This window comes from Trichosurus vulpecula, chromosome 3, assembly GCF_011100635.1.
Source record: "Trichosurus vulpecula isolate mTriVul1 chromosome 3, mTriVul1.pri, whole genome shotgun sequence".
NCBI lineage: Eukaryota > Metazoa > Chordata > Mammalia > Diprotodontia > Phalangeridae > Trichosurus > Trichosurus vulpecula.
In genome coordinates this window covers 345,668,708-345,790,603 of record NC_050575.1, presented here as the reverse complement: position 1 = coordinate 345,790,603, position 121,896 = coordinate 345,668,708, and the positions used below count along the sequence as shown (strand labels likewise).

At 38.7% G+C, this 121,896-nt stretch overlaps 1 protein-coding gene across 1 annotated transcript; it reads left to right on the top strand.

Annotated features, from left to right (window-relative positions):
- The first annotated feature begins 2,205 nt into the window (after window positions 1-2,205).
- On the top strand, window positions 2,206-80,032 carry SOCS5 (suppressor of cytokine signaling 5). Its single transcript, XM_036751178.1, has 4 exons — window positions 2,206-2,544; window positions 6,279-6,425; window positions 68,473-68,532; window positions 76,911-80,032. Exon 4 carries the CDS (start codon window positions 76,923-76,925, stop codon window positions 78,540-78,542), a length of 1,620 nt encoding a protein of 539 aa, XP_036607073.1. The 5' UTR covers window positions 2,206-2,544; window positions 6,279-6,425; window positions 68,473-68,532; window positions 76,911-76,922; the 3' UTR covers window positions 78,543-80,032.
- Window positions 80,033-121,896: the final 41,864 nt, after the last annotated feature.

Sequence of the window (121,896 nt, the reverse complement as noted above, 5' to 3'; positions counted from 1 at the left end):
TCTTAATAAATGCTTACTTATTGATACCTCCACTTGCCGAAATCCTTCCCTTTAATGAGCAGCTCAGGCTTCCCCCACTTCATCCTCAGTGAGGTTAAGCTTCACAGCTAAATGAGATCCCTCCTTTCAACATCTATCCTTCTGTTTGACATCTCCTATGCTCTTTTCTCATTTTAATTTATATTATGTTTATTTGTACACTGTATTTGGAATGAGAAGAAAAGGAAATGTTTCAGGGCTGGTAAAATGTTCTTTCACATCCTTTTTTTCATTAATTTGAAAATGTATCCTGCCAACAGAGAGGACTCTAGGTCTCATCTGATCAATGGTGCCACTTTAGGATGACATGCCAATACACCTGGTATCAATTCATGCCACTTGGGAAGAGGAGCTTGGCTTCTCAGTGTTTTACTATTGTGGTTTCCTGGGTTGGGCAGCTGGGTGCCCAATAATAATAAAAACCATAATAATGCTTCATAATTATGTGCTACTTTTTGCCAGAACTTTGACTTAATTACGATGAATATGAAAGGAACTGGAACCAGCTCCTTGCCTGTTGGGGTACAACACCCAGAGGCCTGGAAACATAAATGAGACCGGGACTGCAACCTTCCCCTGTGGAGCCTATCCTGGCAACTTACCCACAGTTCTTTGGGCTTTTCAATGATCATCAGAAACAAAGAGTACTTCTTAAGTACCCGTGTGAGCCTGTCACTATAAAGTGAAATCATATTTACCACGCAACTGCTACCACATGTGGGTGGTACAGAATCATGGAATCCTGGGCCTGGAAGGGACTTGCAGTGGTTATTTATTCCCCTGCCTTCAGGCACAACTGTTACTTAACCCAGACAGGAAAGAAGAGTGATTGACTGTTCTTTTTAAGGGAAGGAGACACCACAACCTGTTGGGGCTGCTAGTTTAGTGCAGTCAGGGTTTCTTCTTAAAGTCTTACTTGGGGCGATATATGGCTTATAAGGTCCGTCAGCGCAAGGGTGCTGTGTTCTTCCGGCCTAGCACCTTACATTTGTTGTTGTCCAGGTAGGAAGAACACCGTGGGTCAAAGAACGAACACATGATCACCCGGCGGATGGGAGCAGCAAAGATGGGGGCGACCTCTGCCTTCCCACTGCTCCTGGCTTTTTGTCATCTCTCCTCCGCTGGCCTTTCCTCAAAGGGCGGGGCAGGAAGACAAACACCGCACAGTCCATTTTATGAGCAGCTCTGGTGGAGGTTTTAGGCAGGAGAAGGGAAATAACCGTCTAAAAGAGGTGCCAGCAATCTCTGACGGGGCCCCTTTTAGGAGTCTGGGGACTTGGCGGAGTGGGACCGGCCCTGGAGAACTTTGTAAGATCCCAAAAGGCACTGACTCCCACCGAGACGCTGATGTCTCACAACTTTTGCCTTAGACCCAGAGGCAGGTAGGTGGCAGAGGGGGCAGAGCGCTTTACAACGCTCTCATGTGATCCTCACAACAACCCTGGTGCTATTTATTATCATCATCCCCAGTTTACAGATGGGAACCTGAAGCAGGGGTTAAGTGATCTGTCCACGATCACAGTTGGCATAAGTGTCCAGCTTCAGTCTACGGGCTGCATGGCCCTGCACGGATCACTTAACCTCTCTCTGCCTCAGTTTCCTCAGCTGTGAAATGGGGATAACAGCACCTATCTCCCAGGGCTGCTGGGAGGATCAAATGACATAACTGTAGGCATACAGTAGGCACTACATAGATACTTATTTTCTTGCCTCTTCCATTTCCACGAACAGTCAAGGTAGGGACTGACATCTCTCTGCTCCCCCATCCCTAACCTCTGCTTGACCTCCCACCCCTTCTCCAGCTGATAGACTCCGCCCTCCCGCGTGACGCTTCCTTTAGACCACGTGACTCACGATCTTTTTTTTTCCCTCGGATTATGCCTCCCTGCCTCACGTGATCCAGTCTATCAACGTGATTGGCTCCTCCCTTTCCTCGCGGATAGAACCAGACTGCATCTGCCGGTTGCCCGACTCCAAAATGGCAGCCGCTCGCTGCGCGAGCCCGAGCTGCCGGACCTCCTCGTTTCCCTTGCCCGCCCATCCCTCCCTCCCTCCGTCTCTTCTCCGGCCCTCACCTTCACGCCTCCTGATTGGCTGGAAACAGTCCCGCCCTTCAAAAGCGGCCTCTGCCATTGGCCGAGGTGCGCTGCCCCTCACGGCGGTCCTCCCCCTCCTTCCCACCCTCCCCCCGCCCCTCCCCCCCGCCCTCAGCCCCGGGAGGTATTTTCCATTCCGGTGGGGGTTGGGGGGGAGGGGAAAAGGCTGAGGAGGGAGTGGGGGGCCTTAGGAGAGGGGGAGGTGACCAGGGAAGAGGGGGGCATCCGGTGGAGCCGGGGCCCCCAGGCTCCGTCAGGAGGAAGAGGGAAGGCGCCCTGGCGGTCACTGAAGTCGGGACGGGGCCGGCAGCCGGACTCACCCGCACCCTGGCCGCGCCGTCCGGACCCGTCCTGCCGGGGCGCAGGTGCCCCTAGAGGAGGCCGCCCCGCGCCCCCGGGGCCCCCGTCGGTGAGTCTCGCGCTCGCTCGCCGCGCGCCGCCCGTTGGCCCCGGCCCCGCTGCTTCGCTGCTTCCCTGCTTCCCTCCCTTCCTCCCTTAGCGCCGCTGCCGCCGCGGCTAACGGCCGCCGGCCTCGTACCCCCCGGGCCGCCGCCGCCGACCGCGTCCCCTTCTCCCCCGCGCGCCGGCGTGTGCCGCCCGCGCGGCCCCGGGGGGCCGGGATGGGCGGCTCCGGAGCGGAGCAGGGGTTTGGGGCCGGCGCGGCGTCCTTGCGGGGCCGGCTTGTGGTTGCGATTGCCGAAGCAGCCCGGGCACTGGAAAGAGGTGAGAGCGAGGCCGGCCGGGCGCAGCCGGGGAGGGAGGTGAGCTCGCCTGCCTCGGCACTGGGGACCCGGACCGCCGGACGGGCCACGTTGGCGAGGACCCCGGGAAGGGTACGGGTCGGGGCCGGCGACCGCGGTGGTGGTGGGTGGGCTGGCTCGAATGGGGAGAGCAAGGGGGTCCCGAGCCTGGCCTTCCAGGTTGCGGGATGTAGACGAGCAGAAAGGGATGTTTGACCCGGCTTGGCGAAGGATGCGGTGGCTGGGACTCTGCGCTGCATTTGTCTGAAGGGTTACTTTTGGGGGAGGGGGCGGCTGAAGCCCTAGTGTGCCCCGGAAAGGGGCAGCATTTAGAGACTGCGTCCTAGAAACGGTCTAACCGTAAATCTAAGTTAATACCCAAAACTTTTAAGAGGCGGGTTTGGTGCCGCGAGGTGGATTTGACACTTGGACATGCTTCTCCAACAGAGAAGCTCCTGCTAGACCATCACTCGCTATTTTTAAATTGTATATGTGCTTGCATTTTGCATTTGTGTCAATATCACACTGTTACAAATAGGAACTTCTAATAACTAACACTCCTGGGGTTCCGTAATTTGCTCAGCTACTTCCCAATTTAACGTTTGCACTGTATTGTTTTGTCCTTACATTTTTAAAAAAAATCCTTCGACCTAAGAACTAATCCATAATCGGTTTAAATGTGCTTGGAATGATACTCTTATCACATTTTACTACTTTAAAGCTATAGGTTTAAGCATTTTTTTCTAGTTGCTTGATATAAAATTATTAACAACTGGAGGGAAATGGTGGTAGCTGAGGGCCCTAGAAAGCATATCTAAAATCAGGTTGAATGTCTTCTAACAGTAGGGGATCGTAATGTCAGAAGCTTTCTGAATAACCTTGCTTTTACATAACATTCATTTTAAAATTTGATTAAGCCACAGAAAAATGCGCACGAGAATTACTGGCCTGCCATTAATTTTGTGAATTTCACGAATATAAAGCAATCTGGAAAAATTATTCCACCTTCTTGAAGATATATGCATATATAATATATGAATAACATGCAAAAAGTTAAATACTATAAAAGTAAAACTTTCTTGAGGAAAAAATTGGTTTACAACTTTTTTCTATATCTGAAAAAAATTATCCATAAAGGTTTGGCAGTTGCTTTTTAATGGATATTTTCCTATTTCTTCAATTATTAATTAGCAATTATTTTTGTTCTCCATATTGTATCTAAAATTTAACTTTGGTTTTTCTTAGGGAGAATGTTTTGGCACATAGAACAGTGTCCTAAAATGACTTGAAAAATAATATATTCATACTTATGTGTTCTACTTTGAGGCTTATCTGAAGCAAGTGTTTTTCTATACTTTCCCTCAGCTAAGCTTAGCCAATTGCCAGAGAAGTTCCTGCTTATGGAATGCAAACAACTTATTCAAAGTATGAAGGCAAATCTGCAAACATTAATAAGAATATATCAATTTTGTTGTATGTCTTTGTATATATACACACATGCAACAGAATTTTATACATATGTACATGTATGTCTTGTGCGAATAATTTACATTCTGCATAGGAGTTTTTATAGATACTAAATGCTTTATATTATCCAATTTATTTTCATAACACTGTAAAGTTGGTAATTACAAGCATTTTAAAGCTAGAATCATGGAACTGAACTTCAGAGATAATCATTTCAACCCTGAAGTTTTACAGATGAAATCAAAGCTCAAAATCTAGTGACTTACCCAAGGTCATAAAGTGACAAAGCTGGTGTTCTGATGCTAGGCCTGCCTTTCCTCTGTGTATGTATATGTGTGTATTCATGTGTAAAATGTATTCCAAAATGAACTACAAAATATTTTTGGATTATTTCATATTCTGGATTGTCACTGCCATTTCGTCTCTACAAGGGAATTAATAGAGTTGATTTGTAATATTTTCCAAATGAAAATGAACTTGACTACCTTTCATTGGACAACTTAAAAAATACTCTTCCTACTCTTCCTCTTTTTGAAGAAAGGCAGTCATTTAACTATCATCTGTAGCTGTCATTTAAAGCTACGTTTTTTTTTTTAATTGGAAGGACTCTAGCTACAAGTAGTGTTTTTTTTTATTCTTATTTTAAAATTTCATTCTAGACAAGGTTCTTTGGCATTCATTTATAAGTCTTTAAATCCATTATAGGTTTTTGTTCATGTTGTTAAAGTGGATTTTTATTTCCTTTGACAGTGCAAAGTCCCAAAAGAGTTGCTTAGAGCAGAGAACTTAAGTGACATGTCCAATCTGTTTGTGTCAGAAGTGGGACTTAGACTCAGGTCTTCGCTAGCTTTCTTTCCATTGATGTGCTGACCCTCAAAAAAAAAAAAGAAAATTTAGTAATTTAAAAAATTAATTTTTAGTCATCCTTTAAGAATTGTGATTCAGTTCCATGATTAATTCGGATGAATTCTCATTTTCTTCAGTTGATGTGTAGATCACTTATTCAAGAAATACATTTACTTAGCTTATGCTATGTTTGGGGCTATTCAATGCATTAGCTACCTTTAATTCCAACATCCTAGATGGGTTTCTTTTTATTTTTACTTAATCCTATATAACGTGCTTGTTAGTAAACACACATATACATACATGTTAAAATCTCATGATTCTCGTTCAGTTTCTGCACGCTTTCAGGATTGCTTATTGAGCCAGTGTTTTCCTTAGTATCTCCTGTTTTGTGGGAAAGCTTTTTGTAGTAGTTTTGTTACAGAATCAAACATTAACTTTGTGGATCACAGTTATGTCAACTTCCCTTCTCCATGGCTTAGTTTACTTACATATGAAGTGGGAACAAATTTTATACTAATTCATTAGGTTGTTGAGAAGAAAATGCTTTCTAAACCTTAAAGCACTGCATAAGTCAGTTCAGTTCATTTGACAAAATTTATTAAGGCCTAGTATAAGGCAGGCACTGTGCAAAATGCAGGAGATAAAAAAGCTCCTGCTCTTAAGAGAGCTTACATTCTTTTGAGGAAGAGGAGAAAATCATGTATATATAATTACAAAATATATACAAAATAATCACAAAGTTATTAGTTTGGATGATGGGGGTGGGGGGTGGGGGGTGGGGTGAGGGTCAGTGACAGTATGGGACTAGGCCCTGGAGAAGGTAATGCTTAAGCTAAGCCTTGGAGAAAGCCAGGGATTTTCAGAGGCTGAGGTGAGGAGGGATATGTCCCAAGCTAGGGGCAGAGCATTTGCAAAGGCAGAGGTGGGAGATGGAATGTCCTGCATGGGGAACACCGGGAGGGCGCTTAGCCTGGGATATGGAGTTCCTGAAAGGGATTAATGTGTAGTGAGCAGAGGGAGGTGATCGAGGGGCAGATAGTGAAGGGCTTTCAGTGCCCAATTGAGAAATTTGTATCTTATACTACAGGCAGTAGAGCCCGTTGAGCTCCTCGAGGAGAGGACTGGCATGGTCAGACTCCAGGACTTCAGGAGCATCAGTTTGGCCTCTGTGGGTGGACCAACTAAGAGGTGATGAGGCCCTGGCCTAAGTTAGCAGCATGAATACACATTAGAGGTAAGAGGCAAGAGAGGCTGTGGAATTATAAGACTTGGCAACTATTTGGATATGGGGGGGCGAAGGAGAGTACATACTTAAAGATGACTCCATGGTTGTGGACCTGATTGAACAAAGGATATGTAACAGCTAAAATAGGAAATGGTATGATAAAAAGAAAAGGTTGTAAGATCAAGAGGTCTGTTTGATTAAACTCAGTTGCAGAAGTCAGGAATATACAAATTCTAATATGGGCTGCATTATTTCTCTAATGTTGACCATTAGATGATCATCAAGTTTTGTCTCCTGTCAAACTGAAGTTATTCTGATTTTATTAATAAAATGTTAGGTTTTAGTTAAGTGATATGAAATGCTGTTCTTATTTTTTTAAATGTGGTTCTTGGATTCATTTGTACTAAAGGCATATCACAGTGTCATGACCATAAGCCATAAGTGGCTTATGATGATGGTGACAGCCTGAGTTTGCCTCGCTGGTTAAAGACATATTTCCTAAAGAAGCCTTGGTTTCTTTTCTGTCCTCTAAGTTCATAGCTCCTCTTCAAGGTTTTGCTACTGCTGATTCTTAGTTCTTTGCACTTATTTTTAGCCCTTCCTCTTGGCCTTTCACTCATTGTACCCTTGATTTCTTATCTGTACGTAGAACTTATCATCTTGTTTCTCTTATACCTGAAACCTTAATATGTATGCTTAATGGGATGAAATGAGATAAAGAACATACAGTGCTATGTAAACCTTAAAGCACTATATGAGCTATTATTATGCTGGAATTTCCTGCTTATAGTTTTAACTGGTTCTTTGTAACATACATGGTAGCAGCTTCCTTGGGTTCATTTGATGTGTGCTATGACCTTGAATGTAGTTTCTGTATTTTTCAATCATAACACTTTGTTTTGCCTATTTTATAGGTGAGACACTTTACTCAGAAAGAGATGAAAACAGAATTAATAGTACAGTTTTAGTTTTATATCTGCTTCTAGCCTCAGGAAAGTATTATATTTTTAAATGTTGTTGAACTAAGCAAGGGACTAGCTCTTTAGTCTTGAGTGACACCAGACAAACTAAGCATTACTTGGGCATCTTGGGCATAACCAAAAGAGTGGGACAAAAAGAGTGACAGAAAAGGCATAAAAAGGGGGAGGGGGGAAGGGGAGAAAAATAAAAAGATTAGGTACATAGGGTGCAGAGTTGTTCCTCCCACAATGGCAAATGGTATAGATTGCCTCTCCTAATGAAAAATAAACTGCTGTCTTCTCTCAACTTTCTAGATTCTCCTCCTGTCTGACCATTCCTTTTCAGTGTCCTTGGCTAGCTATTATTAGCTTTTATTTGTCATTCCCTTGTCCTGGGTCCTCTTCTTTTTTGATTTTCTCATCTCCTTCTGTATGTATAATTATCTCTGCAGATGACTCCAAAATCTGTATATTCAGCCTTAGTCTCTTTGCTGAGCTCCAGTCTCCATTGGTTAAATTCAACAGGCATTATTTAGTACTTACTGTGTGTGTGAAGAACTGTGCTACATGCTAGCGGTACAGAGACAGAACCGAAACAGTCCCTGTCTCCAAAGAATTTGAATTCAGTGACACGTACACAGATAGACCATGTCTAATTAGTTGCCTTGTCTTATTGATTCTGTCTTCATAACTTCTCTGGAATCTGGCTCCACTTAAATGGATGATTACTGTAGGTTAGGGCTTTACTTTCTTTCATCTACACTCTATGCTCTGCCTAGTTGTCAAAATAATTTTCCAAAAGCATGGGCTTGAGCATGTTACTTCCCTCTTAAGAATTTTCAGTGGCTTCCTATGATTTCTAAGATAAAATATCTTTTAAAATTCTTAATTTCCTTTAAGGCTTGCCTCTTATATGTCATCCTGTGGGGAAGCCTTCCTGATCACCCTGGTTGTTACTGGATCTCTCCTTCAGAATGTCTTTCATTTATCAGTTGGTATGTATTCCTCTGTATAACTCAAGCTTCTTGAAGTTAGGAACTTTTAAAGCCTTGGATATAAGGTATTTAACTAAGTTCTTGTTTAATTAAACTGAAAAGTAATGAACTCCTCATCTTACATTCAGATGTTAAGGTAAAGGTTGCAATTTTATTATAGTTTATGACTATTTGATTATTAAATATCAACAAGTTTCATGACAGTACCCCAAGGCATTTTGCTGAGGAAAGAGAAGATTCAATCTCTTTCTTTGAGGAACCTTGTATATTAACTGTATGACATAAAAGTTGGAGGCTTTAGAAGATTGTTAAATACAGGTTTCAGGAGACATCAGTAATACCACATATTGAATTACACATAGTTCATTTTCCCAATAAGTTATCTCATTCTGCCCTTAGGTGTGATATCTAATTCCTTGGTATAATGAATTACTTTATAACCAGCTTCCACCATGTTGTATGGTTTATCATAAAAATAAACAGAAGAATAATTATTATCTTCTAGACAGTCTGTCAACCGTTCATAAAGTCGTGGATACATAAACTGATTAGGGATATAAAATTAAAAGAAAAATGCTTGATGTCTTTGTGCTTTAGAATGTTTTACATTGTTTGGCCTACCTAACTTTATCTTTTTCTTTAGGTTAGACAGCTGCCAGTCATTTAAGTTAGAAGGAAAAAAAGTTATCCATGTGTGAATATACTTCTTTCCAAAATTACAAGAGGACAAATGTTCACATGGAGGTTAAGAATGAGGACTATAGAACAATGTATTATTTAAGTGGTACATATGAAATGGTCCGTTATGTCTATATGGATATAAAATTTGGGATTATTGGCACTGCAACCTCCTGAGTTAAAGTTAGTGCTTGGTAACCCAGGATATGATATAACTAAGCCTAAACTGATGTTTAAAGTTTTTATTTTCATATGGTATGCATGATGAAACTTAGATTTTAACTTTAATTTCATTTAAAAGTAAGAATAATTTTTGAGCTTGCTTAGAACAAATAATCTTGAAGGATAATTAACCTGAATTGCTCATTCATATTAGCCTTAGGGAAAAGTGCGTTTTCTTCTTACTGAAAAATCAGTCAACAGCTTTGAATTTTACCAGTGAAAGAAAACATATTCAAAAGAAATAAAGTAAAGACTTGCCTGGTCTTATGGCTGGCAAGTCCTTTACTTTCCAAACTCCTGCTCTACTGCTTCTTATCTAAAATCACCCTCTGAGTAAACTCCTTCCTCTTGCCAATACTTTCTGTATTTTCATCAGTTTGGTCCATTTTAATAAACATTAAGTACGTTGGTGATTCTGAGATGTCATCATTGTTGTGGGTCCTTCTTCCAAAAGTGCCTAACCAAGGCTTTATTATACTTTGTGATGTGAACTCATTAATATCCCATAGAAACAGCACAGGGGCTTACCCAGCATTGGGTACCCAATGTGTGGAATGCCCACTATCATTACTAATAGCTCAGTGTACGTAGTCTCTGTGCACTCTGTCCAGAGTGCCCTTTAGAAATCTTTTTGCTCTCAAGGAACTCCCTTTAAAATTCCCATTTCTTTGGAGTTCTTCCATATGTCTCTTTTACCACCTATTAGTGATTGAAACCTGTCTCTTCCCTGAAGATACCATCACTTAATAGCTTCACCAGTGTATGCTTCATGCTAATGCAGAGGTTCTTAACTTTTTTGTGTCATGGACTCCTTTGACAATTTGATGAAGCCCATGGACCTCAGAGTGCTTTAAAATCCATAAAATAAAAGCTAACATATAGCATTTACTAAATTCCGGGCATTGTGTCTTATTTGATCCTCACATGACCATGCAAGATAGGTGCTTTTTTAAAATTTTTTTCTTTTTGAGGGGGGAAGGCAGGGCAGTTGGAGTTAAGTGACTTGCTCAAGGTCACAGAGCTAGTAAGTGTGTCAAGTGTCTGAGGTCAGATTTGAACTCAGGTCCTCCTAACTCCAGGGCTGGTGCTCTACTCGCTGTGCCACCTAGCTGCGCCCTATTATCCCCTCTTTACAGAAGTGGAAACTGAGGCAAGTAGCATTAAGTGACTTGCCTAGGATCAGTCTAAGGCTGGTTTTGAACTTAGGTTTTCTTGACTCCATCTCAGTACTATATCCATTGCACCATCTAGCTGTCCATTATAAATACAAATAATTACAAAGTAAACCAATTAGATTTCAAAGTATCAAAATGTTTTTAAAAAAAATTCATTGGCCCCAGGTTAAGAACCTTCACACTTAATGGAATCACAGATCCTTGATATTTACTGTTAACTTATTCTTATTCTTACTACTAGGCTTTAAATTCATGGGGAGCAGGGTCTGTTGTTTTTTCCTCACCTTGGTGTTCCAGTGCCTCCCTAGCAAAGTACCTTATCCTTAATATGAGCTGAGGAACTTTGTTGGAATTAAATTAAAATAATGCATCACACCCTTGCCTTGCCAATTCGAATTGCCTAGTATGTTTATGTAATAATCTGTTATAGCAGACACTGTAATGAGTCTTTTAAGCATTTAGTTTATAGACTATTTAAACTCAAAATTAAATCGACAATCTCATTTTTGGTGAGATGAATCATAGATTCACTTCTTACCTAACCCCAGGAGGGAAGCAGTGATGAGGAATTCCAAAGCTACATATAAGTGGTATTTGGATGTATTTTTTGAGCATAGATAGAGCTGTTTTTGAAATTATAAATAATAGTGTTTGTATAGCACTTTACTACTGTATACATACATTAATCTTATTTGAATAAAACCATATTACAAAGACCAAGGGGGGAGGGGATGTGTAAAAATATTGTCAGTTTTCTCATCCAAGGGATTCATTCAATATAGCTCCTGTCTGCTAGGCAGATTAGAAACAACCTGGTAAGTGGCTAGATAGCTAGTCCCTATGTCAAGAAGACAAGTTAAAGTTCTGCCTGCCCTTGAGACCCTGAGCAAGTCGCCTAACCTCATCATATTTCTTCCTTCCTCTCTCTACTCAACTTAAAAAAATTTTAAGTTGCAGAACAATTGCCAATCCATATTGATGGAAGGAAGTTCCTCATCACTGAGCTATCTTTTTCCTTTGTCAGGCACAGTGAAGAATACAAAAAATAATTAGAAAGGATACCTGTCCTGGTGAAGCTTATCATTCTAATAGACTAGAGGAAATAATCTCCTTTTCACAGTCACATTTCTAGAAGTTGCCTATAGTCTTGCTTCTAGTTTCTCACCTCACTTTGCAGTCTCTTGCAAACAGACTTATGTTCCTATCATTTGCTCTCTCCAAAATCACCAGTGATTTAAAATATTTTTTATTCTATTGCTGAATTCAATGGCCTTTTCTCTTGTGTCTTAGCCACTCTTAGCCTTTTGACATTCTCAATTCATATCCCCTCCCCCCTCCATTTGCTCCTCCCTCAATTTTTTTTGATACCCCTCTGTTGTTTCTCTTCCTGCCTGTCCGACTGGTCCTTCTTGGTCTCCATTGTCAGTGCATCACACATAGCTCAGGGATTTGGCCTTTCCCATTTCTCTGCCTACTTAGTGATCTTATTAGCTTCTATGGATTAGCTATCAATTTATGTAATGATTCTCACCTCTACTTAAAATAGCTCACAGCTGCAACTGCCTGCTAGACAATCTCCATTTCAGTTTACCATAAGTATATCAAATCCGGCATCCTTCCCCCAAAACCTACCCTGTCCCCTAATCTAGCTTTCTTATTTATCTTGAGGTCACCTGCCAAATTCTTAAATTGAAGGGAATGATGACACTCCAATGCCTTTAGGTTAAAATACAAACTCTTCTCTTTGTCTTTAAAACCCTTCTCAAGATTGTCCTAGCCTATTTGTCTTGATCGACTATACATTCTCTCTCAGGTATTTTAGCCAGATGGGGTTACTTGCTGCTTCCCACTCATGACATTTCAACTCTTGCTCATGTTCAGGCTGTGCCCTATGCCCAGAATGTTCTCCTTTCTCAATTCTGCCTCTTAGAACTCCTACTTAAGTGAATGAATGAGAAGGCATTTATTAAGTACTCACAATGTGCAGAGCACTGGGGCTGCCAATAGAAAAGTGGACATTACCTTCAAAGATTTCATATTCTAATAGTAAAGTTAAACGATGTAGGAGGTTTCAGCTGTAGGTCAGATGGAAAGGTCTTGTGATCCTTAGGGTATAGCATCATTGCAGATGCTGATACATTTTCTTTAATGTTGTTTCCACTGACAGAGTCATTGTTTCTGATTTCAAACCATTTGACGGTACCAGAGACCTTGGTGTCAAGAACTTTTACTTTCTCGGTTGTCAGTTGCCGTCTTTGCTGAGGAGGTGGAGAAGCAGTTGCTGGCTTGCATCTCCATAGGATTTGCTTCCATAGATGGCTTCAAGGGTATGGTTACAAACAGGCCCATCTGGGGGACACTGGCATGCTCAGGACTCTTTCTTGATTTTACCTGGCTGTTAGTGGCAGTTAATCAGAGATTGGTATTTTGGTAATGAGGAGTATGCACATTTTTCCACAAGTTGACCCCATGGCTCTGAGGTCCTGGCTGGAAGCAGGAATGGTGGTCTGGCGAGGGGAGGGATGGAGAAAAGCGGAGGGGACCACTGTTATTCTCAGGGTTCTTGAATTCAGGGTCTTGGTCTGTTTCTGTTGGTGTCTGAAAGAAGATGGCTGTGGGTTTATTCACACATGCCACTTTTCGTCTCTGTCAGTAAGGTCTCTTGCTACAGTCAGTAAGCATTTATTAAGCATCTATGTTCCAGGCAATGTGCTAAATGCTGGGGTTACAGAAAGAGACAAAGGATAGTCCCTGCCTTCAAGTAGTTCACAATTGAAATCTACTTTAGCTTGGTTTGGTCCTTCTCCACAGTATTACTGGTTGATGGCAGTGTGTATGAGGGAAATTGGGGTCATTTGCTTGAGTCAGCTGGCATATGCCATCCCCTATTTCTCAGGTTGCTTTGCTTTCAGTGTTCAAGAGCCACCTCCGTTCTGTAAGAGACCTTTTCTGATTTCCCCCAATTACTAATGCCCTCTCCCCACCATGTATTGATTTATCTGTGAACATATTTCATTCTCTAGTAGACTGTAAGCTTCCTTGAGGGCAGGGATTGTCTCAGTTTTATATTTATCCCTAGCACCTAGCATAGTGCCTATCATATAGTAGGTACTACTTAAATGCTTTTTGAAATAACTATTGTAAAGTATGATGTCATTGTCATGAGAAAGGTTCAAAGTATTTTCAGAAAAGAGAGGGTATTTCTGGCTGCTCAGGATCTTTTTCTGAGTTGGAAGAAGTAATAGAGTTTATGCTAAGGTAGTTGGCTGTGTAGTGGAATGAAATAAATTTAAAATTAAATAGTGATTTATGAACTGAATATTAGCAACGGAAATTATGTAAGGGCATACACTTTAAGGGGAGAGGGCTGATTGTGTAGTATTCTTAATACATAATTATTCCAAGAAAATATCTAGAGAGATAGTTATAGATTTAGAGAGATAGACCAGAGAGACTTTTATATCTTCAGTTTGTAAACTTTTTAATTCATATGACCAAAAATAATAACAAAAAATTTTTATACTCATTTATATAGTAGATTAACAAACTAAGTAATGTAGTTCAACAAGCATTAAGTGTTTACTAGATGCTAGAAATCCAGTGGCAAAAAAAGAGTTCTTTTTTCCAAAAAAGAGAGAGGGAATGTGTTGTAAGTAGTTCCGGGAAGGCTTTGTAGAGGAGGTGGCAGTTGAATCAAGTTTTGAAGGAAAATGAAGATTCTACGAGGTAGCAATGAGGAGGTAATACATTCCAGGGGAGGACAGGAGGATGGCTTGTGTGATTGCATGGAGACAGGAGGTGGCAGGTTTGGTTGAGGGAAAGTCTGCTAATCCAGCTTAGCTGTAATGTAGAGTAGTTTCCTAGATTTAGAGCTACAAAGTACTTTTGTGGTTGTTCAGTCATTTCTGACTCTTCAGGACCCTATTTGGGGCTTTCTTGGCAAAAATACTGGAGTGATTTGCCATTTCCTTCTCCAGCTCATTTTACAAATGAGCAAACTGAGGCAAAAAGGGTTAACACAGCTAGAAAGTGTCTGAGGCCAGATTTGAATTTAGGGAGATGAGTCTTCCTGATTCTAGGTTTGGCACTCTATCCACTGCACCACCTAGCTGTCCCTGTAGGACCAGACCTTAGAAGCCATTAAATAGGAAAGAAATATAAGCATTTTCTATAATGCCTACTGTGTGTCAGGCATCTCATTTGATCCTCAAACAACCCTGGGAGTTAGTTGCTTTTATTATCTCCTTTTTACACTTGAGAAAACTGCAGCAAACAGTGGCTTGTCCACACAGCTGATAAGTATCTGTGGTGATAATTGAACTCAAGTTTTCCTGACTCTGGGCCCAGCACCCTATCCACTGCTCCACCTAATGTCTGCTATGTTCCAGGCTCTGGGCTAATCATTGGGGATACATATACTGAAAAAGAAAGATAGCCTCTGCCCTCAAGGAGCTTATGCTCTAGTGGGGCAAGACAACACATAAAAGGAAGCAGAAAGGAGGGAGTGGGAGGTGAGGGGGAAGCTGTCGAGGCAAGGGGAAATAGTAGAGAAGTCCCAGCATAGAGCAGCCAGGTGTGAGTTGAGCTCCCTCCTTCAGTGGAAGTTTGGAATTTGTGGCTGTACCCTCCAATCAGAGGGGCAGAGGGGGGTGATGATGTAGTGTCAGGACTGAGGGAGTATGGCAGGATGATGACGTTTTCCCAATAAAGAGCTTCCTGGCAGAGAAGTCAGATATGTCCTAGAGTTGTGTGGCCAAGTGAGAAATGAGAGGTTCTGGACTGAGATTTCCCCCTTAAATGGAGGTTTAACTCCTACCTTCCCATTTTCCAGATAAGGAAAGTGAAGTGCAGAGAGGTTAGCTGACTTTGCCAGGGTCACATCACTCATCTTGAGGTAGGGTTTGAACCCGAGTCATCCTGACTAAGCCACACACAAGTAAGTGATGGGTAATGTTAGGAAATGATTGGGAAGGTAGATTGGAGCTAGATTGGAGAGGGCCTTAAAGAATAAGCTGAAGAGTTTGTATCTGATCCTCAAGGATGTAGGTAGATACTGAAGATTTTTTTGATCAGAAGAAAGAAGATTGTTTTGGTGTTTATGTGGAAGATTTATTAGAAAAGGGAGACAGTGGAAGTTAAGGAGCCTGGTTGGGCAGTTATTACAGTATTCCAGGCAGAAGCTGCTGACAATCTGAACTATGGTGGTGGCCTTGTGATCACATATTTAAAGTTGGAAGGGACCTCAGAGGCCATTGAGTCTGGGCATCTTGCTTCCCCCTCTCCCCCCACCCCTCATAGGACAGGTAATTTATTCCCCACAGGAGACTCATAGGTACTCATTGATAAAAACTTAAACATAAAACAGTAACTTAAAATTCCGATTATACTGTTTCAGGAGGTTGATAGCAAAAACATCAAAACATGAAACATTTTTTCCCCTGAACAGAAGGCATTTTGCCTTCATCTAGCTCTTTACTGTTTGAACTCCCTCAAAGTCCATGTCTTCTGCCTAGATAGACCATAGGTTGTGCTCATTCTTCTGTCATTGTTAATCTTTTTGAAGAAAAGCCACACTAGTTGTTGGGGGCACCTCCTGTTATGCATCTAACACTAGGAACACCTGAATATTCCCGAGGTAATCACTCCTAAAAGGTCTACCTTTCACGATTATTGTTTGGTCCCTTGTTCTCAAGGAAAGAAACAAAATAAAAGAGGAAGCCTTAAGATCTTGACTCAGGCTCATGTGGAGGAGTCTTTGCTCTGACAACCATGTGCAAGCAGTTCTGAGCTGCACCACATTAAGGAAAGTGACAAAAGATAGAAAGCCAAAGCTATCTCTCTTTCCAAATTGACAGCAATCTCCCCCATAGAAGAGACTAGGGGTACTGCCCCCAGGTTTGCTGTGTTGGCCTTAGATTTCCCTTCAGTACTGAACGAGAACATAAGTCTCACAGAAAGGATGGGAAGGGGAAGGAGGGAGGGCTCACTGGATTGCCCCCGTTATGAAAAGAATACTTTTTTCTCGCTGATAACTTAGAAAGTAGAGAGGTGGCCTTCAAGCTTTTTCTAGGACAGAGACCACTCTGCTTTTGAGCACAGGTTGACCAAACATAATGCACTTTATTTAGGTCACTGCAAAGTTACCTCAGCGGATAGGAGGTATAGTGGATATTCTGGGTTAGAAAGGCTCATTTTCCTGAGTTCAGATGTGCCTTCAGACACTTAATAGCTATGTGACCTTGGGCAAGCCACTTAACCCTTTTTGCCTCAGTTTGCTTATTTGTAAAATGAGCTGGAGAAGGAAATGACAAACCACTCCAGTTTCTTGGCCAAGAAAACCCCAGATGGGTTCACTGACTGAAAAACAACTGCACAACAACAAAGTTTTTTCTATTCTTTTTACATCTCTAAGGAAAATCTTTGGTCCATGGACTCTAAAACCTCCATTTGAGGAGGGGGACCAGTTCAGCGATCTTCTCATTTTGTTCAGGCTGCACTCTTTTGGACTTCTTCAGTTTGCTCCCTGGAACTTCACCAAGAAATCTCTTTATATCCTGCAAGATCTGATCAGCCTTAGTACTCAATACATCATCAGTACTTTCTGATTTGAGGATGGAACAATTTGAGGAGGGGGGCCCAGGTTATCCATCTCTTTATTTTCTACCTGCCTATGACTCTTCTGGATTTCTTTGGACTTTTCCACCATGGCCCTGTGCTGCCTAGGTACCTTCCTCTCCCTCCCCACTTTTCAGCTTGTTTTTGTATTTCTTACTTCATTAGACTGTAAGCTCTTTGACAGCAGGGACTATCCTTTTCCTATTTGTATCCCTAGCACTTTGGACAGTTCCATACACTTGGTAGGCTCTTAATAAATATTTATTGACTGACTGACAGACTTTGTCCTTTTTGGTAGCTTTTGTGGCCAGCACCCTTGGAGATTTCTTCTCCTCTTACTAATGTTTTGACGGCCATTCCCAACTATTTTTTTTGTTGTTTTGAGAAAGCACTTATTTTTATTTTGAATTTAAACATTCAATAAAAACAAGCATTTCCACAATACATTTAAGAACAGGAGAAGATTATTTATCAAACTGCAAATATCTATTATGTATAGCTTGCTTTTTCTTTTTAGTTTTGGATAAATTGAGCATGTAACTTTCAGAGCTGCTCTGATTATAATTTCCTTCTGGCTTTCCCTCTGTTCTGTTGTCTTTTGGGGGGGAGGGGAATCACCCTACCCTTGCCTCCTCCCTTCTCCACCCCTGCTCTCATTCAAAGAAAAAGAAAACTCTTTCTGCTGTTGTATGAATTGTCTCCTGATCTGCCCCCTTACTCTACATCAGTTGTTACACCCTAACACCAAGCTTACATTTACCTGAAACTTTTACTCATTGCCCCAGGTCTGCATGGAAATTGTATATTTGTCCTTCAGCCTGCTCCTGCACCTTTCAGATGTCATTGACAATGTCTTAGGTGAGGGTATAGTTCATCTGGACCAGGTGATTTGAATTCATTCAGGGCAGTTAGGTCTTCTTTTTACTCCTTGCTTTGACTATTGGTTTCCTACTAGCCATTTTTATAGGTTCATTTTCCTTGGAAGAGATAACAGAATTAAAATATATAGCAAATCATTGACCCTTCCCTCTATCATCTGTTGATGGTGGTCCTGCTTAACTTTGAATGAAGAGCCTCCTTATCATCTTCTTTTCCCCCATATATTAAAAATGACAACAAAAATTTTTTTTGTTACCTTTACCTTTCTTACCAGCATTAGCTTATTCAGAGCTTTTGCCACCCTGATACTCTTCTTAGAAGTGCCTTTGTGCTCATCCTTTGTCTGCTCTTCTATCTTCTATACGTAACTTAATCTAGGTTGATTACGGAGTTACCTGTGCATCCATATTGGGAACTTTACAGACACTTTCTTTTGTATTCTTTATCAGGATTTCTTTTCTCTTTGTGTTTTCAGACTTTTATTCTTGAGCTTCCCCTCTAGAATTTTAGTCCATGGGAATCTTAGATTTCTTTCATCTTAACCCTTTGAAGTATGCTCTACCAAAATTTAGGGTATATGTCATAATATGTCTGACTTTGTTCTTCTGGGCCATATATTCTAAAATGGTTACTCACTTCCTCCCCCAGGTTCCCGTTATTTCCACTAAAGCATCCAGTCCTTCCCTGTTAATGAGAATTAAATATAGAATAGAATTTGTCTTTGTTGGTTCCTCTACATTTTGAGGGTTGAAATTGTGACAGAAGAACAACCCTGAGAGACACAGTTTCTGTGTAATAAATCAATTTATTAATTAGACTAGCCAGCAATCAGTGAGTTGATGGTCAGTGTTTTCTCTTGGTAACCAATAATGGCAAGGAAGACACTGAAATGGCTTAAATCCATTTTGAAAGAGAAATGAAAGATCAATCCATAGTGGTGAATGTTTAATTAGGAGGTGGACTGAAAGTCTTCAACTCGTGCTGAGAATGTGGCTTGATCATGAGACTCAGCATCCTCAAGGCATTTGGGCAGAGGGCACCATCTGCATCTGGACCTCTCTGGCTAGTTTTCTCCTAGCTAGTTTTCTCCTGGATTGCCCTAAATTCTAATGGAGGGGATGGAGGACTGGAGGTTCCTCCCCCAGGCAAAGGCTCGCCCTGACTGGATTCTGTTGATATTCTAAACAGAAATTTGGTCTTCCCGTTGGGCGGGGTCCTGCCCAAGGTTAACTAGTATTTGACTGGGGGCTAGGAGCAAATCTTATCACTCAGCCTTGCCCTTCAGAGATTGGCTGACCTTTTCAAGAATTGGGTTTTAACAAAGAAAAGGAAGAGGGTGGATCACAAATGAATAGTTATTAACATAATAGTATAATACTAATTTTTCTCAAAATGATCATTAGGGCAAATCAAGAAGTTATAACAGCGGAGCCAAGATGATGAAGAGGTAGCAGTTCAGCTGAACTCTCCCGACATACCTCTCCAAACAACTTTAATGCCTCAAATTGAGATCTGCAGTGGCAGAGTCAGTAGAGGTTGGGGTGAGACATTTTTCCAGCCCAAGACAATTTAGGAGGTCAGCAGGCGAGTCCTGTTTAGTGCAGTGCATGGGCCAGCAACACCAGCAGCGAGGCTGAGACACCAGCAGCAGGGCGCTCTCAGCCCAGGGATGGTAAGGGAATCCTAGAACTGGTCTGGAACAGATTACTGAAGACCCTTTGCTGACACTGGGACCAAGACCTTGTTACATTGTCCATAGGCAGTTCCCATTGTGGTTCAAGGGTAAAGAGGAGCACTTGCACTTGTGGCCACTGGGGAGCAGGGGCTCTGGTCACAATTCCAGGATGGAGAAGGGTGTTTGTAGTCACTCCCACCTCAATTTCCTTGAATGAATCAGCTTCTCAATTTATAGTACTCCCTCTTGCTCTTTTTTGAGACTGTGGTTTTTTTGTTTTTTTTTTACCTCTTTATTTTTTTATTTTGTGGTCTTGTGAGCTTTTGGGTGTAACATTCTATTCCTCCTACATTGTAGCAATTCTCTTTGGTAGAGCTTGGTAGGTAAACTTAATTTTTTTTCCTCCCTACTTCTTCCCTTTAAGTTAAAAGCCCATTTGATTAGATTTTTCAAGACATTGTTCAAACAGATTCTTACCAGTTCTTGTTAAATATACTTCGTCCCTGTCATTCCTGTATTTCAGACTGTAGAAATTAAAATTCCCTTTCTCAGACACCAGCTTCTTAATCAGTTGTTCACCTCCCAAATGTACTTTTCTGTTTTGCATCCCTTGCCTTAGGCGGGCACTAGTAATAAGAATACTACCTACATCTTTATTGTCTTTAGTTTTTTACCTAAGACTTAGTAGTCTTTGGCTATAGTCTCTAGGTTCTTTCTGGCAGCATCATTTGTGCTCAAGTGAATATTCAGATGTGGGTAGTAGTCATTTTATTCTAACAAGTCTATTCTCTTTTACTTTTGGTGTGCCCCAGAAAGACAGCTGATCTCTCATTTCTATTAGGTGGACAAATAGCTGATGAGGGCACAGTCTCTGGGAACCCCCTTGAATCAGGAATACAGTCTTTGGGAGCCTCCTTGAATTCTCCTTGAATCTTCCAACTAGATCTGGCCTTCCCCTAAGGCCATAAGCCTTATGTTATCATTAGGCCAAAATCTCTACCTGAGCCTTGCCCTCTATTGTTACTATCAATATGCATGCCTTCAGTTACTTCCCAACCCTGATATTATCAATATCCAGGCCTTCAGCTACTTCCCACCCTTAATCCCATTCTCTTGGTTCCTGGACTCTGACCTCATCTCGTCCTCCTTAGACTCCTCCTCAGGACCCTCCCTAAAGCCCTCCTCTAGTCACCCCAGACCACCCCTCAATCCCTCCTACAATCTTTGAGTACATAATCTCCATCTTGCCTCCATGAAGGTGCTCAGGCCGGCTTGTGGAGACAGGCGTCACAAAGGGTGGGATTTCTTAAATTCACCCTTATGGTGAATCCCTAATAGACTTTGTCTTTTCCCTTGGCTGAGAAGGCTTGAGTCGAATTCTTTCTGCAGGACCCAGCCTGTAGGTATTTTGGGGTCTCAAGCACCCCTAGAAACGTATGGTTCACTAACAATCACCATTTTGATTTAAACCTCTTCATAGCTACCTCTTACCTAACAGTGAGTCACTACCTTACCCTTATGCCTTTAACCCTTACTAGGTGATCTCTCATCCAACAGCATGTGTGTCTCCAAAATTATTTCTTGAAGGAATTACATATTTTGTAACTTGCTCGTTGTCATGTTGTTGAATCATTTCAGATGTCTCTGACTTCATGACCCCATTTGGAGTTTTCTTGGCAAAGACACTGGAGTGGTTTGCCATTTCCTTCTCCAGGTCAATTTACAGTTAAGGAGCTGAGGCAAACAGGGTTAGGTGACTTGCCAAGTGTCACATAGCCAGGAAGTGTCTGAGGCCAGATTTGAACTCATGAAGAGGAGTCTTCCTAATTCCAGACCCAGTGCTCTATCCACTGTGTCACCTAGCTGCAGCCCCTGGTCATCCATCTAGTAATTGTCTGAATTGGAACTCATCACAGGTCCCTCAGACATTAAGTCCATTGCTTCTTATGCTATACTCTGATGTCTGTTTGTCTGCATTGATGATGGAAAACTTAAAGAAAACCTATTAGGAGAAAACAATACTTTCTCTTAAAGAGAAATCATACCTAAAGTTCTTTTGAATAGCAAATATGTACTGAAATTTAAACATAAATATGATTTATATAGACTTTTATAAAATATTTTAAGAAAAGTTATTAATTTTTAAAAATCCAAATGTAAAATTAGAGAAACAAAAGTAAAGGTTGGAAATAGCTAGTGCACTGTTGGTGGAGTTATGAACTGATCCAACCATTCTGGAGAACAGCTTGGAACTGTGTCCAAAGGGCTATCAAACTGTGCATACCCTTTGATCCAGCAATGCCACTGCTAAGTCTATATCCCATAGACATCTTCCCAAAATGGAAAGGGACCTATTTGTACAAAAATGTTAATAGCAGCTCTTTTTGTGGTGTCTAAGAATTGGAAATTGAGAGGATGCCCATCAATTGGGCAACGGTATATGATTATAATGGAATGTTATTGTGCTATAAGAAATGACAAGCAGGATGATTTCAGAAAAAAAACTGGACTTACATGAACTGATGCATAGTGAAGTGAACAGAAACAGGAGAATGTTGTACATAGTAAAACTGCGGTATTGTTTGAAGAACTGTGGATCACTTAGCTATTCTCAGCAATGCAATGATCCAAGACCATCCCAAAGGACTAATGATGAAGCACGCTATCCGCCTCCAGAGAAAGAACTGACATTATTTGAATATAGACTGAAGCATGCTATTTTTCACTTTCATTCTTTTTCTTTTGAGTCTTCTTGTACAAAATAACTAATATGGAAATGTTTTACATAATTACATGTGTATAACCTGTATCTGCTTGCCATCTCTGGGAGGGGAGAAAGGAGGGGAGGAGAGATAGAATTTGGAACTCAACTTTAAATAAAAATGTTAAAAAAAATAGTTGACATTCCTCTGATTGGAGTAATATGCACATTGTGGGTCCAAGGCTCATATCCTTTAACACTTTTTTTCTAAACCACTTGGAAGACATTAAATTTTTTGTATGTTTTATTATTGGCAAGCCTAAAATAAAACATTTAGGAAAAAATAATTAAAATTAAGGTTTTTCATTATGACCTGGAGAAGGGACCTGAGAGTCATGGTAAGCTAAAGCTTTTTTTCTAGTTTTCTGCTAAGTTTTAAAAAGTATTGGAAACAAAATAGAAAATACTATCCTCCCTTGGTCATGATGAGTAATGGATGACCATGGACAATGTGGGTGTTCCATTAGTGCTAGCTTTGGAACCAGACTTGATTTATCATGGTTATGCCACTTGATTACCTGTGTGACCTTGGGAAAGTTAACTTTCTTCTTTAGGTCTCAGTTACTTCATCAGTCAAGTAAGGGATTTGGAGTAGATAGTATCTTGAAATCCCCTTCTACCTTTAGAAGTGGAATCCCATGGGCCTGTGAAATTGAGGATGGCTCCCAACATGTTGGGTGGAACTCCAGGGGTGAACTTTATGGGAGAACTTGGACAAGAGTCACATAAGACAGGCTGGAATGAGCAAGTTATAACCTGCTTTTTTGGAGAGAATATCCACATTAATGAGATCATAGGCCATTTGAATGTTTAAGTCCTTTTGTAGTAGCTGTGCATAAGATAGAAGTCCAGATAAGGGTAACCATAATGATCTAGGTATTCAGGGAGCTGCTGTTTTTTTCTCAAACTAAAATTAGAATTCTTTCACCTAGAAAGACAAAAATTAGAAGTAATATGATCCAATATCATTCAGTCATGAAGAATATATAGCTAGAATAGATATACCAATTCCTAAAACCTTATAACCAGAGGATATCCCTTAATAGAAGACTGTTAATAGGATAAAATATTTTTTGCATCAAATAGCTTTGATTGAAGTCCACTATCCTAGGTTTTCTGGGTTGGATGTGACTAGGCCAGTTCCCTGGTAATTTAGGTTTAATGTTAAAACAAAATTACATTTGTGGGCCATTCATCAGGTCAACAGAAAAGAGATTTACTCAGCCATAGCAAGAGAAGGCTGTGCATTGAGGACACCTAGCATTTATTCAACTGATGGAAGTTTCCTTGCTTGAGTTGCCCATTGTGGTTGGCCAATCATCAGAGAAGGAGCTTGGAGCTTCTTTTGTCTATTTTGCACTTGGGCAACCAGGAAATGGTGTCAAGAATTTAAGCTTTTAGTTTCTTGACCCAATCGAATTTTTTAAGGTGGTTTCAATACCCTCTGCATTGGGGGAAAGGGTTAGAAAAATTGTTCTTACTGCATAAGGTATATAGGGAATTAACACAAGTATATGAGACTATTTCCCAGTAGTTAATAGCTAAAGGATTTATGAAGAGTTTTCTTGCATTTATATAGCATTTTAAGATTTGCAAAGCACTTTACATGTATATGGTTCTCTTGTTTGATCACATTATGATTGTCAAGATTTAGTGAATGAAGCCAGCAGTGAGCATTTTCCATGTGGATCTAAGTTATGTTTGTGAAGTATTATTTTTCTGCTATGACAGTCATTAAAGCTAAGTATCGAAATAAAATAAATTTAGAACTAGACCTTCAGTTGTCCATCATAAAGTGTTAAACCAAGCTTTTCAGAAATAATGAAATATAGCCAATCAAAGTGATATCACTAAAAATATTAACAATTTTTAAACAAGGGTTTGGTACCATTAGTAAATAATTTGTAAAATACGGCTTATTGTATCTGCCTCATCTTTTTTTTTTTTTTTGGTATGTTTTAAAGTATATGTGATGCATTAGTAGAGCAGTACATTTATATATGCTCAATTTTTTTTTTTAATTGCAGGGGTGCACAGACTGCCACTAACCATTCTGGAAAAATTTAGAGTTATGAAAGAAAAGTAACCTTTTAAATCGAGTGATTTCTCTCCTAGCTACATAAACACAAGGAGGTTAATGAAAGAAAGGTCCCAGGTGCACCAGAAATATAGTAGCACTTTTCGTGATAGCAAAAAACTGGAAACAAAGTGAGTGCCCATTGACCAAGATACACCCAAACAAATTGTACTATAGAAATGATCATTAGGGAGAATTCAAATAAACATGAAAAGACTTCTATGAAGTGTGATACAGATTGAAGAGAGCTAAATTAAGAGAATAGTATAAACAAAGATTTCAGTTACATAAGTGAAAACAATTCTAAAAGGTAGCTAAACTTAAATTAGTTACAATGAACAGTCTTGGTTCCAGAATTCAAAAGAATGGAAACATAAGCCTTCCCCGGGTAGGGAAGTGGTGAATTGTGGGCGAGAAAGTTGCATAAATTGTTATAAGTTGTTAACTTTGTTGGTTTCAGTTAACTTTTCATTTGATTTTGAATCAATGCTTACTCGGAAATGAATGCAATTAAAAAAAAAACCACGAAAGACTTCATGTTTAACAATCAAGAATTAAGTACCTGTGAGCCCTATTTATAATAAACTTAGAACATTATACTTTAGAGTTAAGCAAAAAGGTTGAGAGTTTGTGTTGGGGGCAACTGTCTCTTGTTGAATAGGTACTTTTCCTTGACCCCACTAACTTGTGTTATAATCAGTCTAATATGAAGCATGTATTTTTGTGGCTAAATTGGACAAATAAAGTAAAATTCTTTTTACTGTCATTAGTATTTCTCAGAAACTGTGGTAAAGTATAAAGAAAAGTGGATTTGAAGCCAAAGGAACTAGGTTCAAATTGTGGCTAGGCTACTTATTACTACCTCTGTGACCTTGGGCAAGGCATTTAACTTCTCTGGGCCTCATTTACAAAGAGAACTAGAGGACTGGAGAGCTTCTTAAGTCCCTTCTAGATCTAACTCTATGATTCTGTCTCTAAAAATAAGAAGCATGCCACACTTTTTGTTTTTGCATTCATCCTCCATTACTTGTCCTTGCTTACATCAGCTGTAATTTTTTTTTTTTAATTTAAGTTGGTCAAAGAGTTCCTACTATTCCCCTTTTCCTCTACCTTGGAATTGTTTTATATTCTGAGAGTTTCATTCTTAAGGGTGCATTCCTACTAGACTGACTTCAGCCTGCTCGTGAGAACTGGGTTCCAAGTAATTAATACTGCCTAAACCTTTAAAGGAACAAATTCAAAATAAAATTGAAAATTACATACAACTTGAAAATGATTTCAAATACAGTTCCAGAAGTTTGTATTTTTAAGATTAGATGCACATTAGATGCTAGTGGTGTTTAAAAGTGTCTTGTAAAAGGGAAATTGAAAGAGTCATCCTACAATTGAAAGATCGGCTTCAGTTAATGAAGTTGCCATCATTCTAAGCATTCAGAGGATGACAAAAAAGAAGGATCAAAGAAAGAAAACACTTGAAATTTGGCACTTAATATTTTGCAAGGCCTTGTGGCAGGTACTAGAGATCTAAAAAAATTTCCCTACCCTCCAGAAGCTTGCATTCTATTTGAGGGAAACAACATGTACATAATAATTAAATACAAAGTTATTTTAGGAGGAAAGAAGAATGCCTGAGCTGCACTTCGAAGGAACTTTGAGGATTCTTGGAAGCTTGAGGTGGACGTGGGGAAGGGGTGTGAATTCTAGACTAGGGACCACTTGAACAGAAGCACAGAAGCGGGAGATAACATGTTGTTTATGGAAGGCTCTCATGATATTCTTTTGGACAGTTGGAGAGTACAGTTACATAGATTCAGAATTGGTTGAGTGACATAATAGTTTGCTGTCTGTTTGAAAGTCTTCAGGGATGTGTCCCAGGAATGTTTGGCCTTGAAAGTAAAACTTTTCATCAGTGGATAAAGGCACTTTATTCTTCGTATATATAATATTGCTAAATAGAGCTTAAATATTGAATGATAGAACCGGGATCCAAAAAATAACTGATAAGCTAGAATATTTGACCAAATCTAAAAAGATAAAATTTATTTTAAAAATCACCTTCCCAAGTACAAGATAGGAAGGACATGACTATCTTTCTGTTAAATAAAGATCAATATTATTTAGTAGTGTGATCTGTTAGCCAAAAAAGCTAAAGTGATCTTGGGCTTCAGAGAGGTCTAGGACTGTGTAGGTTATAGTTCCACAGTATTCTGTCCTGAGATCATTTAATAGCTAATATTTCAAGGCAAATAAGAAGTAAACCAAAAAATTACAGGTTTGGTCATGTTTTTTTCTACAACTCTTTATATGGATTATGGTAGAACCACTGCCAAACACCTCACTTTTCCGATGTAAATTGAAGGGATCGAGTTGGATGGCCTCTGAGGTGGGTCCCTTCCTGCTTTAGAATTATGACCTTTAGATGTTCCATGTTGTATAAGAAAGTGGAACTAGCACTAAAGGAGATGTAAAGAACGACTTGATCATACCATTTATTTTTAAAATGTCAAGGAGGTTCTTTTTGAAACCTAAAATTGGGAAACGTTCCAAATAATTGGAAAATAGCATAGTTGTTTATTACCAAAGAAACAGCAAATGAAAATCATCAATGATTATTTGTCTGCATGCCTGCTCTTTTATTGCCATAAAATCTTTACGAGAGTAATCTACATATATGTTGGGAATACCCTTTATGAAAATATGAGAGGGCAACAGGCAGGCAATTCTAAAGCATTTCTACAGTAGACTATATCTTCACAATAATTCTAATTGAATGCAAGGTATTAGGAAATGTAAGATCTCATTAATTTTGTAAAAAGTATTAAAGGCACAGTGTGGCTTTGAAGGCTCTACTTCAACAGTACATATTTTAAGATCATACAAAGTTCTTTGTTACACATAACTATAGAGGGAACTTCTTTTTCAGCATTCCTGATTATAGACATCAAACAAGGCATAAACAGGTAGCCATATGTTGGCCACTGTCATGGAGGATCTCCAAATAGAAGAGGTCTTTACAGGATGAGGTCTTTCTGATGTTCCTCTTTGCAGATGGGATCATGCTGATTGCATCAAGTCCCAGAATGTGAGAACTCATTAATGAAAATCTGTAACTACCCAAGTTCACTTGAGATAATACTAGGAGTCTGCACAGGGAAAAAAAAAATGGATTAAAAAATGCCTATAGTCCAGACAATGATATGCATTTGGATGGGTGGCTCATTAAATTAATCCATTAGCCCAGGCTCTGTGTGTATGTGTTGTATTTGCGTGCCAGACTACATAAAATTGTCCAGTCCCAGTTTTGAAAGAGGAGAATATGGCATATGGGCTGGGTTGTATTTGGGAAATTAGAGTGATTTCAGCTGTTACAAGCTGTTTCTGAACATAATTAACTCATCTTTTTTAATTCCAGCAGTTTTTTATTCCATAGGCATTTCCTGATATATCTTCCCCTCTTTGAGTCCTTGTTATAAAATGTAAACAATAAACAACTTTGAAGAATATGATTTAACATCATATGCAACATTCTATATGTGTAATTCCTTACCTCTACTGAGAGGAGGATGGTGATGTCATTTTTCTTTTAGTGATGCTGTATGCAGCATAGAAAACCACAGTGAAAGGAAATAGACAAGCTACATGATGGATATAAGTTGACTACCACGTATATTACCAATGAGGATGTTTATGCAAAATGACATAAAGGATTTCACTCAGGAAAATCTGGTATTGGAAAAGGAAATGGGCCAGACAGCCTAGGTGCTGCATTGGCACTCAGATGATGTTGTATAAGAAGGCATGACTGGTTGTGATTTACACCGTTAGAGAGGATAGTCATGTCATTGAGTTCATGGATCCATTGAAGCTCTGTAGTACAATTCATTGAATATTTATTGCCTGCCTAATATGTGAAAAAAGACCTATACTGATTATATAGTGAAATACAAATTACAGGTTCCCCATCCTCACAGATCTTGAAACTTAGTTGGGGGTGCAGGGGAGTGAAGTGGCAGTGTAAGCCATACATAAATAACTCTTGTGCACTGTGATTAGGATATAGAAGGGGTAAAATAGTTATGAATGTCACAGCTAGCAGACAAATATCTCTTTGCAGGCCAACTACCCAATCAATACTAATCCTTATTGTCTTACAGTGTAAGTGACCTATGACCACATATTCCAAGTTAATTTCTGGGCCTGTAGCCAGGGCTTGGGGGGTCAAGACCTAGGCAGGCTTGAGGCATATTTTGGTGTACAGTTCCATGAGGGGAATCTTCCAAAGGTCTGGAAAACCCAGCTATGGGATTGCTTTTGGATTTTGATAAGCATTTTAAGAAATGGATATGTGAGAGAAGTATTTTATTAATAGCTATGGCAATAGTAAATTTAGTACCTGAGGAGACTAATTGTATACATTACTGATTGGCTAACAGACATATGCTATAGAAATTTATGTGTCCATAAGGATTTTCTTTTAATTCTGTTTGCCAGGATTTTAGTTATATTCAAAAGTGTGCGTGTGTGTCTCTCCCTAGCCTCAAAATACTGTCCCTAGCAGTTTCTAGCAAAGCAGGACAGCATGCCCTCATCTCTCTTTCTGATGCAGTGGCCAGCTGTACCTATAGAATTATATTTGAACTAACTGTGTACTGGCTGAACTGGCTGTGTACTGGGTCATAGATATTTACTACTCACTGTCCTGTCGTATGAATGCTAGATCTAGACATATGTATACTCCCTTACATTTATCTTGTCTAACAAGACATTGAGGGGAGCAGCCTGGGTATTTCCCAGTCAGCCCTGACCTTTCAGGCCTAAAACCACACCTCCATGTAGCCCCCCTTTGGGCTATTTCCCAGTGAACTCTGGGTAAGATACCTTCACAGTAGGTACAAAAAGTGCATGTTCCTTTAGGAACTGACCACTCCTTAACCACTCCCTAATCCTACTCTGAATCACCTAATTAACATATTTGGCACACGTTTTTTGCTTAGGTTTAACCTATATAACCTTTCTGCACCCGTGTAAGGTTGCAGGTTCCATAAGAACTGTTGCCTGCTGAAAAGCATAATAAATCTTTGCCACCTTGACTTAAAGAATGCTTGACGTTGTGAATTCATTCCAGATGGCGACCCTCATCGGTACTCTGGTCCTTGAGGGTAACCTCAACAACCTGTCTGGGAACTCCAGTCTTGGGGTTCCTGGACTTTGTCTCACCCTCAACAGAGAGCCACTATTATCTCTATAAAATTTTCTTTGTTTCCTACTATTTTTAATTGATTGGTTTGTTTGTAAGAATTACCCATTATTTGTAGTTTTGACAAGAAGCTACTTTATTTTTGTTAGTGACTATACTTATAACTGATCATTTTCCTGCCCTTTATATGATAAAGAATCTGGTTGAATTTTTAAATTGAGTAGGAAATTTAAACTTATGAATATTCTTTCAAGTATCCTGAAGCCACCTGCAAAATTTCTTTCATAATTGGCTTTTTTCTTAGAATATTTTAAAATGATTTGCTGATATTAGTAGAGATGTTTTATGGACAGTTTTCATTTGTTGGGAAATAATTACATGGGTCAAAGGCCTTGTTCTCCCTAACTGGATTCTGGCTTTTATCCATGTTTGGTTGAGGGGAGGAGGAAGGGAAATCATTGTAGAAGAGGAATAACTGTCAATCAGGTGAAATTTAGAGACAAAAGATATAACTATTACTTGTAGGAAAAACTCCAGTTGATTACAAATATTTTAAATAACAAAATTAAACTTAATATTAAAACTTCTCAAGCTTAGAATAAGACTTTTTCCTAGCACTGTTTTACAAGTATTGATTACCTGCCAGCTGCACTCATTAGACTTGCAAGGTAGGGGCTGTAAACCATGGTTAAGGCTTTGCAGTCCAGATAACTTGGAAAGAGAAGAAATAGTTAGAAAGTACAACAAAATAAACCTGAGAATGTTAGATTGTGAATTTGGGAACCTGGGGCTCATTTATACCACCTACATAATACCTTATGCATAGTAGATGCTTGTTTACTGGAAGCATTTATCAGTACCTATTGCATGCAAGGCACTATGCTAGGTTCTGACTATACATGTATTCCGGTTGCCCCATTCCCCAGTCAGCCCTCCCATCCGTCACCCCATTCCCCTCCCATCCCCCTTTCCCTTCTTCTCTTGTAGGGCAAGATAAATTTCTACACCCCGCTGCCTGTGTATCTTATTTCCTAGTTGCATGCAAAAACTTTGAGTTCCAAATACTCTCCGCTCTTCCTTCCCCACCCACCCTCCCTAAGAAGGCAAGCAGTTCAACATAGGCCACATGCGTATCATTATGTAAGACCCTTCCACAATACTCATGTTGTGAAAGATTATATTTTGCTCCTTCCTAACCTATCCCCCTTTATTGAATTTTCTCCCCTGACTCTGTCCCCTTTTGGAAGTGTTTGTTTTTGATTACCTCCTCCCCCATCTGCCCTCCCTTCTATCATCCCCCGCCCCTCTCCTTTTCTATCTTCTTCCTCCTCCTTTCCTGTGGGGTAAGATACCCAATTGGGTATGTATGGTATTCCCTCCTCAGGTCAAATCTGATGAGAGCAAGATTCACTCATTCCCCCCTCACCTGCCTTCTCTTCTCTTCCTACAGAACTGCTTTTTCTTGCCACTTTTATGCGAGATAATTTACCCCATTCTATCTCTCCCTTTCTCCCTCTCAATATATTCCTCTCTTATCCCTTAATTTGATTTTAATTTTTTAGATATCATCCCTTCATATTCAACTCACCCTGTGCCCTCTGTCTACATATATATATGTGTGTATATATATATGTATATATATGTGTGTGTATATATATATACACATACACACACCTACTTATATACATACACAGACACACGCATACATATATATATGCATATTCCTTTCAGCTACTATGATACTTAGGTCTCATGAATCATACACATCATCTTTCCGTGTAGGAATGTAAACAAAATAGTTCAACTTTAGTAAGTTCCTTATGATTTCTCTTTCTTGTTTACCTTTTCATGCTTCTCTTGATTCTTGTGTTTGAAAATCAAAAAAAAAGAAAAAAGTTAGATTTTCTATTCAGCTCTGGTCTTTTCACTGAGAAAGCTTGAAAGTCCTCTATTTTATTGAAAATCCATATTTTGCCTTGGAGCATGATACTCAATTTTGCTGGGTAGGTGATTCTTGGTTTTAATCCTAGCTCCCTTGACCTCCAGAATATCGTATTCCAAGCCCTTCGATCCCTTAACGTGGAAGCTGCCAGTTCCCGTGTTATCCTGATTGTTTTTCCACAATACTCAAATTGTTTCTTTCTGGCTACTTGCAGTATTTTCTCCTTGACCTGGGAGCTCTGGAATTTGGTGACAATGTTCCTAGAAGTTTTCTTTTTGGGATCTTTTTGAGGAGATAATCTGTGGATTCTTTCATTTCTATTTTGCCCTGTGGCTCTAGAATATCAGGGCAGTTCTCCTTGATAATTTCTTGAAAGATGATATCTAGGCTCTTTTTTTGATCATGGCTTTCAGGTAGTCCAATAATTTTTAAATTATCTCTCCTGGATCTATTTTCCAAGTCAGTGGTTTTTCCAGTGAGATATTTCACATTGTCTTCCACTTTTTCATTCCTTTGGTTCTGTTTTATAATATCTTGATTTCTCATCAAGTCACCAGTTTCCACTTGCCCCAGTCTAATTTTTAAGGTAGTATTTTCTTCAGTGGTCTTTTGGACCTCCTTTTCCATTTGGGTAATTCTGCCTTTCAAGGCATTCTTCTCCTCATTGGCTTTTTGGAGCTCTTTTGCCATTTGAGTTAGTCTATTTTTTAAGGTGTTTTCTTCAGTATATTTTTCAGTATTTTTTTGGGTCTCCTTTAGCAAGTCATTGACTTGTTTTTCATGGTTTTCTCGCATCATTCTCATTTCTCTTCCCAATCTTTCCTCTACTTCTCTAACTTGCTTTTCCAACTCCTTTTTGAGCTCTTCCATGGCCTGGGACCAGTTCATGTTTTTCTTGGAGGCTTTTGATGTAGGCTCTTTGACTTTGTTTACTTCTTCTGGCTGTGTGTTTTGGTCTTCTTTGTCACTAAAGAAAGATTCCAAAGTCTGAGACTGAATCTGAGTCCATTTTCGCTGCCTGGCCATGTTCCCAGCCAACTTACTTCACCCTTGAGTTTTTCAGCAGGGTATGACTGCTTGTAGAGTAAAGAGTACTTTGTTCCAAGGGGATGCGCCATTGATTTCAGAGCTATTTCTATACAGCCAGCTCTGCCACACCAGCACCCCTCCTTCCCCAAGAACCGCCAACCCAGACCTGATGCAAATCTTAAGCAGGCTCTGCACTCCTGCTCTGATCCGCCACTTAATTCCTCCCACCAGGTGGGCCTGGTGCTGGAAGTAATTGCAGCTGTGGTTCTGTAGCTGCACCACCCCCGCTGCCCCTGGGGCGGTTGCAGAACCTCAAACTCTGTCCCCTGCAGCTTTTCCCACTAACCTTCTCTGTTGTGTTTGGTGTTTGTGGGTTGAGAAGTCTGGTAACTGCCACAGCTCGCTGATTCAGGGTGCTGGGGCCTGTTCCACCCAGATCCTGGTCTGGTTGTTTCTGCCTCTACCCATGCTGAGCTCTGCTCCATGTGCGATAAGACCTCATCCAGCAACCATCCAGGCTGTCTTGGGCTGGATCACTGCTTCCCTTTGCTATTTTGTGGGTTCTGCAGAATTTGTTCAGAGCCATTTTTTATAGGTTTTTGGAGGGAGCTCGAGGGGAGCTCACGCTAGTCCCTGCTTTCCAGCCGCCATCTTGGCTCCGCCCCTGCATTTCTCTTATTATTAGTAGTCTGGATCATTCTTTTATATGGTGGTTAATAATTTGCAGTTCTTTTTCAACTATTTGTTCATATTCTTTCACAACGTATGTATTGGATAAACAAATATTTCTATTCTCTCTGTATCTTTGATATCAGGCCCTTATCAGAGATACTTGATACAAAGGTATTTTTAGCCATTTAACCCATTTATCCCAGTTGTATCAATTTTGTTTATGCAAGAACTCTTCGTTTCATGTCATTGGTGTTCTCAAAATCTCTATTTTTGCTCCTTTCCTTTAGTTAAGAATTCACCCCCTAAACCTTGTTGAGGAATGTACCTGATGTGGTTCTCTTCTAATTTTTTTATGGTATGATCTTTTAATATTCAGATCAGGTATCTGTTTTGAATTGCTTGTTTCATATGCTGTAAGATATCAATCTAAACTAAATTTTTGCCATACCACTTTTCATTTTTCGTAGCAAATATTGTCAGATATGGAGTTCTTTCTTGGAGTTTATCTAACACTAGGCTATTGAGTTCATTTATTTCTGATTCTTGTCTTCTTGTTCCATTAGTCTGTTTGGGGGGAAAAATACCAAAAACTCCACAGTTGCCATTTGATCCTTCTTGCTTTCAAAAGTAGTTTAGAAAGCATTATTAAACATTTGATCTCCAATAATTTGCCAAATGCCCAGAGAATGCTTGATCTAGTCTTGGGTCAGGAGGTACACATAGAGCAAATTAACAGTAAATATTTCTATAAAAGCTTTATGGATTAGTCTTAAAACATCATGTTTGTGAATTGGAATCCTTTATTTCAGTGCTCTAAACAGAATCTTGGAGCTTTGTTGCTAAAACTGATTTTTTTGTTCTGTTAGATAGGGTGGTAAGTCATTTACAATAGTCAACAAATAGTATAGCTCTTTTTATTCACTGTCCTCAGAAAGCCAGTACCTAAGCACTTTTGTAGAAAAACTTTGGCTTCAATAGCTTTCTTTCCCAACCCTTTCCAAATGGCAGGTTTTTATTACCTTTTTTATATGCCCAGGACAGAGAATGCAAAAAATATAAGGTTTCTTCATTCAAGAATCTTATAGTCCAGAAGACAAAATATACCTGAAACAATTAAAATATTTAATAAATATTTATTAAGTACCTCCTTGGTGAAAGGTACTGCAACAAACCCTTTTCTCAAAGCAATTATACTCTGATCCGCATGGGTTTGGGGAAGTGTGTACAAATAACTGATTTAAAGAGGAACATGCAAAGAGAAGTGATTTGAGGACAGTGCTATAAGGTTGGAGTAGTGGTAAGAGAAGTAGTCAAGTAATACCTCATGGAAGAGGGAGCATCTATGTTGGTCTTTGAAGGAAGGCAGGGAATTAGACAAAACTAAATAATAGATCAAAGCATTCCAAGTTTGGGAGACAATGTAAACAAAGACAAAGTAATAGGAGAAGGCAAGATTCTAAAGAACAAGGTCTGATTTCTAGGGAAGAAGAGTAAGAGAGAAATATATTGAAGCCAAATTGTAGAGGGCCATGAATACCAGGATCAGAAAGTTTTATTTGATTTGGTGGGCATTAGAAAGCTATAGAAGTATTTAAAGTAGTAGTGACACAATCACTATAAATTATTAGGAAAGTTACTCAGGCAGAAGCATAAAGAATGTTTTGGTGATGTCATGATTATAGGACATTAGATGTTATCTAGTCCAACTTTCTCTTTTTGCAAACAATGTAACTAAGTACCAAAAAGGTTAAAATGATCTGCCAAGGTTACATAGACAGTGGCAGAGGTAGGATTTGAATCTAGGTCCGCTGATTCCACATTCAGTGCTCTTTCCATCACACCACACTGAGGCAAGATCACGAGAGCCTAAAGCATAATTGTAGTAGGAGTAGAAAGACAGGGATAGATATGCCTAAATTGTAGTTGACAATGGATGGGCTCTTTTCCTTTCTCTTGCTGAATACTTTCAAAGGTGACTCTGAAGTTATAATACAAGACTGGGTTACTGAATGACAGTGCCATCAACAGGGACAGAACCTCAGAGATGGAAGGGACCTCAAAGGCCAATCTATATCTGAATAGGAAATCTTTGTGCAATCTGTTCATTATAAGTGGTCATCTAGTCTTTGCCTGAAGACATCAAGTGAAGGGAAACCAATGCTTCCTGCGGAAGCCTGTTCCACTTATGAATAGCTCTGATTATTTAAAAAATAAAATCCTTGATTCCAACTATAAATTTATTTCTTTGCAACTTCTATGTTTTGTTTCTAGTTTTGCCCTTTGGGGACAAGCAAATAAAGTCTAATCCATTTTCTACATTATGGCCTTTCAATACTTAAAGACAGTTATCCATGTCTCCCAGATTCTTTTCCAGGGTCAACATCCTTTCTTTCTTTAACTGATCATATGGCATGAACTCAAGGTCCTTCACCATCCCACTATCCTTCTCTGGATATCCTTCAGCTTATTGGTGAAAACAGTACTCCATATATAGTCTGACCAGTGCATGGTAGAACTTTCATAATCTCATTTAGGTAGTATTGTCATTGTTTTTATATGGGTACAACCTAACCATGAGCAATTAATATTTTCCCAGTTATCTAAATATATCTTTATTTCTTTCACGTTCTTATTCCTGAAAATTATATCAGGTTGCTTTAGCTTTTTTTCATGCCATATAGCATTATTGAGGTTTCACTCCACAAAAATTCCACTTCTTTTTCATAACAACTTGTGTCTAGTCATGCTTCCCCATCCTGTACATGCAAAGTTTGATACTTTGAGCCCATGTCCATGATTTTATATTTTCTCTATTAAATTCCATTTCAAATCTAGGAATCTTAACTTGTAGACCTCACAGAATTGCCTCATACTTTTACATCACAAATATCCCGAGATAAGATTCATGAGGCACTGAACATTATTGGTAGCAAACATCGCCAAAAATGTCATAGATTATATTTTAACATACTGGAAATGACACGTTTACTGTTGGGGAAACCATTCCTGAAACAACTGTCTGTAGTCAGACAACAGACTCGTTAGAGCCAAGATCAAAATTCATACAAAGCTATAATGGAGAATATATGGGCATGCCATTAGAACAACTCCAGTCTGATTGATTTAAACAAACTATTCATGCTGTAATATAGGACATGGATGACTAAAGTACACCAATAACAATTATGATCGAACATAGAAATTTAACTACTATAAATCTCTGTAACAAGGAGGCCAGAAGGAACCAAAAAAGTACCTTAGAAAATATTTGACTAATTTACCAGCCTAAGGGAAATGGCAGCCAAGAACAGTGTCATTTTGGAAACTAATTTATAAAGTCTTGCAGAGAAAGGTCATGAATAGACTCATGTCATAAGACAGCAAGAAGATGGAGAAGGAAAAATTAATTTAAAGAAAGCTTGTGGTGAGACCTGAGGAAATCATTTCAAGGGCATTTACGCATAGTAAATCTGGAAAGAAGGCAACAAATAGACAAAAGATAGGAAATTTCCAGTCTGCACAGATTTTTTTTTTTAAAACAAAATTATTTTCACCATCAAGAACATGGCTTTTAAACTCAACATCCCAATCCCAGATAAGCTGAATGACGAAATCATGCTGGGGGAAAAAAAGATTCATGCGGAGGAAGTCAGTTCTGGAGGTGACAAGAGTTTCGAGGGGTAAATTCTCAAGATATCTGAAGGGAAGATAAGATACCAAAGATGTGTGGAAAAAAAATCTTGGACTTTAATAACTGGTCTATTTAGCTTCTTGGCTTGGGTTAGAGAAAAGACTTAGGTTAGGGATTTACAGGAAATTGGTACTCAAGAAGCTAATACAAACATGAGCTTTATTATTATGTGATATAGCAAGCTGACCAAAAAAAAGCATACACATGCATTCTTTGGGGATATAGACATAGCTTTGTCCCCATGGATGCAAGAAACTCACCCAGCTTGAGGGGGGAGGAAGGCATGTTGGGGAAAGTACATTTTCAGAGTTGGGGTTCAAGCAGGAAAGTTTTATACCCTGAAAATTGGCTTGGTTGAGAATAGGTAATCGATGCCAGATGTGGGAGGGGACATTCCTAATCAGACCCAGATGTGGGGGAGAAATTCCTGGGGTCACCAGGCTTGGGTGGGGGGGCCAGTATTTCTTTAATTGGACCAGAAATTGGGTAAGGATTTGAGTTGGCTTTCTTAGATAGCAGAAAAGGAATCGTCTACAGCTGCTGCAGGCACCCAGAAGTTTTACCCAATCAGAATCTTTGAGCATTAACTGCCTAACACAGGGTTAAAATAGGTCACAGCAGTGGAAATGGTTACAAAAGTGTTTGTCATTGCATATATGCTTTATGAGCATTAGGACAACTTAGCCTAAGTGATTCCATCCTGTCATCATAATTATAACAATAACATAAAACAATATAAAAATCACAATTACCAGAATAATGCCAAAAAGGGGAGGAGGAGGAGGTAATGGGGAGAACATTACTACTTCTCATTCATATAAAATGTTTGTGAGAATAATCTGTATAACTCATTGAGGACATCCTTAGGTAATGGTAGTAGAAGAAAATGAGCAGGCTTTTGTAAGTGACATTCCACAGTAGACCCTCTTTTCACTGCCATGATTGACCAAAAGCTGCAGAGAATACAAGATACCATTGTGGTTATTGAGCATATAAAGCAATGACATATGATTCAGTAACATGAAGTGCCACCTTAAACATTTTCTATTGAGTGCCTTCTGCTAGGAAATAATTCATTTGAGCACAAGAAGTCTGGATCCCTTTAGTTCGTGTTGACATCTATGCCACTGTCCAATCATTGATAAAATTGTTCAACAGTACAGGGCCAACAAGCATATACAAGTGCTAAGGGGGCTTTTCGCTAAAAATGTCACTCAGTTGCTATCTGTTACTGAAAATTCTCTGGGTTTAGTCATTAAACTAGTTCTGAACGCATCTAACTGCACCATGTCTCACCATCATCTTGTCCACAAGGATCAGTCTTTCAGCAGACATATATTAAATACCAACTATTGCTATGCACTATATAGAGATTAGAGATTCAGATACAAAATATTCTAAGGTAATTTTTGGTAGAGAGGACTCATAGTTTGGAGCTGATAAGAAAAGTCCTCATGTAGGAGGTGGTACTTGAACTGAATTTTGAAGGATGAGGAAGGAATGAAATTTTAAAAAAGCATTGAGCATTTGCAGTGTGCAAAGCACTGGGTATACAGAAAGAAGTCCTATTCTCAAGGAGCTCATATTGTAGTGGGGTGTTGTTGCTTAATTGTTTCAGTCCTGTCCAACTGTTTGTGACCCTGTTTAGGATTTTCTTGGCAAAGGTACTGGAGTGGTTTGCTCTTACCTTTTCCAGCTTATTTTACAGATGAAGAAACTGAGGCAAACAGGGTTAAGTGATTTGCCCAGGGTCACACAGCTAGTAACTGAGGCTGGATTTGAACTCAGATCTTCCTGACTCCAGGCCTGGTGCTCTATCTAGCTGCCCTTTAGTGGGGTAGAAAGCACATGGAAGGTTTCAGCTATATGTCAAATGCAAAGCTCCCATGGTCCTTAGGGTGCATCTGCAAAACAGATGGTAGTTCCTTTTCTTTAATATCATTTCCACTGATAAAATAATTGGTTTTTGATGTTGAACTTTTTGACAGTGCCATAGACTTTGGTGGCTAGAACTTTCTTTTCTGAGTCTACAGTGGCTGTGGCTATAGCTCTGACATAAACAGGTGCTAGGCTGCATCTCCTGCATCTCCACATCTGGAATGTCCAGTGGAAGCATTACTATTGCCAAGTCACTTAGGTTCAGGGTCTTGGCTGTCTCCATCCATGTCTGAGCAAAGATGGTGGTCATTTCATTGTGTGACTTGCTTGGCACATGCTGCTGCTTTTTGTGTCAACCTTAGAGTGTGTTGCTGCTTCAGCTGGGCCACCTAGCCTGCCCTGTGGGGGAAAGTTGATGGGGATGACTGGACCCTTCTCCACAAGAATTACTTGCCTGAAAAAGCTTGTACTAGAAGCAGGATACATGGTCTGGGTGTCCTACTACCACAGAGCTCTTGGGATTCTCTGAAAATTCACTGCAGGGATGGAGGGGACAGCCTGGGTAAGGGCAGGGAAGTGGGCAATGGGGTGTTGTGTGGGAGAATCTAAGCAGTAAATCTATGTAGGCCTTTGAGAACTACTGGGGCTTAAAAAATTTACTTCCCTGTCTGATAAAAAAAAAAAAAACCCAACAACTTTCCTAATTTAAATTTGGGCTGTCTTCACACAACAGATATATGTATGTGCATGTGCATACATACATATACACACACACATTCCATCACCCAGCTTTGTTCCTAGCATTTTTCATTTGGCAGGACCTGTCAGACCTTGAACTTTTGCCTTCTAGAACCCAGAGTCATGGCCTTTTTCTGAGGAGGGAGTGTAGCAGAACCCTTTTACTTCCTTGGTGCCTAAGCTAATCTAAAAGCAAATTATTTTAATATTCTGCCAGTTATTAGAAAGAAAAATATTAGCACTTTTAAGGATAAATGCTATTTAGATGTACAGAGTACTGAAAAGAACAAATATGTTCTGATGCATTTGGGCCATGTATATTTGCTAGCAAAAAAAGTAAAATAATTTCATTTGGAACAACTAGATTAGTTAAAGGTTATTTTAAGAATAATTTTAGCTCCCTTAAAAATGAGATGTAAAGCTTTTGTTTCAACATGTGTTTTTATGTATACCTTCCTTTAGATGGATTTTCAGATTGGGATCCAAATACTTAGTTGTATGCTCACTGTTACTTAAAAGCACCAAAAAGTACTTTTAATTGTGTCCTGTGGTTCAATTTGGGGGCTGTTTGTAGAGTGCTCATTAGTCACTTTAATTTTTGATTCTACTCTCTTGTGGAAAAGAGATTTAAATAATTTTATAAGGAGGAAACCATCATGTCCATCAGTCAGTAATGTAATTTAATAGTGACAACCTGGATACTCAGCTAATTGTATTGCCAGAATTGACTGAAAAGAACAGTTTTTAATGCAGAATATTTTGGAATTATTAACTGTTCGAGCTGAATGATGCCCTTTTGTTGAAAATCCAACTTAACTTGAATTTCTGTGCCAATATTAAAAGATGACTTTTGAAACATGCATTTACACTTAACTGTATTTGAAGTTATCCACTGGCATATAATTGAATGTTTGTTGCATTCTTTTTTATGGAAATTTTAATCAGATATAGGCTGTGCCAAAATTATTTTTCTCCCTGGATAACTCAAAATGACACTGCCCATCTGGGGCTGGAGCTACATTCATGGTCTCACAGTTCACTACAGTTTAAAAACCAAACCAAACTCCATTTGTCATAAGTGTCTCTCTATGTTTGAGTTTTGGGGTGTGTGAGCGGCTGGTCTGTTGAAAAAAAAATAACCCATGTTGAGTGCCTTCTGCTAGGAAATAATTCTATGAGCACAAGAAGTCTGGATCCCCTTAGTTTATGTTGACACATGTAGCAAAGTGATTGTCAAAGATTATTAAGATGTGGTTTTAAAAAATGCACTGAATTGAAAAATAGTTGCATAAGGACAAGATTTTTTCTTGACTGTCTTCCTACCCTTTAAGAACTAGTAACTTGAACCCATTTGTAGTATAAATGGTAAATTTAATCTTACCTCAGATGTGTCTGTGTAGAAGTATTTTCTATGATTTTCTCTACATAGTAATCTCCGCTCCCCCTTACATACACGGAAGAAATCTCCAGATCTAATGAACTTTTTAGAAATATGGGGTCTTTAGAGGAGAAGAGAAATTAGTTCAATAAGAATTCCAGTGCCTACTGTGTGCAGAGCACTGGGTACCAAGGTCCCTGCACTCATGTAACTTAAAGTCTGGTGAGGAGAAGGGGGAGAATAAAATCTATACACAAATCACTATGATACACAGTACTATGAGATCTATAGAACGGTGAGGCCTGAATGGGAAGATGTGATTACTAATGGGGATCAGAGAAGATTCCATGGAAGGAGGAAGGAGCATTTGAGTTGTGGTAGGACCTGAATTTGTGTAATGGACCTTTTGGGCAGTGACCCTTACAGACTGCTTCTCAGAATAATATTTTTAAATAGAGCGGAATACATAGAATTACAAAGGATGTATATTGAAGTAAAGTTACCAAAATATTTTAAAAGTTCACAAACTGCAAGTTAAGAGCTGCCTCTGTTGTAGAAAGATAGAACATTAGTGCAGACAGGTGGTAATAAGGACCTATACCACATTGGTGTCAGTGAAACAGAAAGGAAGCAAGGGATGAGAAAGGTGTATTCATTCCAGAAACATTAAGCACCAACTATTTACAGAGCATTGTTAATCATTAGAGGAAAATCTCTCTGATAAGACATGATCTGTTGGTCTCTGGAAGTGTTGCAACTCTTTCTCCTGGCTCTTTAAAAGGCTGGGTGATGGCCCTGGAGTCAGGAGGACCTGAGTTCAATTTGGCCTGAGACACTTGACACACGTACTAGCTGTGTGACCTTGGGCAAGTCACTTAACCCCAATTGCCCTGCCCAAAAAACAAAGGTTGTGGAGAGATTGGTGGGGGATTCTGTTGTAAATTCCAGTTTGGGTAATAGGAAGTCTATGATCTGTGAAGTTAGGCAACTTTGGAGACATTTGGCTGGTCCAAGGGGGAAGATGTGTTCAGTTTTGGTATGTCCAAAGTAGAATTGAGCAGACAGAATATTTAATAGATGTCAGTGAGGAACTTAGAAAATATGTCCCAGAAGCTAAGAGGGAATTGGTCCATGGTATCCTACAAAATAAGAAACTTTTAAAATAGTAATAATATTGTTCATAGTGACAATGAGATATTTGAGTACATAGGGGATGGTGTTTGTTTATGAAAATGATTTTTTAATGTTTTGTGTCATGGATCCCTTTGACAGTTTGGTAAAGTATATGAACCCCCTACCAGTGTTTTTTAATGCATAAAATATTAGGATGGCAAAGGAAAATAATTATATTGAAAAACAAAATTTTGATCTTGTGCAATCTAGCACATGATCTACTAACTATAGTACTTATAAAGTCATGAGAAATACAAGTGTTGTTTGGAGATATCTGCAATAGTAATGTAATATGAAAATACCTGTGATTTCTATTAGTGAACAAATTGCAGGTACTGGTAATACGACTGTGGTTGGTTATCTACATTCATAAAAGAAAAAAATGCTAAATTTCAGTTAGAAGTTAGTGAACATGATTTTTTCCCATTCAGTTCCCAGATGCCCTGAAATTTCTTTGTGGACCTCTTAGGGACCTTAATATGTGTCTAAATGACATAGATAGTTTTATGCATTGAATTTTCCTTGGAATTTAGAACCTCCCAGGTCTAAAGAAGTATTAGCATTTATCCTCCCAATAACCCTGGGAGGTAGGTGCTATTGTTATCTCCATTATACCGAAGAAGAAACTGAAGCATAGAGAGATTTAAGTGAATTGCGTGGGGTCACATGGCTAGTAAGTGGGTGAGGCTGGAATTGAACTCAGGACTTTCTGACTCCTAAGTCCAGCACTATATCCACTGTACCATCTAACTTTTATTTCTTTGAATCTAAAAAGATTTCTGAGAAAACTCCTTTCTAAAAAGGGTAGGAAATAATATTTTAATATCCTAATAATATTTACTCCAGATAATCAGAGAGGATAGCAATTTATCTAAGGCACATATAATTGGTGAATGAATTAGATTTGTGTTTTTCAGCACTTTGGGAAATAGAGATTCATCTTCCTCTGCCTTTCCCTAGGGAGCAAAAAGGCAGACATTATATAGCACTTAAGTTTTTTTATATTAACATTATCCTTATTCTAAGAAACATGTAGGACATTTTGTATTTTTCTTGGAAAAATAAATAACAACAGTTTAAAATTGCCTTGATTTATTCCCCTTCTCCTGCTCTTTTTTCACTCCACTTCTAAGGTAAGTAAGTCAGTGGCAGAAATTAAATCCCCTATACTTTTTATATACTTTCTATATCTACAGTATTATTCAGCAGTGGTGCTCAGTGACTCTAATACCCTGTAAGATTTGGTAATGCTTTCTGATTCAACAGAGATTAATAATGTATAATCTTCATGGGCTTTGAAAAATATTTTGTTAAAAAAATTAGTACTCTGGATATGGTAACTGTTAGCTATAAATAGGAGTTTACTATATAATCAGCAAATATAATGGGGAATATGAATCACTTATGAAATTGTCATATAGCTAGGATTCAATATAATAAAGTGGGAGTTAGTAAGACTGCCATTCTTAGTATACTTTTTCTTTCAGGTTCTGAAAAATTTTAGTATGACTGTTCAGAAAATATTAATAAATTTCAAGACGTACTTCTCCCCAGTGAGTACACTTTGGCTCTCTTATACTCATTCAGAAGCTTGAGTTTATAATAGGCATGATTTCTAGAGGGGAAAAAATGGTCTTTGTAACCATCTAAGGATATCACCTTTGATCTTTAATCTTAATAAATTCTTTGAATTGACTTTAACTTAAAAGTAATTGAGATCATAGGATCATAGGTTTTGGCCTGGAAGGGCCCTCAAGAGTTACCTAGTCCTATGCCCTTATTTTAAATATGAAGATAGTGATTTTGAGAGAAGTGAAATTGCTTGTCCAAAGTTGCACCAAAGTGCTAAGTAGTAGAACTAGGATTCAAACTGACGTCCTTTGACTTCAAATCTAGCACTATGTCCCCTGTACCATACTGTGCCTCTAGGTTGACCTGTAATTTAAAAAAAAAATCATTCTTGAATTTGTAAAAGTTAGTTTTGCCTTTAAGAAATCTTATTGTTAACTGGTCTCAGATTTGTGAATTACATAGTCTTCACCCTTGAATGTCTCCAAATATCAGAAGGGATAAGTGCAAAAGATGTTTCAAAAGAAGAATTAGTGGTTTTAAGTGATAGATTTTATATGGAAAATGAAAGTGAAGAAAGGTTAAAAAATTACTCAGATTTCCAGGTTAAATGATGGAGAATGATGATATCATTGGAAAAATATTACTTTGGTGGGTTAGTGAGGTGGGGAGAAGAAAGATTGAAGATATAATGGAAATATTCTGCCTGATCACTAGGAAATAATGACTTCTCCTTTGTTTTACCTGTTAGTGAAAAGAATCAGTCTGGCCACTGTCTTAAGTGGTAGTGATCCCTAAATCTCCTGTTTCCCTTTACCACTGAAGACCTTTAATTTAAGATGTTTTTTTTTTAAAACCCCTCTCATCATTATTTAATTTCCCTCTTTAAAAAATGAAGGGCATAGAGACAGTGCTGTATTAGGATTAATTGAAGGAAATAAGAGAAACCTTGGGGCATCATTATTACTGTCTTCAAGTATTTGAAAGAATATTATTTTCTGGGAGCTAGACTTGAAGTTTTTTAGTTTATTGCTTTTGTAGTTATTTTAGTTTCATGCCCAGTTCATTAATTTGTTCTTTCTCTTTGATAATAAAAGTGTTGAAAGTGATGTTCTCCTCCCTACCCCCTACCCCCGCCCCCCCAAGGACTACTTGGCCTGCATTCAAAAGTTTTGTTATTTTCTCTCATTGTCACTTTCATGAAATTACCTACTATTTCTATAATTTGTTCTTTGACCCACATATTCTTTTGGATTCTATTTTTGAGTCTTATGTTTGAATCTTTTCTTCAAATGCCCCCTTATTGATAACTTTTATTGCATTGCGATAAATAAAGGAGATGTTTAATAAATCCTACTTTTGTATTTTTTTGAGGTTTATATATGTAGCACATGGCCAGTTTTTGCAATACTGCCATCAACAGTTGAGAAACATATACCTCTAACTTTGGTAGGTTTCCTAGAAAACGGCACCAAAGTAAAAAATTCAAATGATACATTGAACCTATGGGAAATAGGGGGTTAAGGTTCCCACAATCACCAAAAGCTGTAATCTTTCACTAGAGATTGCTGAAAATACACTTTTTTACATAACAATTATTTATAACCAAACATTATTTCTGACAATGAGCATTTTTCCTAACACAATAACCATGAAATAACCTATTAAATGTAGCACACAAATAAAATTGAAAACATGCAAAACATTTTTCTCACTAGTAACTCCCTAGAATTCTGTGACCTTTTGTGCTAATGTCACAATCAAAAAAGATTGATTTCAGACAATATTCCATTTTCATAACACAATCTACAGTACAGCAAATAAGATTCTTAAAACTAAGTCTTTTTCTAAGCTTGAATCTTACCTTCTGCTATGCCAAATGGCAGTGTGCAGGCATTGTACTGTATTCTCTACTGCTGTGAACCTCTCTACCTTGTTTGCCCCCTGAAAACCATGGGAGATGTTGCCAGGACTTTAGTCACTGCTATTGGATGACCCTGAGACTAGCATGGTCTCAATATCACCTCTGTCCTTCATGGCTGGTGGATGACCTTGGAGATTGTGAAGAATGCACCAGTTTGAAATAATGTATCCTAGTAGGATACCACAAACTTGTACCCATCATGCCTCTAGTTTTTTTCCTACTGTGCATAGCTGTGAATGTGTGTTGTTGCCAGTGCGAAAGTGAAATTGATGTTACTAGTAAAATTATGTTAATGCTTAAAGTTGTTGGAGTTAAATGGAAATGTTGAGGATTGACTGTATATGCTTTTTGATTCCCATTTAGTAATCACCAAAGATATATCTAACTTTACTAACACTTAATTCAAATACTTCAATTCTTTTTTTATATCTTTTTATATCTGGCTAATTCTTGCTATCAGAGATCTCTTCCCCCCACCCCCTGCCAACAAATGCCCCCTGTTCAGCAAAACCAACGAACATATTGGAAAGATATATGTAATATTCCATACCAATAGTCCCCTACTTCTGCAAAGAAAGGTAGAGAGATACCGCCTCATATATCTTCTTTGAGGTCAAGCTTGATCATTATAATTTCAGAACATGCTATTTCAACTGTTTGTTCTTTGTTTATATTGGTTTTTTTTTGTTCTGCTTACTTTGCATCAGTTCATATATGTCTTTATGCTTCTGTATGTCATGTTCATTGTTTTTCTGCATTCATGTTCTACAACTTTTTCAGCTATTCCTCAATCAGTAGGCACCTACTTTGTTTCCAGTTCCCTGTTCCTACAAAAAGTGCTGCTATAAATATTTTGGTGTATCATGGGTACTTACCTTTTGAATTGACCTGTTTGGAATCTTTGCCTGGTAATGAAATCTCTGGGTCAAATGGTGTGGATGATTTAGTCATTTTTAGCATAGTTTTCAAAATGCGTTGCAAAATGGCTATACTAGGGGGCAGCTAGGTGGTGTAGTGAGTAGAGCACCGGCCCTGGAGTTCTGAGGACCTGAGTTCAAATCAAATCCGGCCTCAGACACTTGACACATGTACTAGCTGTGTGACCTTGGGCAAGTCACTTAACACCAAGTGTCCTGTCCTCCCCACCCTCCCCCCAAAAAAAACAAAAAAAAGATGGCTATACTAATTCGCAGCTTCATTAATGGTACATTAGTGTTTCTGACTTTTTACAACCCCTCCAACATTGATTATTCCCATCTCTTATCATTGCAAATTCACTGGATGTTCGATAAAATTTCAGAGTTCTTTTGATTTACATTTCTCTTATTATTAGTGATTCAGATCATTGTTTCATATGGCTGTTAATAGTTTGAGATTCTTCTTTTGAGAACTATTTTTTTCATATTTTGACCATTTATCTATTGGGGAACTACTTTTCATCCTACATATTTCTGTTAGTTGTCTATATATCTTGAATATCAGGCTCTTATTGGAGGTAATTGACATAAAGATTCCTTCCAGTCAACTGATTCCCTCTTAAACTTGTTATTTTAATTTTGTTCATGCAAAAGTTTAATCTGTCTTATCTACTTCTTTCCCTCCGTTGGTTAAGAATTTACCCCTTATATATAACTGAAGGGTACCTACTGTGGTTTTTTCCTCAGTTTTTTTTAGTTAGTTGTTTTTCAGTTGTGTCCAACTCTTTGTGATCCCTTTTGGGATTTTCTTGGCAAAGATGCTGGAGTGGTTTGCCATTTCCTTCATTTTATAGATGAGGAAACTGAGGCAAACAGGGTTACGCAGCTAAGAAGTGTCTGAGGCTGGATCTGAACTCAGGTCTTCCTGTCTCTAGGCTGTTTTCTCTGTGCCACCTAGCTACCACTAATTTTATGTGATCTTTATTATTCAGGTCATCTTTGTGGTAAGTGTATGAGATATTCATTAAAATCTAATTTGTGCCAGCTTCTTTTCAACTTTCTTTGTGATTCTTGTTATATAGTAAGTTATTTCCTAGGCAGTTTGTTTTCAAGATTCTTGAACAGTAGGTTATTGAGTTTATTTCTGATTCTTCCTCATCTAGTTTTTTACATTGAACTACTTTTCTAATTTGTCCAGGACCAGATAGTTTTGATGATGACTGCTTTATAATATGATTTGAGTTCTAGAAGTGCTATTCCCACTTAATTCCTTTTTTCATTATTTCTCTTGATATTCTAGATCTTTTAAAAATGAATTTTGTTATTTTAATCGAACTCTGAAGTTACTTTATAGTTTGCATGGTATGGCATTCAATTTGTAAATTAGCTTCAGTAGTTTTGTCAGTTTTATTATGTAGACATGGGCCAGACATAAGCACTGAATAAGTGATACCATCTAACCCTCTACTGTGTTAATCTCTTTCTTGTCATACCCCATTGATTTAACCTGCAGAAGATAAAACACTAGATTTTTATCAGACTATTTCCTGCTTTCATCATTAGACATAAGATAGTAGAAACTCCAAATATAAGGTCACTCAAAGGATTACAGTAACTGCCAGTTAAGAGGAAACCCTCTAGTCTGTTTTGTGGTTGGCCAATATGATAGTTCTGATGTTATTTTTTTTTAAAATTTTTTAAATTTAATTTTTCCATGAATAGAAATCTATTTTCTCTCCCTCTTGCCTCCTCTTCTCCATGTGGGGAAAAAAGAGAGAGTAAAACAAAACCTTTGTAATTAATATGATATGTACAGTCTGGCAAAACAGATTCCTACAGTGGCCATGTCCAGTATCTCATTCAGTACCCGGAGTCCATCACCCCTTTGTCAGGAGGTGGGTAGCATTTGTTCTTTGGAGTTGTGGTTGGTTATTGTGTTGATCAGAATTCTTAAGTTTTTCAGAGTTCTTTATCTTTATAAAATTGTTGTCATAGTATACTTTGTTCTCCTTTTTCTGTTGACTTCTCTCTGTATCAGTTCGTACGGATCTTACCAAGTTTCTCTGAAATGACCCCTTTCATCATTTTTTAGAGCACATTAATATTCCATCACATTCATATACCATATTTTTTTAAGCCATATCCCTGTTGATAGATCCTCCTTTAGTTTCCAGTTCTTTGCTCTACAAAAAGAGGTGTTATGAATATATTTGTATATATGCTTCCTTTCCTCCTTTCTTTAGGCTGAAGTCTAGTAGAGAAATTACTGCTAGAAAGGGTATGCGGGGTTCCTAACTTGTGGGCCGTATTCTAAATTCCTTTCTACAGTAGTTGGACTAATTTACAACTCTGCCAATGGATGTGCCTGTTTGAAAGTCCTTCCAAAACTTGCCATCTTTCTTTTTTGTCACTGTAAGAAATGGGAGGAGGAGTTTTGTTTCCACAGAACTAAAGGTGTACTTCCTCCCTCCCCCACCCCAGCTTTAGCAGAAACCAGGCCTCAAGGTCAATGAGGTGAGAGGCCAGAAGCTTTTTGAGAAGGCAGTCAGGGGAATTAGAGGGGCCAAACCAGGTTGAACCAGTTCAAGCTTATCTAGGGTCTGGTCTTGGTCTAGAATCCAGGCCTACTGATTTGCATAATTTGCATATGTTAAAGAGGGAAAGTAGGAGAAGTAAAAGAATGTAGTTTAATCCTAAACTAAGACAAGGAAAATCTAATTAACTTCACTTTTGCTTCTGTATCCTTATTATCCTACCTATATAAACTGTATAACCTAGGAAAACTATGTAAAAAATAAAGATTGTAAATTAACCATAACTCTAGCAGGAGTGGAGGGAGTGGTTACCCCTGCTCCTGCAGCTGTATCACTGTGAGTGTTCCAGTGAGCACTACACCCAGTCTCTCGAGGAGCGTAATAAAATGCCTTCCTCTGCCCATTCTGGTCCTGAGTTCTTTGGGTGGGAATGGGCAAATCACATGGATCTTCCTAAGGTCAACTGAAGGAAAGCAATGAGCAACGGAAGCTCCTCTCTGGCTTACTCCCGGATCTTGCCTTGGGGTGTCCTGTGATCCCCACTGCGGTGTTAAGAGGGCTACCACTCCGGATTCCCTTGGGGAACCCTGTGGTCTACATAGCCTTCTTAAGGGGCCATCACATTCCTAGGGTCTGACCCTAGGAAGCCCTGTGATCCCCACAGATTAAAGGGAGGGGGCTACCACTTGGTCTTCCTCTGGAGAGTCCTGTGGTCTGTACAGCCTTCCCTAGGGATTATCACAGGGTTCTTCCTCAGGACTTTGGCCCTGCCTAGGAAGTCCAGTGATCCCCAAAACTGCATTTTCTCACAATTTGGGGAAGTCCAGTGATCCCCAAAATTGCATTTCTCACAGTCACCTTTGCTGATCTGATGGGTGTGAGATCAAACTTCAGAGTTATTTTCATTTGCGTTTCTTCACTTATTAGTGATTTAGAGCATTTTTCATGTGGCTGTTGGTTGCTTGTATTTCTTGAGAACTGCCTTTTAATATCTTTTGACCATTTAGCTATTGGAAAATTGCTTATTCTTACAAATTTAAATCATGTCCATATCTATCTTGGAAATGAGACTTTTAACAGAAATTTGCTGCAAAGATCTTTTTCTGAGTTACCCATTTTACTTCTTTTAGCTACTTTGGTTTTGTTTGTGTAGTGAGTTATTTAGCAGTGGATTATTGAGTACATTTCTTGATTCTTCCTCATGTAGTCTCTTCCATTGAGTTACTATTCTATTTTTATTTATTTTGATATTAATCTGGTCTGTTATATTAATAATTTTCCTAAAATTGAATCAGTTGTGCATTTCTGGTATAAACCTGGTCTGGCCAAAGCATATAATTTTTGTACTATGGTGTTGTAACTCTTTGCTACTATTTAATTTTTTTGTCTCAGTATTACTTAGGGATATTGTTCTGGTTTTTTTCCTCAGGTCTTGGTTCTTCTTTTTCTTAGGTATCAAAATCACATTTGTATCATAGATGGAATTTGGTAGAATCCCTTCTTCCTAATATTTTTATTTTGTTAATACTGGATTTAACTGTTGGATAGAACTCATTTGTAATGCCTTCTGGTCCCAGGGTTTATTCTCTTGGGAGTTCACTTATGGTTCATTTAGTTTCTTTTTCTAAGATTGGATTATTTATTTCTCATTTTGATAACCTGGGCACTTTTTTAAAATAATTTTTTTAAATAATCATCCATTCCACTGGGCAAAGGCATTTCTAATAATTTACTTAATTCCTTTTTTCATGAATTCTCTTTTCATTTTTGATACTGGTAATTTGGTTTTCCTCTTCCTTAAAAAAATCAAATTAGCTAATAGTTAAAATAAACTTTTACTGTTCTGTTGAAGTTTTAAAAGCATCTCCTAGTTTTGTTTGTCAGTTCAATGTTTTGGGGTGTTTTTCTTTCAGTTTTGTTAATCTGAGTTTTGGAATTACTTTTTTATGGTTAGTTGAATTTTTTTCATTTGTTAGTTTCCTAGATCTTTTTAAAAATTGCACTCCAAATTCATTTGGTTCTTGATTTCTTTATGGAGCATTTTGTAATTTTCCCTCTATGGCTTTTGAGTGTGTTTTGGTAGTCCCAGTTGTTTTTAAGGATATTGTAGTTACTTAGAATGAAACTTCCCTTTCTGTTATTTATTCCTGGACTTTGTTATAGCTGCATAGAAATGCCGTTGATTTTTGTGGATCTATTTTATAACCACCACTTTACTGAAGCTATTAATGGTCTCAGTTATTTTCTTTGCTGCTTATCTGGGATTATACAGGCGCGGAGAACCTCAGCCTCAAGGCCTCGTGTGTCTCTCTAGGTCCTCAAATTTGGCCCTTTGACTGAATCCAAACCTTATAGAACAAATTCCCTTAATAAAAGGATTTGTTCTGTAAAACTTAGATTCAGTCAAAAGGCTGCACCCGAGGACCTGGAGGGCCGCATGTGGGTTCCCCACCCTTGCGCTCTAGCGTATCATCATGCCATCAACAAATAGAAGTATAAGGATAAAGCAGAGCCAAGATGGTAGAGTGAAAGAAAGCATTTTTACCTTATTTCTCCAGCACACCTCTTCCATAGTAACCTAGAAAACACACCAGACTGAGTTCTGAGCGGGAAGATAAAGTGTAGTTTAGAAAGACAGAAGTGTCTGCGGACCCTGGGATAGGGGCTAGCCAGGAACATGCAGTAGCAGTGCCATCAGCGTTCTAGCAAGGGACTGAGACTGTGTACCAGGACAGGAATTACTGGGCTAGAAAGAGAATGCAGGGGATGCCTGAACGTGTAGTAGAAGCAAGAATGGGTACCATCTGACACCCATTATCCACACAAAGACAGATAAAAATATTTGAAGAAATATTAATGACTCATGAGTAAGCCAAGCTAATAAAACAAATGACACTAATACCTAAATTAATTTACTTATTCAGTGCTATCACAATCAGATTATCAAAGAATTATTTTATAGAACCAGAAAAAATAACAATTCATCTAGAGGAATGAAAGGTCAAGAATAACAAGGGAATCTATTTTTCAAAATTGGACGGAAGGGGACCTGGCAGTACAGATCTCTTACTACAAAGCTGTAATCATCAAAACAATTTAAAAATATAGGTTGATTAGTGGAACAGATTAGGTACAGAGTATATTGAAACAAACCAGGTAAGCTAGTGTTTTATAAACCCAAAGTTCCCAGCTGTTAGTGCAAGAATTCACTATCTGACAAAAAGTGCTTGGGAAGACTGAAAAGTAGTTTGACAGAAACTAGGCATAAACCAACGTCTCATACCATATACCAAGGTAAGCTCAAAATAGATACATAATTTAGACATAAAGAGCATGATAAGAGACAAATCAGTGGAGCATGGAAGAAATGACCTGTCAGATTTATGAATACAGGAAAAGTTCATGAACAAACAAGAGATAGAGAAGCTCACAGGAGCTAAAATGGATAATTTTGATTACATAAAATTAAAAAGGTTTTGCATAAACAAACCAATACTGCTAAAATTAGAAGAAAATCTTTGAAGGAGGTTTTTGTGATAAAGGTCTCATTCCTAAACTTTATAGGGAAATGAATTAAATTTACAAGAGAAAACATTCCCCAGTTGATAAATGATCAAAGGATATGAATAGGCAGTTTTCAGAAGAAGAAATTGAAGCTGTCAGTAGCCACATGAAAAACATGTTCTAAGCCACTAATAATTAGAGAAATGTACATTAAAACAACTTTGAGATAACCACTTCACACCCATCAGATTGACTAAGATGATCCTCCCAGGTATGGAAAATGCCAAATGCTGGAGGAAAAATAGTGCATTGTTTAAGTCACTGTTAGTGGAGCTGTGAATTAAACCAACCATTCTGAAAAGCAATTTAGAATTATGCCCCCAAAATGTACATACCCTTTGACCTAGTGATACTGCTAGGCCTCAAAGAGATCAAAAAAAGCATAAAAAGACATATGTACAAAAATGTATGAGCTCTTTTTGTGGCAAAGAATTGGAAACTGAGGGGATGCCCATCATTTGGGGAACAGATGAACAAGTTATGGTATGGGAATGTGGTGGAATACCATTGTGCTAAAAGAAATGATGAAAGTGATGGTTTCAGAAAAACCTAGGAAGACTTGTATGAATTGAGGCAGAGTGAAGAGATCAAAATCAGGATATCAGTTTATACAGTAATACAATTTTGTAGAGCTAATCAAATTTCAAAGACTTAGGAACTCTGATTAACACAGTGATCAACCACAATTCCAAGGACTCAGGATGAAAAATACTGTCCTTTTCCAGATGGAGATCTGATAGACTCAGAGTACAAATTGAAGTATTTTTTTCCCCTTTTCCCTCCAGAACATGGCTAGTGCAGAAATTTGTTTTGCGTGACTTTATATTTATAATGTATTTGGTATTTCTTGCCTCCTGAATGGGTGGGAGAAGAAAGAGGGAGAAAATTTGAAAAAAATATTGAATTTAAAAAATATGCAAAGGGAGAACAGAAGAAAGTTCTGAAGGGAGCCTAAATGATCAGGCAGGGAGGTGTTGGTCTATATTTATGTTTTAAATTTAATATACGCTTTTCAAAAAAACTACATAATAGAAATTCATAAATTGTCAAGATTTCCTAATTCTGTTTTCTTAGATGTTCACATTTGTTAAATTAATAGTAATGTTTAGTGCGCAGGTGTGCAGGTTTAAAAAAATACAAAAGAAATATGAGGGTAGTTCCCTCCCCCATATTAGTTAGAAATTATCTTTGTCTTGAAACTCTTTTGTCTTACTGCTATATCTTAATTTTTCTAGAACTATTTCAAATCAGTTATGAAAATAGGTATTCTTGTTTTACTTCCCTGTTTATTGGGAAATTTTCTAATGTTTCTCCATTGCATATAGTACTCTTTCTTACAGTTAGATAGTTGTCATCATTTTTTAAAAAAAATGCTTCTCTGCCTATGCTTTGTATGGTTTTTAGCATAAGTGAATGCTTTGTCAGGGGCTTCAGCCTCTGCTGAGATAGATACATAGATGGATAGATAGATAGATAGATAGATAGATAGATAGATAGATAGATAGATAGATATAACTATATACACTTACATGTATATGAAGAGAGGGAGAGTGTCATGTGGGTTTTTTTGCTCTTTTGTTTTTAATATGATATGTTGTTTTCTTAATGTTAAACTGGTTTAAATCTTCACATCCCTAATATATGTTCAACTTGATCATGGGAATTTTTTTTAATGAATCTCTGTATTCTTTTGGCCAGTATTTTATTATATTTTTTAAAGTTGATTTTCACTACTGATATTAGTCTATGTTCTCTTAGTTTTCTCCTTCTCTAGTTTAAATTTTAGGGCTATATTTTTCTCATAAAAGGCTTTTGGAGTATTTTCCTTCTTGACATTTAAAAATTTATGTAGTATTTATTAATGTTCTTTAAAGGTTTGATAGACTTCTCCTGTAAATTCATGCAGAATAGAGATTGTTTTCTTATTTTACAGCTAGTTCAGTGTCCATTTTTGAATTAGGTGTATTATAATAACTATTTGAAGTTGTTGGTTTTGGGTCAGAATTTCTGTCTTTTGTTAGTCCTTTAAAGAACTAGTTTTTAGTTCTGTGTATTCTCCCTCTTTTTTTTCCCACCCATTGAGAAGGCAAAAAATACCAATAACATTATGAATGTGAATACACATTTCTATAGTCTTTTGGTTTTTGATTTATTTTTCCTCTGATTTTAAAGCCGTTCAGTTTGTTACTTTTCTTATTTTTAAATTGAATATTCAGTTCATTAAATGCGTTTTCCATTTTTTACTATGTCTTAGCAACATAATTTTTCCTACAAGAATAGCTTTAGTGAAGCTGTCTCATAAGTTTTGCTGTCTGTCTCATCATCATCATTGCCTTTTACGTAATTCTTGTTTCTATTATTTGTTTTTTGATCCACTCATTATTAGGGATTTTATCATTTTCCTTTTAGGTCTGCCTTTGCATGTGCTCCATACATTGATTGTTTTTATTTAATTATGGTCTGTAAAGTATGTGTTTAAAATATCTGTATTTATAATTTCTCTGCACCCATGCCATGCAGTGCTGAGAAGTATTTACATTCTTTAATATTCCTATTTTGATGACTTCATAAATCTTTTTGCTTCTAAATTTTCCAGCAGTTTATTCTGTTCTCTATTTTCTTTGTTATTTATCTCTGTTAGATTAATTAAGCTTTGAGAGAGGAGCATTAAATTCTCCTGCTATTATTGGGTTACCATTCCTATGTTTTTGCAATTCAGTTAACTTTTTCTGTGTGAACTTAGTTTTTATGATGTTCATACTGGTTTATTGCCTATGGTTCTTTTAAGTGTATTATAATTTCCTTATCTTTTGATTTTTGTGAATTTTTATTTTTGCTTTGTATTATAGCATGATTGGAACTCCTTTTTTTAAAATCACCTGATGCTCCCCTTTTGATTCTTTATGTGTTTGCTTTATAGATATGGTTGTTTTTTGTTTTTTGTAAACAATTTTGGGGATTTTGGTGTTTTTTTTTTTTAATCTGTTCTGCCGCTCTTTGCCTTTACTGTACTGTTTCAAGGACATTTCTAACAACAATCTGCTTTCTGAGGACCAGCCTAGTTAAGTAAGAAGAAACTCATGACTAGTAGACTAGCTACCAGATAATGAATTTCTTGGCCATGGCAGTTTATGAAACTCATGAGATTTTAGTCTTGGAGAGGATTTTAGAGATAATTTGGCCCAGTTGCCTCAGTTTGCAGACAAGAAAATTGAGACCTAAAGAGGTTGTAACTTTCTCAGTGTCACAAAGGAAAATATAAAATGGCCCTTAGTCTTTGCATCCCCCTTCCATTTCCGCAGTGGCAGAATAGAAGGCAGATGATGATTAAAATGAAAGTCTTTACCTATCAAAAAGAAGTGGGAGCAGAAAAAGAAGACTGACCTACCAAGTAGCAAGATCAGGGGGTGCCTGACTGACAGCCATTTGTTCTGTTGCTACCTATACAGAGCGAAGATTAAGCCCCAGTATGTTAGGGAGACAACGTGACCAAAAGCTTCTAGGATGAGAAGGCATGGATAGGCTGTGATTTGCATTGTTGAAAGGAGTACCCAAATCCATGCACTCAGAGTGGGTGAAGTTATGGGCATGGGTGTGCATAATTAACACTTTGGACTTACACCCTCAGCACATAGTACAAGGCCTAGCATATAGTAGCTACCTAAAACTTGTCATAGGCACTCGATAAGGACAGTGATTGGGGCCAAATTTGAGGTAGAAATTGAGCTAGATCATATTTGTGAAATTACACAGTACCTCCAGTGATTCCCCAACTACTTACTATAGAAAATCAACAATGATTTAAGCACCACAAATTGCATAAAAATTATCATATGGGGGTGAGTATGACCGGAAAGGTTGGACCATTCATATGTTGAGAATATTGATGTAAGATTAATATATCTGGGATATTAGATTCATTATCTTTGGAATAATTTATAAAAAAAAACATGAACATGAGTTATATAGGCTAAGACATGAAGGAATTACAACTTCAATTGATAGAGAATATCCACACTATTGACATCATGAATCCATCAGAGTAAAGTATTCTTTCCCTACTTTTTGCTTATTGCCACCAGTAATTTCCTTCTTGTGCATAATGTATTGTGGGGCATTCAGACTGAAGCAGACTCTTAAGGAGCTAGCCAGATCTAAAGAATTTCAATAAAAACATATTCAAATCAGTACTGTAAAAAGCATTGTATAGTGAGAGAATAAAGCATAACATTAGCATTTTATATTTATGCAGTATGTAGCATATAGAAGAAAATTGAAATTTTGAGGCATCAATTTGTCTAAAACAATTTGGAGCCAAAACAAAAAAACATGAACATAGTTGACATTATAGCTAATCTACAACATAAACTAAGCATGGCTAATCTGTACTGTGCTGCCCAGAACCAAGGAATGCAGACTGTTTTGAACATCTAAATTCCCAAAGTGTTTCCTAGGAAACAGTACAAGAGTTCAAATGATTCATAAAATATTCACTTGGACAGATGTTACATATGAGAAGACATTTCCAGTTGTGGCACAGAAGTTATGCCACAGTTTAAGACTTTTGTGTTATTTTTAAATTTAGGCAAAAACTTGAGGCTTTTATTGGCTGTGTCAGGGGTGGAACTGTTGGCTAGGCCTAAATGCCCATGCTAAATTGGACTAGAAATTACAGTTGAATGGGTAAAGTTTAAAATTAAGAAACGTCTCTATTAGAAGAAGAAATATCCAGAAACATATCAACCTTCTTATCCTAACAACCCCCCCCTTCTCCCCCCACCCCAAAAAAACAGTCGCAGTTACTCTTGGTCTTTGAACATCTACACAGCGCTAAGTTAAGCAGAAAGCCTACTATGTTCCAGACAGTGTGCTAAGCAATGAGGGAGTACAAAAACTTTGAACTAAATTTTTGCTAACATAAGGGAGGGAAGAGAAAAGGGCTAGATTTTGTGTGGGTGGAGGGCGGGGCACGGTGTCCTTGCCAACTTCCAAACTGCTCCCTCTCTGTTTAATAGGGCCACTCTTGTGTGTTAGTGAGCCCCAGGAGATGACTTACTAGTGCTTTCCTTTTTTTCAGTGCCATCTCTTTCCCCTGAATTCCCTAATGCCTAGTTAGAGTTGGAAGAGGGAACCGTAGGTCAAAGTTTCCTTTCCCCTTGTTCCCCAAAGTAATGCTCTCAGGAAGCTTCCACCTCAGGAAGAGACCCTGGCTTAGAGTCTTTGCTAATGCTGCTTCCCATGCCCAGAATGCTTCCCCTCACTTGCCTTCTTGGAGTCTTCTTCATCTTTTAAAATATAGCTCAACTGTCACTTTCTCCATGAAGTCCTCCCAATCCCCCCATAACGAACTGGCCCCCACTTGGATAACAGTCCAACACATGTTTCATGGAATATCTAGTCTATTTTTGTGTCTTTGCTCTTTACTAGAATGTGAGATCAGTGATGGAGACATCCTCTTATCTATCTAAACTTTGTGTTTTGCACAGTGTTGCACACAAAGTAGATGAAAGTAGTGATTAAGTTTCTTAAAGTCATGAATGAGTTACAGAATTTTAAGTAGAATGATGGTGCACTTAGTTTATTTGATTGTTTAAACAACCTTATCTATTGAATATTCTTAATCAACTGGTGTCTGCCTAGACTGCTGGGCTTCTTAAACTTTTTCTACTCCTGACCCCTTCAGCAACCCACAATTTAAGAAGTGCTGGCCTGGAGGAATAACTTTGACTTTGGCTTTGTTTTGTTCAACATTTTTATCAATAACTTAGATAAAAGCTAGTTCTGCTTTATAGAATTTTGAGATGACAGAAAGCTTAGGATAGCTAATATCAGGATCAGGCTCCAAACAATCTTGACAAGACAAAGTGAATTAACAAGGTTAAATTGAATAGGAATAAATGAAGGCCTACACTTAGATTGAGAAAAAAATCAAATGTACAGTTATAGGAGGGGGCGGGGTGAAAGAACAGTTCATGTGAAGAAGATAAGATTTGTACTCAGGAAATTTAATAGCCAAAAACCAGAATATGATAATAAGTTTGCATTAATATGTCATTTACCTAGCACTTTAAGGTTTACAAAGCAAACTATTATCTCCTTTGATTCTCACAGGGATTGTCCTCATTTACAAATGAGAAAACTGAAGCTTAGAGAGGTTAAGTGAATTGCCAAGGGTTACGAATCTAGGAAGAGTATGGTGCAGGATCAAACCTAAGTCTTACTGACTCCAAATTCAGTGTTATATCCACTATGCCATGCTCCCTTTGATGAAAGTATAGTGACCAGAACAAGAGGGATGCTTTATTTCACTGTATATCACAACACTGCTCATCACATTTTGTGAAGGACATTGACATTTCCAGGGGACATCCTGTGGAATGGTAAAAGGAGGTATTCTGCCTTCAAATACCTTTTTTTTTTAAGAATTAGACTTGTCCATAGGGGAGAATTTGTGTGATAAGTTTTATAGAAAGGAAAGTTTCTGTTCAATATAAGGTAGAACTTTCTAAAAATAACAGCTCTTCAAAAAGGTAATGAGCTGTATTGTTTAGGTAGGGACTTCCCTGTCAGAAGTGTTCCAAGTAGAGACTATATGACTGCTTTTCCAGGAATGTTGTAGAACCACTTGTCACTGATGTTGTTGCCAAAGTGATTTTCATGAAAATGTATATCTTAAAATGTTTTCATCAGCAAGAAAGAAGGGAAATACCAGATTAATGAATTGGGCATGCAACTAAAAAAAAGAAAAGAAAACTAGGATACCAACAAATAAAATTACCGCAACTAATCACTAAAATAGAAATTCCTAAAGTCAAAGAATAGATTAACAAAATTGAAAACAAAAAATTCAATTAATAAAATTAAAAGCTATTTTAAAAAGCTCAAGACAGCTGATAAACCATCAGCTCATATGATTTTATAAAAGAAAAGGAAACAATTGACAGTATCAAAAATGAAAAAGAACTAACAAATGAAGAAATAAAGGATATTAAACATTTTTTCTAATTATATGCCAACAAAACTGCCAATTTAAATTAAGTGGATGAATATTTACAAAAAATGTAAGATATTCATATTAATGAAACAGGAAATAGAGAACTTAACCCAATATCAGAAAAATTGATTCTCAAATGGGAATAATTGAACTCTCCCATAAGTGAATTCCCAAAGGGAGAAGGCAGGGGAGACTAGAATCAGATGGTTTTACAAGTTAATTCTATCAAATATTCAAAGGATAATTAATCCCAATATTATGTAAACTGAAAAAAATAGTAAAAGAAGGAATCCTTACAAATTCCTTCCATGATACAAATATGGTCTTGATACTTAAGTCAGGGAAAAACAAAACAGAAAAAGAAAACTGCAGCGATTGCTAATGGATGTTGATACAAAAATTTTAAGTAAAATAGTAGCAAAGAAACTACAGCACACTATGGAAAAAATATTGTACATTGTGATCAGGTAGGACTTAAACCAGGAATTGGTTCAACATTAGGAAAACATCATATAATAAGCCATAATTACTTTAAAAAACAATTAAAATAGCAAGATGATCTTAGTAGATTCAGAAAAAAAAATCTTTTGGCAAAATAAAACACCCATTTCTAGTCTAAATATAGGAACAGTTAAAGTTTTCCTTAATATCAAAATATTATCTATGTAAAACCAGTATTATCTGTAGTAGAGATAAACCAGGGCCCTGTCCAGTAAGATCAGGATAAAACAAGGTTGTTCATGATTACGAGAAATTTTGACTTCTCAACAACTGCTAGCTATAGCAACAGACAAGCAAAAGATATTGGAAAAAATAAGTATGGGCAAAGAGATAACATTTATTGATTTTTCCAAATGAAGTGGTCTTTTAAAATTATTTATTTTTAGTTTTCAACATTCACTTTTATAAGATTTTGAGTTTTAAATTTTTTTCACCTCCTTCCCCTACTCCCAAGACAGCGTGCAATCTGATATAGCCTGTACATGTGTGGTCATATTAAACATTGTTAATGTTGTGAAGAAGAATTAGAATGAAAGGGAAAAACCTTGAAAAAGGACCCACCTGCCCCTCCTTCCAAAAAAGTGAAAATAGTAAGCTTCAATCTGCATTCAGTCTCCATAGTTCTTTCTCTGGATGTGGATAGCATTTTCCATCATGAGTCTTTTGGAATTGTCTTAGATCATTGCATTGCTGAGAAGAGCTAAGTCTATCAAAGTTGGTCATTGCATAGTGTTGCTGTTACCGTGGACAGTGTTATCCTGGTTCTGCTCATTTCACTCAGCATCAGTTCATGCAAGTCTTTCCAAGTTTTTCTGAAATCTGCCTACTCATCATTTCTTATGGAACAATAGTATTCCATCACATTCATATACCACACACAATTAATGGACATGCCCTCAATTTCCAATTCTTTGGCCACCACAGAAGGGCTGCTATAAATATTTTTGTACTTGTGGATGCTTTTCCCATTTTTATGGTCTCTTTGGGATACATACCTAGAAGTGGTATTGCTGAGTCAAAGGGTATGCACAGTTTTATAAGCACTTCGGGCATAGTTCCAAATTGTTCTCCAGAATGGTTGGATCAATTCACAACTTCACCAATAATGCATTAGTGTTCCAATTTTCCCCCATCTCCAACATTAATCATTTTCCTGTTTTGTCATGTTAGTCAATCTGATAGGTGTGAGGTAGTACCTCAGGATTGTTCTAATTTGCATTTTTCTAATCAAGTGATTTAGAGCATTTTTTCTTATGACTATAGATAGCTTTAATTTCTTCATCTGAAAACTGCCTGTCCATATCTTTTGACCCTTTATCATTTGGGCAGTGACTTGTATTCTTATAAATTTGACTCAGTTCTCTATATATTTTGGAAATTAGGCCTTTATCAGAGATACTGGCTGTAAAAATTGTTTCCTAGCTTTCTGCTTCACTTCTAATCTTGGTTGCATTGGCTTTGTGCAAAAACTTTTCAATTTAATGTAATCAAAATTATCCATTTTGCATTTCATAATATCGTCTATCTCTTGTTTGTGCATGAATTCTTCCCTTCTCCATAGATTTGACAGGTAAACTATTCCTTGCTCTCCTAATTTGTTTACTGTATCACCTTCTATGTCCAAATAGTGTACTTATTTTGACTTTATCTTGGTATACAGTGTAAGATGTTCATCTATCCCTAGTTTCTTCAATACTATTTTCCAGTTTTCCCAGCAGTTTTTGTCATATAGTGACTCCAGCTTCTTACCCCAGAAGCTGGAGTCTTTGGGTTTATCAAAGAGTAGATTACTGTGGTCATTGACAGCAGTGTCTTGTGTACCTAATATATTCCACTGGTCTACCACTCTATTTCCTAGCCAGTACCAAGTAGTTTTGATGATTATTGCTCTATAATACAATTTTAGACCTGATAGAGCGAGGCCACCTTCCCTTCCATTTCATTAATTGAAATGATCTTTTACATAGAGAATGCTAGTCTTAGTTTTTAAAATTAATTGAAACAATTTCAATAAAGAAGCAGGATATAAAATAAACCTACACAGATTATGAGTCTTTCTTTATATTTAGGAGTCTTTCTACCAGGATACTATAAGAACTATGTAAATACAACTAGAGTACTCTTTACATAAATATAGACCCAAATAATTGGAGAAATATTTTAAAGTATACTATATTTTAACATTCATTTTTAAAAGTTTTGAGTTCCAAAATCTCTTATTCCCTCTAGTCTTTCCCCTACCCATCAAGAAGGCAACGCAAGCAATATGGTAGTAGTTATAAATGTGAAGTCATGCAAAACATTTTTTATATTAATCATGTTGCAAAAAAGGGCAAGAAAATAAAGTAAGTTTAAAAAAGTATGCTTCATTCTACACTCCCAAGTTTATCAGTCCTCTCTCTGGAGTTGGATAGCACCTTTCATTGTGAGTCTCTTGGAACTGCCCTGCATCATTATATTGATTAGAGTAACTAATTATTTCATGGTCAATCATCATACAATATTGCTGTTTTACTGTGTATGGTGTTCTGGTTCTGCTCACTTCACTCTTATGTCAGTTCACCTAAGGCTTCCCATGTTTTTCTGAAACCATCCCCTTCATCGTTTCTTATAGCACAGTAATATTGGATATTAGTTTCTATTCCTCTAGTAAGTATATTGTTATATTAATATGTAATTAATATATTAAATATCTCTAATGTTATTAATTAATATTATAATATTAATTGCTTATAGGTATAGGGCAAACTAACATAATAAAAATTATGATACAGCTTTATTTATTCATTTTCCATCCCTATTAAATTATGTGAGAGGGCTAGAAAAATAATAGAAGAATTCAACTGAAGGAATCAAAGGTTGGGATTCTCAAGGGAAATAGTGTGAAAAAGTGGGAAGGAAGGAAACCTAGCAGTTCTATTTCTCAAATTGTGCTACAAGGCAGTAATCATTAAAATGATTTGGTACTAGTTAAAAATTTAAATTTCAGTCAGCATGAAAGATTATAAAAACAAATGAATATAGTATTCAGCAAATCCAAAGTCCCTAAGTACTATGGTAAGGATAGATTATTGGACAAAAACTGTTGGAAAAACTAGAAAGCATTGTCGCAGATACTAGGTTTAGACCAAATTCTCATTCCTTATAGCCAAGATAAGTTTCAGATTGATACATGATCTAGATATAACAGATCATATTATTTAAAGAAAACTACTGGAGCAAGGAAGAAAGTACCTTTTGAAACTTTGGATAGGTAACGAGTTTGTGACTAGACATGGGACAGAGAACATAACAGAAGATAAATTAGACAACTTTGATTACATGAAGTTGAAAACATTTTGAACATACAAAATCAGTGCAGTTGAAATTAGTTGTTTATATACCTAAGATATATAAGGAACTGATTCAATTATATAAGAACAAGAGTTATTCCTTAATTGATAGTCAAAGCATATGAAAACAGACTTCTCAAATGAAGAAATCCAAGCTATCAATAGCCATGCAAAAATAACTCTACATCGTTAATAGAGAAATGCACACTAAAACAACTGAGTTTTTACCTTATACCTATCAGATTGACAAAGATGGAAAGGGAAAAAAAAGTGTTTTAAGGGGATTGTCCAAAGATTGGCACACTAATGCACCATTGGTGTCATTGTGGATGAGCCTTACTATTCTAGAAAGCAATTTGGAACCAAACCCCAGAAGTTACTAAATTATTCATGCTCTTTGACCCAGTAATATCACTACTGTGTTTAATGCTTAAAGAGATCAGAGAAAGAGGAAAATGACCCATATGTACAAAAACATTTATGGCAGGTTTTTTTTAAAGCAAAGAACTGGAAAATAAGAGGGTACCTATTGAGAATGACTAAACAAATTATGGCACATGAATATGATGGAGTATTATTAAAACTAAAGGCAAAATCCACGTAGAAATCTGGGAAAACTTTTATGAACTGATGCAGTGAAATGAGTAGAGCTAGGTGAACAATTTACACAGTAACAACATTGTAGAGAAAAATAGCTTTAAAAGATTTAAGAACTCTGATCATTCCCACAATTCACCACAGCTGCAAAGAACAGATGGTGAAAATTGCTACCTACCTCCAAAGTGTGAAAAGAGACATTTTTTGCACATGGCAAATGTGTATATTTGTTTTGTTCGACTATACTTATTTGTTACAAATTTTGTTTTTCTAGCTGGTACTCGTGGTGAAGTGGCATAACTAGCTTTATACAGAGAGGTTCAACACTTAAGGCTTGGCTATCAGGTGGAAATTTATTTTTTGCCTCATCAACTTGCAGGACCTTTGGATTTAGAACATTAAAGGACTGTAAAGTTCTTCTAGTTAGACCCTCTTATTTTACGGAAGAATAAACTGAGGCCCAAAGAGTATCACCTTATAGAGAACCTTAGAGAGAGTCTCTGACTGGCCAAGGCCACACAGATAGTCAGTATCTGATACTATGTTTGTGGGCCTACTCTTGCCCTGTGTACTAACCAGAGAATTGGGCTTTGTTTTTTCTTATCTTTCTTTCCTACTACCCGATATGCTGTCAGGTCTTGCTCTAGATATTTACTCAGTTCTAGCTCACTAAAGTAAATTTGTTTGGCCAAGCTAATGTCCTTTTTTTCACTTTTCAGTTTTTTCTTCCCCCAATCTGCAATTCTAGCTATGCAGAATATAGGGAATGCAGGAGGTTTCTCTGTCCTTGAGTTCAGTCTTGCTCACCCTACTACCATGAGTCCTGCATCTGAAGGGGCACCTCTTGCTCCCTTGGTACGGGGACAAAACTCTTCCCTATCTGAACAAGGAGATACTGTCATTTATTAAGGCATAGGGGGTGACAACTCTAGAAGTGGGAAGATCCCGTCTCAGAAACTTGGTAGCCGCGTGTGATGCTAAGCAATCACTTCACCTCTCAAAGCCTAGTCTTTAAATAGGGATGATGATGGCTATAATGCTTAACTGAGAAGGTTGTTGTGAAGCTCAGATGAGATGATAATATGCAAAGTCCTTGTTGCAGTTGTTTTTACCTGTGCTGGCAAGGAGCAAAGGCAGCAGCTTAAAGTGAATTGTTTTGATAACTGTCTGTGTACGTGGCTTATTTGACACACATGGAACACACCTAACACCCTCTAGAAGTCCTTGCATACCTTACCATCCTCTCCACCTGACCACAGTGACCGCAAAGAGTGTGTTCCCTGTGCCTCATTGCCACTTCCAGACAGTCCCTTTGCTTCTTGGCAGCCTTTTTTCTTTTCTTTTCCATCTGTATTTCAGGTCTTCTTGCTGGAATCTTCTATCTCCTAACTTAAGAGTTCAGTGACTGGTTCGCAGTCCACTTCTGCATCTCAGCCTCTACCCTCACACTTTGATTTGTGTGTTTTGTTTGCTTTGGTTGTTTTTTTTTTAATTGTGATTATAACAAATCAAAAATCTCATGATGTAAGGAACAAGAAAGAGGCCCATTTAAGAAACTGAACTTCTACTGTATGTAGTGTTTTGGTTTTTGAAAAGTATGTATTGGTGTGTGTATATCAACTCAACCAGGTGGTAACAAATTGCTCCTTTATTACCCCCTCCTGCACTTCCCAGATCTCCCCTCTGTGCACTTTTTAAGATGTTTTATTGATATTTTTCCCACATCCATCACTGACCATCTGCTTCTCCCGCAAGTAGGAGCCCTTTCTTATAACAAATATGTACGGTCAAAACAAATCAAGGTATTGGCCATATTTGAGAATGCATGTCTGATGCTGTATCTCTACTCAGTCCACCTTTCTACCATGACATGGAAGATATACTTAATCACTTTTTTTTTGAAATCATGAGACAGGAAAGTGGCACAGTGGATAGAGGGCTGAATGTGGAGTTGGAAAGACCTATGTTCAAATTTTACCTTAAATACTATCTAATTGTATGACCCTAGGCAAGTCAATTAACTTCTGCATCAGTTTCCTTATTTGTAAAATGAGGTAATTGTACTTGATGGCCCTAAGGTCCTTCATTGCCAGCTATAAATCTATGATTCATTACTGTTTAAATCAAAGTTTCTGGAATCTTCCATAATTGTTTCTACTCATATGTTTCTGAGTAGTGCCTATATTATTCTGGTTCTTTTTGCTTCAGTATGCATGGATTCATATGAGTCTTTCATATGTCTCTGAATATTATATTCCTTATTTATTTTGTTATAATAAAATTCCTTTGTATTCATATGCCATTTTCAGCCATTCCCAAATTAAAGAGTATGTATCTTATTTCTGGTCCTTTGCCACAACAGAAAACTACTGCTATAAATATTCACAAATCCATTGGTGAGTTGGGGCAAATGAAGCAAATGAATACTTTCCTTGGTGGAATGGGCAGAACAATTTGTTCCAACATCCACAAAGGCAAAAAGCAGGTCCTATAGCATACTTAGAAACATTGAAGACACCAAAGTCATCCACTGCATCCTGGGCCATCACCAGTCGTCCTTCCTCTTGTCTTGCCACTGGACTTCAGTGACTCTGGAAGAGAGAGTGAAGCTGATGACTTTGTAACTGCCTCCCTTACATCCAGTTTATGTATATAAGTCAAGATATCACCTGTTCAAGTCATTTGTCTTCTTCAAAACAAAGGATGAACAACATGCACCTGCCAAAATTATCTTCCTCAGGCACAATCTGATCATATCAGTCTCCTCCTCAAAGATCTTTAGTGACTTCCTTTTGCCTTTAGGCTGCTAATAGCAGCTAGGTGTCATTCTTGATAGAGCCTTGGGCCTGAAGACTGGAAGACCTGAGTTCAAATGTAGCCTCAAACACTAACTGTGATGTCCTGGGCAAGTCACTTAACCTGTTTTTCTTAGTTTCCTCATCTGTGAGATGGGCATAATAATAGCACCTACCACCTAGGGTTGTTATGACTATCAAATGAAAAAATAATTGTAAAGCACTTCATTTTACAGTACCTGCTCCATAGTAAGCGCTTTGTCAATGCCTGCTATTGTTGTGATGGTGATGGGGATGGTGGTGGTGGTGATGATGATGATGATCATGATCATGATGATGGTGGTGGTGGTGGTGGCCCTCCACAATCTGACACCAACCTACCTTTCCAAATTTACTTTATATTCCTCATCTTTTTTACTCACTATGTCCCAGTAAAATTGTTATGACTATTCACCAAACCCAACATATTCTCTCCTAACTTTGTGCATTCACAGACGCTACCCTTCATGCCTGAAATATACTAATACTGCTCCCCACTCTGATCCCCTCCCTCCCATCTCTAGAAATCTTTCTCTTCTTTCAAGCCTTAGTCCAGGTATCGCTTTTTCCAATCTCCTCCAGACTCCTATCCCCCAGTGGTTCATGCTTTCTTTTATCTCAGATTATCTTGTATTTTGTTTTTACTTCTTTACCTCTGATGTTCTGTTCACCTCTTCCTGGCTTCCCCTCCCTGCCCGCTTTAGAATGTAAGCTGCTGGAACTCAGAGACAGTTCTGTTTTTGTTGTGTATGCCCAGTGCCTAGCACAGTCACTTGCACAGAGTGAACAAACATTGCATACCTAATTGAAGTTAGGTGTTTTTAAGAAATGAGGACATGGAGCACTTTCCTCACAATAACCCTGTCAAGTTGGGGGTAGTAGAAGTCATATTCTCTCCATTTTACAGATGAGAAAACTGAGTTTGATATAAATTATGTTGAATTACCTACTCATGGTCACAGAGCTACTAAGTGTCACAGTCAGCTTCCTGACTCCAAGTTCATTGTTTCTGCTGTGCCACAGTAGCTGTTAACAGTTTTCATTGTATGGCTGTGAATTTTTAAATAATATATTTTCTCATGTTGTGAAACAGGATGAGAGAGAACAGAACATATACAAGAAAGAAAATATCTTGGAAAAGAATCAAGAATAATATTTTCCTCTGAATGACCCTTCCCCTTTACTTTAAAAAAGCATCTTTATTGCCAGAGTAGACTTCTCTAAAGTGCATAAATGCTCTTTGCCCTTGGCCAAAGCTGAGTTAAGGACGCTCTGAGCTACTTGTCATTATTGGGGTGGTAGGAGGAAAAGCATTAGCATTTGCTTTCTCTTCTTACCTGGTTAACTGGATCTAATTCTCCCTCCTTAATCTTTTCTCAAACCCAGTATTTTCCTTAGGGAAAAAAAGGGGGAGAGAATTATTTGTATATGTGATAGCAGTTTTTGTTTATTTAGAAATTCTTACTTTTGACTAAAATCATGTACCCTAAGGTCTGCATGGTAATCAGTGATTGAGTACATTGGAAGCTAACTAGTATTTCTTTCCTTTATTCTAGTAACATTCCCATAATGAAGCCTGTTTGATGGGAGACGTATGTAGACGCCAGTGATTTTAGGTGAGTGAACGACAGACGTAGGAATCTTGTTTGCAATGATTAAAAACGTTGATGTTTTAGAGTTTCTTTTTTTTTTTTTTTTTTTTAAAGTTTCACACTTCAATCTTATGAACCTTTAGTAGAAGAGGAGGCCTGGGCAGCTGCTGTAAATGCCTTCATCCCAAGATTGAAAGTTATTGAAACCTAAACAGATCTCTTTCCTGCCTGGCTTGTACCACAATTCATTGTAAGCCAAGTCAGGCACCTGCAGCCCTCCAGCTAAGAAGTGGGAGGAAGTAGAGGGAGAAGCAGCTAGGCAGACATGGGAGTATAACGGTCCTTCCCTTCTGGCTTTTGGAAAGCAGCTGACTCCTTGATTGAAAGCTCCTAAAGACCCTCATCTGCCAGCTGTGGTTAGTGTTTCAAAACAAAAGTAAAGGGATTGGGGGGAACACCGGCAAAGAAAATATGGGAGGATTATATGAGAGAACTTTTTAAAAAAAAAAATTCTGCATGTGTGGAATGATATGGGCAAGGGGAGCACGGAGTGAATGCTATAGTGATAATGAAAATGAAGAACAAATAAGGCTCATTTACTTGTAGAAATATCGCATACAATTTTAAAATATTATTTCTGTACTTGGAAAATGCTGATTTAGTGATGAGTATTAGAAATTTCCCTCCCAATCTTTGATTAAACTGAATTTAGGGTTGAAAATAAAATGTAAAAAGAAGTACTACTTTTTAATGTTTATTCAAGATAGAAAAATAAAGACGATTGAGATTTTTACAAAAGACAATATTGTGTTCTATGAATAGAAGGTTATAATACTTTTTGGAAAGAGTTGAAATGAGGCAATAAGTGTAGAAAAACCAAAATGGTGCTAGTTAGGTATTTGTACATTATGCTAAATTAACAGAAACAAATTCTTGTGCAGACATATTTATGTGGTACTAATCTGTACTATACTAAGCTGTATAATAATAGTAAGCATCTTTCTAGTAATGTTTAAGGAAATGGAAATCTGCTGTATGATCATAGAATGTCATAGTTGGGAGGACTGCATCCAATCCATACCTGAAAAATTCCTCACTACAATGTACCTCACAAATGGTCCGCACTCCAGTTAGGTCTTGAAGAGGCACAGTATGTTTTTGGATAGCTCTTATTGTCAGGAAGTTTTTTCCAAAGTTTCCAGAGTTTTTACCAAACCCAAGTTTGCTACTTTGTAACTTCCATCTGTTGCTCCTGCAGACTGGAATCAAGCAAAACAAGTCTAGGCCTTCTGCCACAGGACAGCCCTTTACATGCTTGAGGATTTCCCTTGAGTCTTTTTTTCAGACTAAATTGATCCTCTTCCAGTATTGGCTGTATGGACTAATCTTGTTTGGGCCTCTTCAGTGCTCTTCAGCTCGTCAGTGCCCTTCCTATTCGATGCCCAGAACTGAACACCGTATCTCATCAGGGAAGCAGTACACACAGTGGGAACATCTTCTCCCTAGCCCTTTACGCTGCCCATTGGTATGCCCTAGGATCACATTAGCTTTTTTGGCCAAGGGAATCAGAAAATGCATCATGGAGAGAAGGTGGTGCTTAAGCTAAGCCTTGAAAGAAGTTAAGGATTCTCAGGGGCAGAGGTGAGGAACAAGGGCATTTCAGGCATGGGCACAGTAGTGTAATATGTGATAGAAAAGGCCAGTTGGGCCAAGATGGTTGTAGTGAGGAAAGGGAAACTGGAAAGATAGGTTGGGGCCTGGTTCTAAAAGACTTTAAAAGCCAGATAGGAGAGTTCATATTTTAACCTTCCAGATCTAAATAGTTTCAGTTTGTTAGTAGCATACAAAACATCAGTGAAATATTTTTCATCAAAAAGGATACAACGATATATGTGTTTCTTCCTCACCTTGGGCTCCAGTCTTATTATTTTTGTAAATGAACCCACACACATCCAGTGCAGCCAACAACTATCCAGACCTCTAGAATGATGATGAATGGCCTAAGGCAGTTGAAGACTGAGAGACATTGCTGTAGACAAGAGGAACTGAAGTCTTTTATAAATCCATTATTCTAGAATTAATGTAAGCAGACCTGAGGTATTTTTGAATATGCCAATCATACATAGGTCAGATAAGGATTAAACACAAGGACTGGTAGAATTCCTTTGATGTCTGCGACTCTCTAAGCCTTTTCTGTCTCCCTCTAGGAAAAGAGACACTTAATATAACTTGCCAAGTGTCAAGAAAAAAGCATAAATATTAAATTTACTTCTAACAACTCTATTAAATACTGTAGAGAGATGCTATAAAAGTAGCAAAATACTTTGGGAAATTATCTTTGAGTTTCATGTAATCTTTCCTGTCCATATTCTTCATGGTCATGTGTTGTTAAGAATTATCTGTATTATGAATTTGGTGTGAAATACCATAGGATCTGAAGTTGAAAGGTACCCCTGAGGCCAGCCTGTCTACCGGGCTCATTTTATAGCAGAGGAAACTGAGATTCAGGCAAATTGAGTAACTTGCCCAAGTTGATCCAGATAGCTTCAGTTTCTATAAAAATGTATGTAGTCTAACAGACAAATATGTAGTCAATAAACATTTGTTAATCATCTGCTTGGACAGTTAAGTGGCACAGTGGATAGAGTGCCAGACTGGAGTCAAGAAGACTTATTGTCCTGAGTTCAATTCTTGCCCCAGACACTTACTAGCTGTGTGACCCTGGACAAGTCACTTCACCCTGTTTGCCTCAGTTTCCTCATCTATAAAATGAGCTGGAGAAGGAAATGACAAACCACTCTAGCTTCTTTGCCAAGAAAACCCCAAATGGAGTCACCGAGTCAGGCGCCACTGAAAACGACTGAATAGCAGCAACAAGCATCTAATTTGTACCAGGCAATAGAGATACAAAGACAAGCAGTCCTTCTCTTCAAGGAGTTTACATTCTGTCAGAGGACACTACACAAGCGTTTCTATAGCACTTTCTATGTGCCAGGCACTGCCGTAAACATTTTTCATAAATACTATCTCATTTGAGCCTCACAACAACCTTGGGAGGGGCAGGTGCTGTGTTACTCCCATTTTACAATTGAGGAAACTGAGGCAAACTGAGGTTAAGTGACTCGTCCAGGGTCATGCAGCTGTAAGTATCTGAGGCCAGATTTGAATTCAGGTCTTCCTGATGCCAGGCCCAGCACTTTTTCCACTCCCTTTTCCATGTACTTACTTGTGTACACAAATATAAATTATACAAAACCATATGAAAAGCACATATAAGGGTAATTGGTGAGGGAGAAGGAAAGTGGTGCTCAAATTGAGTCTTGACGGATACTAGGGATTTCAAAAAGCAAAAGTTAGGAGGGAGAGCATTTCAGGGATGGGAACAACCAGAGCAAAGATGTGGAAATGAGAGATAAGTGACATTTCTGAGCTGCAAGAATGCCAGTAAATAATGTATAAGACTGCAAAGGTAGGGTAGAGCCAGGTTGTGCAGAGCTTTAAATGCTGAACAGGGGAGTATATTAATACCAAGTTACTACAGTTTCTTGAGTAATTGGATGACTTAGTCTGACCTGCACTTTGGAAAAATCACTTTGGTGGGTTTTGTAATGGCAGGGATAGATATGAGGAGGCTTGATATAGGAAGACAAACCAGGTGGTTTTGTAGAAATTGATGAAGACTTGACTCTGGGACTGGATAGAAGCAGACATAAAAGGTTTGGCAACCAATGGTATGTGGGGGTAGGTGACAATGAAGAGAATGACCCCAGGGGTGCTGAACTTGAGTGATTAGAAGAAAGATGGTGCCATTCACAGAAAAGACAGAAGTTTGGAAGTGAGGCTTGGAAGCGGCGATGAGGACAATGAACTTTGATTAGGACCTGTTGAGTTTAAAATAGCTACTGGATAGCCAACGAAAAATGTTTAAGTTCTGTCCAGTAGGCACTTATTTGGTAAGTGGAACGGGATCTCCAGAGAGAGACAAAAACTGGCTTTATGGATCTGAGAATTACCTGGTTGGAGATGATCATTGAACCCATGAGAACTGTTAAGGTGAAATAAAAGAGTGTAAAGAGAGAAGCAGCCCAGGACAGAGCTGTTGGAGAGTGTGATGTGGTTCATAGATTTGGAGCTGGAAGTGACCTGAGTCATCACTGAGTCTAACTATCATTTTTCAAGTGAGGAAACAGGTATGGAGCAGATGTTACAGAGCTAAGAAGTGTCTTGAGGGTCGTATTATTCAGACTCGTGTCAATCACAGAGCACAGGAGACTTGAAAAGGAGTGGTTGGACAAGTAGGAGAATGAGAGAGGGCAGTGTCATAAAAACCTAGGATGAGAGAGCATCCAGGAAGGCTGTGGGTTCGTCAGAGTCAAGTGCTGCAGAAGAGGTCAAGGATGAGGGCTGAGATCCAGGCATTAGATGGAGCACTTCATAGGATATTGTTCACTTTGGAGAGAGCAGTTTCAGTAGAGTGATAAGGCCTGAGATTGGAAAGGGCTGAGGAGTGCAAGTGAGGCATCAAGTGTATACACTTGACATACAAGGAGCTTGACTGAGAAAGGGAAGAAAGATAAAGGACGGCAAATCGCCTTTGTGCAGAAAAAGAGTCAGAAGATGGGAGAGTATCTCACTTCCCCAAATGACCTATATCAATGCACTCACAATTAGTATGAGTGGATGAATCATTTCAATAACCTTTGAGACCAAATTAGAGCTGAAAACCTATCAGAACTATGTGGTGCAGCTCCAGTTACCTCAGCAGTGTCACTGGAAACTTTTACCTAGGACGTTGCAATACAACAGTATACTGAAATTTCGCTTGAAATCAAGACCTAGAAGTCACCTATGTTCTAGGTATGTTCAGACCTCACCTATAACAGTAGCAGTTGCTCTGCATGATGGTGGGGGGTAAGGGGGCAAAGAAACACAGGGATTGATATATAAAGTTAACTTCAAAACCCACAAGCCTTTGTCTTTAAAATGGAATTTTCTATTTTTGCACTTTGAACAATTTCTCCATCTTTTTTTAATACAATTCTGTCAATTCGTTCAGTAAGCATTTATTAACTGTTTACTGTATGATAGATACTGTGGGTAAGAAGACAAAAATAAAATAGCCCCTGCTCTCAAGGAGGTTACTTTTTATTGGGAAAGATAGCATATACATGTATAAGTATATACAAACTTGGTTTTTAGAAAGGAGTTTTATAATTTGGGGTAATCAGGAAAGGCTTTGGGTAGAAGGTAGTGTTCAAGCTGAAGGAAGAGTGTGTCAAGTGGAGGATTGGTGAAGAACATTCCAGGTTTGAACCAGAGAGAGGAAGAACTGCCTTTTGTGAGAAACACTGAGTAGAGAGAGAGCAGGGGCCTAGCAGGGGCTTGAATTTCTAAATGCAGGAGTTTATGTGGTAATAGCATAGCAATAGAGAAGCGCTGGAAGTTGTTGAGTAAGAGAGTGACACCTGTACTTAAAAGAAATGCACCTGGCAGCTTTGGAGAGGACAGATTGAAGAAAGGAAGGACTTGAGGCAGGGAATCATTTAGGCCGTTGAGTAGTCCAGATGGGAGATGATGAGGGCCTGAACTAAGATGGTAGTTGTGTGTGTAGTGAGAAGGGGAGGAAAGGGAAGAAGAAAGGGAATAAGCATTTATATATGGCACCTACTATGTGCTAGGCACTGTACTAAGTGCTTTTTATAAATGTTATCTCATTTTATCCTCACAACCCTGCAAAGTAAATGTTATTATTATACCCAGTTATAGTTAAGGAAACTGAGGCAAACAGAGGTTAAGTGACTTGCCCAGGGTCACACAGCTAGGAAATGTCTGAGGCTGGATTTGAACTTGGTCTTCTTGACTTCGGGGGCAGCTAGATGGCACAGTGGATAGAGCTGGTCTTGTTTGCCTCAGTTTCCTCATCTCTAAAATGAACCGGAGATGGAAATGCCAAGCCACTCCAGTACCTTTGCCAAGAAAACCCCAAATGGGATCGTGAAGAGTCGGGCATGACTGAAACAATTGAACAACAACAGCAGCATCTTGACTCCAGGTCTGGTGCTCTAGGCTCAGATTGAAGTGGCGGCCACTGATCTGTACCCCTGGATCCCTGTAGCCATGTATTGACTAAGTTTTAAAGTATAATGTTATCTGTGTCTTAGTATGTTTTTATTTATTTCGTCAAATACTTACCCATTATATTTTAATCTGGTTTCGATTGCAGCTGGGAGTGCTTTGCAAGTACGTTGTACGTTACTTCCCTTCACGTATTTTTATGTTCCAAACTTTGTGTTTCCTGTGTGTGCTGATCCATCTTTCACTCTGCCTTAGACTGGCTGCCCGCCGTATTTGAAATTCTTTCCAATTGTTAGGGCCTTGTCCACTACACCAAGCTGCCTTTATGCTGTTTTATATATGGTTGGTGCTTAATAAGTTCTTGAATTGAGTTAAATCGACTCAAAGAAGTATATGGCAGGAAAAGAAGCTGGGTCAATCACAAAATAAGAGAATACCAGATGTGTAGCCCCATGTCTTCTTGGTATGCATGTAACATTGAGAGACCTAGAGGTAGACCCCAGTGCATTGATGGTCCCTTTCTGTACGATTTATCAGAGACATGGTCAAGAGTCTCACCAGATGAGAAGTTGTGGATGGGGTGGGTTACAATCTGTACCATTTGATGGAGAATTTATAGGAATGAGGTCATAGATCAGTCAGTCAACCCACACTTAAGTACCTACAGTGTGGCAGACACTATCCTAGGCACTGGGGAATAGGGAGGAAAAAATAGACCCATCGAACTTACAGAGACATTCCTAGCGAAACCTTCACCATTATCTCCCTCCCTTATGGTTCACGTTTGCGATGCCCTGCATGGTATAGTTCTTTATCTTATGTAGGTACAACTTGTACTTGGTCCTTTTTCTCCAAATTGCCACCAACTGCTAAATGTAGAACCTGCCCCTCATAGGATACTTTCTGTCACCCCACTTAGAAAAGTGAAATTATGTTTAAAAATTATGTTATTATGTTTAAAAAAAAAAGATGATATAGTTTACATTGAGTCTTTTTTGTGAAGTTCACACAAAGGAAAGGTCCAGGATCTAAAACACAAGACCTCAGCCATGGAGTAATGAGGATGACAGGGACAGACAGTGAGAGAAGAGAGATGTAGGGCAAAGGACTGGAGGGGGCAAATAGCAGCCAGATAAAAGTCATTAGGAGGGATGGATAGAACCAAATCTTAATTACTGGAGCTTAAGGTATGTGGCCACAAGAGCAGGAAAAAAACTTTTGGAGAAGTTGCCTGTGGACTAAGCTCCCTAAGCTTCACCAAGCTCCATGCCTTTCTCCTGTTTGGTGGGGGATGATGTCTGGGTTCCTGTCACCTTCCTAATAGGGTATTTTAATAAAGCAGTGAAGGGGATGTGTTCCATAGGAAGGGTGTAGGATTTTTTTTTTCTCTCTGAACTATCTAGTTGATTTCCTATCCATGTCACAGGGAGGGAGCTGGTTAATCAAATAGGAAAAGCATGGGACATGGAAGTTTCCAGAAGAAGGAAGAAGGATTGTGGGGTATCCTACTGTAAGTGAGCCTTAGGGACTTCAGACCCCCAAAACAGATCGGGAGGGCACTATCACAGTGGTTATTTTCTTTGTCATGAATATATTAGAATGTGCTTCTAGTCATGTAGCTAGAACACTTCAGCCCTTTTCCTGCTTTGACATGAACCAGATAAGACTCCTCTATTAATAAATATTACCATATGAACCATGTTTAGCTAATCAAGTGTTTATTAAGAGGTATGTTACTTTGGTTTTTTTGTGTCAGCTCTCTTTAGAGTTACATAATTTCAAAAACTTACAGGTAGGTGCAATAGAAAGACCATGGACTCTGGAGTTGGGGGGACCTGGGTTCAAAATTTGCCTTGAATATCTGTGTGACCTTGGGCAAGTCATAAGCACCTTAGGCTTTGGTTTCCTCATCTATAAAAAGTAATCTCTGAGGACCCTTGTAGCCCTCCCATCTATGAGCCTGTGATTCTACAAATCTAAGTATTCTCTACAAAAGAAAGAAGATATAATATATCTAGGGATATCTAGGGTGAAAAGATATCCTTTGAACGGAATTTTGAATATTCATTCTGAAAACAAATGAGGAAAAAGGAATTGGTTTGACTATAAGTGTGATAATGTTAAACTGATCCAATGGCTTTATCTTTCTCAAACAGAATTTTTTCCCTTATTATCCAAGGGCAAAGGCTAATTTGAACTTTTCTAAAACAAAAAATTGCTAACATCCTACTTCTCAGGCGTTTCATTTGTAGGAGGGGGAAGGGATTGTCTGATTTTCATAAAGCACCTTACTAACTCGTTTTGTCTTTTTCCTCATTTGAATTTAGATATCATAATCAATGGATAAAGTGGGGAAGATGTGGAACAACTTCAAATACAGGTGTCAGAATCTTTTTAACCATGAAGGAGGAAACACCAGTGAAAATATAGATGTGAACTCCAATAGATGTTTGTCTGTCAAAGAAAGGAACATGAGCATAGGGGATTTGGCTCCTCAACAACAAAGCAGTCCCTTAAGAGAGAATGTTGCCTTACAACTTGAATTAAGCCCTTCAAAGAATTCTTCAAGAAGAAACCAAAATTGTGCCACTGAAATCCCTCAGATTGTAGAAATAAGCATTGAGAAGGAAAATGATTCATGCATCTCCACCGCAGGCACGAGACTGGCACGGAGAGACTCCTATTCTCGACATGCTCCATGGGGTGGGAAGAAGAAACATTCCTGTTCTACAAAGACACAAAGTTCATTAGATACTGAGAAAAGGTTTGGTAGGACCCGCAGTGGTCTGCCGAGACGAGAGAGACGATATGGTGTGAGCTCTGTCCATGACATGGAGAGCATCTCTAGCAGGACGGTGGGAAGTCGATCTCTGAGGCAGAGGCTGCAGGACACTGTCGGGTTATGCTTTCCCATGAGAACTTATACTAAACAAGCAAAACCCCTCTTTTCTAATAAAAGAAAAATACACCTTTCTGAATTAATGCTTGAAAAATGTCCTTTTCCTGCTGGATCAGATCTAGCCCAGAAGTGGCATTTGATTAAGCAGCACACGGCTCCTGTGAGCCCACATTCGACCTTCTTTGATACCTTTGATCCATCTTTGGTTTCCACTGAAGATGAAGAAGATCGGCTTCGGGAGAGAAGACGGCTCAGTATTGAAGAAGGTGTGGATCCTCCTCCCAATGCACAAATACACACATTTGAGGCCACTGCACAGGTTAATCCCTTATATAAGCTGGGACCAAAGTTAGCCCCGGGAATGACTGACATGACTGGAGAAAATGCTGCCACCCCACAGGGGAGCTGTGACTCAGAAGAGGATGCCACGACCCTCTGCCTGCAGGCCCGGCGGCAGAAACAGCGCCAGGGCTCCGGAGACAGCCACACCCATGCCCACACGGGCCGCCAGGGAGCATGGAAGGTTCACACGCAGATCGACTACATTCACTGCCTTGTGCCTGATCTGCTTCAGATCACGGGGAACCCCTGCTACTGGGGTGTGATGGACCGTTACGAAGCGGAGGCCCTCCTTGAAGGGAAGCCCGAAGGCACTTTCTTGCTCAGGGACTCTGCGCAAGAGGACTACCTCTTCTCTGTGAGCTTCCGTCGTTATAATCGATCCCTGCATGCGCGCATCGAGCAGTGGAACCACAATTTTAGCTTCGATGCCCATGATCCCTGTGTATTTCACTCCTCCACTGTAACAGGGCTTCTAGAACATTATAAAGATCCAAGTTCTTGCATGTTTTTTGAACCGTTGCTTACTGTATCACTAAATAGGACTTTTCCTTTCAGCCTACAGTATATCTGCCGTGCAGTAATTTGTAGGTGCACTACATATGATGGGATTGATGGTCTCCCTTTACCATCAATGTTACAAGACTTTTTAAAGGAGTATCACTATAAACAAAAAGTTAGGGTGCGCTGGTTAGAGCGAGAACCAATAAAGGCAAAATAAACTCCATTCAGTGCCCCAAGTAGGTTTTTATTAGATTTGCTTTTATGTGCATCAAACAGTATACCAGTAGCAAGCACATGTACCAGTATTAGGTTTTTCGCAATATCGTACTTAATCTTAGTTCTAGTATCTGTCAGATGCTATCTCTGTTACTTACACAAATAACTGTGGTGCCTATTGAAATTATTAGTAGAGGACAAAGCTGCACATGTTCAGTAAGGCCTACCCATACACAAACACACATTTGCTGATTTTTCTAAATCTTTGGTTTTTAATAGTTGTAGTAATAGGATGAAGCAATTTTGGGGCATTTGCTATGATATTCTATTTCCTACTGAAGAACAAATGATTAATATTGGGTGAGCATTTCAACAGTGTGACTAATATTTGAAATGAGTATTTTTTCTAAGAATTTTTTCTATAATCTTACAAAAGTAACGTTTGTAGTTCCTCTAAATCAAGGTTCAGAAGTCCAAGCAGTCAGATGGCTTACCTTGCCTGCTGCCTTTCAGAAAACAAGAAGCTCTGGCCACAAGGGCAGTGTGCAGTCCACTTTTCAGTGTTGGTATTGTTTGTAATCTCCCTTTCTCCTTTACAAAGAGTCCCAATCCCAGTTTTTCTAAAGAATAGTTCTTAAAACTTTAGATTCCTGTGTAATCAATAGTAGAATTTTATTTGAAGACCATAAGTAGGAGAGAGAACATTTCTGATTAGTGCTTTAACTTGAACAGGCATTTGGAATAGCTGCTGACCACTTAGTGCTGCATGTGAATTTTTAAATGCTGACGTGCAATCTAAACTTTGATTCATGGAAACTGGATCATTTCTCATGCCCATAATCAGTTTTTGAACCATGGAAAAATGAGAAGCAAAGTGTATAGAAGCAGCTCAGACACTAGTTAGTTAATAACTAGAGTGGTTATTGAAGGTGAGCTGCATTTAATGGTTTGGAATGGCAGTATTTATCTCTTTTGGTGTAAAATATGAGTCACTGATTATAATTTATAGCGTTCCAATGGAGTTAATTTTTAATGGAAAATCTGAAAGCAAATTACAGATGTAAAAGGTACTGTACAACCATCATATCTGTAAATAATTACATTAGCACCTTTTTGTCACTTAGAATAGTATGCGATACTACTTGAGTGAGCTATTTTGGAAGTAATATCGAGTTCTAGTGTTCGTTTCTTAGCATCGGACTGAACGCACAGTTCTGTCCTAGACATTTTGCACTAAGATAGTCGACTCTCCACACTTGTGTCTTTTGTTAATGTGCTCTGTACCAATGGTGAGTGCTCCTTAGTTTCTTTGCCTGCTGCTACAAAATGTTATTTTACACCCCTCTGGCAATTGCCAAGGCTACAAATACAAGAAAAGTTATATTTGTATGCAACACTAACCCTTTTATTGTGGATGTATGTTTCTGCTTGCTGTGCCTTGTTATGGCTGCTTCTCTGTGCTAATAAAGTATGTTTGGTGTTCTCCTTGTATATCTGCTGTTTTATACATTTGCAAAAATTTATCTTGTAGCAAATTGAATTGTTTGGGGTTTTTAATGAAATTTACCTGGTAACTAGTATGGCTAATAGAGAAATACTGTGCAGTTAATACTGGCTTACCAGAGGAAAGTAACTCTGATTTTAATGTCACACATCTTTTTCAACCACCATGATCACGTATGATGTTGAATGATGTCTGTAGTTACTGCAAATTATGGACTATGCAGTTGAGTTTTTACAAGATAAAAGATTAACAGAAAATTTTGGCTAAACCTATTATTAATTCCTCTGCTGATTACAGATAAAAGGCTGAAACTATTAATGTTCTGTCTTTTTTTGGAAAATTAATACCAATATTTCCACATTGCTTCAAAAGCTGTGGTAAAAATGAAATTTTATTATGAACTAATAATAAAGCAGCATCGTTTATTGGTTTGGGGACCATTTTAATTGATACTAAATGCCCAAAATGTAGAACTTTTACCAAAGACTTGTCCATTTTAAAGCAAAATGGGGAACGAAGGGACTTTTGTAAAACGTACCGCATCTAATAGTGGTCCCTAAGTGATATATACCAAAGTGTTTGAGAACTTCGTCCAAACCTACTTTAAAGCATTATGTGCAATGAAGTTGTTACAGCATAATTCTATCGCCTAACTGTTGGGTCCGTTTTCTTGAGCTCGTGATGTACCTGGAAAATAAATTAAACCTCTTTTGTAAGTCCATAATAATAATTGAAAGGACTATATGCAAGTAAGATCATATTCTAAAGGGGTGACTTGAAACTCCAAGAAATCACTTAATGTATGTTTTTATATGCTTGTAGCAAACTGATGTTCCAGTTTTGTTGTTTTGTAGTAGCTCTCGATGGTTTTATGTGTTAAAGAATTTCATATGTTAAATGGAAATTGTTTTTAAAAATGTAAATATTTGAGTTTATGTAAGCATGTATGTGTGCTGATGTCACCTACGTTTAAGTTTTTGTGTATAAATATTAATATGCAACTTTTTGTTTAAAAATTCTCCTAAATATTAGCTGCTTACATTACATTAAAGAAAAGAAAGAAAGAAAAAGGCATCACCAGCATGAAGTTGCACCTATGTTTATATTCGCTGTGTCTTTTCTCTGAATTCTATTGATGTTTCTCAATCAGATCTGGGGTTTTGTGATCTTTTTAAAGTGACATTTTGAAAATACAACTCTACTAGAGTTTAGGCATGTGTTTTCATTTATGAATGAATGAAGGATAAAACATTGATTAAGCACTCACTGTGTGCCAGTCACTATGCTAATTAGTGAGGATATAAATGCAAGCAAGACAGCGGGTCTGGTCCCCCTCCCCCTTTGCCCTGCCCTTGTTTGGCTTACATTCTGATGGAACAAGACAACACATAAAGTGGAGGAAATGGAGAAGGGGCCAGGGAAGGAGTGAATAGCATGGTTTGGAAATGCCCTGAAAGTAACATGGAATCCTGGTTTAGGGCAATATCAGGCAAAAACTAGCCTCCCAGAGTCCTATAAAATGTGAACATTTCATAATGAAGTAAGAAATATCACATCTGAGGCAAATTGTGAATTGTATTTGTGAAAATGTTTTGTGGATGCAAATTCATATTTCCTTAGCCAAGTAAGATTTTCAAGTCTCATATAAAGATCATTTGAGGCCTTAACATAAATATTCTTAAGAATTTTAATGTAAACATTCAGTGATTTTATAATATCCTCATCTTAATTCTGGTTTACATTTGCAATAAAATGCAGAGAGAGATAAATCATTAATATCTTTCTAACCCAACATAATCAAGTTTTTCTTTCCGAATGGGATTGCTTATTTAGATGCAGTAAATATTAAAAATCATGACCATACTTAAATTTATCAGCTATAAGTAAGCTGAAAACCTAACATGCGTTGTCCTAAAAGCTCTTACGAGGAAGCTGACACAGATGAGGCTAACTCAATTTTTAAATGCACGTAATTATTGAAACCCCATATGAAACACCTACCAAAAATGTGGTGTTCCCTTCCAACATATTTACATGGCTTTTGTTACTACTCATTTTTACTTCCATACCAGTGTAATAATTGCAGTTCAAACTAGAGACCATTGGCACTGAGCACCCACTTCTGCCTGCAGAGTGATTTCTGACTTGGGTGGAGCTCTTGTGAGAGTTTTTAAAAATATGTAAATGAACCTGTGATCTCACTGATGTGTGCATTCCCTGCAACAATTCAGATCACTACCCATGTAATAAAGACTCGGAGATACATCAGTACTGTAAAGTTCAGGGAGAAGCTGACTTGAGGGCTGACTGGCCTGCTGCTTACAAACTGGACATGTCACTTTTGGAAACAACTTTTCAGTCCCTCCAGACAACTAACTTGTGGGGCAGTTGCCAATCTGCCCCTTAATCTAGAGCTCCACGCACCATTGAAATCACAAGTCTAGAACTATTCTGCACCGCCCCTTCCCAGTGTGTTAAAGAGGGAAACGGTATTTGTGGTTAGGACTATTACTAATACGTTTAGGTCCATTTTTTGAGGGCTATCCAGCAAATGTTCTCTTCCTATAGGGTAAGATCAAATTAAATTGAAAAGCAAGAGTAATCTTGAAAAGGAAAGAGTTATAACTTTACAATGAAGGTGTGCGTGTATGCGCACGCACACACACACAGATGAGTTTCAGGTTGTAAAAGCACCATAATCTTAAAACACTTGCAAACTTTGTTGTTTTGTCATTTGTGACTTCGTGGGGTTTTCTTGGTAAAGAAATTGGCTATATCCTTCTCTAGTTTATTTTACAAATGAGGAAACTGAGGCAAACGGCTAGTAAGTGCCTGAGGCTAGATTTGAACTAAGGAAGATGGGTCTTCCTGACTGTAGGCCTGGAGCTTTATCCACTGCCCCACAGGCAAACTAGATAATGAAGTCTCCTGTGATGTTTCTTCTCCATTTTATAGAATAGAGAGAAGGGCTATTATAGTTGTAGAGAGATTTTCTGTGTAATATTCAGGGGGCCTATATGAAATAATAAGTGATGTATCTTCTGAACACATGAAACTTTAGAGGTTACAGAGATGAAATAAAATGATGCCTTCCCTCAAGGACCTTATAGTCAGGTTGGAAATCTGACAGGAAAATAAATGTTTGCTTTTGTTTCATTAGCAAAAGACAACATAGTGTTGTGGATAGCTGATCAGGGAGCCAGGAAAAATCTACCTCTGACATATATTGGCCATATGAGCCTTGGCAGTCTTCTCAATGTTCTATACGACTCTAGGACAATAAGTTATAAAGAAGAGATGTTGATAAGAGTTTTCTCACCAGTTGGACAGCCTGACACCATTAAAACCAAAGGTCTAATCCATATCCCTAATAATTCTGCCATCAAATAGCATTTAAACTTCTAGGAAATTTCGTTTATTACATAGAAAACAAACATTTAACTACAAATATCCTTGACAACCGTGTTCAGATTGCCTTTTGAAAGTAAAGGGCTTTAATAAAAGTTACTTGAATATATATGCTTTGAGGAACCCATAATCTTATCAATATAGGTATTCTTTGGTACAAATAATGACCTATTCCCATCTCGATGAAAGGATCAAAATTGCCATTGAATCATGATACACTTACTCAAATAGAAGCCATTGATAACTTTCTAAACAAGTTCTTTAATTTTTAGTGGTGATATTAAATTTATAAGATTTGTTAGCTGTAGTAAATTTTCCCAAAATTTTAATATTTTAAAATAATAAATGTATATTGAAAAAGCTGGAAAATCTGCACCATGACATGCACTTGTTTTATGGTTAATCAAGTTATATTTGTGACGGTGAATGCTCAAAATTTCTGATAGTGCCAAAGCAAAATTTAACAACTCTTGCACAGAATGTACAAATACTTCACAATGGCTCTTATACTATGTTTAATAAGCATAGTTTACTGGAACTGTTAGAGTGCTTCACAGCTGCACCTCCCTCCCACCTCCTTACCTTTTAGTTCTCCCCCATTTCCTTACTATCTGTAAGGTTAATGGGGAATAAGATCTTCCCTACCCAGCAATAGGCCTCATTTGGAGCCCATCAAGGGAAGCTTGCTTGCTTGTAGGAAGGCTTACATTCCTTTTGTTAATTTCTAATTAGGCAAAGAGTATATATTCTGAGAGGTGAGCTTTTGCTTTGGGGCCTGCTTATGTGAAAGATGTTGTGATTCCCTGGTCGAGACTCTGAGTGGTCGTATCTTCAGAGCTCCCTGACTTCTCAGAGGTAAAGGCTCTGTTGATTCAGTGGTGGACATAAAGCTATGATTCAGGCAGTAGAGCCCTGTCTGTTGGTCTTTATTCCTCTTCTCTGTATTTTTCTGTTTAATTAAAGATCATTAACTCCTTTTAAGTTGCTTTCTTAGTAAAGCAGATAAAAGAACCTGCACTAGCAGCCATCATGGGTATGGTTGTGGTTGCAATGGTTGTGGTTACGCTATCCGACAGGGACTGCCCTAAAATGGCATTAGACTAGGTTTACTGGGATCATAAGTTATTTCGTTTTGTCCAAGACTTTGTGTATTTAAGATTAACTATTAAAATACAGTAACTACTTGTATTGGTTGATTTTTAGCTCAGCCAATTTAGTCCATGTTATTGTGTTGTGGCAAATCTTTACACAGTTGGCAATTACTATAATTGTAACATTAGATCCACAGGGCTGGTACTATACATGCAACTTGTAGGTGGTGTGGAAAAATACTATTAAAGTAGAAAATAAGGACTGTGCCTTCGTGGAGCTATGAACTAGTTAGGAGGAAAACAAAATGTATGCTTCATGACTTAAGATTGGGGAAAATACATGCAAAATGACAAATTACAAAGGGATTACATGACTCCTTAGTAGTTTCAGGAAGAGTAGGGTTAAGCCAGCACAGAAGAAGTCAAAGGAGGGGATGGCTATGCATTGGTGGGATGGCATACACAAAAGACTAGAGGGTGAGAAAGAGGTTCTTACATGATATAGGAATGACTTAGTTGAATTGATCAGGCTGGTGAAAGCACTGGATATGGAATCAGGAGACCTGGGTTCCAGTCCTGGCTCTGCTGTTTCCTATGTGTGACCTTGGGGTAAATCACTTGAGCCCAATTTTCACCTGCGAAATGAGGCTAATATTTTAATTACCTTACCCAAGATCAAGTTAGCTGATATGTATTAAAATGATTTGTAAACTATAAAAGTACTATTATTAGTTATTGGAGAGGGTAAATTAGGAGATATTGGGAAGTGAAGCTGGAGAAAGAAAAAGGAATAGTTGATATGTTTCACTATTAGGCTGATATTTTTAAGTTAGAGGTTCTAAAACAGGAGTGAATTATGAGTATAATATTTGAGGAAAAGTGGTGTTCTTGTAGATATAGGTCAGATGGATTAAAGTCAGCAAAAGTGGAATGGAGGAAAAAAAGATTGGGAAGAAATCAATAGATAAGATAGTAGCTTTGGGATAGAAAAGAATGCAACGGACGTTATGAAAGAAGCCCATCTTGGTGGACAAGATGTAGGACTTAAGGATCAGCTCCCAGCAATTCAGTGTGAAGGTTTTCTTAACAACTGAGGTAGATGCTCTAAATGAAATGATGAGTTGTGAGCTTCTTTAACTTGTTACAGGTATGTGTTATGTTTTCATTATTTTTTTCTTGCTCTAAACACTTTGTGCTTGGCTTATTTTGTTTTTTAAGAAAAGTAAAGAGCACTGTTCTGCTAAGAAACTCTTGTGTCCCCAAATGGCAGCCAGCAAAGGAGGAACCTTAATCACTTCTAGATATATCCAGAAAGTCAAGAAAATTTAGTGCTGCACTTGGAATCAGAAAGACAAGTTAAAATCCTGTTTCTGCCATTTTACTGGCTTTCTTGATATTGATATTTATTTAGTACCTCTAAATTTCAGGTAACTAAGACTAATAGGTTGAGGGAGTCCCCACACTAAATAAACCCTCAAGTGATTTTTGCCATCTACTAAGCCTTGATAACAAACTAAACCCAAGAGAAGAGGAAACAAATAAATTAAACCTTCAAATAAAAGCCTTGATGTCATTTTTCTCACTTGATTTATACCTCACCTGGCAGTATCAAAATCCTGCCTTGTCTTGAAGTAGTATTTAGTGTTCAGAAATATGTAATACTAACATGTTGATCAAAGCTTTGGCCTTTATGCACTGTTAGGATTACAACAATAAAAACTAGGAAAACAAGACCAAACAGTTACCAGCAAGATTACTCCCCAAATTGGCAACGCCATTTTATCCCACTCCCCCCAGTAGTTGGGCTCATTTTCACCTATTTAACAGAATCTGTAGCATTCTTCAAAGCAGAGGTTCTCAGAGTGGGCAATACCACCCCCTTGGGGGGCACTGAAAAGATCTGGGGGGGAGGTAGTAGCCTCCAGTGCAATTGGGGGTTGTTGAAATAAAGGAGCAATGGAAGCATAAGAAAAGAAGATGAGAAAATTTTGAAAAATTGTCCATACATATTTCATCTGTTGTATAACAGAATTAAAGCTTCAGTGATTACATTATTTTCCAAATAAACACACAATATACAAGTTGTAACTGATCAGTCAAGTCCACCAACAGGTCTTAACAAGCAAATGTTGGCAGGCCCATGCTGCACATTGTCGAGAAGTCCAGCATGCATCAGCAGGAATATGTGCTTATAAAGACTTGTTTACAATACAGTACTATATGGTTACATGATGCAATATTGTATCATCAAAATTTCAGTGCAGGAAAAAACCCACAAATTTACAATAAATTATTAAATTTAAGATGCAAAAGTTTTTAGTTGTATATTTTTTGAAATGATGCAAATTAAAAAAAAACATTAAAGGGGTAAAGATTTCCAGGGGTGTACTGAGTGATTTTTTTAAAAGGGAGTGTTATGCCACATAAGTTTAGGAACCTCTGCTTCAAAGTACAGCTTAGATACCACCTCATACATGAGGCCTTTCCTGCGCTTTGTAATCCTGCAATTCTTAGCCTTATTAACCCTCTTAAAGTTATATATTCATTACTTTGTAGACACTTTGTTTTTACTTATTTATGAATCTAACTTCCCTTTAGGAATTTTGCACCTTTCATCCCCATCACCCAACACGGTGCCTGACATCTAGTAAGCATTTAACAAATGTTTTCATTGAATTTAATTTTTTCAAAGTACAAAACTCTCGGGTAACTGATTTCTTTTAAAGCTAGAAAGAAAATTTTGTCCTCATTGTCAGGATGCTTTTGGGAAATAGTTATAGATTTTATATAGATTTTATGAAGGACCCCCTACCATCAAGATGGCAAACTTTTGCATCTGCATTTTCATCAAATTCTAAAATGCAAGAGCATGTCTAATCCCTAATGGATGCATGGTTTTGATACACACACTTCTTTTAAAATGTGGAGAGATTTAAGGGGACCTTTGAAATCTCTTCAAATAAAGCTGGCAGACTTGGATATGATGCAGGAATGGGGTCTCTGGTAGTCTAAAAGAAGTCTGATGATAGTTCCATCTAGGCAGTTTTATGAAGGAGGAAAGGATACAAATTCTATAACTTTGCCATAATGAAGTTGGAATAACCTTTAGATAGCACTTAACCAAGGAGAAATAGTGTTAGGAGAAAAAAAAGATGGGAAAACCCCACTAGGCAAGTATCCAGTGTGGTTAGAGATGAATTAGAGTTTGTAAAACTAACTAGCTTTTATCTAGCCAATAAAAGCAATCTTGTAACATAATCTAATCTAAAAATGCCCTATGCTTTGTTGAAAGAAAGCAATGCTAATATTTGCACAATTGTGAGGTTTCAATGCAAGCTTTTTAGCATGTGGAAAACAAAAAATGTGTTTGACATCTAATGATATAGTGGGGAGTACTTGCCTCGGAATCTAGGGAAACCAGAGTTCAAATTATAGTTATGCCTACTACGTACAGGGCACTTAGCTGAGTGCTGGAGATAGAAAGGCAGTAGAGAGTTCACGTTGCGAAGGAGCTCACAGACTAATGGGAAAGACTACATAGAATAAAGATATATAGAGGATAGCTGCAGTTAGGTGGCAGTGGATAGTGTCAGGCTGGAGTCAGGAAGACCTGAGTTCAAATGTGACCTCAGACACTTACTGGCTGTGTGACCCTGGGCAAGTCACTTAACCCTGTTTGCCTCAGTTTCCCCATCTGTAAAATGAGCTGAAGAAGGAAATGGCAAACCCCTCCAGTGTCTCTGCCAAGAAAACACCAAATGGGGTCGCGGGGAGTCAGACATGACTGAACAACAATTGACAGAAGGAAAGCACTAACAGTAAGGGGGACCAGGAAAGGCTTTCTTTCCCCACCCTTGATACTAGCTATGGCCATGAGCTAATCACATAATCCCTCTCCACGTTTCTCTCTACACTCTCCCAACGTCTTAATGATTTCTCAGCAGATGACTCACGAAGCTATAGATCCATCCCCATTCACCCCTGAGCTTCAGTCCTACATCACCAGCCTCCTGTTGGATGTTTCAAACTGACTGTCCTGGAAACACCTCAAACTCAACAGGTCTAAAGCAGACCTCATTATCCCCATCTCCCCCTTCCAGACTTCTCTTTCTGCCAAGGAAACCACCATTCTTCCAGTCTCCAGGTTCCTAATCTCAGCCTTATCCTTGACCCCTCACTTTCACTTGCCCTATATATCCAGTCTTGCCATTTCTCCTTTCACAGCATGTCTTCCATTTCACCCCATCTCTCTACTCACAAGCCACTACCTTAGTTTAGTCCCCCACTATTTCTCAACTGGACTATTAGAATGGTCTCCTAGTTTGTTCCCTGCCTCTAATCTGTCCCCATTTTGATTGATTTTCCACATAGCTATCAGAGTGTTTTTACTTCTGTGCAGATCTGATCGTGTCATTCCCCTGCTCAGTAGTTCGAGTCGCTTCCTATTGCCTCTAAGATAAAATACATACTCCTGTTTGTCTTTTAAAGTCCTTTAAAACCTGGCCCCAACCTGTCTTTCCAGCCTCATTCTATCCCCTTCGAGTACTCAGTGCTCCAATCTTCTGACCTTCTCTCAGCTCCTAACATGAGACATTCTGTCTCCTGTCTATGTGCCTTCACACTGGCCTGCCCTATTCCTGGAATGTACTCCTTACTTCTACCTCATAGAATCTCTTGCTTTCTTCAAGGTGCAGGTCAAAGCAATACCTTCTACATGGAGCCTTTCCTAATATTCCTCAACTGCAGCAGGTGTGCTCCTTTCTAACTACCTGGTATTTATTCTGTAAACCTATGTAGCACCTATTCTGAGTGGTTCCTAGTACCTGAAGTGATGGTTTGAAGTCCTGAGAGGGGCAGTTACTATTTTTAGGAATTTAGGAATAACCCTGAGAAGTTAAGTTTACACTATTTTTACTCATAAGCCCCCACTAGTGTGTTTCTTTTTTATTATATGTGTGTATAGTTACATATATATTACATTTTTATTAACCAGTTTTCAGAAAAAGCTAGTTTCCAAAATGGTATAATATGAACTTGGACCCCTCCACTGATAGACTGAAAACAATTAAATGTTCTCTAGCTGTTTGGAGCCCCCAGAGGCATAAGTTAGCTTGTTTGGTTAGCCAATGAATTGTTCTCTTGTTGACCCAATTAAAGGGTTCAAATCTCCTAAAGAGGTCAAATCATCATGTTTACTGGTTTAAAACTCCATCAATATATTGATTGATTCAGTTGAGGTGTCTAGGCCTTCTATGATTATATTCATGCTGTCTCCCCTGATCAAATGTAAGCTTCTTAAGAGTAGGAATTGTTTCATTTTTTTTGTGTTTGTATCTCCAGCACCTAGCACAATGTTTGTTGATTGATTGATTCCACTAAGCCTCATTTTCCTCATCTACAAAATGAATATCATACCTGAAGAACCTCACAGGACTGTTGCCAAACTCAAAACAAATAAAATAATGTTGTGTAAAGGTTTGCAAAGTGCTTTATGAACCTTAAAGGTCTATATATGTTAGTTATTTTAATTGTGAATAGAAAGGAACTGGCAAATAGTATAAAGTACTTATAAAAATGAAGTTCTTTTTTTTAAAAAACTGAAAAAAGATATTTTGTTTTCATACATCACCTTTCTTTTGAAGAAATCAAAGCCCGCACTTACAGTTTTGGTTTTCTTTTTCTTTACCTTTAGGTCAAAGGCTTAATAAAGTGACACGCTTGGTGGTAGGGGCAGGATTATAGTAGGGGAAATCAAGAGGAAGACATAACCTGAGAGGTTACCAGAAGCTCTGGGATGGTGATCTTCAGGCCAAAATAGGATGGGGGTGGCATTGTGTGGGTATGGGGGCATTAGTAGTGGTTTTTGGATTGGTACACTTAGGTTCTACTTACTTCTCATCACTTCTGCTCAATGTGTAGGATGCCTTAATCTTTACACACACACACACACACACACACACACACACACACACACCCACTGGCCAACACAAAACAAAGAAACCAAAAATCCTTGAGTTTTAGATGGTAAGAACCAGTTGCCACCCAAGCCACTCTGATTGCTTTCTTCTAATATTTTTCAGCGAGGGAGATTACTAAGGTTTGGCGTGGGAGACCTTGATAGAGAATAGAAATTTCCACAAAAGGGGGGAATGAAAACAAAAGTAACCCTTCTCAGGTGAGAGCTGTGGATGTCAGAGAGGCCAAAAAAAAAAAAATAGAAAGAAAGAAAGAAAAAAAACCTGAGAAGTTTTTGACTATCCCACTTATCTTGGATAATACCACTGGAAATATTGGAGCTGGAATATAAACCCAGGTCTTTTGCTTCCAAAGACTTGAGCACTATCCTCCACCTCCTCTGTGTCTCAAGTACTAATGTGGATGGATGATGAGCAGCTGAGTAGATTATGTCTACATACCTGTCCTCAACCTGATGGTCTGTTCATTTAGTTGATGACTGCTGTTTTCATCATGAACTGCCAGGTAGTTTTTACTCGGACAAAATAAAAAATCATATTTACATTGACTCATATTCTCCAGGATAATTGTTTTTGTTGTCTCTTTTGATGGGCTAAAAGTCCCTAATAATAAAGCGTCAAGTTCAATATTATTCATGTGTATATACATATATATATATGTATATATATATGTATATATATGTATATATATGTATATATATATATATATATATATATATATATATATATATATATATATATATATATATATATATATATATATGGAACTTTACAAGTTACAGATTGACATAGGAATATAGATCTGGAGTCCCCTTATTTTATAGATGAGGAACCTAAGACTGAGAGAGACTGTAATGCCCAAAGCCACACACGGGTAGTATCAGGTCATTTATATAGCTTTACAAAGTTGAAGGTTTCTACAGCTCTTTTCTCAAAACTCAAAGAGGGAAGTAGAGCAAATATTATTCTTCAGTTTAAAGAATAAATTGTCTATTTTGTAGATGATTGTTGGTAGATATAAGATAGTTGATGGACATTCACTGCAACACCTAGAGGGTAAATCAGTAACTAGGAGTGAGTTTAAGCATGTTTTGTAAGTGATTCATTTCAGAAGCATGATAAAAATATAATCAACTTTGTATTGTAGAGACTATGATGCATACCACAAATTCAGGCATAATATGAGGTTATATAATTATATGTACGATATAGGTAAATAATATTTACTTCAAAATGGAAATTCACCTTATTCTTCTTTCTTCTGTGTTACATATCCATAAACATACTCAGAGCCTAAACAAAAAAGAAATTGATAAAGACCCTAAAGATGACAAGGACCATGCATGTAACTTTAATAATTGAAAATAAAACCTATAGATCCAATAATTTTGATAGCAGACAAGCATTTGACCTGGAGTGAGGACACTGGGATTCAAATCTTGGTGCCAACACCATGAGCAAGTCACTTGACCTTGCTAAACCTCAGTTTCCATACCTATAAAATGGGGCTGATACTACTTGTACTTCCTCCCAGGGCTGATGTGATGAAAGCACTCTGTGAATCTCAAAGTACTATAAAAGGTGAGTTATTATTCTACTATTGTTTTTATGATTTCATGCCATTAATGCATTGACTTTAGAGGAGGACAGTCCTAAAGAGAGAATAAGGATCAGCAGAACAATACACATAATGAATAAAATAATGTAGATGAGAAGAAAACTAAAAAGAAGCTGAATTCTGAGTAAATAAAAATCCAATAATCCTCCTAGAGGCTGGTTAATTAAACATATCTCCATGCTTTTGGCAAACAGGTGGGGAACTATGTGGGCGGAGTGTTATATATATCATCAAATACTATATTGGTTATTTTAGCTTAACTGTTTTTCTTTATTACAAAGTGGGTTATATTCTAGGATGTGTGCATGTGGGACTATATCCCCAAAGGACAGTGATGGAAAAACTAAAAGTGTCAATAAAACTGTTTTTTTGAGAGAGAGAGAGAGAGAGAGAGAGAGACAGAGACAGACAGACAGACAGACAGACAGACAGAGACAGACAACAAATGGGCAGCTTACCATGGTCCATTAGTGTCCATATGATGTAAAAAGATCTAAAGGAATGTTCCCACACTGTTGGGTGGATTGCCTTTGACAGACTTACAAGAAGATATGAATGAGCACTGAACAGGATAAGGAGTAGATGAGTTGCTATCTCTACTCCTGAAAGGAAAACCTGCATTGATGAGATCCAAGATCCATTGAAGGATTGCAATAATTGGCATTTTGCTGCTCCTCCCCTTTAAACACTTCACTCCTCTGATGCCAATAAACCTCTTCATAAATATTAATGATTTGGGGAAGGGATAAGTTTTTAAAATTGGGTTCCTCAGTTTAAATAGATACTATGTGAAATGCTGAGAAAAAATTTAAAGTCAACAAATCAATAAGAATTTATTAAGCTCTTAGGTGCCAGGCACTGTGCTGCACACTAGGGATAGGTAAAAGCATGTTCCTTGCCCTCAAAGTGCTCATGGTCTAATGAGAGAGACAACATGAGAATAATTATGTATAAACAAAATATATATCGGATAAATTGGAGATACTCACAGAACGAAGGCACTAGCATTAAGAGGAATTGGGATGAGCTTCTTGCAGGAAGAGAGATTTTAGCTGAGACTTGAAAGAAGCCTGGAAATCCAGGAAGTGAAGACAAGGAGGGAGAGCATTCCAGGCGTGAGGGACAGCCAGGGGAAATGCCCAGAGCTGGGAAATGGAGTATCTTATGCTAGGAACGCCAAGGAAGCCAGTGTTACTGAACTGCAGGGAACTTGGTGGGGAATAGAGTATAGTATAAGACTAGAAAGGTAGCAAGGGACCGGATGATGAAGTGCTTTAAAGAGTCAGACAAAGAATTCTTTCTTTGTTCCTAGAAGTAACAAGGGGCTGTCGGAGTTTATTGGATAGGGCAGTGACACGGTCAGAACTGTGCTTTGGGAAGATCACTTTGGCAGCTGAGAGGAGGATGGGCAGACTCAGGAAAGATGAGGCAGAGATCAGCCAGCGGATTATGGTAATAGTGCAGGTATGGAGCCAACATAAGAGGAGAGAAGGGGACATATGCAAGAGATGATGGAAAGGCAGAATCAACAGGAATTTGCAACAGATTGAAAGGGGAGGGGCTAGAGCAGGAAGCAGAGAGAGGAGTAAGAGCCGAGGATAACACCTAGGTTTTGAGTCTGGGTGACTTGGAGGATAATAGTGCCCTCTATAGTAATAGGGTGGAAGTTAGAAAGAGGGGAGGGCTGGTGGGAGTGGAAGGGGAAGATAATGACATGTTGAGTTTGAAGTATTCATGGGATATCCGATTCAAGATATCTAATAGCCAATTGGAGATTCAAGACTGTTGGTCAGGAGAGAGGTTAGGAATGGATAAATGGTCTTGTAATCATCTGTATAGAAATAATCATGGAAACCATGGGAGATGATGAGATCACTAAGTGAAATATATAGAGGGAGAAGAGAAGAGGGCCCAGGACAAAGCCTTGGCAATAGTAACAAGGGAGGAATCAAAGGCAGGAAGGATGGCGACTGAGAAAGAAAACCATGCATAGGGAATATGTCTTGGTGTTGATGTCTCATTAGGAACTTGAAGTTTTTCGAGATTTTTGTTTTTGCTTGTACACATCGAGCGTGAGTGAGGGAGCAGTTAGGAGTTTATCCTCCTAAGCAGTTTGACTACGGCTGGGTTGGCGCGTTTTGTTCCTGACGTTCACAGGAAGCTCAGCCTGGTCCCTCCCTCCCTCCCTCTCTCTTTTTCCAGTCTTTTTCCATGTTACACACATCCACACACTTGACAATCCAGCCTCCCTGGCCTTCTTGCTCTTCCTCACACATAACAATCCATGTCCTGTGCTTTGCAATGGCTGCCTTTTCATGCAGGAGATTCCCTCTTCACTTCTGCACCTTCGAAGCCCTAGTACCTTCAAGATTCAGGTGTCAAGCACCACTTTTTGTAGTCTATCTTTTCCCATCCCCCCAGGTCCTGCGCTTCCTGCTCTGAGGTTACTTTGTGAATGAAGTACTGAGCCCCTTCAAATCCAGCCTCCTTAAACACTTACAAGATGGGTGACCCTGGGCAGGTCATTTAACCGCTGTCTGCCTTAGTTTCCTCATCTGTAAAACATTCTATTGCATCTGTAAAAAGTATTAGAACCTATTTCCTAGAGTTATTATGAGGATAAGATAAGAAATCTTTAAAGAACTTTGCAAACTTTAAAAAGCACTATATAAATGCTAGCTATCTGGGGCAGCTAGGTGGTGCAGTGAGTAGAGCACTGACCTAGGAGATGGGAGGACATGAGTTCAAATCTGGCCTCAGACACTTGACACACTTACTAGCTGTGTGACCTTGGGCAAGTCACTTAACCCCAATTGCCCTGCCTTCCCCCCTGCAAAAAACAAACAAAAAAATAAGTGCTAGCTATCATTAGATATTTATTTACATGTTATTTTTCCCATTCACTCCTTGAAGGCAGGCCCTGTTTTTGCTCTTTCTTTGTATCCTCAATACCAAGCATATTGTCTGTTATAAAGTAAGCACTTAATAAATGCTTGTCAATTAATTGATTAATTTATCACAGAAAGAGGTCTTAAAGGGCTGCTCCCAGGAAACATATGTATCAATAGAATCCTTTAATCACAGTGACCTGATTTTTGTCGGGGTACATTCCCATAACTTCCCCCTCTCCCCCCACCTCCCCAAAACGCCTATAACCACTCCATCTCTGATCATGTGGCTCACTTTTTTCTGATGGTTACGAAGCATTTTCACAAAAACCATGTGAAGTATTCAATGGAAAACTATCATTTGACATTTTACAAATGAGAAAATGGAGCTGACATGACTTAAGAAAGGCAGTCGGGTGAGTAAATATTTGTTGTAGCACAAAAGAACAGAAGCCTGAGAATCAGGGGACCTGGCCTCAGACCGCAGCTTTGACAGGTATTAGCTGTGTGTCCACAGGCAAAGGCCTAAATAACCAAAAGAATATTTGGAGGTGCTTAGGAGAAGGGAGCAGGAGAGAGAAGGAAGGAAGCAAGATTTCATTAAGAATAGGGCAGGGAATAGATGATGTGAAAATGTATCTGGGAAATCCATCCAGTACAAACACACCTACTGCCAAAGTGTAAAATTGTTAAATCCATACCACATGAGCCTATGACTAAAAACATTTTGCTAAGATTGCATACTGGAGTCCAGCTCTTGTGCATGGGTGTGCATGTGTGTACGTCCCTCCTCTGGTTTCCTGGAGCACTTAAAAGGTGTCTGTACCACCCATGCTGACACTTAGTCATTGACTGCCTTGTATTGTTCTCTTAATTTTTTTCAGGCTACTTTTTACCTTGGAGAAGTTTCTTCTTTCTAAGACTCAGTTTCCTCATTAGGAAAATGAGGTTGTTGAACAAGATGACATCTGAGCTCCATTCTAGCTATAAATCTAAGGTATTGTTAGCCTTGTTCTTTCCCAACTAGACTGGAAACTTCTTGAGGAGAAGGACTACATCTCATACATCTCTTATTTCCCCAGTCAGGCCAGCACAGGGCTAGGCACACAGTAAGGATTCAATGAAAATTTACTGCACTGTATTGGATTGAATTAAACCATCGTAGTACCGTGTCCTGCCGTGAAATGTTTTAGGAGTAGAGAGGGACTCCAAAGACTAAAATACCTAATTATAAAATTACAAGTACTAAATATTACTTATAGCCCAGGGCCCTATATATAACTTATAATTTATAAATTTATATTTATGATAAATTAGACTTATGTATAAGGCTCCTACCAGGATCTCTGGTTATTACTTATAGCCTGAGGCCCGATATATTACTTGTAATTTATAAATTCATATTTATAATATATTAGAAAATCATACCAAATACTTAGCAAATTTTGATTCCTTCTCCCTTAAGAGAGTTTTTCAGGAAAATACAAATTCTTGAGAGCAGGAATGACTTTTCCTACTTGAGTTTAATCAACATTCTTTGAATTGAATTTGCTTCCTTAATCTGTGGGCTTGATGAAAGCTCAGTCTATAAGCAAATACAAATACAAATACAACAGACCAATAATAAATCTTGGAAAATTGATTGGGCCCAGAGAAATTCAGTAACTTGTCTATTGGTACATAGTTAAGGACTGGGGGCAGCTAGATGGGCTTAGAATCAGGAAGACTCATGTTCATGATTTTGAATCTAGCCTCAGACACTCCCTAGCTGTGTGATCTTGGGCAAGTCACTTAACCCTGTTTACCTCAGTTTCCTCATCTGTAAAATGAGCTGGAGAAGGAAATGGCAAACCATTCCAGTGTCTTTGCCAAGAAATCCCCAAATGGGGTCAGGAAGAGTCTGAAATGACTGGACAATAACTTCCTGACTACAGTTTCAGTCCAATACTCACAGCCTCCCCACTACTCCGTAAGGATATTCAAATAATGGGTCTTTCTGACATTGGTGCCCACCTAAGGAATCAAGATTTTTATCCAAAAAGGGAGAATAAACAAGACCTCATATGTTGCCCTTTCCCTCTTGGAGCTCATCATATTCAGTGCCAACACCAAACAAACTAGGAAAGTCTGTCCTGCCCTTTTCTATCTGCAATCTTTCCTCCACCACTTTCTTTTCCCTTTCTTTTTCACTTCTTCAAGCACCTGATGCCCTTCCTTCTCCAAACCTACTCTCACAAAAGGATCTGGTTCATACTAATGTTTCGATGTCCAATAGCAATTTAAACTGTCAGGAGGGGCAGAAGGTGTTCATTTCAAGAAGCATCAATGTCTTAAGTTAAAGGAATGAAGCTCTCAAGGTAGAATTTCAGCCATCTGTAAGCAGGTAGGAAGATTTGGAGTGGGGTGGGATGAGGGGACTTATGTATAAGACTCCTCCCAGGATGCCTAGTTATTTCTTACAGCCCAAGGCCCAGGACTGCAGCCCTCTATTAATAATGCACCCTCTGTTTTCTTTCCTGTGATACTTCTTCCTCAAGGCAACTGAGTTCACCCACTGTTGCCTGCCTTCCTTCCATTAAATAAGTTTGGATCATGGTCTAAAAAGGCTCCACTTATCTTTTCATTTCCAAGCTGGATAAGGAAGGCCCATCTTAACCAATAATAGAAAAATGTCAGGTGCCCTATGTTCACTTTTACTTCCATCTTTTCTTGCTAAGAAAGGTGGTAGCAGCCTTCGGCTCCTTGGAAAGCCAGGGGGACAGTTAGATAAGTAAGCCACATTTATCTTCCCTGATGTTTTTAAAAAATATATTTATTTATTTTTAGTGTTCAACATTCACTTTTATAAGATTTTGAGTTCTAAATTTTTTCCCCTCTCTCCCCTCCCCAAGATAGCATGTAATCTCATATAGGCTATACATGTGCAATTATATTAAACCTATTTCCACATTATTCATGTTGTGAAAGAAGAATCAGAACAAAAGAAATAACCATGAGAAGGAAAAAAGAGGGAGAAAGAGAGAAAATAGTATGCTTCAATCTGCATTCAGACTCCATGGTGGATAGCATGTTCTATCTTTTGGAATTGTCTTAGATCATGGCTTTGCTGAGAAGAGCTAAGTCTATCAGAGTTGGTCATCTCACAATGTTGCTGTTACTGTGTACAATGTTCCCCTGGTTCTGCTCACTTCACTCAGCATTAGTTCATGTAAGTCTTTTCAGGTTTTTTTCTGAAATCTGCTTACTCATCATTTCTTATGAAACAATAGTATTCTATCACATTCATATGCCACAACTTGTTCAGCCATTCCCCAATTGATGGGCATCCCCTCAATTTCCAATTCTTGGCCACCACAAAAAGAGCTGTTATAAATATTTTTGTACATGTGGGTCTTTTCCCCTTTTTATGATCTCTTTTGGATACAGATTTAGTAGTAGTATTGCTGTATCAAAGTTTTATTGCACTTTGGACATAGTTCCAAATTGCTCTCCAGAATGGTTGGATCAATTCACAACTCCACCAAAAATGTATTAGTGTTCCAGTTTTCCCACATCTTCTCCAACATTTATCATTTTCCTGTTTTGTCGTGTTAGTTAATCTGATAATTGTCATGTAGTACCTCAGAGTTGTTTTAATTTGCATTTCTCTAATCAATAATGATTTAGAGTATTTTTATATGACTATAGATAGCTTTAATTTCTTCATCTAAACACCACCTGTTCGTATCCTTTGACCAGTTATCAATTGGGGAATGACTTGTATGCTTATAAATTTGACTTGGTTCTCTATATATTTTAGAAATGAGGTCTTTATCAGAGACACTGGTTGTAAAAATTGTTTTCCAGCTTTCTTCTTCCTTTCCAATCTTGGTTGCATTGGCTTTGTTTGTGCAAAAACTTTCTAATTTAATGCAATCAAAATTATTCATTTCGCATTTCATAATGTTCTCTATCTCTTATTTGGTCATAAATTCTTCCCTTCTCCATAGCTATGACAGGTAAACTATTCCTTGATCTCCTAATTTGCTTATAGTATCACCCTTTATGTCTAACCCAATTTTGACCTTATCCTGGTGTACTGAGTGAAAAGTTGATCTATGCCTAGTTTCCGCCATACTATTTTCCTCTGACTTTTTTAAACAAACATTTATTAATTACCTACTATGTGCCAGACATGGTGCTAAGTGCTTTACAAATTCTATCTCATTTGATCTTCACAACAGTCCTGGGAGCTAGGGGCTGTTGTTATCAACTAGCCTCTAAAGAACTCAGATACAGCTCTTTGAGCAGCTAACCAGTTGCTTTCAAGAAGAGACTAAAGGCTGTTTTCTTCCAATGGAGATCAGAAGTGTATCTTCCCTCCCTTAGTAACTTGTATTATATGTGTAACCCATGCCACAAAAATAATTTACATAAGACTCTCCTCATTGGTGGAGATTAATTAATTACTCAATGTTCTGAGGCTGTGGAAGATGTAGAGTTGGTGAGAGTTAGAGAGAAGAGTGATCTAAGCATTCTGGTTTCCAGATTGGAAGACACAGGGTTCTGACTGTCCTTCAACTTGAAGGGAGAAAAGAGCTCTGGGAAGAAGCTGATGTACATAACAACCTTTCCAGAGCCTGGCAAGGGTTCTAATACAGAGGGGTCAAGGCACAGGCACTTTGTGTCTGCAACCACTTCTGTCTTGGGAGTGGTTTTTAGGAAGGTGATAGAACTGCCCTTTCTACCACCATCACCACCTCTATCACCTCTACCACCACCATCGCCAAGAGAAAGGAAGAACTTGACTTTGAGTGCATCAGCAGCCAAAAGAAGGGCAACAGCAAGACAATGGCCACAGAGACTCCAGACAGCAATATTGGAGGAATAGAGAGTGAATCATCTGCCAATGCAGGAGAAAGAGCGGAAGTTTATGAGGGTGTTGTGAATGGAGTCAAGCAAGACCATGGGAAGATGTGGATTCAGATGATGGATGATCCAGAGCAAAAGGAACTCATTCTAGCCCAAAGCAGAAAGCTTTCCTCCCTTCCCACTGCCTCTGCTTTTTGAGGAACAGAACCTGAAGAATCACACTTCAGAATGATAAGGAAGAAGAATCAAGACAAGGCAAGGTAAGTAAGAAAAGGTAAGTGAAATAATTCATTATTGTTCAGTTATTTCAATAATCACTGACTCTTCTTGGCCCCATTTGGGTTTGTTTTTTTTTTTTGCAAAGATACTGGAGTGGCTTGCCATTTCCTTCTCTAGCTTATTTTACAGATGTGGAAACTGAGGCAAATGGGGTTAAGTGAATTGCCCAAGGTCACACAGCTAGTAAGCATCTGAGGCTGGATTTGAACTCAGGAAGACGAATCTTCTCTGACTATAGACCTGGTACTCTATCCACTATGCTATCTAGCTGCCCCCTAATAATTAGAGGGTTAAGCCAATTGATAGAGAAAGAGTATATTGGTGAAACATATGGGTGTCTTGTTATGTGGCTTTAGAGTGTTTGAGAAAAGGGAAAGGAATTTGAGTGGAGTGGTCTGCAAAAAAGTATTAGCCGAGTGCTTAGGGTTGAGGTGTAAACACCCACAAAGTTGAACCATTATGGAGAGTAGGAGGAATTGTGCAGTGGCTTTCATTGAGAGTGAGAGATTTGTATTTCTGCCTCAGCCAAGTGACTGTTATCTATATTCCAATGGTAAGCTGCTCTCCCTCCTGGATGAAAAAGTGAAGGGGTTCAAAAAATGTCTTTCCACACTCTGGGTTGTTAGGGAAAACGAAGACTTATTAAAGGAAACAGAAGTGAGGCTTCGGTGCCAAAGAAAGGGATCTGAGGCTGAAGAACAGAGATTTGAGCCTTGTCAAGATGATGGCGTATCCTAGAGTGATATCATGAGAAGAAAGAGACACCATATCAGGTGAGAGGTCATCTAATAAGCAGCAGAGGAATAAGAGACTAGTAGTAGTAGTTGGTGATTCCCTGTAGCTATTGATCTGATAACAATAGAGAAGGCTGTTGTCTTCCTGCATATATCTAAGACACTTTATCAAACTTCCCCAAATGGATGACAGCTCTCCACTTCTGGTGATGCATGTGGACACAAATGACACTGCCAGGAGCAATTTTAAAAGTATTGTCAATTATTGTGAGATATTGGTCAGCAAACTGAAGACTGGAAGGAGAAAGGTTGTGTTTTTCTCACTGTTGCCCACTGAAGGCAAGAGATGAAGAAAAGAAAAATTAATTTGGCAAATGGACAGCTGGCTAAGAAGGTGGTATCTGAGCATGGAATTTGTATTTTTGGATCATAGCTTACAACAGAGAATTGACAGATTCCTGACCAGAGATGGAGTAAACCTGGCAGAGGCTGGTAGGAATGTATTTGCCGGGTATCTTGAAAATCTAATCAAAAGAGAGTAGAGACTATTTGTGTATATCCCCTAAGTTAAATACTATACAGAAAGGATTCTTAACCTAGACAGATAGATTTCAGGGGTCTATGATAGATTTCAGGGGTCTATGAGCTTTGATAGGAAAAACTTACATCTTTGTTTTTACTAATCTCTAAGTAAAATACAGCATTTCCTTCAATTATTAAATTTTTATTTTTATTTTTTTTTACTTAATAGTATTTTGTTTTTCCAATTACATGTAAAGATAGTTTTCAACATTCACTTTTATAAGATTTTGAGTTCCAATCATTTTTCTCCCTCCCTCTCCTCCCCCAAGAAAACATGTAATCTGATATAGGCTATACATGTACAATCATATTAAATATATTTCCACATTAGTCATGTTGTGAAAGAAGATTCAAAACAAAAGGAGAAAACCATGAGAAAGAAAAAACAAACAAAAAAGAGAAAATAGTCTGCTTTGATCTGCATTCAAACTCCACACTTTTTTCTCTGGATTTGGATAGCATTTTCCATCACGAGTCTTTTGGAACTGTCTTAGAAATTGTAGCATTTTAATTAAACATTTTTCAAACAACAATCTGCCTTCTCTTCCTCCCACCTCTCACCACTTTCAATTGAGAAAAAAAGAAAAAGAAAACCCCTTTTACAACCCTGTATAGTCAAGCAAAATAATGGCCCTAGATGGGCCATGTCAAAAAAAAAAAACAGTTCAATCTGCACTCTAACTTTATCACCTCTCTTTCAGGAAGTGGATAGTATGTTTTATTATTGGTCCTCTGGGATTAGTCAGTTAGTCAATAAAGATTCATTAAGTACATACATGTTCCAGGCACTATGGTCCTAAGTGCTAGGGATACAAAAAGAGTTAAAAGACACTCTCTTCCCTTAAGAAGCTCACAATCTAATGAGGGAAACAAGCAAACAAATATGTACAAATAAGCTATATACAGGATAAATAGGAAGGAAGGAAAGAAGGAAGGAAGGAAGGAAGGAAGGTAGAGAAGGCATTAGACTTAGGAGGGATTGGGAAAGATTTCTTGTAAAGGTGAGATCATCATTGGTTATTGCATTGATCAGAGTTCCTAAGTCTTTAAAAGTTGTCTTTACAGTATCATTTTTTACAATCATCTTTACAATATCATCAATTGTCTTTACAATATCATTTTTATGATATATAGTGTTCTCTTGGTTCTGCTCACCTCATTTTGCATCAGTTCATACAAGTCTTCCCAGCTTTTTCTGCAACTATCCCTTTATCATTTCTTATAGCACAGTGGTATGCATTATATATATATATATATATATATATATATATATATATATATTAGCATTTGCTCATCCATTTCCCAATTGATGGGTACCACTTCAGTTTCCAATTCTTTTCCACCACAAAAAGAGCTGCTATAAATATTTTTGTACATTTTTGGTTGGGATTTGTTTTGCTTTGGACTAATCTCTCCCATAATCTAGCCTGCCTCTAATTTCCCCCTTTCCTTTTTCTGCTTCCCCTCCTGTTTCCCTTGACTGGAATGTATTTTTGTAACTGTGCATATTTTCTGCATGTATTTTCTCCTCCTTTGGCTAATTCAAGTTCATGTCACCTGTTCTCTTCCCCTCTCCCTCCTTGTTTTTATATATTTCTACTTATACACCCTAATTATATAAGATAATTTTCCCCATCCTTTTTTTCCATTTCTTTGCCCTCCCTTTACACTCTCGTCTATATTTTATTCTTATTAAGAGGGAGGAACTGGTTACTGTGCTGGAAATGATAGGAATCCTGGTAAAAGCGATGAAGGGGATTAATCCATTGTCGAGTCTGTGAAAAAGGAGAGGAAATTGAGGCATAGCCTGACATTTACCCAAGATTTAGGAAAAGCAGATTTCAAAGGGTTTAGAGGGAGTAATATAAATACTTCAGGGGAAATCAGCACAAGGATAGAAGATGCTCAAGAATAAAATTCTGAAGACAAATAGAAAAACAGTACTATTAAGGAGGAAAAATTGGATCATTTTGAAGAGCCAGATGCAGATGCATGGGGATCTTGCCAATCAACTTTGCTTTTAAAGAGAAATGTTCAGAAAATGGAAGCAAAGCAAAGAAATAGAAGGTAAATACGAGTGTGGAATGGTCTGATATAAATATTCAGGAATGCTAAAGCTCAGAAAGAATTGAGAATGGCAAGGTCAACAAAAAAGTCTGGGTTTTGTTTTTGTGCTTTGTTTTGTTTTGTTTTTTTCTTTCCTTCCTTTTTTGTTTTGTTTTACCTATATTGGGAGAAAAGAAAGACAAGCATCTTTGCTTAGGGTATGTGGGATGACGATAACTGATAACAGAGAAAAGGATACCTCAACTCTTTTTTTTATGTTTTCCTGCAAAGGAAAATTATATTTACAGGCAGAAGTCTAAGTTACCTTTTGTTATGGAAATGACAGAACAGAAATGACTAACAGAGTTTATTCTCAAGAAAAATAAGGAGACAGTAAAACACACCTACCTTCCTATGATGGATTTAAGTCATGGTGGCTTTCAGTGGACAGTGAAAAGAAGAGTTTGTTAAAGGAATTAGGATTCATTTGGCCAAAAAGGTTGCCATTTGTGAATATAAAGGGATATGTGAGTATAAAGGGATATTACTGTGTGTTAAGACATGATTCTAAAGAATTCAGGGAAACTTAGGAAGATTTGGATGAACTCAGGCAGAGTGAAGTAAGTAGAACCAGGAGAATAATTTATACAAAAGACCACAGAAATGTGGTCCAATGTAAAAGAACATAGAAAGACCTTAGAACTCTGATTAATGTAGTGACCAATAATGATTTCAGAAGAGCATACTTCAATCCTTTAGTAGAGAGATGGTAGACTAGAGGTGTAGAATAAGGCATATATTTTCACATGTGATCCATGTGTTGAAATATTTCCCTTGACTTTCCTCTCTTGTAATGAACCAAAGGCAATAGGCTGTGAGTTTGGGTAAGTGAGGGAAAAATGTACTGAAATAAAAAGAAATGGTTTTAGCCAAAGCATAGAGGACAGGGGTGGGGATAAATGGGAGAAGACAGCAGCTCTGAATGACTGATAAATGCTGTAAATCTACACACTAACCATTGATCCCACTGGCAAATACCAAGAGAGTTTTGTCAAGCTTAAAAGCTTGTGAATATTGCAAAGGTAAGTTAATACTGACTGTGCTCATTGAAACATTTGGCCAACCCTCGTGTCTTTTGAATGGATATGACTGAAAACATCCTATGTCAGAAGGCAATGTGATAGAGTAGAAAGAACATTGGGTTTGGAGTGAGAAGACCTGGATTTGAATCCTCTTGCACTTTGATTAAGTCATGTCCACACTCTTGAGCTTCAGTTTCCTTCTCTGTCCAATGACGGGATGAGAGAGTAAATGGCTTCTAAGTAATGACCCTTTCCAGTTCATAGGATGATCAGTTTAGAGCTGGAAGAGACTAGAAATCATCTCATCCTATCTCCTCACTTTATAAATGAAAGAACTGGGGTTCAGAGAGGTTGAAGGACCTTGTCCAGAGTCATACAGTAAGAAGATTTGGTCTGCTAATGCAGGTTGTTGGAATCTTAATCCAAAGCTATTTCAACTATCCCACCTCAGTTCCAGCCCACAAATATTTATTAAGGGTTCACTACAAAAGTCTTAGGATGATGGATTTACAGCCAGAAGGAACCTCTGAGATCATCTAATCCCGCACCTTCATCTTAAGGTTGAGGAAGCCAAGGCCCAGAGAGGTTGTGGCCTAACTACAGTCACACATGTAGCACAAGGACCCGGGGATACAAAGATGGGTATGACACATGCATCATGTCTCAGCTCTTGAAGAGCTAGCAATCTGATGGGGCAGGAGGGAGAAGGAAAAAGTGCCTTTGATAAAAGGGAGAGTGAAATCCTTGCAAAGAGCAGTGAGGCAGTGGGCTACCACAGGGTAAATGGCCAATGGAAATGCCGTCCATTGAGCATGTGTGTTCATTGCCTTAGTCTCTTTGTCTGTAAAATGAGCTGGCGAAGGAAATGGCAAACCACTCTAGTATCTTTGCCAATGGGCTACAGTGGGGGAAATGGCCAGCGGAAGCTGGTCGATTGAGCATGTATATACATTGAGACTAAGTGAAGTTGCTTTGGGGCATGAATAATGGAAAGGCCCAGTTCTGTTCATTTGTCACAACTCCCCCACTTTGGAGCAGGTGGTCCATGCCTTTTGGATTAGTTGCTGAGCTAATACTGACTGTTCACACAGAAGACACACACTGGGGCACAGATACTGGGCTCTTCCAGGTCGGGGAGGGGCTGGAGCTAGCTGGCACAAGCTGGCTAGAGCTGTTGGTTAAATGTTCAGAATGAGTCACTATACATCCGAAATCAGAAAATGTTACAAATTGGGACTTAATTTATTATTTTGTTGATTATCTAAACTTGAAAAAGTGATGGAGTAAATGTTAATGATGCAGATGAAATTTAAAAACGCATCATAATACATTTTTTTTTCTCCTGGAAAACTGGTTGTTAAACATTTGCCAGCACACTCCTGGATAAGCCTGCAGGTCAGGAGGTAGAACCAGCACCAGAGGCCTCCTTTCCACACTACAGTCAACATGAAGCCTTGAGCAGATGGCCTGACTGTTGCTCCTTTCCTTGATATGGGCCAAAAACACCAAAGCACAAGCACTTATTAAAGCCTTACTATGTCTTGATAGTGGCAGTTAGGTGGTGCAGTGGTTAGGTGCCAGGCCTGGAGTCAGGAAGACCTGAGTTCAAATATGACCTCAGGTACTTCCTAGTTGTGTGACCCTGGGCAAGTCATTTAACCTTATTTGCCTCAGTTTCCTCATCTGTAAAATGAGCCGGAGAAGGAAATGGCAAACCACTGCAGTATCTCTGCCAAGAAAATGACTAAACAACAACAACAAAGACAATATTCCAGGCACTGTGTGGAGCTCTGAGGATACAAAGAGAGGCAAAAAATGGTTCCTGCTCTCAAGGAGCTCATAAGCTAATGGAGGAATAGTTGTTTACATAATTATGTACAAACAAGAGACAGACAGACAGACAGACAGAAAGACAGACAGACAGACAGAGACAGATAGATAAGATAGATAGATAGATAGATAGATAGATAGATAGATGAGAGAGAGGAAAAAAGACAGAGAGAGAGAATAAATTAGAGAATCAACAGAGGGAGGCCATTAGAATTAGGGAAGGTCAGGAAAAATTTCTTGTAGAATTTGAGATTGGATTCGAAGGAAGTGAGGGAGGCCAGAGATAAGAAGGGAGAACTTTCCAGGCACTGAGGACGGTCACTGAAAATGACTTTAGTCAGGAGTTGGGGTGTCTTGTGTGAGGAACAGCAAGAAGGTCCAGTCCCTGGATCAAAGAGTACTTGGTGGGGAATAAAGTGTGAGAAGACTGGAAAGGGGGGAAGAGGCCAAGTTATGATGGACTTTGAATATCAGAGGATTTTACATTTAATTCTGGAGTCAATAAGGAACCACTGGAGTTTATCAAATGGGGAAAGTGGGGAAAAGGAGAGACATGGTCAGATCTGCACCTTAGGAAAATTAATTTGACAATGTAGTGGAGGATGGACTGGAGAGTGGGGAGAGACCTGAGAAAGCAAAAACAACCAGCAGAGTGTTACATGAGGTTATGAGGGCCTGCACCAGTATGGTGGCAGTGTCAGAGGAGAGAAAGGGGCAGATATGAAAGATATTGGGAAGACAGAATTGAAGAGTTGGTAACAGATTTGGATATGGGAGGTGGGAGGTGAGAGAGAGTGAGGAGCTGAGGATGACACATACATTGTTGAGCCTAAGTGAATGAGAGGATATGGTGCCCTGGACGGTAACAGTAAGTCCAGGAAGAGGGGAGAACTTAGGAGAAAAAGAGAATGAATTCGGTTCTGGACTTGGAGGTTATTTCCAGCTAAAGAATATTATGATGAGGCAGAGGCATCTTCTGATATCTTTGGTGAAGAATACTTTGCTTCTGTCTCCCTCCATATAGAAATGGAAGACTGAGGGTGAAAGGAAAGCGTAAATGTCTCAATGATGCTTGAGCTGCTGAAATCCATGAGTGTTTCCAGAAGTAAGACTGAGTAGGATCCTAGAAGCCAGACTCAGCATGGTTCTGGGAATCAGCCCTCCTGACAGACTGAGTGCTGAGGCAGATTTATCTCGCTCTTGATTTCTTGCTGTCAAAAAATAAAGACCCAAAGGGCACCTATGTTCTGCTGAGGTTCTAGTGCTTCTGGTGATAGAGGTTGTTATTGAGTCATTTCAGTAGTATCTGACTTTTTGGGACCCCTGGTGGGGTTTTCTTGGCAAAAATACTGAAGTGGTTTGACATTTCCTTCTCCAACTTATTTTATAGATGAGGAAATGAGGCAAACAGAGTTAAGTGACTTGCCCAAGGTTACAAAACTAGTAAGTATCTGAGGCCAGATACTCAGGTCTTCCTGACTCCATGCTGAGTGCTCTATTCACTGTGCCTCCTGCCTGCCCCTTCTTGATAAAGGACCTAGGTTCAAATAAATCTTTTGATACTTACTACCTCTGTGACCTTAGGCAAATAATTTACTCTCTTTGGCCCTCAATTTTTTCATCAGTATGTGACAGCCCCATAGGGACTACTTCCCCAACTCCCACCAGACTGGAGGCTCATTCTCCCCTTGTACACTTAAGATCCCTGGGGAGAGTGAGCCAAAACTGAGCACATGTGGCCAAAGTGTAAACTCACATCTGATTTATAGCGTACATTGCACTGGAGCAAGGATCTCGCTTTTCCTTTAGGTGATCACTGAAGATGTTGGATGGGGCTAACTTATGACCAGCATACGGGAAGGAAGACAGCAGACTATGGTTCTGTTCCTGCGTCTCTCCTCTATTGCCATGCCTCTTTGGTTAATTCACCAGTCACTTTAAGAACTCAAGTTCCTGTTTCATCCCCCAGTCAGAGATGTCAAAAGGAAGAGCCAATTAACACCTGCTTACAGCTGCTCTCAATAGTAAACCCCAGTGCAAAGACTACTGTGGTTCTGTGTCCAAAGCCTTTCAGTACCAGTAGCTAGGACCATTTCATCTCCCACCTTCAGGTTTAGTGGGTTCCAAGTTCTAGGATGGATGCAGCTCCTAAAAAAAAAAAGAAATATAAAGACCCTTGGGGGGAAGTACTTTGTAGCTTAGTATCAAGTCAGCCTTGCAGCTGGTCCTGCTTTGAACTCTTCTGATAACTGGGTTTTTGTCTTTTTCCCCGGATGCTTGTCACAGTTATTGGGTGTTTCTCTCAGTCTTTTGTGCCTGAGTAACCCAGTTCCTCACTTTATCTGCACCTTTGGTTCCGTTCCCTCTGGCCCATTATATCTCTTATTTCTGTCTCTCGCTCTTGGAATACATTCCTTTTTAACTTTCACCTCTTAGGATCCCTGTTTTCTTCAAAGGTCAGTCCAAACACCACTTCTATGGGAGGTCTTTCCTGACCTCAGCTACTGCTAACATCTGTCCCTTCCAATTACATTTTATTTTGGATGATCCCTGGGGAGATTGGGGCCTAAAGTCTTAAGTACAGCACTTGCACCTTCTCCCTTTCTTCCAAGGGGGCTCTTCGGCCTCGGACCCATGCGCGCAGTAACTGGATTCAGTCTTGGGGGACCTTGACATCTACTGAGAAGGATTAAATTCCCTTTCCCACGTTCTTTGATTATTTCCCGCTCCATCCCAGAGCCCCCAGGGAAAATTTCTTAAAGCTTAGGCTTGGCACATCTCCTAAAGTAAGGGTCAGAGTGGGAGGTGTAGAAAAATGCCCAATGTACAATAAAAATCAGATATTTGTTGTTGTTTAGTTGGGTCTGACTCTTTGGGACCCCTTGTGGGGTTTTCTTGGCAGAGATACGGGAGTGGCTTACCATCTCCTCCAGCTCATTCTACAGATGAGAAAACTGAGGCAAACAGGGTTAAGTGACTTACCCAGGGTCACACAGCTAGGAAGTGCCTGAGGTCATATTTGAACTCGGGTCTTCCTGACTCCAGGCCTGGCATTCTATCCACTACACCACAGACCTGCCTCATATGTTTTTATGTTTTCCCCATTTTTTTCCCATGCATGAATGTCTTTTTCTTATATGTAAAGGCAGACTCTGTTGCCAGACTTAGTATTTAAGATTTATCCTCCCTGGTTTTCTTGCCTTTTGCAGAATTTTATAAGCTGCATCTTATTTAGATATAAAATATCCATGCAGTAAAAAGTTTTATTTTACAGGTAAGGTACTGCCCCTTTATGATATGGATATTTTACTTACTGAAAAGGACATTTTTTATGAAACACAGAGAAATGAACCTAAAGGAGAAACACAAACATTTGTGAGAGAACCCTAGAGAAAAACAGCCCCACAGATAAAACTAATAGAGGAAAGAGGCATAGAATTCTAAGAGGACCAGAGTGAAAGCTTGCTCAGAGGAGAATATCCTGATTGATTAAAGATGGCTTGTAGTACATTGCTTTCTCATGTCTAATTTAGATGTGACTGATTTTAGGACTTGGGAGGTGTTTTGCTGAGAAATTGAATCAAAGAATTGTTTTGGAGCTACAGGACTATTTTCTATTAATTGTGCCATTTCTGATAGAAATGTGGATTTGGGGTTTCTCAACTTTTTAGATAGAGGTGGATGATTATATGAAGAGGCCCTGATTTGTGGCTTGAAGCCAGTTGAGGAGACTCAGAGAAGTTACTTAGAGAAGACAGAACACAGAGACTGATGGAGCCAAGAAACCAGAAGAAGAGAAGCTGAGAGGAGACAGAAGCCAACTGACAGAAGGTGAGCATTGCTCAGATCATCAGATGACTAGTGACTGACTCTGCTGATGAGGTAGGGAGCTGACCTAGTAAGAGGAAAGCCTTGATACTGAGAGCTGATTGGAGAAAGCAACATCCTATTTGAAGAACTGCCTGGAACAAGGCTGCCTGGCTCTATAGCATTATTTTCACCTCTGGAGAGCGGAAACCTCCCAGAGACTTGCCTATGTTACCCTTTACCATCCTCTATAGCAGGAAACAATTATTCAAAACTCACAGAGAACAGAACTGAATAACTTTGTAGGTCCTGGAATTAAAGGGAAATGATTTTTACTGAAAAGCTACTTTGGCATATGGCTAATGGAGCAGATCTGTGAAGTTCTGCATACCCCAGACTTAGTGTTACTATTAGCTAAAAGAACTTCCTCCAGCAGGAGTAGTGGAGAAGCATGATCTTCCTGAAAGAGAACAAAGAGGCCCAGAAGAGGAGTGGTCCTTCCCTGGAGGTGATGCATAGTTGAGATTGTTCTCTAAAGAGACCACAAGACATCCAAGTCAGCAGTCCAGAGTTGTGAATTGCCTCAGGTACATAGGTTTATTTGTTTGTGTGTCCCCCTGCTAAGTTTCTGAAGATTTGTGCCAACTCTCCCCTTCCCTCGGATACTGCGTACTTTGGTGGGAGTGGGGCTCAGGCTTTTGGATAGATTCTTATATTTTTATTATTCTTACTGTTGCCTTCTATTTAGTAAATGCTTCATGTTAAGTGAATGTCATCGACACTGATTTGACTTTTTAAATTTTTATTTATTTTAAAAGCATTTATTATTTCTTTCTCCTAATGCCCTGCAATTGAATTATTAAAAAAAAAAGAAAAAGAAAATTCCTCATAACAAGTACACATAGTCCAGAAAAACAGCCCCCACATCAACCATGTCCAAAAATATAGGTATCATTCTGCATTTTAAGGGCATTACCTGTCTGGCAGGGGGCTTACGGTGTGTTTCATACGCAATCCTCTGTATTCGTACTTTATCGTTTCATTGATTAGAATTCTAGTCTTTCAAAGTCGTTTTTCTTTATAATGTTTTCATTCTATAAATTGTTCTCCTAGTTCTGCTCACTTTACTCTCCATTGATTCATAGACAATTTTCCAGTTTCTGCTGAGATTGTCCATTTTATTATTTTTTATGGTGTAATAATATTTCTTTATATTCACATACCATAATTTGTTTAACCATTCCCCAGTGAGTAATCACCCTCTAGTTTTTGGCTACTATAAAAAGATTTACTATAACTATTTTTGTACATATGTGTCCTTTTCCTTTCTTCTTTGATGTCTGAGGTATAGGATCAGTAGTATTTTAACTCAGTCAAGGAGTGTGCACAATTTAGTAACTTTTGGGTACATAGTTCCAAACAGCTTTCTAGAATGGGTCTATTAATGTGATTTGTGCAAAAGGTAAGTACACTGGTAGGGGCTCAGAAGCTACAATCATGAAGGTAGAAGTGCATGTTCCCCAAACCAGAGTTACCACTAGGACCCTGGGAATGAGCTGTAGCTACGTGGTTGCACTTCTGGGGAACCATGACCTGCTAGCCATGGGTTCTGTTGGGATGAATGAGCCAGCCCCAGGCTAGGAAAAGAGATAAGGTTAGAGAGTGGTACAATGCCAGGCACATCTGTACTACCTACAGGTAAAGAAACTGAGACCAAATTATTCTGTCCAGTAATATTAAAAAGCAAAATAACACAGAGAGTCATCTATAAAGACAAGACGAGAAACAAGTCCCCTGTTTCCCATGCCTCTTTCCACTATGGACTCCCAGATAATGCTAGTGTAGACATGCTCCTATATCCAAACAAGATAATAATTAAATTAGGTTTAAAAACAGCTATGTAATAGATTTTCAGATAAACAGTCCTTTCTTCTTAAAGTTTGACTATACGGCGTGACCATGGTTAATAATAGTGAAGAAGTTAAAATTGGCTAAGCTGAGAGTATCCTGATTTAGCTCTACATGGGTCCCTTGAAATAAAAGATTTAAATAAGAAAGGAAAACTGTGAAAAAAAAATTTAGCAGATGGAAGCTTCTCTTTCCTTTGACAGGTTGAATTAAAATCATGCAAATGAACACGTCATTGAAGGTTTTCTTCCTACTACCATGCTCATCCCCACAGACTATGAAGTGCTAAAATTGGATTTCTCTGGGAAGAATCTAAATCTAGCCTTGGACACAAAATGCAGCAACTATTAAAAGGAAAAGAGTAGGCTCTGTGTTGTCTCACCTGTGGCCATGAAATCATTGGGCTTTACCAAAGATAATGAGGCAAAACTAAAATTTTTAAATCTTGTAAACCTGGTCAAGTACAAGGAGATGAGATCCCACATGAAAAGACAAGACAATAAATGATATTTTAATTCACAACACCAGACCAGTTCTCTCTTTGACTGCTTCCACCCCTGTCCTTTCTTTTCTCCAATCTCTTCTGCTTTGATTTTCTGTACCACTCAATGAATGCCTTATTTTATCCTGTCTTAATTTCTATTCGTCTATACTGCAACTTAGCATTTATTACATATTATTATGTTATATAATTCATAATTATACAATATATTATATGTTATATATGATAATATTACATCATAATATATGGCTATTCACTAATTGCATAGTGTGTTAATCTTGTCTCCCCCAAACCAACTATAACCTCCTTGAGGCCAGGGACTCTTTCTTCTCTTTTATCCTGCATATCAGCTAGCACAAGGCTCAAAGTAGTTGCTCAGTCAGTACAGGTAATTCCCCTTTTCCCCCTTTCCCATTTCAGCATTTCACCTCTCCACTCCTGCCACATACATAATGAAGAGCCAGATCTCCCTAACCTCCAAAGCAGTCAGTCTTATAACTGTCCTAGCAATTGTAAAGGAGAGATTTTTTTTGAAGATCTGTTCCTTGTTTTTTTAAATCCAAGCTAATGACCAGCTGATTTTTTCCAAGGGCTTCCAAATGAAGCTCTCTATACTGTATTCAATGATGTTACTGTTATTGTAATGTTACTTGCGTCTTTCTGCTATGAGCTGCATGGGGGTGGGCTGAAGAGAGGACAGTTGATCAAGATTTATGGCTAATCTTGGGGCAGCTAGGTGACTCAGTGGATAGAGAGCCAACCCTCGAGTCAGGAGGACCTGAGTTCAAATTTGGCCTCTGATGCTTACTAGCTGTGTGACCCCTGGCAAGTCACTTAACCCTGTTTTCCTTAGTTTCCTCATCTGTAAAATGAGCTGGAAAAGGAAATGGCAAACCACTCCAGTATCTTTGCCAAGAACCCAAGTGAGCTCACAAAGAGTAGGACATGACTCAAACAATTTAACAACAGCAAAATCTCTTCTGAGTAATTTTATTTTATAGGAAGGGGTATTTCAAGTGTGGTCGTAAGACAGAGTATATTCTATAGAGATCTATCTATATGGCTTCCTATGGTCTCTAGAATCTGGGGGAAGGGAAGGAAATAGACGTTTATTACAAAGAACCCATTATGTGCCAGACACTGCGCTGAACACTTTACAAATATTATCTCATTTGATCCTGTTTTGAATCAAATGGCAACTCTCCTGTTTAGCTTCTAAAGCCCGATGTAATCTGGCCTGGACCTATCTTTCCAGCCTCATTTACATTACTCTTCCCCCTCCAATTTGCAATCCAGCCAAACCAGACTTCACTCTTATCTTCATACCCAACATTCCATCTATCTCCATGTCTGTCCTCTACTGACTGTTCCCCATGCCTCCAATGCATCCACTCCTGTGCCTCACAGAATCCCTCAAAACAGTTCAAACACATGATTCCCTCAACTGCCAGTGCCCTCCCTTTCAAACTACCTCATATTCCATACTTCATATTTATTCTCTTTGTATTTATTCTGTATATACTTACATATGTCCTTATTCTTCCCCCCCCCATTAAATTTTAAACCACTCCAAGTGGAGAATTGTTTCATTATTTGTATCTCATAGTGCCTGACACATAGTAGGTGCTCAATAAATACTTCTTGAGTGATTGATATGGCAGTCTGCCTCAACCTTCTTCAGCAGAGTAGTGGAAAAAAAAAGTGGAATAAGGGAATTAAAAGAGATCAAATACTTATTATGTGCCCAGCACTGTGCAGAACTAGTTAAGACAGTCATGTATGAGAGAGTGATTTAACAGTAGAATTAAGTACTGTAAGAATTGTTTTGTGAGGGGCAGCTAGGTGGTGCCGTGAGTAGCCCTGGCATCAGAAGGACCTGAATTCAAATCCCAACCTCAGACATTTGACACACTAGCTGTGTGACCTTGGGCAAGTCACTTAACCCCAATTGTCTTGCCCTCCCCCTCCAAAAACAAACAAACAAAAAAGAATTGTTTTGTGCTTATGTAACAAGTATGGTGTTGGTGGAACATCTCTTTAGGATTCTCTTCCTATTATTCCCCAAGAGTCTAGTTGGGAATTGGGTTCATACTCTAGGCTCTGCCCCACCCACTGGAAACAGCTTAAACTTAAGTCCAGTCATGAAAAGTCACTTAGATCTCATATTGTGATTTTAAAAAATAGAACAATTTACTTGAAATACAAGCATTGAGAATAAAGAAAATAGATCAACAAACACTCCTCGAACTCTGAACAAATGATCTTAATTCCTACAAACACTCCAGGGATAGAAGGTTGTGAGTTTTGCTCAGTCCCAATTCAGTGCTTAAACCTAGCCCCAAGGACAACCTAGGGGAATCCACAAACATTGTAATAAGACGTTGGACCCTCACTACAAGAAAATACATCTTCACATCTGGGTTACCAGAACATATAAGAACATCAGAGATGTCTTTCCTATGTTAGTCCTCTCTGAGACGTATGAATATCATCTGAGAGATGGAATCAATTGCTTCTGTTCTTGCTGAGGATGAGGTGAGGTCTGCCTATTGGCTGTCAAGTGGATATAATAATGGCACCTTCCAGGGTCATTGTGAAGATAAAATGAGAAAATACTTGTGAAACGCTTAGTACAGTTCTTGGCACACAATAGGTGCTTAATAAATGTTTGTTTCCTTCCTTCCTCCCAGATGAAAGATTGAGGATTTCCTGGATATGTCGAGTTCTATAATCCAACCTTCTAGAGACAGAAGGTAAAATTTCTGGCCATTGTTAGCCTCTTAGAGAGAAGATCCTGGAATTTAGCCTACTTGGGAGAAAAAGGATCATTCATGAGGTTATAGATGTAGAGTTGAAAGGGGCCTATTTGGTCCAAACCTCATTTTACTGAGGCCAAGAGAGACTAAGTAACTTGCCCAAGGCCACACGAGTCTTCTGGTCAATGATAACCTCTTGGGGAGAGGATTGTACTCATGGGACCAGAGTTGTAAGAGCCTCATGGGACTAAGTCAAAACATGGGGGAGCAAAAGACTTGATTTTGTTCTCTTCTATTGATGTGAGTTCTTCAGATCATACAGTTCCAGTGGAAAGAGAGGTGGCTTTCTAGTGGTCTGTAGTCTTAAGCTTATTTTCCTGCCAGGGAGTTTCCACACCCTTAAGATGGTAACGTAAGGCTAGAGGACTATGAGGGGAGATGAAAGTCACTGAGAGCTTGGTAGGAATGGATCTGATGCATTCACCCCATGAGTTCAGGTGTAATGTGAAATGAAAGGAGGTGCTTCCATGTCATTGAACAGTGAACAAAAGGAGGTTTACTTACTCCTAACAGAGCAAAAATAAGCAATGAAGATACAATGGCACTAGCTTCTTGTCTGTATAGGGAAACATGTCTGTTTAGAAGCGTAGGGTGTGGTGACTCATGAAGTGTCATTAGGCTCAAATGAGATAGTGGATTAAAGTACTTCGCAAACTTTAAAGTGTTCCATAAATTATAATTTTTATCATTAATATTACTATTATTACTAGCCTTCAGTCACCCAGACCTCCAGTTTGGTGATGACTTCATTCTTTGAACCTTTTACTGTACTCCTGATGAGTTCAAGCAATGCTTATAGAGCAAGCTGGGTGTGCTGGGAAATGTTTGATAATCCATAGGAGGGGTGCTTTGGGAGCAGAAATAGATGCAGATGAACTTTTAAGTTTACTCTGCATTATCAATACTTTCTTAAATCTAGACAATCAACAAAACAAGAAATCAAATCCTGATTTGTAGTATTGCCGATTTCCAAACTGTACGTGGTCATACTGAAAATTTCATAGTTGTTAGATCCCGGTTTTCAGACACGCACCAAATCAGAGGGGCACTGACTTCAATGTGAGTTCGATCCTTTATGACCCTAGGTGATCAGGAAATCAAGATAACACATCTAGAGGCTACCAGAAAGCTGCATCAAGGGAGACAGACTTCTGACATCTCACTCCTAGGCAAAATAAACCTCACCATTGTTACCTTTTAGGGACAATCCTGCCTAACCCTTGTTAGTGAAGGAAGAACCTGGTAGATATTGGTTCTGTCAAAAATGTCATGGAGTTGTTCATCTTTTGTTGTTGTTCAGTAGTTTCAGTTGTATCTGACTCTTTGTGACTTTATTTATAGTTTTCTTGGAGAAGATACTGGAGTGGTTTGCCATTTGACAGATGAGGAAATTGAGGCAAACAGGGTTAAGTGATTTGCCCAGGGTCACATAGCTACTAAGCGTCTGAGGCCAGATTTGAATTGAGGGAAATGACTCTTCCTGACTCCAGGCCCTAGCTAGTCCAACTAGTGTCCCCAAATTAATTTCCCTTGTAGCGGGAGTCCAAGCCACACAATAGTGTTATGAGTCTGGGGGATTGTATAGGGCATGAGGTGATTGAGGGACTCAGTGTATGGGGAGGAGTAGATCAATTGTTTATGGGCAACTGAGTCCTTTATACATTTTTTTCTAGCTTCTGTGGACTGACTTTGACCACTTGCCTCTACCTAAATCTGTAGAGAATTAGGCATGAACTATATTCAAACACATTTTTAAAATTCTCAGAGGTAACTTTTGGTGGGTACAAGACAAATTAGAACAAAATAAGATTTTATGGGGCAAAGGGCTGTCCCAATCAGTCAATCATAAGCATTTATTTATTGTCCTAACTATGTACCAAGCACTATGCTAAGTGCTAGGGACACTATAAATAGATAAAAAGGGGAAAAAATCTCTACCCTCAAGGAGCTTATATTCTAATGGGAGGAGACAATTTATACATACAAGATAAATACAGATTGGATGAAAGAATAGCCTTAGAAAAGGAGGCCCTAACAACTAGGGGTGGGGAAAGGAGAAAAGCCCCCAGGAGGAGGTGATGCAGAAGTGTGTAGAAGGAAGCTGAAGATTCTCAGAGGGGAGGTGAAGAAAGAAAGCACTCCCGGAATGGAGAACAGCCAAGGCAAATGATGGAGCAGGGACCAAGAGATCCTAGTTTGAAAGACAGTAAATAGACTAATGATGTTGGAATGTGGCATATGTAGGGGCAGGGTGGGGGAGCAATGTGATAAAAGACTGGAAAGGTAGGAAGGAGCCAAGTCATAAGAATTTTAAATGCCAAACACAGGCATTTAGATTTGATCCTAAAGTTAATAGACATCAAATAAACATTGTAGCTTATTGTATAGGGAATGAGATGATCAGATCTGAGCTTAAAGAAAATTATTTTGGCAGCTGGGAGAGACTTGAGGCAGAGAATCCAATTAGAATGTTCTGTCTTTTCCCCAGCCCAGTGCATCTCATGGTCCCAAGAAACACTTGAAACTAATGGCCGCCTCTAAGCACTGTGCTCTGAATAAATTGACAGGGGTGTTTTCTCCTAGACCATCAACAGACCACCACCACCCTCAGCCCCATTGACTGGGAAAGTGCCCCTGACTCATCATCTTCCTCTAAAACTGATTCAAATATTCCCTGAGAGGATATGAGGTTAATTAAAAAGATCAGCATAAATTGAAGGCAAGGTCTACACAGACATGGCCTCCCCTGCTGCCATTATGGATGTCATCAGCATTAAGAAAACAGGTGAACATTTCCATCTGGTGTATGACGCTGAGGTCTGCGGTTTGTTGCCTTGCAGCTGAGGAGGCAAAGAAGAAATTGCACACAATAAGAAAAGACTTTTGTGGGAATGAGAGGCATCTCCCATCTGGTGAGCACAATGCCTGCACCATTCAATACCCAGATTCTCTCATCAGAGTGAACCATTCTGCTTTATTTGGAGACTGGTGAGATCACCTCTTTCAAGTTCGATACTGGGGACCTGTGTATGATGTCTAGTAGAGATGATTTGGGTCTAATTGATTAACCACCAACAGGGAGGGACATCTGGGCTCCTATGTGTTTCGTGTGGAGGAAGGAGGGGGAGAAGGGTATTGAAATAGCAAGGGCAAGAGATGATGAGGATCTGCATTGGGGTGGTATCTGAGTGAGTGGAGAGAAGAGGATGTATATGAGAAATGTGGCAGAGGAAAAAACTACAAGCTTTGGCAACTGATGGAACACGTGAGATGAGTGAGAAAGATGAGTCAAGAATAAAACTGAGGCTCCAAACCTGGGCTACTGGGTTGGTGATGCACTTGAAGGAAAAGGGCAAGGTCAGACTTAGGGGGAATTCGAGGGGAAAGGTTTTGACATGTTGTGTTGGAGATGCCTACAGGGAGTTAGTGAGATGGACCTAGAGCTCAGGAGAGAGACTAAGACAGGATAAATCAATCTGCTGCATAGAGATGATCATTGAACCTACAGGTGCTAATGAGATCACCAGATGAGAGAACAGAAAGCCTGAACCTAGGCCAGGCAAACCCAGAGCTTGGAGTGCTGGGTCATAGGAAGCTCCTCCATTAACGTCTTCCTCCAATGCCTCTTCTTGGTATGAAGGGGATTCTGAATTTTTAAACACAATGACATAAGAGCAAACATCATGGAAGATTCTATCAAAATCTTAAAAATGCGCATCCAGGCCCTGCAAAGGACTGAGAGTGGGTCATCCAAGGACTAGCCAAGATGAGCTCAGGGAGGCAATAGTCCGGGTCAACCATTTGCTTAATGGTGTTGTTTCCGGGAATGCATTGTGGGAAAAGCATGAGGATCGACTATCCCTTCATTCTTCCTTGTCAGTTATTATTTCCTTCTGCTGTCACTGTGCCTGATTCTAGCAGCCCTTCCTATCTATCTTCCAGTTTGCTTTTACTCATCTGCTATACACCAGGAAAGCAAATAACCAAGCTGGTTAGAATGATGTCTCAAGTATGAGTTATTAAGGATTGAACGACTGCCCAGGGCCCTCTCCCATGAGGAAACTGCCTAAACTTGAGGGCATGGCTTCCTGACAGTTGAGGTTGGTGCAAATCTGACCTCTAAATAATTGGAATGTTACTGTATTTAATTTTGACTTCCTCTCTCCCATTATTCTCCTTTCTATCCCTGTCTCCTGGCATGGCAGTAAATTGAATTTGGCTTATTCATTTCAATGCCTGGAGCCCCAGAACACTGACTACTGTGGATTGAGGGGGTGGATGGGATGGGACAGGATGGGGGAATGGATGAGTTTAGCTAAGCAGTGGGACATAAATAGATTTGCACATGCACACATTTCTATTTTTTAATTGCAGATTTCAGTCCAACATGAGTTTGGTTTTGTTTTATCAGATGGCATTACCACATGAAATCATCTTTTCCCTTAAATAAATGTTTTGTATCCTTCTTAAAGGGTACACTATTTTAAAACACTCAGTTCAAACTCTGTGACTCCATGTATTTAATTGAACATTTTTGAAGTACCTGCTATGAACGAGTCACTGTATTTTGATATAAAGACAAAATTTAAAAAAAAAATCTCCCCACATTTCCTTCCTTTACCCAAACCCTAGTGTTCAGACCCCATGGGGCCAGCCAGACAGTGGGACGACCAGCAGCTGGAAGTGATCTCCCCTCTTACTTTCCCTTCCTCTCCTTCCCAATGCTCAGGCCCATCAGGGTGTCAGTCTGGAACAATATGATTGCTCTTACGTATTTGGGTAGGATGGAAGTCCTTCCAGGGAGATGGAGGACTCCCAGGTCTTACCATTTGTCTAGCCATTATATCCTCAATTATTCTGAGACTGATCTCCTGCCCTTCCTCTATTCCCTGTAGGCCGTCACACACTCCCATTTGACTTAGTGCTCCCTGAGGACTTTGGGACCTTTCTGTACTCCCTGCAATTAAACCCATTCATGTGTTGTGTCTCCCCTAATTAAAGTGTGAGCTGCTTGAGAGCGGGGACTGTCTTTGTTTCTCCAGAATTTGACAGTGTTCAATAAATATCTTTTCATTTACACATATATTTTCCTGAGGAGACAAAACATATACAAGTGGGGCAGCTAGGTGGCACAGTGAGTAGAGCCCTGGCCCTGGAGTCAGGAGGACCTGAGTTCAAATCTAGCCTCAGACACTTGACATACTAGCTGTGTGACCTTGGGCAAGTACTTAACCCCAATTGCTGTGCCTTCCCCCTCCAAATATATATATATATGTATACACACACACACACACACACACACATACACACACACACAAGTAAATATACATCAGGTAAAATAAGGAAGGAGAGACCACTAATAACTGGAGGAGAGGTCCAGGAAAGGTTTCATATGGGAGGTGGAACAGGAGCTAAACCTTGAAGGGGGGTAAGGATTCTAAAACAAAGAGGTGAGGTGAGAACTCAGCCCAAGCATTGAGGATAGAACCATGTGAAGGCACCAGGGCAGCTAGGTGATGCAGTGGATAGAGTGCCTGGCCTGGAATCATCTTCCTGAGTTCCAATCCAGTTCAAATCCAAATTACTAGCTGTGTGACCCTGGGCAAGTCACTTCACCCTGTTTGCCTCACTTTCCTCATCTGTAAAACAAGCTGGAGAAGGAAATAGCAAACCTCTCCAGGATCTCTGCCAAGATAACCCCAAATGGGGTCACAGATGGCTGAAACAACTCAACAGCAAGAGCAATGATGTGAAGGTGCAGAAAAGGGAGACAGACTACCAAGTTCAGAGAGAATAGGTCAATTTGGAATGTAAAGTGAGTGAAGGGAAAAAACGTGAAATAAGTCTTGAAAGGCAAGTTGGAAAGTGATTACGGAGGACTTTAAATGGTAAGCTAAAGAGTCTATGCTTTAGCCTAGAGGCAGTAGGCAGCCAAGAAGATTTTTGAACATAAAAGTGGCATGTCTTAGATTATTTTGGCATATGTGTGGAGGATAGATTGGAGCGTCTGGAGGCCAGGAGCTAAATTAAGAAGCTGTTGTGAAAATCTGGGCAAGAGCTAACAAGAGTATGAACTAGGCTAGTGGGCTACTTCCCTACGTGGAAGGAGAGAAGAAAACACATGCCGAGCTTTTGCATGTAAACAAGGATCAGCAACCGATTGAGTCAAGGGTTTGGCAGAGATGGGAGATGCCAGGCTAACTCCATGTGGCAGGAGGAGTAGCAGAAAGGAAGAGGATGAGGTCCATCTGAACACACTGAATTCAAGATTCCAGTGGAAATGTCCAGCAGGCAGTTGGTGATGCTGAACCGATGTTCAAGAGAGAGACTAGGGGGCCATAGAGATTTGAGAGTCATCTGCACAGAGATTGAGAGTGAATTCACAGGAATGAATGAGATCATTAAAGGAGAGAATACAGACAGAGAAAAGAGGG

Bases quoted from the DNA above. Each gene is read 5' to 3' on its own strand.
- SOCS5 (XM_036751178.1), top strand. From the start codon at position 76,923: ATGGATAAAGTGGGGAAGATGTGGAACAACTTCAAATACAGGTGTCAG.